The following is a 108,191-nucleotide window of genomic DNA, read 5'->3' as shown; positions in this document are numbered from 1 at the left end:
AACCGCTTAGCCACGGAGGAGCTCTCATAACGGAATAAACAAAATAAACAAAGAAAAGAAATAAACTGGCTCCCCAAAGACCCGCTTTTCCACAATATTAGCCACGGTTACCCCCTTTGCGGTCATATTAGTAAAGAAACGCAGTTTGTCCTTTACAAGATAATATTTCCTCTACATACATTTACAGTCTTTTTAAAATTAAATAATATACAATAAGCCAATACATTACTCACATATTTATCTTCGTATTCTCTTGTATTTCTTTCATTATAATATATTCATGGGCATATATAGATTGATCCTTTGGAACAAATGCTATAACTTCAATAAAAGTATCACAAATTGCCTACTTATAATACAGCATATATAAAGTATTTGTGTAAGTGTTATTCTCTTACATACAATTTTTACTTTATGGTTTTTCAATGAATAGATTAGGTTCTCTAAAATAACGATGTGTATGACATGTTCCCTTTTCTGTACTTATAAATTTATTTATACAAACTTAACATTTCGACTCATATTTCTTTGATTTACTAACTAGTTATATATTTTTCATTATTCATTTCGATAACCTGAGAATAGTTGTAAACTATAAATTTATAAAGTAAGTAGTCATAACTTCGAAATCAACATGTTTTCTTCTTCCATTTCTCATTCAGTCACTTTCTTTTAGAAAAAAATGTACTGTGTCTTTTGTACAATTGCAAACGTAATATAGAGTCACAATGATACAATTTAATGGCATATAAATATTATAATGTCTTAGGAATGTTCGTTAAAATGACATACATTAAAGCTTATACATACCAAGTTTTTGATAAAGTTATTACAATCCATTATGTATCAATAGTAGCATCTTAGGAAGAAGGGCAATGCATTATACGACATTACATTAGTTGAATCGCTTTTGGCGTTCTTTTAGGTACTCCCATGCGCAAAAAATATTGCGCGTATACTGTAACTCACGATTTTTCGCAATTATTCCATTTTCCTTATGTTTATGGGTAAAATTCAGTTATTAGTATGTGGAGATAATAGAAAGCAATCCATCTAAGGAGATATTTCCAAAAAATATAATAAAATAATAAAAATATAAGCAAAAAACAAAATTATGTTCGGTTTTGTGTATACTGGCAATAATGTTTTCGAGGGATTTTTTGCAGTAGCACAGCACGATTGCAGAGGGAATAACTTTAGTTGAATCAAGGAACTGGAAAGTGGACTAATATATTGCATTTATTGGCTTAAATCTAGGGTGTAAATTGTCTACCAAATATAAATTAGCTTCTGTAACCAAGATGTTATACGGAAGTATAGAAACAAAGAGAAAAACTGTTGTCTTAAGTTTGGAAGTGACATGCTCTATAGCCATGAGCATTTATTTGTTAAGAAAAAGACAGGCAACAAAAGGCAGTCTGAGTGGTCAAGTGGGTAGAGTGGCGGACTAGTAATTCTTACATTGTTTTGACACCAGATCGAATCCCTGCGATCCCATCCAATTTTTTCTTTAAAAAACATTGTAGAAAGTGTATAATTTTTATGTTAATAAGAACCGAAACAATATAATAATGAAATAAATTTTTGTTTTTTCTGATGACGCATTTATTTAGAATTAGTGTATGCTGTTGTATAGCTTCTTTTATCATCCTCTTTTCATGAAAAAAATTGTCTCCAATAAAGTATGAAAAATATATATAGACAGAAACAGACATCTTAGTATCAAACGTGATTAATCGTGATGAATTAAAGAAGTTTCCCGTTGTTAAAGAAGAAAACTATAGAAAATTATTGAATTTGGTCTTTAGGTTTTTAGCATGCTATATATATTCTTTATAAGACTATACTTTATAAGGGAAGATGTGCGATCATACCCACAAATTTAGCTAGTGAGTGAAAGATGTTTTCGGCACAAATATTTTACAGGTTTAGGTGCATGAAACACCAATACGCCATGGTCTCGACCTTCGTTTATTCCACATTATTATCCGACATATCATAGCAGGTAAAAAGCAGCATCAATTGGCAAGAAGAACTGCAAGTTGTGGTCTGTTTTCGATGCTCCGGACTCGATCGCCTAGCACGCCCGTCTATACCATGACTCATACGTCTATCATTCAGTGCAGGCACGTATCCAGCTTTTCTTTTCGGAGGGGGCCCAACACGAATTCTCGTAAGCATGTAATTCTAATGTTTCAAAAATATCAATAATAATAATAATAATAATAATAATAATAATAATAATAATAATAATAACAATGCAACAGTTCTGTATTTCTCTTAAACGTTTCTTACTTTTCATTTATGAACCGGTCAAACTGCATTGTAACACAAACGAAATCAAAAAATATTTTCTAGAGACATGTAAGGAAAACTGTCTGCTACGTATATCACATAAAAAAATAGCAAATGGCTATGAGTGTATCGTTCTAATACAATAATGTTATAAACAAAACGGAAACGAATTTATAATCCCATTTAAAAGTGTGCTTTCCACCTGGTTTCAATGGCATTACGGTATATTCTTACAAGTAACACTCCGATTTTGATAAAATTTGGCAGGTAGATACTACACATAAAATAAACGAATACATGTTTCTTTTTTTCTGCGGAAAAACGATTTTAGGGGGCAAAAGCCCCCACCCAAAATTTTGAAAATTGACGCCCGAAAGGCAAAAACAAATGGACCAAAGTGAACGAAATTGTGCACAGATATGGCAGACGTAAAATGAAGGAATACGTGTTTTGTATTTTCCTGGAAAAAACGGTTAGGTGGGGCACAGACTCCTCCAAACCTTTGATCACGAAATATCAAAAGTGCTAGTAACAATATGTCAGATGTGTGTAAAGGACGAAGAATTCCAACGACACTTTGTGTATATACGATACGCAAAAACTAAACGAATACCTGTTTTTTTTTTATTTTCTGGCGAAAAAATGGCTTTTGGGGGCAAAAGACCCCATCCAAAATTTTGAATGTTGATGCCCGAAAGGCAAGAAAAAGTGAATTTAAATGAAAGAAATTGTGCCCAAATATTGTAGACGTAAAATGAGGGAATACGGGTTTTGTATTTTCCTGGAAAAAAGAAAAGAAAAACGTTTGGGTGGGACACAGACCCCTCCAAAACTTTGATCGTGAAATATCAAAAGTGCCCAAATTTACATGAAGAATTGGAACGACACATTGTGTAGGGACAATACACAAAAAACAAACGAATACGGTTTTTTTTTCTGCGAAAAAATGGATTTAGAGGGAAGAATTCCCCACCCAAAATTTTGAAATTTAAGGCCAAAAAGGCAACAAGAAGTGCACCGAATTGGATGAAATCGTGCACACATATTCTAGACGTAAATTGAGGTAATTGTGTTTCGTATTTTCCTGAAAAAAAAAAAAACGGTTGAGTGGGGCACGGATCTTCTTAGTTGGTTATTACGAAATATCAAAAGTGCAAATAAGTATACGTCAGAAGTTCCTAAAAGTATGGAGAATTGCAACGAAACTTCGTATAGGGACAATTTGCAAAACAATAAATGAAATGTGTTTTAATTTGTACGGAAAAACAGTGTTGGAGCCTAGAGCCACTCCGAAAAAAAAAATATTACCGTAAAAGTGCAGGAAGGAGTGGACCGAAGCAAATGAAATTGTGTGTAGATATTGTATAGACTGCATGTAAAATAAGGACTTTCGTGTTTTTAAGATGTCCCTATCAATTTTGGCACATCGACAGCAAACAGGAAATTAATCGGCACGTGTTTTTGTTTATGCGGAAAATCATTGTAAGGGTTAAAGTTGCCTCGTGAAATACTATAAAATACGCTATACTGTTTGTGATTGTTGTTGATCTGCCAAATTTGAATAAATCTGATGGAGACACTTGTGAAACAGGAGAGGCTTTATTTATCATATCCAATATCTATAGACAATTTCATTGGCTTCGGTCCACTCCTTCCGACACTCAACACCACGGTCCACTCAACAGTATTTTTCTTTTCAGGAAAATACGAAACACGTATTCCCTCATCTTACCTCTACAACATTTGTGAACAATTTCATTCAGTTCGGTCGATTTCTTCTTCCCTTTCGGGCGTCAAATTTCAAAATTCTGGGTAGGACCTTTTGCCCCCTAAGACCGTTTTTTTTCACAGGAAATAAAAAAAGCCGTATTTGTTTATTTTTTGCTTATTGTCCTAACACAAAGTTTTGTTCCAATTCTTCATGTAAATTTGGGCACTTCTGACATACTGTTATTAGCACTTTTGTTATTTCATGATCAAAGGTTTGGAGGAGTCTGTGCCCCACCTAACCGTTTTTTCCAGGAAAATACGAAACCCGTATTCCCTCATTTTTCGTCTAAAATATCTATGCACAATTTCATTCACTTCGGTTCACTTTTTCTTACCTTTCAGGTGTCAACTTTCAAAATTTTGGGTGGGGGCTTTTTTTTTCCCCTAGAACCGTTTTTCCGCAGAAAATAAACAAAAACCGTATTCGTTTATTTTTTGCGTATTGTTCATACACAAAGTGTCGTTGCAATTCTTCATGTCCTTTACACACATCTTACATGTTACTAGCACTTTTGATATTTCATGATCAAAGGTTTGGAGGTGTCTGTGCCCCACCTAACCGTTTTTTCCAGGAAAATACAAAATACGTATTCCCTAATTTTACGTCTGCAATATCTGTGCACAATTTCGTTCACTTTGGTCCACTTGTTTTTGCCTTTCGGGCGTCAACTTTCAAAATTTTGGGTGAGGGCTTTTGCCCCCTAAAACCGTTTTTCCGCAAAAAATGAATTAGCACTTATTTGTTTACTTTATGTGTAGTATCTACCTGCCAAATTTTATCAAAATCGGAGTGTTACACTGGGGAAGTGTTACTTGTTAGAATTATAACAACAACGCATTGCCCACAGTTTGAACACTGACTCAAAGTAATCTGATATAAAAGAACCTCAAAAGGAAAAAAGTAGGTTTATTAAAAAGTGTTTGAGGTTTGGAAAGGGACAGCTTCCAGGACCTCACGCTGGATACGTCCCTGAGTCAATGCATTATATTTGTTTCTTGCAAAACATGATTATTAGATGAGTAATATGTAAAATTATATCATAGTTTGAGTTTTAATAGGTCTTTCCTTAACACACCCATATTATCCGGCATTCTGCCTGTCTGTTTTATGTCGGATAAACGAAACTCTACTGTATTTCCAAAGATAGCATATACACAGGGGCTAGCGGTCTGCACGGGCCGGAATTTTTAGAACGGACCCTGCCCGTCCCCTTTAATTTATAATCTATAGGCATTAGCGGATTAAGGGCGGAGCCAATGGAGCCCAGGCTTCGGGACCCCAAGCTCAGAGGGCTCTTTAAAATCCCTCTGTTTAACAGTAAAATATAGTAATCAACTTATATTATAGGCTCCAGACCGATGCTATTTTTTTTCCGCTCGTTACGCTCGCGGTATCGCTAGATTTAAGTCTTTCCATCAGCAGCATTTAACTGTTAATAATGAATGCAATTATTTAATTGTTAATAATGGATTTAACTAAACTAATTATTGTAAACTTGGAGCACATTCAAATATTACAGCATAGTTCTCGGTAGTTCCATAAACCTATGAGGCTGTGGAAGGCAGCAAAGAAAATTTATGCACTGGAACTATTCTTAACATAGGACCCCCTTAAAATAGTCGGCTCTAGGTCCCCAAAAGCCTTAATCCGCCCATGTCTATAAGCAATATTTCACGAAAAGCATGTATTTTTTAACAAATGTGTTTGTCATCAAGTTTTCATAAAGTAGTCCCTTTCTCCTTTAAGCAATTTCAGAGGCCACGGTGTTTCAGTGGTAGAGCGTTCTCCTCTTGTGCATGGAGTCCTTGGTTCGATCTATGCTCGCGCCAAGTGAACCTTGTGCTGGACACTGTGTGCGTGAGTTTTCTCGGGGTTCTCCCGTTTTATCCCACTTCCTTCATTCGACCATTTATTCATTTCTTATCATCACTGTCTCCTTTAGCCTAGCCGGCATAACGTGGGACGTAAAACTTAAAGGTTTCATTTCAAATCATTTCAATCAAAAAACAGTTGTAGGAAGTATGTAATTTCGAATAAAACAAACTACTATATACAATTCTGAGTTTATTATTCTTTTATGAAATTCTCGCGAACCTTATTTCTAAATCGAAGGGTAAGAAGACTAAATTCACTCTCTTATTGTTATAGATCCATTTCAATTGAAGCTGTTGGAATAGTTGGAAAAAATTAAAAAGCCATACCCTATATTCCAGTGTGGCACAATTGGTATAACGCGGCACACTGGTGTGTCTAGCAAAGTGAAAAGTGTGACGCAAACTGTTTCCTATTATTTGCAAGAATATTTGTCGAGTTTCTGTTATTTATTATTATTATTATTATTATTATTATTATTATTATTATTATTATTATTATTATTATTATTATTATTATTATTATTATTATTATTATTATTATTATCAACGATTCTTCCATGGACAGCTGTCTGTATACGGTTAAGCAACCACAAGTATCACATTGAGGGATAATGCAAAAGTCTATTTGCTTGTATATTCTATCGGGAATAACTGCATCCGTCTAGAAAGCTAGGACTAACAACAAAGGGATCCAATGTTCTGACCGCACACCGCCCCAAATCATGAGTGCTACAAGTTCTCTTCTACGCCTTAGCACAATAAGGGGGAAAGAGAAACAACTTAATTCCATTGCAGTTATATGCTTATTAAATGTTAACTTATGTTTATAAATTATGTAAATGATCGTATCGTTTTCTGTTTATTATTATTATTATTATTATTATTATTATTATTATTATTATTATTATTATTATTATTATTATTATTATTATTATTATTATTATACATTTCTTAATAGGTTGATTGCCACGTGTATGGAATTCCATACACACGGCTCTCCTGTGCAGCAGAACGTGATGATTTTCCATACGCAAACAATGTAGATATTCCAAGTTTGTTGTGTTCGTTTTATAGGTGTGTATGTAATTATATACATATGGCGTAGAAATCAAATTTTAATATCCATGCCACGTATATGCAAAACCATACACAAAGAAATTTATGAACAAAGACATTGAGTTTCAGTTTATCGTCTCGTTCAGCAACGAAGCTATATGAGACTTCGGCCTACTGATTAACGTGGACTCTAAACCACGTGAGCTCTCGCCGGGAATCGAAGCCGTGTCTTCCACGCCAAAGGCGCATGCGCTAACCGCATATCCACTAAGGAGCTCATGAACAGAGACATTTATGGGCTAAAACAAAGGCGAAAACAAAGATGTGTGATGTGATTTTGAGTTTATCGTCTCTTTCAGCAGCGAGGCTATATGAGACGTGGACCTACTGATTAAAGTGGAATCTGAACCACCTGAGCTCCCGCCGGCCGAAAACAAAGAATGTTCATTTCAATGCAAACCTATGTAGGCCTACGGACTTCAATATTCGCCCTCAAACGAAAGTGAAGACTATCCATGATTCGCAGTATTAAACTCTCTCTCACCTCTGTATTCTCCTAACATGTCTCCCAGCGATTACAACATTTTTTGGCGTCTCAATCACTTCTTATGTTAGTAGGATAGCTTTACCTAGAGGCCACTGATTAACCTGGCATTGTATTTTTCACTTTTTTACCTTTGGAATTGACAATCATCGTTTGGACATTTCAGTCGCACCTACCTAATATTAACAATGTTTCTACGATAATTTCATAACATTGTATTATTTCTTTGTTGATTAGCTTGGTTAGGCTTATTTAAACACTTTTTTTCTTTGCACCGACGTGTAACATCTCTTGGACGAAAATACACTAGCTCTCACTGGAAATCAAATCCAGAACCAATGCACTTGAACCATTTGACCACAAGGCACATTTAAAAAGAGGTTTCGATTTTGTTCGGAAAATTGTGATTAGGTGTAACATTAAAAATGCATTTAAGAAAGGGTACGGAGCAACGCACTGTACTTTCTCGCTTGAATTTCTTACACTGACTCGTGTTAGGCTGCAACTATTATTGAAACATTTATTTGGGAAATTGCGAATAAAATAATATTTTGGAAAACTTTGCTAGAAGAAACTTCAGGCCCAAAAGTAAAGTACCCATTGGTCATATTTTGGTTAGAAATAACTTGATCCATATATTAGAATTATTAAGGATATAATTGTATGCGAACTATAAGCAAAAGCGTCTGAGTAATTTCTGAGAAAATCATGAAAAAAGTCACCCCAAGAATAAATTATCCTTTGTGGATCTTTTCACGACAAACAAGCTATGCTATATTGTTAGTGTTTTCATAAAACATTTATTTATGAAATACGAACACAATCGCCTGAGTCGTTCTTGAGAAAATCGCAGGGTAAAACTTACTGTCAAAAGTATTATACCACTTCTTAATTTTTCCGGATGAGGGAATTATACCATATAGCTAGGTTATTTATGTAACATGTATTTATAAAATATGAACAACAAACATCTCCTGAGTTGTTTTTAGGAAGGTCATCGTTAAAAGCTTACCCCCAAAGGTAAACTCTTCTATCTGTAATTTTGACAGTATATCGAATAATTTTTAAGCAAATCGTCGGGAAAAATTTCACTGTCAAAGTAAACCCTCTCTTTTGGATTTTTCTTTTCGGAACAAGCGAGTTATGCATATTGTAAGAGTGTTACAGACAATATTTTTACTGAAATTAGAAGAAATTTGTCTCAGTTATTACTGAGAAAATTGTCAAAAAAAAAAATCAACCCTTGAGAAAACCACTTCTTCTGTATGTTAACGGAATAAACGATTTATGCTGTATCTTACAAGGGAACCTTCCGAAAATGATAGTTGCAATGAAAGATGTGACCTATACCAATTGAAAGAGCTGTAACAGAGATGAGGATTCCCAAAAAATTAGCTGCCCATGGCAATAGGTTCAAGAAATATAAGGAGTGGAAGTTCGGGAAACATCAAGGTTGGACAAGGGGAGAAAGGTGCAAATTCCGCAAAAAAGGAGGGCACGGCAAAATACAATGCTGACAAGTGATGTATAGAAAGAGACTTGCCACAATAAGGAACAAATGAAGGCCACCAGTGGGGTTAACAGTGTTGCCAACTGCAATGAAAAGTACATGTTTTGCAAAGAGCACTATATGAAGTGAGTGCAATATTCAGTGTCAACCTGTCATGTAGAACATAAGATATGACGTGTATAATCAGTGGTACAATCTAACAAAAGAAATAGAAAAAAACAGAAGTACGAAAATACGGAAAAGACGGAGTTGGCTATAATGCGCCACATTTGATCACGAGCTGTGCATATTAGAATGAACAAAACAAGAAAGCACCAACTATGCAGGAAACCGACGTACCTAGAATAGAAAAGAAAAACGAATTCCAAAGTTGGCAACACTGATCATGAAAATCCGGACAATTCTAATATAGTTAGGCCACTCGCTTCACAAAAAGAAAATTCCGACAACAGGCATTAGCCTTCGCATCATTTATGCATGCTCGTCAACATTGTACGTGCAATTGTTCGATGAGACAATGGTCCAAACAGAAGATACATTTGCAGTGAGCACAGCGGAATACTGCCAATCCGTCACACATGGTACAATGATCGCCTGTGAATGTCTCGAAATAGTACTCTAGAGGTGTCGGAATCTTTCTATCACATATCCACACCTGTAGAAAGCATACCTAATCAAAGGCTTGAATAAACACGCCGTAAACTGGTAATGGGTTAAAGCTTGAAGTTTCAGAAAATTCTCGCGGGACCAAATGTTAAAGTGAGTATCTGATAACACAAGCCCTGTAACGTAGCGCACAAAGTTCTTGTATGGTCTAAAAAATAAACATCAAATGATTGTATCAGACCCGTACAACCAGGAGGAATCAGCTCAACTTGGAAATTCACTCCGGATGGTACATGCTCGTAGAGCAAGTTGTTTTTTTTGTTCGCTGTCCAAGAATCAACAAGTAGCACAACATCAATTAGGTTTCTTTCTGCCAAACTTGGCCAAAATACGTTGGCATAAAACACACTTAAATCACTCTTCCGCATGTTTGCGGTTGTATTTGGGAAGGCCTTAATATTCGGAAGAATTGACAATAAGCCAAAATTGCCGCCAACAATATCTGCTCGGTGACAAGAACAACGTGCATTTTTGGCCACCATTTGGAAACCCGCGCTTCATATAGCAAATGTTTCTTATAGGCGGTGTTGCAACTATCTAAAGAAATATCATCCGCCCCCTGTTCCCATTTGAAATGTTGCGTTTGACCACTCGAGCCTTATGATGGGGGCCCTGGGGGACTTGCTTCTTACAAACTTTTCTTGGCCCTCGACATGAGTACATTCCTGTGCAATTGGATTTACAACATCTCTTTTCGCTTCGCAGCAATTTGAGATCACAATGTTCGATGCCATGTTAAGACACAACATATATTTGTGGCGGCCATTTTGAAAACCATGCTTGATATAGCAAATGTTTCCTATAGGTATTGTTGCACATTCCATGATCTATCGAAAGAGGTACCACTCGGTCCCTGTTGCCATTTGAAAGTTTGAAGTTGGCTCCTGGGTCCTATGATGGGGATCATGTGGGCATTTGCTTCTTACAGACTTTTATCACTCCTTGACATTGGTATATTCCTCTACAACTGGATCCGTCTCATTTTTGTTCGTTTCGCAAATATTTCAGGTCACAAAGTTTGGTGGGACATCCTGTATATTCCCACATACGATCCAACCATGACATAATGTTCACTACTTCTATTATCGGTTGTTGGCTCATCTCAACCATTTCATGTTCCCCGACTTGACATTGCCTCAATCACTCCAGCATTAATGCATTCCGAGTGATGCCTGTTGCCGGAATTTTCTTTTTGCGAAGCGAGTGGCCTAACTATATTAGAATTGTCCGCATTTTCATGACCAGTGTTGCCAACTTTGGAATTCTTTTTTCTTTTCGTCTCCAGATACGTCGGTTTCCTGCATAGTTGGTGCTTTCTTGTTTTATTCATTCTAATATGTACAGCTCGTGATCAAATGTGGCGCATTATGGCCAACTCTGTCATTTCCGTATTTTTCGTACTTCTGTTTTTTTTCTATTTTCTTTTGTTAGATTGTACCACTGATTATACACGTCATATCTTATGTTCTACATGACAGGTTGACACTGAATATTGCACTCACTTCATATAGTGCTCTTTGCAAAACATGTACTTTTCATTGCAGTTGGCAACACTGTTAACCCCACTGGTGGCCTTCATTTGTTCCTTATTGTGGCAAGTCTCTTTCTATACATCACTTGTCAGCATTGTATTTTGCCGTGCCCTCCTTTTTTGCGGAATTTGCACCTTTCTCCCCTTGTCCAACCTTGATGTTTCCCGAACTTCCACTCCTTATATTTCTTGAACCTATTGCCATGGGCAGCTAATTTTTTGGGAATCCTCATCTCTGTTACAGCTCTTTCAATTGGTATAGGTCACATCTTTCATTGCAACTATCATTTTCGGAAGGTTCCCTTGTTAGTTTATTAATGAAACATTTCTTTACGAGATATGAACAAAATTGCCTGAGGCATTAATGGGAAAACCATCGGGGGAAAGCTCACCCTAAGAGTAAACTACTCCTTCGAACGAGTTGTCATATTGTTAGGTTATTAATAATACGTTTATTTATGAAATGTGGTTGAGAAAATTGTGGAAAAAGAACGCATACCATACAGTAAATTACACCATATATATTTTCTCAGAAAAAATATTTATATACGGTGGATATTTGTTAATAAAATATATATTTATAAAAAGTAAATAAAATCGTCACAGCTTTTTTTTCTTGAGAAAATTGAATTATTTTAAATTTTAATCCTTCAGTAAATTACCCTTACTTTTAGGTGTCGAAGGATATAAAATTCGAAAGATAGTATGTTATTAAAACGTTATGTCTAGAATTCGGTCCAGATACGTTGAACAGTATGGCCTCTATTTGAGTGCATGTAAAAGCGTGACGAACCGAGAGACGAATAGATGGACAGACATCGAAAAATAATTTTTTCGATATGTAGGAGCATTGTAGCTTGAATTCATTGAAATCTGGTATTCGGTTTTTATAACTATCACCACACTTTCTTCTTTCGTCGCTCGACTGTGAAAACGAATAGGCCTATACCGACACGTAAGGTGATAATTTGTAATCCCAAAAATTTAATTTGTTATGTTTAATGTGTTGTCACGCTAGAAAAAAAAGCTTATGTATGTTACATCATTTCATTATCAGTTTTTCACGCTACTGTATAATTCGGTATGATTATAATTAATACCCATGGCATCTTTTGGAAGCATTCGTGTTCCTGACAAATAGAGCTGTTAATTTAGTTTTGTTTAAAGAAAGCATCCTTTATTTCCTTACACAGACTTATGATTGCATTTGTTGCACTTGTGGATATGAAACAAAAGGAGAGAGAGAGAGAGAGTCAATACTCTAAAAAGAAACACACACACTGAAACACTAGAACAGTAATTTAACATCAGCTTTTTTTTCTTTTCTTCATGACAACGAGCTATCGCTGTGACTGTGTTCGCCACGCTGTGTGTAAGGCAGCAGGTCGCGCATGTTCTGTTTTTTTTACTGTTCCTGACTCACAGACACTCGCAGTGAGTTGAAGTTACTTCTGCTGACGGAGAGGGAATGATTAAGCATATCATACCATAAACTGAAAACAATCGCTATTAGTAATAATACACTAATTCTAAATAAATACGTCATCAGAAAAAACAAAAAGTTATTTCATTATTATATTGTTTCGGTTCTTATTAACATAAAAATTATACACTTTCTACAATGTTTTTTAAAGAAAAAATTGGATGGGATCGCATGGGATTCGATCTGGTGTCAAAACAATATAAGAATTACTAGTCCGCCACTCTACCCACTTGACCACACAGACTACCTTTTGTTATCTGTCTTTTTCTTAACAAATAAATGCTCATGGCTATAGAGCATGTCACTTCCAAACTTAAGACAACAGTTTTTCTCTTTGTTTCTATACTTCCGTATAACATCTTGGTTACAGAAGCTAATTTATATTTGGTAGACAATTTACACCCTAGATTTAAGCCAATAAATGCAATATATTAGTCCACTTTCCAGTTCCTTGATTCAACTAAAGTTATTCCCTCTGCAATCGTGCTGTGCTACTGCAAAAATCCCTCGAAAACATTATTGCCAGTATACACAAAACCGAACATAATTTTGTTTTTTGCTTATATTTTTATTATTTTATTATATTTTTTGGAAATATCTCCTTAGATGGATTGCTTTCTATTATCTCCACATACTAATAACTGAATTTTACCCATAAACATAAGGAAAATGGAATAATTGCGAAAAATCGTGAGTTACAGTATACGCGCAATATTTTTTGCGCATGGGAGTACCTCATTGCAACCACAACCTTGAGCTACACCACGAGATGTAGAAAGAGTAGAAACAACATTCTAGATAAGTGTGTTAAGTCTGGTGAAGATACTATTATAGTATTGAAACTTTACAGTTTATACAGTGTTTTTACTAAAAGGTGCTGTACCTTGTCATGACAATTAAGTTAAATATAAAATTTGTTTACAAGGTCTACAGGTGGTTTATTTAACGTTAGAAATATTCCTTGAACATATCGTTGTGCATGCTAAGGAGATGCAAAGAATTTTCACCTATACAAAATTAAACATCACTTTCATTATTGCTTACAGTAACTGTTTACATATACTTAATTTTCAACTCTTTTCATCTCTGAAGCAAAAACAGATAATTTTTCCAGATATATTTATTTCCTTTCTACAGAAAGTAATTTATTACTTGAATTATTAAAGGTAAACTAAAATATTGCTCTGAATTTTACCACTATTTTACGTATTTATTTATAGACCATTCTCGTGGGTAATGATGTATATAGTTATTCGCTGTCGTAAGTAAGACACGTGCGGATAACCATAATTGATAGGACGATCACTACCAACTTCATTGGAGCATGTGTGGCCCACGTGAACGCACGAACAGTAACCAATCTACTATTGAATCGCACGTTTATGTTCTTTTCCTACGATTTTTCTCCATCTGTTCATCGCTTACAGGATCTTCGTCATTGACTAGGCACATGGAGGACGCTGATATTTCGATAATATTGTCGTTTTACCCTTTAACACAATGGCGACTATTGAGTGTGTATGAATTTCGCATATAGGATGAATACCAAAATTTTACTATAGGGCATTAAGCAACATATCTCACACATCTGTTGTTCCGCTATGGGTGCTTTCATCCTCAATTGTCATCTCTATAAATATTTGAACAACTTTTTGCGATTTCATCTTCGAGGAGGATAACACACTTTCATAACATGAATCAGGTGTATTCTAGTCACTTTATACACCTTCTACTCTCGTTTGATAACCTACCCTTGGTTCATCAAACATAGCCCTAGCATGCGATTCTGACAGACACATGATTATTACAGCATTTCCTACGATCACCGCCTAGCTACTTTAAGACTATATACCTGCTCAAATATCAGTTTGTATTTGTACTGGAAGGTGATATTAACATGAGTACTATGCGTTTTTTTTTACAGCCTTTATAACGTATGTCTGATGCGAGCAAGTGATGCAGTCATGAACACCAAGTTTCCCTTCTTCTTTTGAGCAAGCTTTCGTATAGATGAATGAATTCTTATTCTATGTATTTATCTTGAATGGGGGCAGACATCAAAGGGTATAAGAGTTAAAATGGTCTACAGCAAATGTTGTAATCTTCGGAGTGTATAAGAGTTAAAATGGTCCTAAACTAATATTGTAATCTTCTGAAAGTCCTTTTTGCACATTTATCTACAATATCTATAAACCCTCCCTTTGAGCCTTCGCGTTAATCTAGTCGCTAGTACGTGAGCATTTTGTATAAGGGGTCCCGGCCTTGATTCCTGGTAAGAGATACTTTGTGATTTGGACTGTCCGTTACATTTCTGTTTGTCACTAACGTGTATGCTTAAGTTGAATTGCAACCAAAAAAGATGACTACACAGTCGGGTGTCGTTGTTGCAACTAATTAAAGGAAATTAAGCTGCTATAGTGGCTGGTGGGTGGGTTTTTGGTGTATGGGTCCGAGGTTTCATCCGCAGTGGAGATTCTCTGTGATTTTAACTGTCCTCGATCTTTCTGTGTCCGTGTCTCTGTCATGTCTCATTCAGTACAATTAGAATCAAAAGATAATTACAGAGAATATTGTCTCAGTTGGGGCGAGTTAAGAGACTGACAGCTGCTCAGGAAATGCTCATTGCACATTTAAGTCGGCCATACATTGATGTATTTTTCGGTCGTAACCATAAAATTTCATACGCTAGTCTTGTTAGCAGCTGTCAATACGTTAGTGTATGGGACCTGGTGTAAGTTTACGTAACGAATTTTTATACGCTGGAAAAGTCTGTCTGCTTTTAACTTCGAGCGTAAATACGGCGCGTAAAAACGGCTCAGATGAAAGTTTTCAAGCAGCAGGTGGTCTCTTGCCCTTTCCAGGCCTTCTCCCCGTTCTGGTTTTATTGTTTTCATAAGAGAAAACCTGTTCTTGTGTTGTCCTCTCGGATCGTTGCTGAGGTTTGCTGGCAGACTCACCAGAAATCATCATTCCAATCTAGTTTCAGTCTTTCTATACAATACATGATTTCAGCTAAATTAATATTTTCTATTGCACAAAACGAGATATTATTTCCTAATTAAATTCATAATTAATTTTCAGTACATAGAGAAAAAGCTATTTAAATCCAATACTTCCTAATCAGAATTCGCAAATGATGAGAGTTCCTCCGTGGCTATATGGTCAGCGTACGCTTCTCTGGCGCGGGACATCCTGTTCGATTCTCGGCAGGAGCTCATGCAGTTTGGATCCCACTTCTCATATAGCCTCGCTGTTTAAGAGGTCGCTAAATTGAAACCCAATCCAAGATGATGTCTTTCGACTACGAATTTAACATTAAATTTAGTATTTGCATATTAGTCCCCCCCCCCACACACAGAGGTCGAGATGGTTATAAAGATGAAGTCACACCTTTAGAATTGTTCATGTTCTGATATTAAAAAGAGAAGTATAACATGACTTTTAATAGGGTGTGACCAATTCTCGGCAAACTGAAAATGTCACGCTATTTATAAAAGAGAGAGAAAGCAAGAGAAGGGAAAGAAGGAGGGTTAGGGCAACCAACAGCAATGTTACTTCCAGATATACTTTCGGGCACTTGGTTCTCTCAGTCGAATATGAATAAAAATGTCCCCAGTAGCAAAGATAAATTACATTTCACTCTTGTGAAGAACACTTCACCAAACAATGTCCAAGTGCAGCTTTCTGATAGTTTGTTTTGTCCCACGCTACCCATACAATACTTTTAGAAGAAATCATCACCAGTATAGAGGCTAGAGGTACTTACTAGGTATATTTAAGATAAAAAATAGTAATCCTGACCTTCAACAAGATACTGTCTCGATATCTGCCTGATAAAACTGAGCAAAAATTTGCGTTTGAGTATCGAAATTCGCTTAAAAGTTTTTTGCTATTTCGACCACCTGCTGCTTGTTATTTTAAGTACCTTCTCAATCTTACAAGAACTTGTAGCAAAATGGGTTCAGAAAGTCACTATTCTTTTTCTCGTGACTTTACTCGTGAAAAAGAAAATGTGATAAACCACAATACATAGCCTAATGCTTCTTTCTTTGTGTATTATTTCAAACCTCAGAATGTACACATATTTAAGTTTAATAGACATAATAATTCTATTTCTCTATTAATGCTCACATACTAAGTATAAATAGAAGAATCATTGTACCGCTTGTTTTAGTGTGCTTGCTTTCCAGTGATAAAAGTTCTAGTTCAATCCAGGATAACAGCTATGTTGAATATTTTTCAACATTTTATTATATCTCGTCATGATGGGGACTGTACCACCACTTACTTGAAAACTTATGTAGGTTTAAAACAGAACATACCTAACATCAAAATTTAAATGACACCCCTTTGCAGGAAATAGGAATACACTCATAATAGTTCATGTTAACTTGTAGTATTCCGTTAAAGCATTTCTCAACCTTTGTGGTATGGTTACTATCAATCTTTCCCAGATAAACGTTAACTTAAGGTATATTACCACAAAATATTAAATAACAATGAATACCTGACACTTAAATAATTTCTTTCCTGAACAACTCAATCGTTTTACTGAGCTCCTACGTCACTAAACGGTTAGCGTACGTGTCTTTGGCGTGGAAGATCCGGGTTCGCTTCCCGGTGGGAGTCATGTGGTTCGGATTCCACGTTAATCAGTAGGACTCATATCATATAGCCTCGCTGTTGAAAGGGACGTTAAACTCAAAATCAACTCAAGTTATATCGTTTTACTATGTTTGTAAGTAGCATGTCCATCACTGTCAGGAGAATTGATATAATAATTGACGCAACTTCCTACTTAATAGTGTGTTATTTTAGTGGTATTTTAACTACTAGAGCTTCGAAATTAATTGATATTTAATTGTTTTCAGTTTCGTATAACATACAAGTTTGTTTACATTTTTCTTTATTACTGTGCTTAGTGAGTAATTAGATTTGAATCAAATTAAGTACAGCAAACAGAGCTTTTGAAGAAAGGGGATATTACAACTGGATTTTCAATAATTACATAGGAATATACTTTTAATGAAAATATTCCTGTTGTCTCGTTAAGTTATTTGATATGTTTCATATCAAATCTAACTCAAAATTAAAATAAGGTTTATTTGCACTCACAGTAAAGGAAAAATATATTTGACGAACAGTATCACTGGCACGTACATATTTCATACCAAGGTTGTTCGGTCGCTAATAACGCCAGAAGCAAACATATTTTACAAGAGGGAATCATATCATCTTCCATGATCTCAATATAAATGAATCGGTCGCTCATAGGACAGATAACAGTTCCTGTCGCTAATAGGATTGTCGCTTCTGGGACTAATTCACAAGGAATTCAAAACTTGACTTCTTGCAAAGGACTTTGTTTCGAAAAAGAGCTGAGATAAGTATCACATCTAATTACGTAGATTATTTTCAAAAGATGTAATGATCATAATGCCGTTTACAGCAATTTGGGTGGCATGTTGTTTGCAACGGTGTTGTTTGCCACGACTCGATTTTCGAGTTGTTTGCCACGAAGTATTTGCATTCCGATCTTATCATATCTTATTATCGTGAAAATTTACACACATCTAGAGTAAGAGGAAGGGTTGCCAGACACCGTACAACAAGTGGTAAATGTTCTCGCCTTTGGGAGAGATAGGTCTCATTAGAGTCGCTGTTGAAAGAGACTCAAAACAAACATCAAACAAGAGACATTAAACTCAAAACAAATGAACACAGAACATCATTAATATCACAATAACTTAATAAATTGATATAATTGCATGTTCTCTTCTAACGGAGTTTTAATATTATCTCCTGTTGTATAATTTTCTGTTTTCAATTTCAATTACGCCCTACCACTGGCGCAAATTCCAGGGGGGATGAGGGGGACATGTCCCCTCCAATCTTGGAACTGAGGGGATTGTCCCCCCCAATAATCTGACAAAAAGTGCTTTTTGGGAAAGTGTGATGATTTGTGTCTGACTTCCACAAAGGAATGTAAGATGAAATTGATTTCTCTTGGGTTTTCCATTTTTTAAAAAAGAATCGTATTCTGTAGTATTTCAAACTGAACTTCGTGCTGTAGTGCGTTTAATAGTCTCATCAATATGTATTAATTCCACTTCCGGTACTTGGGCACAAATTGCAATAAATGCCAGAGGAGGATATGCCTCTCTCCTCATGCTGGAAAGTTGTCTCAGCTGTAGGCACGGGCACAAATTCCGGGGAAATGGGCAGACATGTCCCCCCAACATAGGAACTAGAGACTCTCCCAATAATCCGATTTGAAAAGTGTTTTTTTGCAGATAAGTGTGATGATTTGTGTCCGACTGCCACAAAGGAAAGTGAAATGAAGTTTGTTTCTCTTGGCTTTTCCATTTTTAATGAAAATGAAGGCGTGCAACTATGTGTGACGTAACCTGATATGAAATCTTATCTCCTCCTCTCCCCTAGGCCCTAGCACGGGAAGAGTATAGACTATCCAATGTCAGTAGAACTCATCTTTTCAGTAAATGCGTATTTAATCTATTTGTAGTATCAGCCTAGGCATCTGCTCATGCTTCGTAAGCTAACTACCTTTGTAGCCTATGGAACCCGGAGGTTCAATGCCGCGTTCACAAAAGCTCTCCACTGACTTCTATCCTTAACCAACTGGATCCAGTTTCTACTTTGTATTCCTATTTTTACGAGATCCATCTTAATATTGTCTTCCCATCTGCGCCTAGGTCTTCCTAATAGTCGTTTTCCGATTTGTCTTACCGCTAACACTTTGAAAGCGTTCCTACTTTCTTCCATCCTGGCTATATGTCCTGCCCACCTAAGCCTCTTAGACTTGATGACCCTAACTATGTTTGATAAGCAGTATAATTTACGTAGTTCCTCGTTATGAAGTTTCCGCCATTTCCCATTCCCATTCCTCTTGGGTCCGAATATTCGTCTGAGCATTTTGTTCTCAGATACTTTACGTCTATGTTCTTCCCTCAGAATAAGCGACCATTCCTCAACAGAATTCGCGACGACAAGAGATTTTGAACTGAATAATAACACGAATTTCCTGTTTTTAGTCGACATTTAATTTCTTCGTGAATAGGATTTTCGTCTGTTAATATTGATCCTAGATATTTTAAAGTATCCACTCTATCAAAAGTATTATTTAATATTTTAACGCATTCATAATTTCCCGTATTACGATCCCGACGCACTTTCATGTATTTAGTTTTCTCTGCATTTACTTCTAAACCCTTGTCCCTGCAAGCGTTTAATAAGATATCTGCATTTCTTTCTATTGTTCTCCTACCATCTATTAAATTTACATCATCAGCATATGCCATAACCTGCTGAATACCGTTCAACTCTAGGCCCTGGTTGCTATCTTTGATTTTCCTTATGGCGTATTCCAGCACAAAGTTAAATAATAATGGCGACAACGCATCTCCTTGTTTCAGGCCATTCTCGACGTGAAAGCTCGTGGCCAAAAATTTTCCTACCCGGACTTTATTTGGGATTTATTTAAACATGCTTTAATTGATCTAATTAGCTTTTCCGGCATTCCAAATTCTGTAAGAACGTTGTACAGCGGGGGACACTTCTAAATGGTACACCTTAGCCGTAAATCTCCATATGGCTGTACCATTTAGAAGTGTCTCCCGCTGTACAATGTTTCTCTCCTAACCGAGTCGTAAGCCTTTCTAAAATCAATAAATAGTTGATGTATCGGGGAATTGTATTCCCATTTTTTCGAGTATTTGGCGAATGGTAAATATTTGGTCGATAGTTGATCGATTTCTTCTAAATCCACACTGATAATCTCCAATAATTTCATGTGCGTATGGGGTCAATCTTGCTAATAGAAAGTTCGAAAGGATTTTATAGGATGTTGACAGAAGAGAGATGCCTCGATAATTATTACAGTCAGTTTTGTCGCCTTTCTTGTGGATTGAAACAATGATTGATTCTTTCCACTCTTGTGGCAATTCTTCCTTGTTGTAGATAAGGAGAATGAGTTTGTGTATCTTGTTCCACAACTTTTCGCCTCCAGCTAAAATTAACTCAGCCGGAATTTCGTTTACACCCGGAGATTTGTGTTTCTTTAATTTCTTTATAGCGATTTCTACTTCTATTCGGTTGGGTTCTGGATTATACGGTTCTGCTGTGAGTATCTCCCTTTCTCCACGCATATTTGTTTTTGACTGGGTGTTAAGCAAATCGTCAAAGAAATCTTTCCATCTATTTAAAATGCTATCTGTATCAGTGAAAACTGTTCCATCAGCTTTCTTTAATATATAAGCACGAGGTTGATAGCCTTCCTTAAATCCGTTTATCCCTTTATACATGTCTCGAATGTTTTTATTTTTACTATTATTTTCAAGTTCTTAAATTTTAGCTTTCAAAAAATCGCGTTTCTTTGTTTGGAAGTTTCCCGCCTGATATCGACGAAATTTTGTGTAGTTATTTCATTCGGATTTTTTAGCCAACATAATTTTGCCTGTTTTCTCTTCTCTGCTAGATCGAACCATGGTTTGTTCCTACGTATTTCCGTGTACCAATTTTACTTTCGAGAGAGGATGCTTCGTAAGCAAAGAAAAGAATTCAATTGCTGGAATATTTTTCTCCATAATCTTAAGGTTACATCTGTTAACTAAAGAGTATATGACATGCGTTAGATTTCTATAACGATTCATGTAGTGTTATTGAGATTATCATCATTTTGCTCAAACAGTATTGTTGCGTCATACATAATTGATATTCTTTCTTCATAGTTTTGGGGAAGTCATTTATATTATTATATTATTATAAAACAATTTTAACGTTGATCTTTGTGGATGCCTAATTAGAAATATACCAATTATAAATATGCGTGTATTCAGATTTCAGAATGTGTTCACGGCAGTGATTTGTAATGCTGATATGTACAACTTCGCACTTCACCTACATCGCCTAATATATAATATACTCCACAACAGTTGATCAGATTCATCTCCCTTCTCTAGAATAAGGCGTACTTAGTATTTTGCTTCGAGGGGCTATGCCCAACACAAGGAAGGAAGTGGGAGTGCAATTGCCCATCTGAGTTTGAGAATTAAATATATTTTAATTTATGCATAAATTGAAGTTATAGTGGCAAGAATTGCAGACCTAAAATCCTATATATGATATGATACAAAAACTTATGAGTGAATCTAACCCTTTATTCTATTCATACAAGAAAAAGGAAGCATCCTCTTGGCCTTCCTAACTTCCTTGATTAATTATTCCCCCGTTTTGATTTTCTTTAATTCAAATATTTCCTTCTTTTAAAAATAACTAAACGATATATTTTTTCCTTTATTATAATAACTAAAGTCCTGTCATGTTGATATCCGCGCACGTTGGTGTGGAACACCAGTTTCTCTTATCAACTCCTCTTAGTTTTGGTGCTACTGACGACGGCCCACTTGAATCACAACTGACAACGGTCGATAAAGTATGATAGGCGAAATGAAAGAAAGTAACGTCCAGAAAAAGAAACAGAAAAGTAGAAAGGACGAAAGAAAAAAACAAAAGGACGCAGTTCTTACGTGGAATGAAATTTGACAAATACAGTATTATTTGTGAACAAAGAGCATAAGAAAATGGAAAGTCAATTGCATTCTTAGAAATGGTAAGAAGGATTGTACGTGGAATGCGAAAAACTAATAAATTTATTTCGGGGAAGGGGGGGGACTTGAGCCCGATAGCCTCCTAAATACGCCACTGAAGACAATTCTGCTCCTCTGATCCTTCACAGCATTGTTTTTCAACTTAATAAATATTTTGAACATCGCTTATATATATATATATATATGAGAACGGTCTTACTCGTCCCCCCCCCCCAATGTTGAAGACAGATTTGGGCCGATGCGTCCTACCCTTATGCCGTGTAAGCTAAAGGATATGGTAATGATAAGAATGAATGAAAAATAGTGTAATGAAGAAAATGGGAGGAAGAAGAACCCCGAGAAACCTCAGACACACTGTGTTTGTCCACCACAAAATCCACTTCGCGCGAGGAAATTCTGAAGTTCAGGAAACACAAATATAACATCAATTTATAATTTTTATTGTGAAGATCCGAGAAAGTAGCTGCACAGAGACTGACTTATATACTTGTTTCTCTTTGACAAAATTACAACTGAAGTCATCAGAGTAGATTGTAATTAATTTCTTGATTGTGACACTGTCATCCAAAGTGTTTACTCTGAGAATTGCTTGAAAAGTCAAGTAAATATATCTCATTTCTGTACACCGAGAATCCACCTGAGATACGATCTTGTGTACGATTACATCAAAAAGCCAATATTTTAAATTGTTCTTCTCTGATTTCTTCTCGGAGTGGTTCAGTATCAAATGCGGGATTCAATTTCTTACATTGATATGATCTAGATTTTATCTTCAAACGTCCGGAAGAATTAATGGTTGTAACTTAGAGAAATGTAACCTACCCGTTTCTTCTGCCATAGGTTTTATAGTCTTAAATCGTACACAGGGCTCCCTTGTGGCTATGTAGATAGCGTACGCGCCTTTGGTATGGGAGACCCGGGTTCGATTACCGGCGGAAACTCATGTGTATCGGAAACTATGTTAAGTTGTAGGCCCAAGGCTCATAGTATTCTGCTGAATGGGATGCTTAACTCAAATCCACTCCAATTCGCATCTTGTTTCAGAAATGCTATGGAGGGATTGCCGACCCTTGTATTTTAATAATCTCTGTGGGACAGATTTGATTTTCAGTCTTGTCGTCCCGTTCAGCATCGAGGCTATATGAGACGTGGACCTACAATTTAACGTGGAATCCGAACCAAATAAGCTCCCGCCAAGAATAGAACCTGGGTCCCTACGCTAACCGCTCATCCACTAGGGAGCTCTTTGTGTGGACTTGAAAATACCCCAGTAACTATACATAAGTCACTAAATTTTTGTATTACCAATAGACTAAATTTTTCTACTTTCACCAAAGGTGTTTAAAAGATCGCTAAATCCAGATTTTTAAATCTAATTTTAATTTGATCTCTAGAAAGGATATGAAATATATATATATATATATATATATATATATATATATATATATATATATATATATATATATATATATATATATATATATATATATATATATATATATATATATATATATCGCGTATCGCGCCCCCTCTGGAAGGTTTGGGTCCCCATTTATCGGGATTCCTATACCCCCCTTATTGTTAGTCCTGATGATATGCCTAGATTTAACGTTGGCTACATAGTCGAACACAAACAAATTGTGTTATGGGGGGCGCGGTGGCTCAGTGGTAGAGCGTTCACCTCTGGTGCTTGGGGTCCCGGGTTCGATCCCAGCCCCCGCCAAGTGAACTTTGTGGTGGACAAACACCGTGCTCGTGGGTTTTCTCGGGGTTCTCCCGTTTCCTCCCACTTTCTTCATTCCACCATTTCACTCATCTCTCATTATCACCGTCTCCTTTAGCCTAACCGGCATAACCGTGGGACGTAAAACTTAAAGATTTCATTTCATTTCATTTACAAACAAATTGTGGGCAATATCAATTTTGAAAATGCACTTGGAGAGTTTCTAAGCAAACAAATTATTATATTGAGTGCTTGAACTCACCTTGAATAAATTTAACTGTGGCGTTAACAGCCGATAGCGTAGTAACCCAATAATATGCTTGGGACAATTCGTATTGTATGCATTCTGTTTATAATATAATAGATTTGATCATTATAATATGCTCATCTGGCAACCCTTAGCTTATAAGTCGATTTTGTATAAGTCTTCACGATTGTGGTATAAGATAAGCTAGAGAGAACAATACCGTGGCAAACAACACCAAAATGGAGTCATGGCAAACAACACGTAATAGCAATTTGATATTTTACATGGTTTAGGAGATGTGATAATGAATGTTAATGTTGTCAATACTGCTAAAAGTCGTGAAATTAGGAGAATATGTAGTAATCGCGACTCCCAAAAACTGTTGGTCAAGTGTCAAAAGTACGAAAACAAACAACGATCGTTTTAAAAATTTCTCGCAACTACGTCATTTTAAGAAGTATTGCCAACTGTAACAAGTATAGTGTAATGTCCAAGAGGTCGGGCACCCAAAAATATAACCTCAGTGCAGAAAGGGGACAATCACTCCAGCAAATAACAAAAACATTCATTTTTAACAGTTATAAATTCATCAAAATTAAAATATAAGAACAAACAAATTATCTCATTGCGTTAGAGCATGTACGATTTATTGAACTTTTACATCATGTCTCTCCGGTCTTCATAAAATAACCAACTTTTTTTTTTTTTTTTTTTTACATATATTGAGTAAACGTTAATGTTATTTTAAATGGTTACCTCGTTCAAATCCTCAAATATTTGATTTGATTGCTTTCTATTAATTACTTTTAGTTTCTTGCTTGATATTCATAAATACTTTCTTTCTGTATGCTTTTTACTAGACTATCCAGTTATTTGATGATAATACAAACATAGTTCGGTGTTTTCCGTTTGGCAGATTTGTCAATTGGCAGATTTGGTAATTGGCAGATTTGGTAATTGGCGGATTTGGTCATTGGCAGATTTGGTCATTGGCAGATTTGGTAATTGGCAGATTTGTCAATTGGCTGATTTGTCCATTTTTACGATTGGCGCATTTGGTCATTTTCGCGTTTGGCAGATTTGGTAATTGGCAGATTTGGCAATTGGCGGATTTGTCAATTGGCAGATTTGTCCATTCTCGTCATTGGCGCATTTAGTCATTTTCGCGTTTGGCAGATTTGGTAATTGGCAGATTTGGTCATTGGCAGATTTGGTAATTGGCAGATTTGGTCATTGGCAGATTTGGTAATTGGCAGATTTGTCCATTGGCTGATTTGTCCATTTTCACAATTGGCGCATTTGGTCATTTTCGCGTTTGGCGCATTTGGTAATTGGCAGATTTGGTAATTGGCGGATTTGTCATTTGGCGGATTTGTCCGGGTCCCAAATATCCTAGTTACGCCCGTTACGCCAATGTTCATCACACAAATTGGACTTCTATCTCTTTTTCTCTGTAGTACTTTTCAAATAACATACTAAACCTTAGATGTTGATGGCATATATGGTAGTAATCATAGTTTTCATAATTGTTTCTTTGAGTGCGGTTAATAACAAGTGAGTTTCGTTTCTCATTGTGAAACTACAATAGGCATCCAAACTACGTGAATTCAATATTAAAACCGGAAATAGTAGATGTATATCCGGTTGCAATGCGATAAGGTCAGATATAGAATCTAGTTCTTGGACGCTGAATCCAACAGTTTCTCGCTACCTATGACCGATTTCTTTTTTCATTATGGCAATCTTTATTGAAACTGGAAATCATAGTTTTTCACCTCCTCCGGTCAGAGGCGGTTTTAGGATTTTAATTTTGGGTAGGCCCGCTCCCTTGCTTATAGATACATATACGCATTTGGTTGATTAATGACAGTGATCCCCGGATACAGCTCACAGGCCATTTTATACTGGATATCTAACAACAAAAACAATGGAAAGGATTTGGGAAGGCATTGGCCAGGGCTGTTTAGCAGGTATCATCCCGGCATTTGCCTGGTAGGACTGAGGGAAACCCTCGAAAACTCCAGTCAGGATGATCGGCAGCGGGAATCGAATCTACTACCTCCCGAATGCGAAGACACTTGAGCTACTTCGCTCGGTATGATTGATGCCAGGGGCGAATCCAGGACCGACCTCTGGGGGGGGGGGGCGGTGGGTTGTCATACTGCTACTTTTAAGGGCTCCAAACTTTGGGATGGGTTTTATTTATATATATAAAATAAGAAAGTTTCCTCTTCTGGGGGGGGGCAATTGCCCCCCCCCCTGGAATCGCCCCTGGTTGATGCTATTTGTTAAGTAATTGTCTACCATTAATACAAATAGTGGGAAATATATTTACTCTTTAATATGTCTTTTAGCGTTTATATATTTTTCAAAATTTTTGGGTAGGCCCATGTCTACCCAGCCTACCCGCTAAAGCCGCCACTGCCTCCGGGTTGAATAGGGGGATAAAAGTGAAGTTAAAAATTTCACGGGATGTTGGATCTATTTAAAAAGCCATTGGTTACATTTAATGGCCTGATAGCTGCAATAGCTTGAAATTAGTTTCGATGGGATGAACAGTACGTTAAGTAGAAAATCGCTTCTCGCTATGACTTACCAAAACTTGATTCCTAACTTTTGACTTTCTCCATCAGTGGTTCCCAAACTTTTTTGACTAACGACACTTTATTGAATGTGATACACTTACTTGATTTTTACTACTAATAAAATAATATAAATTATAGTAATGTAAGACTACAAGTTTCTATAAAATAGTGTCTTTATGTAGTACTAGACGTTGTTGCTTTCGCTCGAGGCGTTAACAAGTGGAATCTGTCTAATTTATGTTAAATGCGTAATTAATAAATCCCTCATGATTTTTTAAGTTCTAAAATTTCCCGACACACTCTATGAGACTACGCGATGCATCAGTGTATACCTTGGCCAAAATTAATGGTGTTCCAGAAAGTAGCTCTTGAGATTTGTTATCTCCCGGAAAAACACACAGACATGGATGTTTCCCTTAAAACAAGCTACCTTGTTCCGGAACCGTACAGTACTACATGCATAATCATCATTTTACATATTTTAGGCGAATACAAGGGATTTTAAATTGAATAATAACACGAATTCCCTGCTTTCAGTCGACATTTAATTTTATTTATTTTTTCTGGATATTGTTTTGGTCTGCTCATATTGATCCTAGATATTTGAAAGTATCCACTTTGTCGAAAATATTATTTGATATTCTGACGTACCATATCCATAATATTCAATATTACGGTTACGGCGAACTTCCATGCATTTATTTCTAAACCCATGTCCCTATAGGCGTTTAAGGAAACATCTTGATTTCTTTCTATTGCAGTCATATCATCCCCTGTCACATTTATATCATTAGTATAAGCTATATAATCTGGTGAGTGCCTTTCAGCTCTAGGCCCTGGTTGCTGTTTTTATTTTTCTTATAGCGTATTCTAGAACTAAATTTAATTCAATGGAGATAATGAATCTACTTGTTTCAGGGCATTCTCGATGTGAAAGCTCGTGGGTAAATATTTCCTATACGAACTTTACTTATGGATTAATTTAAACACGTCTTAATTAATCTAAGTAGCTTTTTCGATAAGTATGTTGTACGCCCTCCTAACAGAGTCGCAGGTAAGGGCACCGATATCTCTAACTTTGAAGGGGTCCATTCAGATGTCTGTTTGGTTGCAAAACGTATATATGAGGATTTTAAGGCAAATTGAATTCAAATTATGCCAAATATTGTATATTCATAAATACAGTGCGGGGGCGGGAGCTTTGACAGATCCGGGCCCCCTGCCCCCCAGGATCGGCACCCTTGGTCATAGGCATGGGCAGACCTGTCTGCTGGGGAGTGGGCAGACCTTTTGGTCGGTTTCGCACTGTGGAAAAGGCCTACTTCCTAGACGAGTGTGGAGGTAATATGAATCTCATTTTTGACCATTTTCTTATTTTGTTTTATTTACTACAACTCGCCTTCTTTCATTTTAGGAATAAAAATGATCATGAAGCCAGGAATAAAAGTTGGGGGGACAACGCCCCCCCACAGTCTGTACATGGTCGTAGGTTTTTCTGTAATCAATAATTAATTTTATCGGAGTATTGTATTCTTAATTCTTTTCGAGTATTTGACGAATGGTAAGGTAAATATCTGGTCGATAGTTGATCGATTTCTCTAGTCATATGTATATGTTAAATACAAGGATCTTGTATTTTACAAGATCCTTGGTTAAATATAAATTATTAAGACATATATTATTAAAATATTATATATCATTAAAACAAGTAATGAAATGTACCGTAACTGTAGGGTCAACTGCAGGACAAAAGATAATTCTGACAATCACCCAATCATGTTTTCTACGTACGCAAGCCCATAAACTAGAAACTTCAATTATCATAAATATATATTGGTTGGAAACACTGTACGGAAATGTAGCAGAACTTTCGCGTACCTTACCGAAAGGTACGATGATATTTCCATAAATAAACTGAACATCCAACGATCCAACCTAGCATTTATCGAGCGACCTTGACCTAACTGGAGCGGGCTGGAAAAGACAATCACTTTTTACGTTGGGTGAAGATACTTATCTACAGGTTTTGTTTTTAAAAAAGGTAAATATTTTAACTGTCTGGAATGAGAGCACTACTTGCATATCGTATTGGAAATAGTATAAACATTACAATCAGGAAGAGTATATTATTTAGTAATGATTGAAAATAGTCATTTGAATACAAAAAATGGTTTAAGTTTAGAGATGCCCCTCCGTTTTTATAAAAATTAGGAAAATTTAGGGAGAACTTAGGTAAGAAATTATGATTTAGAGTTCTTATGTGAGGTTAAAGTGTGTAAGTTTGGCAGTAAAGTTACGTTGAATAGGAGAAAAGATGTGTAGAAGTGGGCATACTTTGCAATACGCGGAAGGCTTCGATGATTCATGGTAGCATGGTAGTCTTATAGGATGGCGAATCAGTGCGTTGAATATGATATTTCCGTATTGAGTTTTACGGAATTATAGAAGGATAATGAGAGGATCTATTAAATTTTTATGGGAACCACGGATTACTGAATTTAAGTGATAATTGAAGCTTTTAGGAGAACCAAGACTAGTCACTTCTAATTTTACCGGGTAACGTACGGTAACCTAAAACCTTGTAATGTTTTAACTGCTTTTTTGTGGATTTGAAGCTCGAGGGATACGGTACCTCTAAAGTTAAGCCGGATATTATACATGAAGCTGCATCAGTTCCCGAAGGAGCAGGACGCTCGTACTTTTAGGGATTATTCATTGAGTATGTACGAACTTACAAAGGGGGTAACAAAACGACTTTTATTTACTTACCGACTGAAAGAACGTACCTGTACTTTATATCTGCATGTGTAGTGCCCTTGTACTTTATCTATGACTGTGTGTGGGGGTGAGGGAGAATTTAACGCATATCGCATGTCTTGTGCACATGGATACTTCTTACTATTGCACTACGTAGAAAATTTATGGTATTTCATGTAGAAGTGGTAATAGAACACAGAAGAAACGCAGATCAGGGGGTTCTCATGTATACCTGATCAGTGCCTCAAAGGTTTAAACTTATCAATGACGATTAATTTACTAACTTCCTTTTTATAATTTGGACAGTTTTTATGTAAACTACTTTTTTATGATGTGTAGATTAACTAGAATGTGATCCGATGATGTAATTGATTTCATAGTTTGAGTAGTAATATAATTCACAATTGCCAGTTGGCAAATGTGTAGGTTAAGTTTTAAGAACGTCTTTCGAAATGTTGAAAAATTTTAACTTTCACTATTTTTTTCTTCTGGTCCTCTAAAATATTTGCGTTAGGAGACATGATAATACTTTCACTTAGCATAGACTAAGTTATAGTGCGCCAATAGAAATAATTCTTGAAAAATTAGAATTCTTTTATGATTCGCGTATGAATACAGGGTCCGGAAGTATGCCATAAATACTACAGTGTAGAAAACAAACCAACGTGTGTTAGCTGGCTACTAGAAAGCACGAATGCTATCTAAATCAGAACATGGCGAAGCTGGTAGGCTCAGGCGGGGATGCGTCCGCAGGGAGCAGTGGGTAGACTGGGTGAAAAACCTTAAAAACTTTAGGGGGAGGTATGGAAGATTGACCTATCAGCCTTTTCCTCCCACTACACAGGGTTTGCCCAAGTGGGCCCAGCCCGAAAAAAACCCTGTGGGTTTTTTCAGGTTGGACCCATATGAAAAAAACCCAGCACGGTTTTTAAGCTATTTGTTAGTATATTATTGGGGTTCACTCGAGCAGACGGTTCTACAGAAAACAAAATTTATAAGTAAAATACGATGTGAAACCCTTTTCGTAAAAGAAGAAAAGTGTGAATATAAATAATTTCTGTTATTGGATATCATATTGAAGTACATTTTGAATGGTAGTGAACGTATTCTAAATGTAACAATTTACTGAAGCGGAAGGCGGAGGAATACAAGAATGCGAAGAAGTTGGAAATAAATGACGGGAATGTTCTCTTAATGTTAGTAGTGGATATAATGCAAATATACAGTTTCATTACGAAAAATTGTGTTTTAAAGAGCGTCATATAAAATTTATGCACCGTCATGGTATGTTGAAACGTAATATGAATCGTGCAAAGTGTGGAAAAGAAGTAAAAATTCAGAACAGACGAATTTCTCCTCGTAGCGGGTAAGTGTGTTTGAATGTACAAATTATTTCGGATACTATCCACTTATTCTCGTTGATGTGTATGCTCCCATTTCTGACGTGCCTGCTCCCTACGGACGCACCACCTCGCTCCGCTGGGGCCCCCTGTTGCGCCCTGCTCTGAATCGGTTAGATGACATTCGCGCTTTTGTGGCCACCTAACACAAGTTGGTTTGTGGTTTATGCACTAGCTCTACATTTACAGCATGTTCTGCATAAAGAAACCGGAAAATGTAATAACTGAAAATTGGGTAGAACCGTCTGCTCGAGTAGTGCCTATTATTGGTACAACTAAGGTGATCACATTGAAAGTGATTTTTATCAGTTTTTAAACTTTCCTTGGGCGAAGTAGAGGCTTTCACGTTAAGGTATACATAGGGCTGTGCGATATCGACATTCGATATTTTTCTGATATCGATATCGAATAGATATATCGATATCGACAATATTGAATATCGATATCGACATCAAATATCGATATCGACAACATCCAATATTGATATCGACAACATCAAATATGGATATTCAACATATTGATTGGTCTTAAATATTCATGTTGATGGGGGCCGCGGTGGCTCGGTGGTAGAGCGTTTACCTCTGGTGCTTGGGGTTCCGGGTTCGATCCCAGCCCCCGCCAAGTGAACTTTGTGGTGGACAAACGCCGTGTGCGTGGGTTTTCTCGGGGTTCTCCCGTTTCCTCCCACTTTCTTCATTCCACCATTTCATTCATTTCTCATAAACACCGTCTCCTTTAGCCTAACCGGCATAATCGTGGGACGTAAAACTGAAAGATTTCATTTCATTTCATTCATGTTGATATAAACAATCTGGTCTCAAAACGTTTCAATGGGGGATATCTCAGAATACTTCCCTGGTTCGATCCCAGCTCGCGCCTTGTGGACTTTGTGGTGGACAAACACCGTGCTCGTGGGTTTTCGCGGGGTTCTCCCGTTTCCTCCCACTTTCTTCATTCCACCATTTCACTCATTTCTCATAATCACCGTCTCCTTTAGCCTAACCGGCATAACTGTGGGACGTGAAACTTAAAATTTCATTTTTTTTTCAGAATACTTGTTAGTCACAGAAAACAGACTTGTGTTCCTTCTAATCCAGCACTCCTTTCTCCGAAAAAGTTAATAAAAATATTCATTGAATTGTCTTTCTCAGTTATCATATTGGTCATCATTGCGGAAATAATGAGAGTGAAACACGGTGACATAGAATATGCGTGTTTTATTTGTGTGTAGGTGTTTATTTCATGTATATGCATTTGTGAATGTGCACGTTTGGCGGTATGCGTTTGAGAGAGAGAGAGTTCTTTCTATAGCATAACACGTGCGTGTGTTGTATTTTAAGCTCACGCACAAACAATGCTTGATCCAGATATGGACGATAGAGGGCGTGGTGGCTCAGTGGTAGAGCGTTCACCTTTGGTGCATGAGGTCCCGGGTTGAAACCTTGCTCTTGCGGTTTCCTCGGGGTTCTCCCGTTTCCTCCCACTTTCTTCATTTCACAAATTTCATTCATTTCTCATTATCACTGTCTCCTTTAGCCTAACCGGCATAATTGTTGGACGTAAATCTCAAAAATTCCATTTTATTTCAGATATGGACGAATAACGTACCCGATCAACAAAAGCAAAATCGGGAAATCCCCGTTTCTCTTTTGTGCTAATCATTTGATGCCTCACTGCAACAGGAAATCGATGCATATCTTTCAATGCCATCTACAGACAGTGGTGCTATTCAGCCGGTTCGCTAGAACCGATTGTTAATATATTTCGAGTTTGTTATAACCAGGCATAACAGTAAATTTTATTCAGTTATACCCAAGAACGAGCAAGTTGCAGTTTGTTTAGCTTTGTTCTTAGAAATTCTTACAGCTACAGGGTTAGATATATGATCTCTCAGAATAAGGTATAAGCGATTTTTTCTTAATTTTTGAAATGGACTGGTTAGATATCAAGAATGACTGGGATCACATGAGTGCAGTGGTGAGGGTTATTTACATTTGAAACGCATACATACCATTATCAATAATTGTTGATCCATTGCTGGGTTAAGGTGTTTCCAATACTTCTTGACAAACATATATTTTGGATAATTCGTTTCCAAGATATTCGCAGTGCTACCTAATTTCGTCACACCACCTTATATTGGGTTGCTGTGTAGGTCTCTACTTGTCACTTGTGGCATGCAGTGAAAAATTTGCCTTTGTCTATCTTGTATGATTTGCTTCCTAAGAGAGAGAGAGAGAGAGAGAGGCGTAAATAAGGGCCCCGCAGACCCCCGCATTGCGGGGGGCCCAGACCATCACGGGGCCCCCAAATTGTGATGTAGGACGTAGAAAAGTGGCTCCATTCCACGTTGTCTGCGGGGTGGTTCCCAAACCCTTAGTTACGCCACTGGAGAGAGGTATCTTTCTATGTATCCATCTACTATCTCTCTCTCATATATATATAACCAGTTACCAAAAATTAGAATAGCACCACTGCCTACAGATATGGAAGAAAACCTCCTTCACTGGAAGAAATCTCATGACAGTGAATTTCCAAAATTAGCTCTTCTGGCTCGTAAGTATTTGTGTACGTACCAGTGTTCTATCGGAAAGAGTATTTAGTTGTGGATGCAATATCGTAACTGATGCTCATACTTCAGTTACAGTTAGTGCAGAACATGCGATACAACTAATTTTTTTCCCATGAACAAAAGAGCTCGTTCCTAAATAGCAGTGTCATGAACTTCAATGCATCATACATTTCTAGTTGAATACTCAGTGTTAATAGGCATATTTCTAAACAAGACAGTTATTGTTCATTTTTCTTTGTATTGTCTGATGTGTGTGTTTGTGTTCTTCTAAGTTAATCCGTTGGCTTACAAATTTAACACTTGGACTCTATTTTAGTATCCAATTAAAAAAAAGCAAGCGATCTATCGAGATCTCTTTCATGTTATTATTAAATTGATAATCTTTTTGTATTAAAGAGCTTTAGGCAAAGACGTGACATCTCCCACATAAACTTAAGAGGTTTCTTCTTATTGGTTTTGTGCAAACTCATATCTAAAAGTGTTGATGTTTTCATTAAATTTAGGCTAAAGCTTACGTCTTATACTATTATTCAGTTCTGCTTATGAAATCAATTTAGAAAGGTTCTAAGTCATTCCTAATAACAGTGCACCTAATAATGCATATTCTAATACTTAAGCAAATCCAAAGAAATAGGGAAGTGTTAATACTACCTAAACAGAATATGTAGGTCTGTGTAGTGAAATGACAGAATGGAGGCTTTTGTTTGTTTTAGTAGGGTGAGTTATGTTGCTCAACTTACATCTAGTAACCACATACAAATAAATGGAAAATTACTACTTTGCACAAAAAAACTAGTAAATTCTTGTTTCCCTGTCTGTTTAGATTTAAACAAATATTAGCACTGGCATTTGATTCTACACTCGCAATGGCAATACAGCACAAACATTAATATGTAGTGAGCATATCAAGTTGACTCGGTTAAGGAATGCAGCCATGTTAATGATGAGAAATATTTTGGAGGCATAGCTTTCCAGCTCTGCACTGGTTTTGGCTTTATCTTCGAAAGGAACATCATTTGTGCCCAATACAATTTTTGCACAAAGTTTGGTTTGATTCGGTGAAGTGTAGCCGATAGTAAATAACAATATTTAGGTGGATTAAGTAGACGTAGAAACATCCCTACCCCACCGCCGCAGATTTGGACTATCTTCAAAAGGAACCAAATTTTTTTAACCCATACTAATCCTCTGTAAATTGGGCTTCATTCTGTTAAGAAATGAAGTCAAAAGAGGAAATTAAATATTAACATGGAATGTTGGGAAGCATAGTCCCCAAGCCTTACATTAATTTGACTCATGAAACGGGGCGCTTTTCTGCCTCATACGAGTATCGTGCAGTTTGGTTTCATTCGGTTAAGAAATGCAAACGCAGCTACTATCGCGAGCCAAAAAGGGACCCGCCGCAATTTTTTCGAAGAAGTGTGAAACACCAATATCGAATATCGATATCGACGATATCGGATATCGACATATCGCACAGCCCTAGATATACAACAACATTCAACGTAAGACCTTTATAAAGTTATGAATGCACGAAATGAATTTAAAAAACTAACCTGAGCTTGAGATAGTTATAGAACAAATTAATGTACGGATTATGCTTATAGCCTATTTGAAGTAAAATAAATAATTTTATTCTTTAGAAAATACTTTCCGTGAATAGTGTGCTCGTTCACTCGGCGACACCGAGGGACGTTATCACTCATACGTTTGACTGGTTTAAGGTCATAGGTGCCGGTACTAATAATACATATGTGAATAAATTAGTAAAACTATTAGTATTATTTCTTACCTTTGATGTAAAATACAAGTTTCTTCAACTAAAATTTGGTTTTCCAACAATAACAATTTAGTTCAGTCATTAGTTGCCACTCTTCAAATAAGCATTCTGTAGAACAAACACCAGCAATAACGTAAACATTCTTGTCAAATTTAAGAAGCTTAATGCTCGGGGTTCCGAAGACTATGTAACGCTTACTATTTCAAGTGCTGAGTTCAAATTTCCGTACTAGTGGAAGTTTTGACTACACATCGTGAAAGAAGTGATCGGTAAATTCCCGAATTAAGCAGAAAGATCGGAAATTAATACTTCAACAATAAAACTATTTATTTTACGCTGGAAGATGTTAATTTCATATAACACATTTTGAAACATTTATTTATTTCATACAACATGAATTGTATCTGTGTTTTAAATTAATAGACCCCTTTTGGTATTCATATTTGGCGAACGTCAGACAGGCGTCTGGATTACTTGATCTACGTTTGTTCGTTTGTATGCCGAGCTCCTTCATGGCTATGCGGTTAGTGTACGCGTCTTTGGCGTGGGACCCGAGTTTGCTTCCCGGAGGGAGCTCATGTGGTTCGGATTCCACGTTAATCAGTAGGTCCCGTCTTATATAGCCTCGCTGCTGAAAGGGACGTTAAACACAAAATCAACTCAACTCGTTTGTCTGCCCCTACCACACACACTACAGGGCACAACTTTCGACCTTTTATGTTAAAATATTCAGAGTACAAGCATGAGACACACTAAATTTCTTGTATAGATTTTGGCGGCATATCAACGTAAAATATCAAAATGGCGTCCATTTTCTCAAAACAACGAGTATCTACGCTACGAAGCACAATTTTCAGTCTTTTAAGATTAAGTTTTGACGGCGGAAGCACGAGATATGCTAAATTTGCTGTATATATTTTCCCGGCGATCGAATTTAAAATTTCAAAATGGCGGCCATTTTTTCAAAACAGCAGTGAGATGAAAACATTTGCAAGTTGTGACAATGACAAACTTGAAATGTCAATCACATTTTAACACTTTTATCCCAAAGACATTGAAATGTTTCGAAAATCCGATTAAACCCGAAAAAACCCATATGGGCCCAGGTGGGTTGGGCTTTTTCAAAAAAGCCAGGGTTTTTTTCCAACCTTGCTGCTACATGGTAGTGAAACAGATATTTTCTCCGAAATCAAGTGTTGCCAAGAAATTCAAGCTAGCTGACAATTCTCGGCTAGAGGGGTGAGTATTTTTCTCTGTCACTTGAGAAAAGTTTTGGCGAAAAATAAAAATAGCGTAGAAACTCCGAATGGTTTGTGTTGTTTTGTTATTTGAAACTTTGAGTGGGGAAAATCTTCCTTCTTCCTTTGGAGAGGAATGAACCATATGCAGGAATATTGGTTTATGTATTCGTTTTCCCCTTCCCTATTTTGGAGTGTGCATTCTTTTAAAGTTATAAACATGAATACATCTATTGAAAAAGAAGGATGGAATTTTAATCTGTACAAAATACTCTTGAATTCTAATCAAATAATAATACCTGAAATGTATGATGTAGAAGTATCTAACTTTCTCATTAACATAAAAGATAAGGCAACAAAAGATCAAAAATTTATAAATAGTTTAATTATATTTTGCATTTTATTACATTATATTTAATTACTTTATTACATAGTTACATTACATCGATTATTTTTATAAAATTCTACACCAGAATATAGGTCGTCCTAATTAATCTTCTTTAAATGATTTTCGTCGTGACACCAGAACATTGCTATAGTATTAAATTTTCTTCTTTCTCTCCCTTATTCGATAAAGATAAGAAAAATGCCTAGTGCTATGTTCAGGCCATGGTTGACGGAAAGCTAATCTGAAAATGAAAGAGTAAAAGAAGAGAATTCCATCCAGCTGCTCGTGTTAGTGTTGGCAAAAATAGGTAAGAGAAGAAGAAGAAGAGCGTTAAGTGCGTTCTGGAGAAGTTGTATTATAACGAATACGACGAAGGGTATGACAAGAAGAGAAAAATAATTATAATTGATATATGTTATTAAAGAGAATACATTTTATTTTAGTGCTAAAATATTAGCAGATCACCGCGTAGGGAATCTTCAGACTTTGTAGCAGTTCTGTTAGCGATAGTCAAGGGTGCATCCAAAAAGGGCTCCACCGGATTCAGACCAAGAACCTAAGAACTTCGTACTTCTTTTTAATAATGTACCGTACTTGTGTTTTGTCTATACCAGTGGCACGTTTACGAGAGGCCCACTCGATCCAGACCTCATCCAGTCTTTCGATTTCGAACTCTTCAACAAAAATGTCTGGATGCGCGCTTGACACAATACCTAATAACATTATTATTTTATAGTTTTTTGTAACACTATAAATCTAAAGTCGTCTTAAGTCTTGGGAATTATTTTTGGTATTTTTGAATGACTAAAAGAGAGTAACTTTTTTCTTTATTTTATGGTACCATTCTAATGGTAATAGTGATAAATGAAACAAATTAAACAACCAGAATAATCGTCCAAATATGGAACTTAGTCCGAAGAAACAAGCAATCGCTATATAATTGTAGTAATGTAGCGCCAGCGGAAATTCTTGTTTTCGCTGTCACCTCATTATGTATTTAATTTCAGAGAGCTATGTAGTCATACTATAGTTGTTCGACGTGACAATTATTAAAATTTCAATTTGGAGAAATTAATACCAACTGATTTTTCGTTGAAAGGATAAAAACATTCTAAGACCTCGGGATTGAAACAAGGAATGTCACAAAGCTTAAAAAAAAACTTATGATGATAGTAAGGTGACAGTAAGTAATATGCTAATAAGTGAATGCAGTTATAGCTCGCGACAAAACATAACCAATTTTTTCCTCGAAGGTCAAGATCTAAGGGTTTACTTGTCCCTACCATAAATCCTTCATTGTAACTAGATTCCGGCGTTGCCGCTCCAACTCAGGTAGAACTGTATAAAGCTCTCAGTATGGCTAACCCCATTACGGTTATCATAGTAGCCCGAGCCCGTGGAGACCTCTAAACACATTACCCCACAGAAATGAGTGCCATAAGTCCAGGCCTTGTAAAGGCTGTTGCGCCAGGAATTTAGTTATCATTATTATTATTGCTAATAATAATATGTAATATTAGTAATAGGCTTAATAAAGATTCTGTCTGTTTATCTGCTCTGCCTGTAAGTATATTATTTCTAACTTTAAGATATAGTTATACAGGTCAATATATAATTGATCACTTTCTTTCTAATGTGATTCGTCACGTATATAAAAACTGGACAAACTACAAATTAGAATACTATACACAGGAAATTAATAATGATAGCTTTATTACTCAGATATTAACCTGCATTCATTAATACATATGAGGATTTAGGTACTTAATAGAATGCTTTTTAATAATTTCTTTTTTTTAAAGAAAGTTCTAAATTGTCATTATAGATAGATGGCTTGTCGAATAATAATATTTATAAAAGACTAACATTAGTGCATTACGCTAACTCCTAATAGTAAATCACGTTGATGCTCATTGCAATAATATAATTTAGATTTGAGCATTTATATTTATGTATCCGTAAGTTCGTTGGTCGGGTACCTAAAAAAAAGAAAGAAAAAAGTGAATGCAAACAGTTAGAGCTCTTAAGTATTGACTTTAACCTATAATTAGTGCTTGAACTTTTCGGGTAAACTGTACCCGCCCGATACCCATTGCGTTTGGTTTACTCGATCCTTAGACCTGATAAACTCGTTTGACCCGTGTTTGGCCTGTTTGGACCGTTTGAACCGATAGACTCGTTATGAGTTCGTACATGATAATTAGAACAATTTGTGTTATGATAATAAAGTGAAACAACACGTCATTTACAATAATGACAGACTAAGCTTGTTTTCATAAAAACGGGATTATCAGGTCATCCCTATTAATACGGTTCAATCGGGCAAACCCGATTCATACGGGTAAAAATACAATATCGGTCTAACGTGCGGTCCAGTTTCTATTCTATTTTCCGAGCATTACCGTAAATGCACAGTAGCCCGAAATGGCTCGGACGTAAAAACTATCATATTATTATTATTATTATTATTATTATTATATTCATAGGAGAGAAAATTACTTGTTGAATGACCTGTACGTATTTTATCCCTATTTTAAATGGTTATTCTGGTTTTATGTATCTGCTTATTGGTTTGCAACAGTCAGATAAAAATAGTTGGAGACTTTATTGTTTACCCTGGCGACAGGGAGAGCAGCTAAGCTTTTGTAATACCGGCAACACCCAACTGGTTGACAAACCGCACATGGCCGCTAACAACCATATGACAGATTTACTGCTGATAAGAAAACTTGGTTTAGCTTTGAAAACCACTATAGTTATGTAGCCACTATGAAATTCCATTATGCGTGATAAATTTTGCCTTGATATTTAGGATGTTCTTCGATCTCTCCTTTGGAATGGATGTGTTATTAACGTATTTTAATGAGTAACAATATATTGATGGGCTTGTGAACAGTTAAAGAGAGTGTATGCTTTTAAAAAAAATAACAGTGAATTTAACTCTAATCCTTGACTGATCTCAATTCCAAGCAATATGGATAGTTCTTAAATTTCAAATGGAACATACAAGCACAGACTCATACATAAAACATGTTTCATGAAAATCAGAAAACTTTACAGAAATTGTTAATTAGTTAAGTTTGAGACTAGCGTCGCTTTCAGCTGAAAGGCTATATGAAATGTGAATGTACAGCTTAGTGTAGGATTCGAAGATGAGCTCGCGCCGTGTATCCCACGTAGGAGGCGTGTACGCTATTTATGTACCGACGAGAGAGCTCACACAAGCACACACATTTCTCATATTGAGAGATGCATTTATTTTCTTACTTTTCACCGAGTTTAATCACACCATCAACAGAGGATTGGTAGATCTTAAATATTTATACACCGATTTTAATAATACCGGTAATAATAATAATATGGTAAATTTTACGTCATGGAACAAAAAGACATACACGAGATGAGATGAAACAAAATTTTCGTGACGAGATACATTACGACCGATTCCATTTCAAATAGTCCAGGCAAACCATAATTGGTCCCCATCATAGTCTCAGATTTCATTTTTTTTTTCTTTTTAAATATAGGATCTACATGCGATATTATTAGACCCATATGTTTTCTTTTTGCTGAAAAATTTTTTTCTTCGATATACAGCCTTCCAAAATGGCTGCCCTCTCGGATTGCTCGAAAAACTGAAAAATATGTCAAATTAAAAGTTTTATTGTAGAGAAACGAGTGTACTTAGTAACAAAATCGCAATAGCAGAAAGAGTATAAAGTTGTATGTTTCGGTGGAGGGCCAAAATTCGTATATTGGTCCAATAGGAATTGCGCAATTCACTTGCAATTTTGCCAACTTTGGTGAAATTTTTGCTACCTTCAAACATTTTTTTTTTTCTGTCCCCACGAGCAATGTCAACCATCTGCTTCTAGCATCGAAATCTACTCCATAAAGTCTCTTGAAAATGTAAAGGACTTATGTTTCTGATTATTACATTCCACGTTATAGCATGATGAAAAGCTGAAAATTTCATTAAGACGCTGTGTTGCGGCTGCAGCCCCTAACATTCGCAGTTAATTATTGAAATTTCGATTTTTGTACTTGAAATGTAAATATTTCCTATAGGCATTTAGGTTCTATACACAAGGCGATTTTAAAGGGAGTATGAAAAATTTGAGAGTTGAATCCTGACATCAAATCCAGTAGAAAAGTTCCTATAAACATGAATCGAATTCCTCTTCATTTTTGAGTTAAAGGGTTTCCAACTCAGGACCCAAAATCTTCTCGCGACAATGGAAAATAAAATATAAATTTCGCGTTAAATGAGAACTATGTGTTCGATGTGTTCAGTTTTTAACGAAATATTCATTCCTTGTATCATAGAAAAAGCCATATTTGATTGACGTCCTATTTGTTGTACGCGTACATGAAGAAAATGACTATACAGGTTTCCTTTTACCTCACTTTTGGCATTACCTAAAGTAATCTATAATTGGAACACGTTGCAGTACCACAAATCGTTCACCTACTAATATTCATCAATCTTTCCTACAATATTTCGAGTGAAACACACAGTCACTTCCTAAGAATATGGGGAGGGCACTAAGCCAATCGGTTATTTTGTAGAGAAAAATACTTCAAGTGGTTTTTCTTTATAGCACCAAGCTAACAGAACATATAGGCCTAAGTGAGTTCCGAGTGGATAAAGGAACTACAGGTGTATATCAGATTTATCAAAGTACTTACAAATTACCAAATACTCGACACCGGATTTGAAAATTTTACATGGTACTACTTCAGATAACGAAAGAAATGTATTTGAAGCGTGTTTCATAAGGACAAAACATGAATGCTAAACACCGACAAACGGTTGGCTCGTTTAAACTAAGGTGGTTTAAACTATGGTTTAAACCAGCTGTTAAAAAAAAGGGTTTAAACCAAAAAACTAAAAATGTTCGTAAAAGTGTTTTTGTAAAATCGTGATGAACATATTTGTGGGTTATCACGTGTCACTTTCGCATATTATTGGTATTATATTCAGACCTAAATTCCCCATTAATTACTCAGAGATTACATTACAAAAGCAACTTTTTTTTTATATAAGTTAATGAATGTTTCTTTTGTGATTTTTTTTATAGTTTGTTATTATTGTTATGCAATTGCAATCAAAGAAAAATTCTAAATATTGTTTCGTTTTAAATAATATTTACTATTGATAACATACATCGAAATACCGTACTTTTTTGGGAGGGTCATACAAACCTCACGAGAGGCATTTACTGAAATCAGAAGTATCTTTGGTATCTGTTTATGTATAAATGGGTCAGAGCCAAAGTGGACTCAAATAATTCTTATCTTTATTCACTTTTCTTACTGATATAATCAACTCGTTGTATTTTTTTTTTTTTTTTTAACTTGGACTAATAAAAGTCGTAGTGAACTAACTTCGACCTAGTTTTTCTGTACTCTGCAGTATTTTGAAATCGTCCGTATGTAATTCTGTATAATGGTTTCACTTGTTTAACTTGATATTTTTGTCCTTCTCAAATGACTCTTTGCAGTTAGATACTTATATTAAAAGTATGTAAAGAACAGTACAACGTATTAGGAGTCCTTCGTGAATGAGTCGGCAGACGTATCGCATTTGTGGCCAATTAGTCCCGGTTTCGAGTTCAAATGGAGGACAATTTCTCTCGGATGTAAGCCGAGAAGCGGTTTGGATTCCGCTTTAAGCTTATGTGACCCCTTCCAGCATAACCTGGTTGTTGTATAATAACACCAAGGTGAAATAAACTTATTTCTGTCCATATGTGATATAAATACATAGGACAAATTATTATTTAAAAAAAAAAAAAAAAAAAAAAAAGGTTTAAACCCAAAAACTCGGATAAAAACCATGGTTTTTGCCAACCCTGCCGATAAAGGATATCTTCATAAGAATTGGGACAGTATTGTTACCAATCATAGCAGTAAAATAAAACCACAGAATTTAGAATGTTTTAAAAATATATGCATAATACTCTCCTAATTGCATGAATTTGTGTTGTACATATGGTTACAAAAATAGAAAAATAGTTTAACCTGTCTACTTGATCACAGTGATTTAAATAAATTGTCTGTTGAGTGATTAAGAAGAATATATCGGAAGGGAAACTATCTGAAGATTGAGTGGTCAAAAGGACTTAAGCAGTGTGTGCCCCTGAGAATGAATGATCAAGTGTTTCACTCGAAATATTGGAGGACACATTGATGAGGAACATTGTTACTAGTGACTTGAAGTAATATAATCTACCATACACTGAACTGGACTTCTAACTGTATCTTACCGAATGTAAACTTGTGAAAGAAATACTCCTAGTGCCTAAACCAGCGTTTCCCAACCGGTGTGCCGCGGCACACTGGTGTGCCGTGAATGGGCCGCTGGTGTGCCGCGAGAAATCGAAACAAAATTATTAATTTTATAGCAATCAAATTGCAAAACTTAGAGAAAAATGTATTTCACATTACTATGAACCTCTACTATGAATCTACAATTTTAAGTTTCATATACTGAGAAAAATCCGTTCTCCAGACAGCGATATATTGTACAAATATACGGAAACCTCTTGCTTACTACAGGAATCAGTACGAGGCATACGCTATCCTTATGCTATATATGCACTGCCTAGATGCATCCTAGATGCTATATATGCCTTAGATGTTACATCATGCCGTTGCAGACTATTTCGTAACTTGAAAATTTAAAATATCATTCAATCCTTTCAAAAAAATTACCTACATTTGTGTTTTAAAAATAAGAGATATTTGTTTGTTTGTTCGTTATTTAGTGACCTTTCTTCTTAGTAAAAAGGTTGGATACAGTTTTTAAAAAGAAAGCGTATTTCTAAAAACCTGAGTCCAATTTTTCATTGCATTTGTTTTCTATTTTTAAATTTGAATGAAAAATAAGCATAATTATTTACCACGGGGGAAAACCAGTGATCGAGCTTTCTTATCTGTGAGGAGATCAACAATAACAGAAAAAATACCACTGTGTTTTATATTTACAAATAATAATATCTATAAGTGTGCCGCGAGAATCCAAGTAACACCCGTAGTGTGCCGCAAGTTGAAAAAGGTTGGGAAACGCTGGCCTAAACCCTCTATCTTGCTAGCTTGCCTTATCTCACTTCGGGATACACAGTTTGCCCTGGTTCACGAATCATTCCTCGTCGTGTAAGCGCATCTAATAAAAATGAAAAAAAAAAAAAATGCTAATATAAGAGTTTTAACGCATTGCGCGACAAAGTTTGCGAAATACAGTCCTTGAGCAGACCTAACAGAAGTGCACGAATTATGGTGCACAATATTGAAGAAAGAAAGAAAAACAATCTGCTAGTTAGTTCAATCAATTGTATGGCAGATTTATAGAAAGGTTCTCGAAACTGTTAATGTTATATTCACCTGAAAATAAAGAAATGTCCAAAATAAAAATATAACTACTCCAGCCTACTTTTCTGTGCTATAACACAGAATTCTCCTCCTGCCAGCAGGAACAATAATTACAGTATTTAGGGAGAGAAATGACTGTCTTGAAAGAGTCTGTGGCTTGTGGATTGATTTCTAACCATAAAATTCCATAGTTATCAATTGATATCTAAGCATTTATAGTATTTAAAATATGAGAATATCAAATCTTCGATTTACCGTCCCACGATTAAGCTCTTTTGGGTAAAATGGATGGATAACTAATGAAAGAATTAGTAGAATGAAAATGTAGAATAAAAAGGAGAAACCACGGACGCTATGTTGTTCAACACAAACTCACGTGGCCTGTGATCGAACTAGGGACCTTCCCCATCAAAAGTGATCGCTCTATCACGGAGTCATCGTGTCGTATCTAGCCATTTATTTATTTTTTTAAATTGGAGTATTCCGCCGCGCGATTATGGCCTGCAAGTAAAGACGAATGATTAAGTAAATTCTAACATTGTTTAATTTAATTCAGCGAGAATGTGGGAGGAAACTGGAGAATCTCGAGAAAACTACGGACACGGTGTTATCCATTCGCTTGGCCCGGGATCGAAGTAGGAACGTGTCACACCAGAGGATGGGAAATATACCCCTTTGTGGAAATTGAAAACTAATCAAATTGCATAAAATACAAAACAAAGGGAGCGTTCGGTGGTGTTCTGGACAAGTCCTCCCAATCACTTTTTTTTTTTTTTTTTTAAATGTTGTTTTTCCTGTTTCGGAACATTGTTGCTGCGGATGTTTGAGATCGCGATTTCAGTTCTGAAATTCAACATGTCCGTAGTTCCGGAATTTTTCTATTCCTGAGTTACGAAATTCCGAGCTTCCGAAATTTCCGATGAAGTTCTGGGATTCCTGAGCGACCAAAGTATTAATTCGATTCCGGAATGAAGATTTCCATTCCGGAGTCTGGAAACCCTACTCAGAATTTTAATGCTTATGGACGAGTACTAAAATGTTTTACCTTATATTGATAAATTGAATAACAGTTGTGCTTCTTGTCTCTTTCTTTGTGCTTGTTTTGATTGAAGATAAGAATTACGACATTACAATAAGCACAGTCGCATCGAGCTTATTTCTATAAAACAATCTGACATGTTTTCATAGCAACTTTTTACTCAGATATTCGAGCATTAGATGCTAATCAATTCCATCTTCACTTTTTCAAAATAGATCAGAAGTGAAACAACATAATAATATCTTTATATCATTTTTAGAGAACACAAAGTACTACTAGTAGGGTTGTTTTGTTTAAAATAAATGATTAAAACTTGTTTTAAACAATTGATTTTATTTAAAACAAATTTTATACACATTTTAAACATTTTGTTTTAAATACTATATTTTTAAGACTTGTTTTAAACATATGTTTATTTTTATTTTATTTTGTTTTTGTACAAAAAATCTGCCAGAGAAAGAAAATAGTTAAAAAGTGCTTCCAGGCCCGTAGCCAGGGAGGGGCTAGAGGGGGCACAGCACTCCTAAATTATTTTTTTTTGCCCCTCTAAAAACACGCTGAAGAGAATTTTCAAACTGACACAAAACCAGTGAAATTCTTGCTATTATAATTACCAAATTAAATTCAACTTTGCGAATTCTACCCATTTATGTGTAAAATTGTTTCCTTGCTAGATGCACCAAACATCTTCAACTGCCTTTACCAATTTCAAAAATTTGAAACATGCCATCAGGCTTTGAAAAAACCCGAGTATTTAAAAAAAAAACAACCCACCTGGGCCCATATGGTTTTTTTCGGGTTTAATTGGGTTTTTTCGTACTATTTCAATGTCTTTAGGGTAAAATTGTTAAAATATAATTTACATTTCAGGATTGTCATTGTCACAAATTGGAACAACTTTCTATTCACTGCTGTTTTGAAAAATGGCCGCCATTTTGAAATTTTACATTGGATCGCCGCCAAAATAAATACAGCTAATTTAGAGTCTCTTGTGCTTCTACTCGAAACGTTTCAACTTAAAAGACCGAAAATTGCACTTTAGCGTGGATACCAGCTTTTTTTTTTTTTTAGGCACCATTTGGAATTTTACGTTGGTAGGCCGCCAAAATCCATACAGGATGTCTCGTGCTTGTAACCTGAAATTTTCAACTTAAAAGACCGAAAGTTGTATCCTGTAGAGTGTGTGGTACTGGCGGACAAACGAACAAATGTAGATCGATTCATCCCAGAAGCCTCAGTGACGTTTGGCAAATATGAATATAAAATATATTAATTTAAAACAGACATAATTCATATTTTATAAAATAAAGATTTCAAAATGTCTTATATGAAATAAATATTTTTCAACGTAAAATAAATGGTTTTATTGCTGAAGTTCACTTCCGATACTGTGTTCAGTTACGAGAATTTTCCAAGCACTTGTTGCAAGATGGTTTTTCTCCGAAAATTAATTTAAAACAATTAACAAAGATATAATTTATATTTTATAAAGTAAACTAGCCTTTGGCTAGCTAGGAGCTCCGCCTCTAGTTACCTGCATTTGCTCGGCCTACGGCCCTCGCATCCTTATGTAAGTGAATTTCGTGCATTTGCTCTTTATATTTCCTGAATTTGAGCTGCTGGGGGCTTTGCCCCCACACCCTTGCACCTCTTAAATCCACAATTCTACGGAATTCCAAGTTTCTTTTCGTATTTCAACTATTTAAAAGATAAGATTTTGTATCCCAAGGAAACGCCCATTTAAATAACATGAGAATTCCTTCATCCCTTAAAAATATTCATTTTTGGCAACTTTTCTGTCGGTTAGTCCTGGAATGCTACAACCATGCAAAATTTCATCATTCTAATCTTGCCAGAAGTGCCTAAACATTTTGGGGTGCAGAAAATGTCCCATATAAATATAACATGGGAAAGATTTTTCAGTTCTCCATAAAACCACACTAAAGTTTGATTTTTTAAATTTTTATTTATTTTTTTAATTTAACTTTATTTATTTATTTGCGATTTACTTAGATAACTAACGAAAACGTACAAGTATGCCGAATTTCAAGTTTGTATTCCAATTCCAAGTACCTAAAATATGATGTAACTCCAAAAAGGACTATTTAAATAGCATGGGGAATTTCTTCATCTCCCCTTTAGACCTCCTAAAAATTAAAAATATTCACTTTAGACAATTTTTCTGTCGGGTAGTCCCGCAAAACTACAATCATGCCAAATTTCAACTTTGTGTCAACCGGAAGTACCCGTTTAATTTATGTCAGTTCATATAGTTTTATATATAGTTAGGGTGTTTCAAAATGTCAAATTAAATTAAATGTCTTCCAGAGTAAAATAAATAGTTTTATTGTTGAAGTGCTCACTTCCAGTGCTTTGTGCGTTCAATTGCGGGAATTTCATGAGCACTTATTTCACGACGATTTTTTCCGAAAAATGCAGCTTCCTTTACTATAGAGGGGGGCCGCGGTGGCTCAGTGGTAGAGCGTTCACCTCTGGTGCTTGGGGTCCTGAGTTCGATCCCAGCCCCCGCCAAGTGAACTTTGTGGTGGACAAACACCGTGTGCGTGGGTTTCTCCCGTTTCCTCCCACTTTCTTCATTCTACCATTTCATTTATTACTCATCATCACCGTCTCCTTTAGCCTAACCGGCATAACCGTGGGACGTAAAACTCAAAGATTTCATTTCATTTTTTCCTTTACTATAGATAGAAACTCCACTAGTACGAAGTTTGAATTCAGCACTTGAAATAGTAGTCCAGTCCCTGTCCATAAGACCCGTAGGGATTTTGAGGTGGACTAAGTTTCTCTTCAGATCCAAGTAAAACACGTCTCAGTGATCGAAAATGCCATATTTACCTAAAACACGAATATCTCATCATTAAATGAAGCTAGAAACTTCATTCTTGTACCGAATTCAGGATAATGAACACTGTAATCAAGAAACATTCGTAACGTCGAAACATAGTGCCGCTATTTTTAAATATGGTGGCAGGTTTTTCGAAATTTCGATTTTTTTCGTACTCTATTATCATTTATTCGAAGATAACTATGAAACTCTAAGAGATTCCATAAACATACCTCAAATAAACGGGATAGAGCATAATGAGAGCTTTCCAACGGTACCAATATCTTTTCTCTATCTTTAAATTTGACGGAGTTATTGAAATTTTAGTAGCTCAAGGTGTTTGGCTTCAGATTAAGTTAAGAAAAGTTAAGCGCTAAAGCAAAAGCAAAACTATCCATGATTTTAATGCTGATGAATTACTCTAAGATCTTACAGTGAGATTTCTAGGTAAAAGTGCAAATGGTTAATAATAATAATAATAATAATAATAAATCGTGGTTGCTAAAATAATAATTCAACAATTTCAGTAGAAAAAAGCAATATAATTAAAAGTGATATAAAGTTAGTACACTAATACAAATAATAATAAAAGCACCATATTTATAATATAACAAAGCTTTATGAAATTACTTGGTTTTGGTTTTTTTTACAATCCTGCGATGAAATATTTTGATCGGTCTTGTTGAGGGCAACTAATTAAATGTTATTAATAGGTTCGTTGCATATTTTGTCTACATGGATTGAGTTACAGTTCGTAACGTTACCGATTATTACAAATCATTTTGCACTTACAGAAGGTCGTACAACTAACTTCTTTTTAGGCATTTGCATCGTCTTGTAGAACAGCTCTTGCAAGTACATGTTCGAATAACATCTTCTGGTAGCTCATTAATGCTAGTATCCGGTGTGAGCGATGAATCATCTGCATTGTATGTCCATCCAAAACCTGTTGGTTCTAATGGTTCTTCTGCGCCTAACACTAGAATACGAATATACCATGTAAAAGGATCTTTTCAGGTGACCCTGTAATGACGAACTAGTGCAAGATAATTCCTGTAAGCTATGAAGACTACTTTGATTCATAATTTCAAATCGGAGAGTGTCAAATGTCTTAGATCTTGAGCCTGATTTTACAACCCTGACCAAATATTCTTCAGCAAGTTCCAAGCACTCAGCACTTGGAGGAAGACTTCGTCCAAATTTGCACAGATAACTTTTCCGGTTCTGCCTTAAGAGCGGATATTTTGTTACCTATCTTACTGGTAACATCAGACCCTGTTAGAAAGTGTGTTGCCAAGAATGGCATCGGGCGTTGCTGCATCTATTTCGTTGACAAGTGTGTGAATTGGTATAATATCGGATCTCGATTTTCGCATCCATAATGCTGAAAGTCCATTTTCATGTAGGATCTTGTAAAAATGAATCAGTAAAACAAACACATCTGTGTCATTTGAGAGCACTACAACGCGTTGCATCCCATGCTTAACCGCATGGAAAACGTGAGGGATAATGCGTATGTCAGCCTTCTCAACAGCTACTTTGAGAGTTCTTGATATTTCCGTGAATCTCTTATCTTTGATTGATACAGCTGGAGTAGGACCACCGTCAAGCAAGACGCCACTGAGAATAGTTTCCCAATCTCGATTTATTGTAACTGTCTTCAAAAATTCAGCCAGAGCAGCCTGAATCAAAACTTTGTTCTCAGGTGATGCCCAAAATCTGTCCATCTGTACAGGAAGTGTTGTGGTAGTGCTTATTGATGTCAATGGTAGTGGCTGTACAGAAGATCTTCTTTTCCTCTCAGCACTTTTGATTGATGTTGGAAGATAGCTATCAAACACATAGTCGACACGGCTGAATTTGCAGGCTTTATTTACAATGGTGTCAAGTGATGTGAACAAGTCTTTAAATGTGACATTTCCTTTAACTTTCAGTCTTCGAAACTGGTTCATTACATCAACTACAACACAGGTTTCGAGAGGATCATTTTTCTGGAAATTTATGGCCGTGGTATCTAATCTTTTTATCAAAATATTCATAAGCTGAAACTTTGAGGGTTTCGTAGTGGCCCCGTTCTCATCTAGTAAGGGTGAAGGTGAAATATCATAACTAAGAATTTCTGCCATCGACAATCCTCTCTCCTTGGCAATTTCTACTTTTCTTTGAAACAGTAATTGATCCTTAATAACGCTTCTCACAGTTTTCATTTTCATCTGCATGCTAGGTTGTGTTATACTTCGAAATGTGGGAAGATTTTGTCTGTGAATGGGTGCCATCAGTGATTTCGAGCAAGATATAAACCTTTCCTGTCGGAATGTGGCAAAAGCTTCTTCGGCAGTCATCAAAAATTGTAAAAGTTTCTTGGCACTCGATTCCGGGACACACTCATTGGTTAGAAGGTTGTGAAACTTCACTTCGCCATTCACAATATATGGATTTTTTCTGCTCTCAATGTACTGGAACATATTTTGGATGCTTTCTTCCATTTTATTTCTGATGCATTTTTAACTCATAATCACACGGTATAACATTAAGTCCCCTTCACTTAATCTTTTATATCTTGATGTTGACGAATCTTCCATGACGTCTTCCTTTGGTTCTACTTGCAGATTGGCTTCGTTCTCTCGCTTCTTGTTCAGCAAACGATTTTTATGAGTATAGTTTTTGTAACACTCATTTGAACAATGATATTTGAACTCAAAATCTCGTCCAAGGACATTGGTTGGCTGGAAGGTCTCATCTTGCCATATTTCAGCTGCATCCAAGACTTTTTGTCTTCCTTCTATTGTAGTTGTGGTTTTCTCTTTATTCTTATGCTTTTGGTATATGATGCATTTGGAACCATCCACTTCTGTTCGGCTTCCGCTTCCACGGTCTAATTGTAGGCCAACAGGATGTTCATCATCATTCATTTCAATAAATGGGTCAGCTGAGCACTGAAAAAAAAAAAAAAAAAAAAGAAAGAAACAAAATGTCAATGCCTACATTTAACGTGTAGGTGGGTTAAACACTTGAACATTACACCAAAATCACGCGTTTAAAAATTACTTTGGTAGGTGAAAATTTAAGGAATATTTTAATTAAGATGCAGATTTAATTACAATAATGTCCCGTATTGAATAGTGATAACATTATTAAAGAAGTTTCTTAGTTAGTAATATAAACCAATTTTGCAACACTGCTTGTTGCAAACATTGAGACAAAGGCTTTGGAGTAAGAACAATAACAATCGTCCATGTAATCAAAACGAAACTTGATTACTTTCATTTGAAAAACTTATTTCTTTTACAACACGCAGAAAATATATATAAAAAAGCCATTCCACTGACCTAAATAAACTACCTGTTCCACTCGAAATTTATAGATTTAAAGTATTTATCCACTATTTACACACATTTAGCAGATAAACACTCTTTGCACTATCATCCTCGTGTAAACATTACTCACCAATGTTTGCAACCCTCAGGACAAAATGTTACTAACTTTTACACAGCATCATTTTGTGAGTTCATAATATTACCCCCCCCCCCACACACACAGATTCGAAACCACAGGAGGGTTGAAATGGATTTTTCCCCCACTTGAGGTCACGAAAAAGTGAAATTTACTTAAATTCCCTTTATTTCCATTTGAAAAGTGACTTTTCCCCTCATTTTTCCGCACATTTCGCACCCTGCACACACACACGCACACACCTCCTTAAAATGTTATATATAGACTTCGGATTTTAAGGCAAATGCCTATTTTGTTCCCTTTATAGGAAGTAAAAAATACTTCGGATCTTTACGAATCATGAGGAATTAAGCCTATTAAAACACTTTATAAGTGCCCTAAAAATGCCTAAAATGGAGTTTAGCGCCTATTTTGGCCGTTTTGGCCTAAAAATGCCTAAAACTGCAAAAAATACAAAATTCCTGTATTTTTTAAATAAACTTTTTTTTTAGTGTTGAGTGAAATTTAATTGACAAATCTGAAGGCAGAGTGAGTGTGTTTGTCGAGGCTAATTTTAGTCTAACTCGTATGAAGAAGTGAAACGCAGAGGGTGGTTGTATGTAAAAAATTGTTTCTAAAAGTTGAGCTATTTCTGCTCAAGGTCAAGCCCATTTGTGAAAGACAAAGACAAACCATCCCTTTGCATCCTGCAGACACTGTACTGAAAGATCTCTATCTCTTTCTGTCTGTCTCTCTTTCCCCAGGGGCAAAACCAAAGCTATTGCTAAGTGCATATCGCAGTAACCAATATTCCCCTCCCTGCCGTTCTGCATTCTTGGAACTATTCCACCTTTTCTCTTCTGTAGCGGCTCACTTCAGCTCTTCTGTGATCCGTTCAGCTCTCTGGAATTTGGACAATAGTTTACACACACACATTCACAAATCAACACACAGCTCTATTGAAGCAAGAATCTCTTCGGGTCTTCGCTTTCAATATTTGGGAAAAACCAAAGTCCACGAACAGAAACGATTCATGAAGTGACGCGGTTCAGTTGACTGGAGTATCCATCCATGTATCATTTTCGGGTCAGTGCAGTGATTTATCTTAAACACGTAGTTCAAGAACGATACATCGTCTCTACAACGCATGAACAATTGGACTCAACGGCTTACAGCCCAGTCACAGATCTTGAGGATTCTTAAAAAGAAGTTTTGTATCATACGCAACAATGCCAAAGGAGAAGTCTTCAAAAAGTACCTTGATTCGCCAGTGGTTGCAAGAATTTCCAGATCTAACATACGATGGAAGAATAATCTTTTGTCCATTGTGCAGCAAGCAGGTAAGAAAAGCTATTTTTATTTACAGAATTTATAAATTTAATTAAATCAATTGTACACCCCCCCCCTCCTTGTTTCTGTATAGCTAGCTAAAGTAAAACCTTTATCAATGGGAGGTTAACTATTTTAAGAGACAACGTTACTGAGCTGCTGAACTCGTGAAAATCTAATTTACATGGAATTTAGATCAGTTAAGAAAAAACATAAAAATAATCCTGTAACACAGGAAAATCTTTAAAATGTAAAGACTTCTAGCAGCCTGCTTAAATGAAATATATGAACGATGGTTTTGAAAGTGCTAATGGAAGAAAGTGTCTAGACTTACACATTCAACAGTTTTAGGGATTCTCGGGGATCTTGAGAAAAGCGGACATGGCATTCTCGGTTCTTTCCGAAGGACTCCCCCCCCCCCCGAAAAAAAGCGGTAAAGGTTAAAAACAATGTAAGTTAAAGTTGACATATTGTGTCAGTAACTCCAAAAGGGGTCCTCTTTTCGGAGAAAAATGTTTAATGCCAGCAATTACTCGACAGTTTCAGGAGCTTAAGAAAACATATTTTTGCTATCTCGTTTTTCAAAAGAAAAAAAAAAATACGAAAGAAGTTAAGAAAGGCGGGATTCAATTTTTTTTAAATGCCAACAGTTCCAAAAGTTTGAAAGAAGAAATGTGCAATGCCAATATTGATTATCTTTAAAAAGTTAAGGAAACTGGATATATCCTTTCATCCCGAAAATATCTAAAAACGAGGATTTCAGTTTGAAAGAAAAACTAGAAATGTCAATATCTTGAAAAGCATAAAAGATAGGAAAAATGTTTAAAGGCCATTTTTTTTTTTTTTTTTTTGTTATTTTTCTCGAAAAAGAAAGAAAAGATCTGTTAATAGTTAAATAACGGCGTTTGAGGTTCATAGATTGTCTCAGAACTTGTTTTACGAAGCAGAAACTTGTTTGTCTCTTTGTTTTTTTATTTATCAATTTTGCTCGAGGTGCTACTGTCTATTGTCTTAAGATGCTATTGATTTCCATCCATAGTTACAGACAAATAAATTCCACACAGGGGCAAGAAAAGAACAGTCTGACACTCGTCTAACAAGAATTACAATTGCGGATAATTTTATTTTAGGACAGATCTTAAGAAAGGAAGAATTTGTCTCTGATGTTCTCTCCCCAAAGCCAAAAAAAAAAAAAAAAAAAAGGAATTCTAATCGATTGCTCTCTCTCTCTCTCTCTCCTGATGAAGAATATCCATACACCTTTTGTCGCAGGGCCGCAAGAGACAACTAATTTCCAAAAAAAAAAAAAATTAAAAAACGCCAATTTTATTTATTGTATCATGCTGATGTTCACGCTCAACTAAGGCATTGCTAATACTTTATTTTCGTTCTAACTTTGGTTTCTGTCAGTTGATAGTTGCAAAAATTTTGAATTTTTGAAATTTTAAAACGGCCCTTATTTTAAATTTTTGACAGGTCACTGATTTTCACACTGAAACATTTTAATCATATTTTGGGGAAAATTTGGTTCAAATCAGTTAAAAATTTTGTAAATTACAGTTTTAAAGAAAATTTTAAAGGGACGATATTTTGAAATTTTTCATGCAATTATTTTGGCATCCAAATCTCAAACAAAATATTGCCAAATTATGTTTTAATTTTTGCCAAGTTGGAGTGTGTCAGCATTCGAAATTAAATAAAATATAGTGCTTAAAATTAAATTAGTTACAGTGCTTAAAATTAAATATTATTTCTCAGATATTGATATACAATTTTATTGCTTCTGTCTGTAAATTGGGGATTATTCTGAAGTAAAATGCTCATCGATTAGTCTTTTATTTGATCTGTTCTGATTCGAAATGGGACTGGGGTATATTGGTCTTTAACGAGGTAGACCAACAAGTTTGCCTTTTTGTCAACTTTAAATCAATAATGTAACGTTCACCGATTAAAAAAAAAAAAAAAAGCACATTACGACCAGAAAGGCAAGCAAACAGTGATGGTAGTTGTCGCAATTAGTGCTCTCAATCGGGTCAGTTCGGGTCGACTTTTGGTTGGACACCCTCGAGTAACGGGTCGGGTCAGGTCAGCCTAACTCGGGTCACGGGTCGGGTAGCGTTAGACCAACTCAGTTCACCGGTCGAGTCGGGTCACCCGAGATAGTTTGACCCGACCCGACTGGTGAACTGAGTTGGTCTAACGATACCAGACTCGTGACCCGAGTTAGGCTGACCTGACCCGACCCGTTACTGAGGGTGTCCAACAATAAGCTGACCCGAACTGACCCGTTTGAAAATACTAGTCGCAATGTACACGAAGAAAATTAGAGAATTTGAAACCGAAATTAAAGTTAAAACGCCACCATCTTCACTAGTTTTGTAAGAAGCATTTGAAAATATATTTCTAAGCGTTTTTTTTTTTTTTTTTTTTTTTTTTAAGGTTTCTCAGGAAAAGAAGTGCCACTTAAAGCAACACATTGATGGTGCTGGACATCTTGCCAAATCTAAAGCGAAGAAACAACAGAAACAGACACAGTTAACTCAGCCTTCTGGATCTGGATCTGAATCTGGAACTGCGAACACATTTAATGCGGATCTTGCTAGAGCCCTTGTCGCTGCCAACATCCCATGGAACACACTTCAAAATGAAACATTCCGACAGTTTTTACAGAAGTGGTGCCAGCAATCGATACCGTGTGAGTCAACACTCAGGAAAACGTGTTTGGATTCTGAATACAACAATACACTTGATACAATCAGAAAGGATATTGGCGATTCCAGCATTTGGGTAGGCGTCGATGAGACTACTGATGCATGCAATAGATACATAGTGAATGTTGTTGTAGGAAAACTTGATGAAGATGGACCTTCAACTCCTCACTTGTTAAGTAGCAAGGAAATTAAGAAAGTGAGTGCCCAGACAATTGCTTACACCGTGAACAAAAGTTTGCAACTTCTGTATCCTAGTGGTGTGGATGATTCTAAAATTCTTCTTCTTTGCACAGATGCAGCTTCTTACATGATTGCTGCGTTTAAGAACCTAAAACCTTTCTACCCCAACCTCATCCATGTTACCTGTGTAGCACATGCTTTTCATAGAATTTCTGAAACAATCAGGAACGAATTTCCTCAAGTCAATGCCCTCATTTCTAACATGAAAAAAACTTTTTGCAAAGCCCCATCGAGAATCGCTGTCTTTAAAGAAAAACTGCCTGGCATTTCTCTTCCTCCACAACCTGTCCTAACGCGCTGGGGAACATGGCTTGAAGCAGCTTTGTATTACGCAGAGAACTTGGACGCTATTGCTGGTGTTGTTGGCGAACTTCCTGGTGTGGAAAACATTGCAAGTGTTTCAGTTTTGAAGGAACTTTTCAAAGATCCCATTCTCAAAAGAGATCTTGTATATATCAAGTCAAATTTTTCATTCTTACCTACGACGATCACTAAGTTGGAAGCTACGGGAAAGCCACTTAGTGAACAGGTGTCAGTAGTTAACGAAGCCGAAAAGAAAATCCAAAGTGCTACGGGGAAAGTTGGGGAAAAAGTGCAGTGTAAGTGGGAAAGTGTAGTGAAGAAGAATGAGGGATTTCTTGTGTTGGCTCGTATAGGGAAAGTTTTGATGGGAGAGGATGAAACCATCCCCGACGAAGTGGAAATGAAAAATGTATCGAAATTTAAGTATGCTCCTGTAACATCTGTCTCAGTGGAAAGATCGTTTTCGGCAGCAAAGATGATCCTTACAGACAAAAGAGAGAGATTGACAGTCGAAAACTTTGAGAAACTGTTGGTAATTTACTGTTTCCAAAATTACGAATGAGCAAGTTGTGTACTGAATGAATCACCTGATTCACTGAAAACAAAAGATGTTAATAAAAAGGGGTATGTAATAATTTATACTATTATTTTTAGAGCCTATTTTTAATTTTTAGCGCCTATTTTCCTATTTTTAGTACCTATTTTAGGCGCCTAAAATTAAACTTTTTGGTGCCTAAAATTCCGAAGTCTAGTGATCATTAGAAGCAGTCCTAAATTCACACTTATATGAGGTTAATTATAGAACAAAAATAGGCATACTATTGGCTTTTTGGGAAAATTTGCTATTAAAATGAGGTGTCACATGCTATGGTTTTCATTTTTCAAACTTTACTTTAATTCCAAATGGCGGATTTCAAGAGAACTGCCGTCAAGGCCATACCTACCATACAACTTCCCCCTAGGCCTTATATGTATCTAAATGTGTGTTCTTTCATTAACGCTCCGTTTACAAAGGCTAGTAAGGGACTTCTGCAGTAATCTCTAATAACCACATCACAACTCTTAAAAATTATAAAAAATAGAAAATATGCACCATGGCAAAAATTTCTGTCATCACAAATAATACATATATGCCCTCTATCAGCTAGAAAAAATTCATTGAAATCGGAGCCGGACAATTAGATGATGTCCCTTGTAAGATTCGCTAGCCAGGTTTTGTGTCAAAACACAGCGCCAAGCTACAGTAAACGGACAATATATGTACGGATTTATTTCTTGTTCTTTGACATTATATAATGGAACCATTTTTATTAGTATTTCATAGTTTAATAGTATTGTGTATGATCATTTATTTGAGTACTTTCTTTTAAAATCTTGTTTAATGAAATATTTACTTGAAAATACTGCGTAGCATTTTATTATGTGTTAATTTTGTTTATTATTATCATATATTTCACAGATAGTTATTTAGTTCACTATTACTGTTAGTATATCTAGGGATTAATTTCTTGTTCTTTGACATTACGTAATGAAAGCAATAAATCTTCGTGGGTAATTATTTAGCGCAGGTACAGTCACGAAAAAAAAAAAACATTCATCAGTTGACAAAATTTATTTTCCTAATAACTCAAGAATAAATTATTCTATTACAGTACCGATTTTGGCAAGTTAACAACTGTAGAATACTTTCTTTTCCGTGTGTACAGGAAGATTATATGGTTCGGATTCCCGTCTCATATATCCTCGGAGATATTCTGATTCTTTTAGAATGGAATGCAATTTAATGTAATATTTACCTGAAAATAATGTTTAGCATTGTATTATATGCTATTCTGGTTTATTATTTAGTTTACTATTACTGTTATGTAGAAATTTATTTCTTGTTCTTTGACACTACGTAATGAAAGCATTACATGTTCGTGGCTAATCATTTGGTGCACGTACTTTCTGTGTAGGAATCTTGAGTTCGACTCTTGCCGGGTTTCACGTATGTCTCGTTTAACCTCAGGGATATTCTGATTCTTGTAGAATAGAATGAATTCATGTGTTATATCACAGAATACTACATTCCTAGATCAATCCGCTTTCTCAGATTTGTTCAAAAGAATGTAACAGTTGGCTATTTCATTAGGCAATGTATAGACAATCATACATAATATTAGCGTTAGTTTTTACTTGAAAATACTGCGTAGCATTGTATTATGTGTTAATTTTGTTTATTATTATCATACATTTCACAGCTAGTTATTTAGTTCACTGCTACTGTTAGTATATCTAGGGATTCATTTCTTGTTCTTTGACATTACGTAATGAAAGCAATACATCTTCGTGGGTAATCATTTAGTGCACGTACAGTCACGAAAAAAAAATATTCTTCAGTTGACAAAATATCTTTTCTTAATAACAAGAATAAATTGTTCTATTACAGTACCGATTTTGGCAAGTTATCAAATTATAACTATTCCAAAGATAACGAGAAGAAAAGATCCAGATTAATTAATTTGTTCACGAGTTAATGCGAAAAAGAAAATTTCTCAACTGTAGAATTCTTTCTTTTCCGTGTGTACAGGAAGATTATATGGTTCGGATTCCCGTCTCATATATCCTCGGAGATATTCAGATTCGTCTCCTATATCCTCGGAGATATTCAGATTCTTTTAGTATAGAATGCAATTTAATGTAATATTTACTTGAATATAGTGTTTAGCGTTGTATTATGTGTTATTCTGGTTTATTGTTTAGTTTACTATTACTGATATTATATGTAGGAATTTATTTCTTGTTCTTTGACACTACGTAATGAAACCAGTACATATTCGTGGCTAATCATTTAGTGCACGTACTTTTTTGTGTAGGAAGAATTTGACTCTTGTCGGATTCCACGTTAAGCTGTAGATTCATGTCTCGTATAACTTCGGTGATATTGTGGCTCTTGTAGAATAGAATGAATTTTAATGTAATATTTACGTGAATATAGTGATTAGCATTGTATTATATAGCTAGTTATTTAGTTTACTATTACTGTTAGTATATGTAGGATTTATTTCTTGTTCTTTGGCATTACGTAATGAAATCATTTTATAAGTATAGTATTTTCATAGTGGTTTTGATTATTATTTCGGTGCTTTTCTAAATCTTGTTTTCGTAACGTAGATAGTTATTTCACGTTAGGCTGTAGATTCACGTCTCATATAGATTTGCCCAATCCTTCTAGACTCGATTTTTCAAAGAAAACGATAATGAATCAGAAATATCTTGGTTTCTTGGATATACGTGCCTATGTTGTGGGAAATTTGAGTCTGATTCCACGTTAAGCTGTAGATCCGTGTCTCATGTAACCTCGGAAAAATGTTTTGATTTTAATGTAATATATACTTGAATATAAGGCTTAGCATTGTTGGTTTATTATTATCATATATGATCATAGGTAGTTAATTAGGTTACCATTACTATTAGTATTTTCATAGTTTAATAGTATTGGTTTTGATTATTATTTTAGTGATTTTTTTAAAATCTTGTTTTCGTAGCGTAGTTATATCTTTAATAGTATTGGTATTGGAATTATTTCATTTGTTTTCGCGGATATACGTGCTTATGTTGTGAGAGACTTGAGTTCAACTCCTGACGATAGTTCATGTATTTCAAATTTCACGTTAAGCTGTAGTTTCACTTACATCTCGTATAGACTAGTTTAATTCTTCTAGATTAGAGTTTTCAAAGAAAAATTGATAATGAATCAGAAATTTGTACACATATTCAAGATAGCGTTGGTTTTTGCGACAGTGTTTCTTTGAATGTAAGTTATCTTCTGTATATAGGGTAGGTCAGTGTTTCTTTCTTTAGATATATGTTATCTTTTGTTGTTCATCATTACGCCACTTGATGTGAGAACATTGTTCACACTTCTCACTTTTGTTGATGTTTGTTTTCACAAGTGATTTAATTATCTTCACACGTATGTAGTTCATTCTTTAAAAAGTAAACTTGCGATGTTTAAAGATGGTGATGAATGTGTACAATAGATTTCAAACTTTTAATGAAATCATTCAATTCTTTTAATGTTAGACTTTCGTTTTGAAAGTAATTACTCTTCAGCAGCGGGTGAGGAGCGCTGCTGCACTCTACAAAACTCCTCAAGAAGCCATTATTAGTACCCTGAGGAAATGCAAGGTGGTTTCTTTACTTTCAAAAACTCAAGAACCCTTTTGTGCTTTCCTCTGTTATCTTTTCATTATATTTGAAGATAATTATTTATTATTATGTTTCGAAATTTGCTTTTCTTTTCATTATTTCACTGTACTTCAAAGATAGCACTTAGTCATTTCCCTTACCTTTCCCTGTACATGCAACTATATAGTATTTTACTCAACATTTTCGGTATACATGCAAATATATATGAAGAAGACGATTAAGAAAAAATGAAAAACAGGATTATCTTGCATTTAAACCTGTCAGAAGATGAATTGCTCAAAGGACTGTGACGCATTTATCTTCTACTAATAGACAAATTTTATGTATTTCTTTTGAATAAAAGATAAATAACTGCTTTTTATTTAAGATATGTGATAAGATGAATAATTAGTTTTCTTTCAGGAAACAAATTCATATTCATCACATAAAGTAACGTTTCATTCCTATTTCGTTACAGTACCCATTAAAAGAGACGCTGAAACTACCTGAAGCAAAAGAAGAGGAAATTTAAGCAAGATTTTCTACGTTTAAACCTTTTCGAAGACGAAAAACTGATCAAAGAACGGCGACGCCTCTCCTTTACGAATAGGTGAGTTTTATATCTTTCAGATAAAAAAGATCCACAACTGCTTTTCGTCTTTTAGAATATGTGTGATAATAATTACTTATTTCTTTTAGGTAAAACGAATTTATGTCCATCATGTAAAGTAACGTTTGCTTTTTTCTTTTTAAGTTAGGTTAAGATGAACTAAGAAAAACTCAGATACGGTGTTTGCCCGCTATAATACATTGATCGTACGAATAAGTTACTGCGAAGCGTTAAAGATATTAATATTCAAGAGGAAGGCTGTATGAGACGTAAACCTATATTTACAAGATTCATACGAGGAAATAAAATTATACAAGTTACTACCGGTAATTGAACTCGGGTGTTACAAGGTATAAGTCAAATGCATACAGTTGCAATATTCAGCGAGTCGGTGTTTTGCTTTAAAGAAGAGAAAACTATTGGTTAGTATAGGAATACCATTAGTAAAAATGATAGCTTATAGTATTAACTGTATGAATTTCTTTAGAAAATAAGAAAGGAAGGAAAAGTTAACTTTGATTTTTCGTGCTAAGTAAACATAGTTTTAGCGTTTTGTTCAACACCGAAGCTATACGAGTCATAAATTAGTGTAGTATTTCAAGAACTAAACTGGAGTTTTCGAATGTATAGTTGAACTGCATGGAGTAGCGTTATTTACTGGTATCATATGGTATTTGCTTAAAAGAAAAGAAAACTTATGATAGGTATTGTTTTATTTTGGATTTTTATATCTTCTTAAAAATATGGAGATTGTTATTATAGTAAGAAAGTGTGCAGAAAATGAAAATGTTAAGAATACTTAGGACAAAATGATTGAACGAACACAAACTCAGATATTTTCGTACGTAACTAGATGCGTTTGATCAATATGGTTATTTTCATAAAAAGTAAATAATCGCATTCATAAAAATGCGTGTGTTGCTATACAGTAAGAAAAAGAGAGAAAAGAAATGTATAACTATAAGATAGGTGTACTTTTTGAAGTTTAATTTATATTTTCTGATTAAAATTCGTATTTATTTCCAGAAAAGATTATGCCAACCTCACGTAGTGCTGCAATGACCAGTGTAGAATATTGTGAAGATAAAATAAGAAGAGGAAATAAAAAAATGTACTATATTTATACTACGTGTCCAAACAATAAATTAATAAAAAAAAAAGACTGCACACGTGATGATTGTGTCAATGTGACGCTATTAGAACTTTATCAAGAGGAAAAAGAAAGTGTAGATAAAATGATTTTGGGGGTAAACTGGGACTTAGATGGTAAGTGTATGCGGAAAAAAGTGAAATGATAGAAGAGGAAAAAGAAAAGGAAGTGGAGGGTGAGGTGACTTTTGGGCTGCTAATAAAAAGCCGAGATGAAGTAAAAGAAAGGAAAATTGTAAATATTTGTGTATATTAGAAAAAGAAAAAAATAATTTAAATTAACTGTAGATAAAATTTGATGTTTTTATTTCAATAAAATGTGAAATTGGTTTATCTAGAAAAAGTGGTTTGATTAGTTGTTGCTCCTAGAGGAGGCAAGATGTATTGTTGGGGGGTTTAAATTATTGTGGATACAAGTCACTTGTTTTAATGTGTTGCTCTACCTGTAAACTGAAATTCTAATTTGTTGTTTTCAGCATTGAGGCTAAAGGAGAGAAACATTTAACTTTATTGTGGATACAAGTCAGTTGCTCTGTGAACTGAAATTCTAATTTGTTTTCAGCATTCAGCATTGAGACAAACATTTAACTTAAAGAAACAGTTTATCGTCCTACAGTTATTTGATACAGCCTAACTTATATGAGACCACTTTTACGATAAATGAGAAAAATAATAATGTGATGCTGTATTTTTTATTTTTATGTTTATTTTACTAAATACATGGAAGTTAGGCGGGATTGTAGTAGTGTATTTTATAGATGCGTTAAAATACCAATAATTCTTCTGACAAAACTATTACTTTCAAATATCGAGGATCACGAGGAAATTTGTATAAACTGAAAGCAGGGATTTCATATTATTAATCAATTAAAAATCTTTTGTCGTCACGATTTCTGTTAAGGAATTAGAAGCTTAAAATATATGCAAACTATAATCATACCTATTGTGCTGTATGTTTGATTACTAACTCTGAGGGAAAAACGCAGACGGAAAGTATTTGAAAACAAGATTCTTAGACGAATATTCGGACTACAAGTGAAAACGAATTGGTAATGGTAGAAACTTCATAACGGGAAAGTGCATAATTTATACCATTTATCAAATATTGTTAGGGTTATCAAGTCTATGATTTTTCATCTTACGTACATTCATGTGTAATTATATTTCTCTTTAAATGACCTGAATACTGTTTATGTATGTAGGTAAGGTCAGTATTTCTTCAAAGGTAGGTAAGGTCGTATGTTATCTTTGTTAGTCAGCATTATTTCTTACTACGAGAACGGCACGTTCACTTCTCGCTTTCATTGTCTGTCTTTTTTATTATTGTTCTTATGATGACAAAGTACTGAAAGTTATTTTGTTGAAGTGTCTAGTTATTTACAAGTAATACGTATACTATTATTAGCGAGCTAAAAGATTGTTTCATCGCGATGGGATGAGGGCACAATAAACTGTAGGTTCAACCTTGGGGATTCAGGGTTCGATTCCTGATGGGTCACTCGAAAGAAAAATGTTAATTTTTTTTCAGGATATCTGAACGGTACCTAACATTTATATTTTGGGGTGTGTTACGTTCGTTCCCTGTATCAAAGTGGTCAAAGTATTGATTTTTCATTCTCCTATGATCTCAGAAATTGTTTCGAATATTAACTCTTCAAATCTAGTTTGTACCACTTTCGTTTGATATCTACGTGCTTCAAACAATGTGATGTTACATAATTCGTGTCTGCTTTGATTATGACAAAGTTTCCATGTAATTAGCATTTATTATTCCTTGTTTTCATGAACTAGTTAATTTAGATCTTGATAGGTCATAAGTTCCTTTGCGAAGGGAAAACCGAAACTGATCGTTCACGAAATACTGTTCCTACATTAAACAAAATTTACAGGAAAGTCGGTTCAGTTATTTCAAGTCGAGTCTTAAAGAAAATTCGTTCGTTCCCACCGTTAATGAAGAATGTAATATAAAAATGAAGTATGGCTTCAACTAAGGACAAGTTTGTGATACCGTTCCTAAATTAGACAAAATTTACAGAAACTTCGGAATGTGTCGGGTTGGGGTTCAAACCTCCCCAAGCTGGGGACCTTATGTCCACAGCAAATGAAGAATAGGGTTGGACATGAACCGAGTTTTAGCCCGACTCAACTCAAATTCGACTCGAGTGAAATGTTATTTTCTCGAATCGAGTTCTGAGCCGATTCACTTTTTGAGGACGAATTTTAATCGTGCGACGATAAACTACGAATTAGTCTTCCGCAATAGAAGTAAACGCACATCGTCCCTATCGCCATATCACACATCACCTTTTATAATAATATGTGAGAGGAAACAAGGACTCGAGAAAATCTACGAACACAATGTTGTTCACCGTAAACGTATGTCGCACTGTGATCGAAATAAAAACCTCAGTAGAGATAAGCGCGCAGCGTCTCCTTAGTGAAAAAAGACGTCCGTACGATTTCTTTTCACATCAATCATTCTGAATGACTTCTTTATTCCTACCAGACAAATATTGGAATAATACCATCATTAGTACACTAATAAATTTTTATATCATATTTAAGGCACAACTATCACAAAATACATATTTATGTGTAAATAAAAGATTTCAATTTCACTATTATTATTATTATTATTATTATTATTATTATTATTATTATTATTATTATTATTAAATGCACTAAATTTAGTGCTACACTGCTCAGTATAAATGAAAAAATATTATTTTCTTCTTTATGAACAGAAGTCCACTTCATCGATACCCTTTAACGGATGAGTATCGCTTTCCGCCAACATGGCTGTGTTTGTACACTATCAAATAAATCAGCCATAGGTGAATCTATGAGTTTTTGTTTGCAAAATATTTTCATTTCCAACTTTAATCTTTCACAATCAATGTTCACATCGCAGTTCTTATCAAGAGACACTCTTGGAAAACTTATGTTCTTTCCATTAATAATACTCTGTCAACACATGTATGAATTCGTGCAAGTCCTCTGCATGCAAGACATTCCAATTGTACATGATTACGAATAGTATCTGTACACAAATCAAAATATTCACGTACACAACACTGCAAACTTTACTGTTTTTCACATCATGTTCAATACACGGCAATATTTCCAAGAAATAAAGCCAATCACTTGAAGTTAAGTACATAGTGTTTCGAGGAGCATGAAGTTTCGTTTCCTTCTCTAACTTCACTAATTTTTCACCCATTAGTTTTCGCAAAGAAATTAATCTTCATTTCTTTTATATGTTAAACATACATTACCACTTTGCAAATACGATACTAATTTACCATTATCAATAAAAATCCTGAAGGATATGCATAATAGCACATACGTGAATTATTTGTATAAATACACATTGTTTTGATAACTTTAGAATATGCGCATGTACTTTTTACAGTTATATACAAAGAAAAAGTATTATGTAATGAAACATTATAGGAATTTCACTTCAAATTGTATTCAAAGGCAATTTCATTATTGCAACTGTTACTGACATTTTTTTATGTATATCATCATTCGGAGCACTACGAAATACTTGCTTATCAGAGTACTTTTTGTGTATTCGTTTAATAAACGCATGTCCCTTCTTACGGTGAAGAAATGGACAATTAGGAAACCATTTCGCATGTTCTATCCATGGATCATCGTTATCAGTCCAATCTTTTAATCCACCAGCATAATAGAAGCATATAGTTTAGTCTCCTTTGTTCGTGTAAAAAAATCCAGTATCAATTGTTCAGGACGTTGTTTTGTTGAAACAGGCCAATGTTCGAATGTTCTTACACGTAATTCCTTTGGACAGTACTGATTATATTGAGGACCAAAACATTTATATGCACTAATATATGGTAATTCTGGTACTTGCTGGAATGGTATTCTTTCAGATACAGAATTCGGTCGCAGTTCCATTCTTAATCTCCCACAATTCGTATTTTTCTAATCGTCTGTTTAAATGAAATCTTGCTTACGTTTGTATGTTGAATTATGCCCGAAATCTATGAAAACAAATATTTCCAGTTAATAGGAGTTCGTCAATATTATACTGTAACACATGATTTACATAGTCATGTTACTTCAGTAGCTGATCAACAGAGACTAATACCACTATGCATACAGATATCTGTGCACACATGCCCGGGGGAGGAAGTGGAAGAGGAAAATCATGTTTCATCTTGTTTATACGTGTCCCATACATTTACGAAGAACTACAGTCCTGCGTTCGATTCCGGGAGGAACTTTCAGTAATGAAAGCATATTTAGGGTCCGGGTTGGATTCTCGGTGAGAAAGCATTGAATATTTTAACACATTAAGTTAATTCGATCCTTTCTGTCGTGAAACGAAAATCAATGCAAAGTGCTATATACGTGAAATTCTTTTTTCATGCAGACTAATTCAACTCTAGAACGTGAAGTACCAATTTCGATCCCAGCTCCCACCAAAATGGATTTTGTGCACAGAATCTTAAATCGTAAATTAACGAAGCTACGATCAAGGTCAGTTGTCTGCTTGACTTTCACTCCCCAAATAATAATAATAATAATAATAATAATAATGTGATGCTGAATTTTTTATTTTTGTTTATTATTTACGGTTTAATACCACTTTGTTCAGTATTAGGGAGTTGGATTATACATACACCCATTAAAACATCTTTACTTACATGGAGGTCCGGGTTCGATTCTCGATTAGAGAGAGCATTGAACACTTGAAAGCATTATATTGATTCGAAATGAGGAGCTTCAAACGATGAATATCTCAACCACATTTTCACCTATCTTACGCTATAGTACAAAGAACCCAAGGCCAATCAATATATAAATATACAATACCATATCACATAGCAACTGTTCCCCTTAGCAACTAAGACCAATTCGATCAAAGGACACTTACGCTCTTCGCAGGAGGGGTCCAAAATCATTACCCAATACACGTCGAGAAGGAGAAGAGGAAAACATGTTTCATCTTGTTTCTATAGCTGGTAGCTGTCCAAGAGCATGAACATAAGTATACCAGCTTAGCAACTAACCACCCAGCGCCCAGGGAAGGTTCCCATGGGAAATTTTCCAACGCGCATCCCAAGTAAATCTCTACTTGTACCAACACAGTGTAGTCTTAACCGGGATAAAGTAAATGAAAAAGTCGGTTGCTAGCAATGGTGCTATTCAGCCTGTTCGCTAGAACCGGTTTTTAAATATTTGGTGTTCGCAGAACCGTTTGTTATAACCAGACATAATAGTAAATTTTATCCAGTTATACCCAGGAACAGTGAATTTTAGTTTAACTATCTTTTTTTTTTTTTTTTTTTTTTTTAAATCACATCTAAAGTGTTAAACAAATGATTCCGTAGAACAAAGTGTAAGCGGTTTATTTCTTAATCTCAAATGCTCAGATGTCAAGAATGAAAACTGGGATCACATGAGTGTAGTGATGAGGGTGATTTACGTATATTTGAAACACATACATATTATCAACACTTGCTGATCCATTGCTATATTAAGATCTTTCAATACTTTTTGACAACCATCTATGTTGGGTAATTTGTTTCCTAGATATTTACAGTAGTATCTAATTTTGTCACCATCTTGTATTAGAATGTCACCATCTTGTATCTTGTGTAGGTCACTTCTTATTACTTGTGGTATCCAGTAAAAAATTGCTTTTGTCTACGTTGTACGGTTTGTTTCCTAAGAGTTATATTTATTTATCTACCTATCCATCTACTCTCTCTCTCGATATATATATATATATATATATATATATATATATATATATATATAACCGGTTGTTAAAAAATTAGAATAATATTACTGGTTGCTACTAAAGGGCAAGAAATCTTAACAAATAAGTTACTACACGATTTTGAAATATATGTTTAAAATCGTTTTAAACTATTTAAAACTTTTTTGTGTGTGTTTTAAAACATTTTAAACATCTTTTTCATGTTTTAAACACATGTTTTCTTTTTTTTTTTAAATTCTTTTTTTTTTTTTTTTAAATTTTTTTCAACCCTGCTACTTAGTAAACCAACCAATATTTCCGAGATGGTCTTCGTTCTTGCTTAACTGTAACCTAAGCCATAAAATCATAATTGGATTGAAGACCTATTCTGTCAGGATGAGGAGCACATCAACAACTCAAACTATTCCACTAAGTGATGTTCTCTATGTTTTAAACAATTATGTAGATAGTGTTGGAAAAATGTGGAAAAGTTGGGGCGTGATTGATGAGTACCCAAACATCAAACTTTCACAAAGATATAAAAAATGTGTTCACTTTAATGTCGACCAGCCAGAAAAATGTTTCCCGTTAAAGTCTCCTTTCATCGTTCTTGCATTGTCCAATGTCAGTTGCTTTCGTCCAGTAACAGAGGTAAAACTATTTTATGAGGAGGGAGCAGTGAGGATTCTATTAAAATTTTGAAATTGCTATTTATATAACGTGAATTGTTGGTCAGTTGATACACCCACGGAAATTGGCTTACCCCTATAATTAGCACCTTGATGGGATGTTAACATTGTACTGCAAAACTTGGCAATTATGTATGGCAATTAAGCAAGCCTTGGACCCTGACAATACGTGTAACGAAGAATATGCCGGTTTTATTTGGATTATTCTTGAATATGCGAGGGACGTTCCATATGGATTTACACTTTATTTTATTTATTTATTCATTTTTTACACTTATAAGAACCTTTATACCTCGGCAGATACATCCACTTTCTCAACATAGTCGTCATTAAGAACTACACACTTGCGCTACCGATATGGCAACTTCCCTATGCCCTCTGCGAACCATTTTTTCAGAGTCTGTCGCACCTGCGTCCGGACAATGTTTTGCAGTTCCTGGAAATCGACGAAATGATGTCCGCGCAGCGGTTTCTTCGATGCCCCGAATAGGTGATTAATCAGAAGGGGCCAAGTCAGGAGAATAAGATGGGTGTGGCAGCACCTGGAACCCAGCTCATTAATTGGCAGTCGTGGTTGCCCGACTAGTATAAGGACTAGCATTTCCGTGTTGCAGGAGCACACCTTTCGCCCATTTTCCTGGTTGTTTCCTCTGAAATGCACGGCGCAAACTCCTAAGCGTTGTCACGTATGACTCGCAGTTAATGGGGTCCCGGGTTCTGTCAGTCAATGGGGATGATTCCATCCTTGTTCTAGAAGACTGTGGCCATTTGTTTGCCTACGGAGGTCTATGTACAGAACTACTTTGGCGTGGGGCTCCTTTATGCTTTCACTGCATTGATTGGGCTTTGGTCTCTGGCTCATGATAGTTCAGCCAAGTCTCGTCGCCAGTAACGAGTTTGGACATGAAGCCTGCTTGCCTGCTTGATCCTGGCTGTAGCGTTGCAGATCATCACTGCTTACGTCCTTGCGCTTCTGCCTTTGTGCTGAATTCAGGGATTTTGGAACCCACCTGGCAGGCACCTTACCCATCTTTCGATGTTCATGCAGACTGACTCTGGCAAGTCCTGTGGCCGCCTCCGGTTCTGTGAATGTGATGCACCTGTTGTCCTGAATAAGCCGCTCCACTCTTAAAATGTTCACTGGTGTTGTTACTTTCCTTCCAGAACTGGTTCCCTTTTCCGTTGATGTGCGGCCACTTTTCTAGTTATCTACCCAGTTGTATACAGTTTTGCGTGACGGTGCGCACTCTCCACACACTGCTACCAATCGCCTGTAAATTTCCGCAGTCAGTACACCCTCTTTCCACAGAAATCACGTTGACCAGCACTGTCTTTGCTGATTACTTTCCATGTTGTCCGCTCACGTACTTGCAACTGTTGGTGAAATGTGCTGTAGTTTCCAGGAATTACACTTGTCTGTATTGTTTTTCCACCTGAAGACAGACCTAAGTACTACTTCCTTCCAACTGTAATGACGAGCTCAATGGTGGACCCTGAAAGAAGAAAGTGTAAATCAATATGGAACGCCCCTCATATTAAAGTATTACAAATACAATGTAAACTTCTCATAAGTTAGTAATTATAAATACGACACAATCCTAATATGCATAGGTATTAAGCATTTTACACGTAAACAGAATTTGAACTCACAATATATGTGAAGCGATTAGGTAGTTTGTGTTAGTGATTACTGATTAGTATGTATATTTTTACAAAGAAGCAAAATTTCAACACACCTTCAAACCTGTTAGCGTGTAATCTCGAGTTCTTCGACGATCATCAGTTCAAGTCTCATAGTCTGCAGTATTTTTTAAAATCTCGTTTCTGTTATTTCCTGAAACAATAATCATTGTTCCAAAATTAATCTTGATATTGTTCCACTTCATTCTAGTTTATTTATTTACAGATAATTGAGAATTAAGCGTTTAAAAATGTTACAAGTATCAAGAATTTTATAAAAGCAGGAAATCCAGTTTCTAGCCATTGTTATAACTCGAAAGAAGAACTTTTAAATATTTAAACCCTCAATAAATACATGACCAAACTTCAATGAAACATTACTAAAATAAAACATAAAATATTTGCCCCGAACAGTCTTTGCAAGTAATATATAAAAAATGAAAAGAAATAACGAACGTAAACTATTAGTTGTCTATTAAAAGTATAGTAGGGATTGTCTCAATCCAAATAGGAAATTCACAATTTGCTTTATGAAAATAATAAACATTGTACAAAAATAATCGCAGAAAATAATTTGATCACATGTACTTAACGAACGTAGTTTGGTTAGCGGTGGCACTTCGTCATTTGGACTCCCTAGATTAAAATTTCTATACCAAGCTTCCTGATTGCGGTGATTTTTCAGTCTCACCAGGCATTGCTTTAATACATAAGCCTTAGCAATTTTCCTTTAAAAGTTTGTTCCTTTTTTTCTTAAATGTTTAATAGTAAAGTGGCGTATTTGTTGCACCTGAAATCTTTCTAATAATAAACATATAAAATACACAATATCTGTAATACAATCACCGTGGTTTGATAGCTGATTGAGTACGAAACTGAAGTTAAAAAATACTATTACAAGCTATGGCAAATAAATGTGAATGTGTTTGTATCTTCAGATAAACTTAATTTCCAAGACCTTCCCGCTGGTTTAGTAGCTAGCGCATGTGCCTTTGTGGGCGTGCAGTAGTCCCGGAGGACACAAATTCACTTTCCTTAATCATTTGCTCATTTCTCATGATGCTCTATAAGATTGTGCTATGTGGCAATCAGAGTTGAGCGACAACTTGTGGGACCTTCCCGTATCAGTCATGAAGTTGTTGCAATCAGGCTATATGTAACCAATGTGTGTACAAATGGCTTGTCGCGATCGGCGCGAATTTGAATGTGGTGGTTCTCTTGCCTATTTTCAGAGTTTGCAATGTTTCTTATTTGTTGTAATTGTTTGTCTGCCATACTTCTACTACAAGCCGTTTCGCCCGTAAGGCGTTATCTGCGTGACCCCTCTGGCTAGTTCTAGGTTTTGTACCGTGCCTATATGTACGAACACTAAATATTCAACTACCTGACACTCGTCATAAAATCAGTGGTCTCAAGTATCTCTACAAACTCACACATGTCCAACTCAGGTCCGAAACGCTACTCTTACAATTATATTTCCAAATTCCAACACATTACACACATCTCTTTCATATAGTACAACGTAGACTGTCAATAGTTCAAGGCTGGCTGTTCTACAGGCTTGCTAAGTTATACAAGGAAATGTCACATACACCCGTAGATTTATTTAATTCTAAAGCTGCATATAACTCTGCAGTACATCATTTTAAAGGATAAGTTCTAGTCAGTTATTGTCAGTCTTTCTTGTTATTACTTAGATGTTATTATTATCATCTTAGCATCGCTTAGAATTGTTAATATTCCAGTGTAAACTGGCATTATAGATGAAGTTAAAAAGTATGTTATATGATGATAACTTTTCTAAATAGTATTAGATTTTAACACAATATGTAAATGTGTGTGTTTATTAATATTTTGACATAATTGCCACTCTTGTAGTTGAAGTCAATCCGCAGATATTTAAATAACAATTTTATCATAGCTTTTGTACTTCTATGTTAACTTTCTTCGATTACAATTTTTTTCGAATATGATTTTCTGAGAATTTCCAATCGTCACAATTGCTTGAAATGGACCAATAATAGGGGGACATGTTCTCCCCACATTTATTTAACATGTTTTCCTGAATATTTTTTAAACACACAGATTTTTTTTTTAGAACATTTTGTGTGTTTGTCTAGCTCGTATAGTTTGGGGTTGAAATTAGTGAGAGGGAAGATCGCGCGCTTCAACAATACTAGTTGTTAACAAGGTAAGACGCCTATGTGAAAAAGTGAGAAAATATCCTTTTATTTCTCAACTTTGTGAAAATATATTATTAATGTAAATGTAAACTGCAATAAGGAAACGATTTTTTTTTATGTTACGTAATCAAAAAGAAAACATGGTTGCGTATGTACATTGTTAAAGATCATAGCGATTTTGAAAAGCAGTGTTGTCGATCTCTTTCCTTACTAACAAATCAAAGATTCCTCTTTGGAAGTGTATGTTGTACATTTAGGTAACCTGTACTAAACCGAGCATTTTCTTGATCTTTATATATTTTTCGAACTATTGTTCACCCAATTGTAAACAAATTCTTATGAAACCCGTATCCAGTCAAGTTGATTGAGTGTATGTTTTTTGAATACAATATTTCTTGTTAAATTAAAATTTTGTTCTAGATTCTCCGTTAGTTTTACATACCTCCATTTAACGGATATTTAAATGCCTTGAAAATATCTAGTGCAGCCGATTAATTTTTAAAGTCCTTATTTTAAACTAAAAGTGTTGAATTCATTTTATTGTAATGCATATTTACAGTGTACAGGTATTTTACACTATCCGATTGGCTAGTGTGCTTAATTAGAAGTACTGCGCTGTATTTTCCTCTTTCTTTCGCAATGTAATTGTGAATATTAGCCATTATAGATATTTGAAAGTAAAATCATAAGGCGACTTTTCGGAACCACAGAATTAGGGAATCGGATGTGAATGGCGGTTTACCTAACATTGTTAGGGTCACTTACGTTTAGGCTCAGGTGGGCAGGTCATGTAGCCAGAATGGAAGAAAGTAGAAACACTTTCAAAATTTTAACTAGAAACCCAGTCGGGAAAAGACCATTAGGAAGACCTAGGTGCAGATGGAAGGGCAATATTAAGAGGGATTTAGCAAAAGTAGAAATACAAAGTAGGTCTAGAATTATCCAATTCAACTAAAGACAAAAGTGAGTGGAGAGCTTTTGTAAATACTGCATTGAAACTCCAGGTTCAATAGGCCATGGAGTTAGTTAAACATTACAGACATAGTGAGTCGTCAACTTACCGACTGGAACTTACTGACAGTCGTCAAAATCGACCGTTATTATGTCCTTTTATCCGTTAAAACGAGGGATGAGCGTAATGTGGAAAATTGAACGCGGATCCCAACGTTATAGCAATGCTTTAACATTTTAATTTTGTATCTGTAGTTGGAATTTCTGATTGACGAGAAGTTTGCAATGTGCCTTTGTAGGTAATGTCAGATTCAATTCCAGCAAAATGTTTTCTTTTTGTCTAGCAATAACAAGTTTCATTGTATATGTTCCCCTATGCTCATAGCAGGTAACAAGTATTTTATGCTTTTATTAGAACTATCTTGAAAGAAATAGTTTAACCTATATTTTTAAAATTAGTGATAGACTAACATCACAGAATTCCTTTTCAGATGTCTCTTCTTCCTTTGTTGCTTGATGATTTGTGGGATGTATACCACCAGCCAGTGAACATCTTCGATCAAGATTTTGGTCTTGGTCTTAGAAGAGAGGACTTGCTTTCGCAGCCGCTACTTCTTAGGTCGGGTTATTATAGGCCTTGGAGAAATGTTCGCAGAAGTGAAAGTGGAATGTCCAGTGTCCAAAGCTCCAAAGATAACTTTCAAGTAAGTCTTGATGTTCAACAGTTCAAACCAGACGAAATCACAGTCAAAACGGTTGACAACTTCGTTGTGGTGGAAGGGAAGCACGAAGAAAGGGAAGATGAGCATGGCTTCATATCCAGGCACTTCACACGAAGATATTTACTTCCTGATGATGTTGAACCTGAAACAGTTGTGTCCAAATTGTCATCGGATGGAGTTTTGACTCTCTCTGCCCCTAAGAAGGTAAGTAGTAGTTGGTACATGTAAAATGCTTCAGTCTAAACAGAAATCTTATATAATTAAAAATTTACGGTGCTAAATCAAGACTATATATTGTATAGTAAATAGAAATTCCCCCCCCCCCAAAAAAAAAAAAGCGGTAAGCATTCTGGTTGATTAGTTGATTTGAAGTTTAGCGTTCCGTACATATTGAGACTATGGAAGACGTGGATCTACTGCTTAACATGGATCGAAGCCACTTGTACTCCTACCGGGAAAGGTAAGCATTCTGAACGCAAACTAGCATCTGGGAAGAACAAACTGAAGGTGGAGATAATTGTCCCTAAGTAAAAATGAACGCGCAGATTGGGAAGTATGTTTTCTCATACTACATTGTTTGGTATTCCTATGTTAGAGCTGGTATTCAGTTATTTTAGTATAGTCTTCATCATCCGTGGAGTCAGTTTTTTTTCCTTTCTTTCTTTGGAAACTTTTCTTCTAATGCTAAAGAATCGTTTTCACAAAAACCACTATATCCTGATTAATAGACAAAAATTTTTAGTGCACAACTAGAGTCTTCTGGAGGGAGAAAAATGTACAGGTTCTTCCGTAAAAAAAATACCGCACTCTTTATTGCTGTTTTGAGGCAAAAATTTTTTAAGTCCAACTTCGGGCATTTTCGAAAAAAAAAAGTAAACCAGGTTCGAACAATGTACAGATGGTTTTTCTTCTTTTAAATGTAATAAGACTTGGTACCAAGTGTAGAAAAAAAAATGCTTGAAATACATGATGATACAATATTTCGAAACCTTGTATTAATGTTAGCACATACTTGTTTGTCATTTAGCTTTCCATACCTAAAAGAACATTTAGATATGTAAAGGAATCTTTCCATATGTAAAAGAAGAATGAAAGAAAGAAATCGAGCATAATTCTCGCCTGCGTAGTAAAATAAAAGACAAAGTAGAACAAAAACAGCGTTTACTGTGGATATAAATGTAATTGTCTTGAAAAGCAAGTTATATTTCATTAGAAGATGGTAGTTTAGGGTCGTCGTGTTAGTTCAGTGGTAAACCGTTGTAGTTCAGATCGTAAGATCATGGATTCGATTCCCATGTGAGTCAGTTTTTTTTCTTGTATGAAATTCTATTTTCCGCAATGCATGAAAATTACATTAAAATACATGAATTGTGTATAACGTCTGAGATAGGTGTTCATAGTACGTCGGTATTATATATGTGAATGTTAAATACAATTAAGAAAATCGTATAATAGCAATAAATAAGTTATGTAGTTTGTTTATTTACAGCTATTTCTCATACAGAGGTTACTTCTCAACATTCTTACTACAGCATGTCATTTATGTTTTTGAAATATTATCCGATGCATAAAGAGAAGTTATAAATAGAGAATATCCAAAGTCGGAACGCTCGCAAGAAATTTCTGAACCCCAACGGTCATGTGAACAGACTGGAATTGTCCTTATGAAGCATGCCACAACGGAAAGTCTTTACATACGTTTTCAGCTCAATACCTGATATGCTTTTGTAATATGGAAGTGGCGATGCCTTATGTGTGTGTCTCGCTCGCTTACTATCACTATATATATATATATATATATATATAATATGGATGTATGTGTGTGTTTCAACATAATTTTGGTATGTCTAGAGCAATTTTAACCCTATTTCTTACAGTCTGGAAAAGTGTACTCTCGGGATACATATAAAAAATACTAGAAAAGGATCGATATTAGTATCAAATCCATAGTTTCGTGGTCGCTTAGGTAAATGGTTCTACTTTCAATTCCGCTTAACTCAATTAAGCTTCCATTAGCTCCTAGGGTGGTTACGTGGAGACGTAAAATTATCGAAATCTTACCGATGTTAATGTCAAATCTTAAGTTTTCAGCGTCGCTAATAGTGTCATAATTCCCATTAGGCCGACTAGGCCCGTACCTACAGCGCAATTATGTTTGAAGAGCGCAAAATTTAATTTATTTTTTTTTCGTGTGAAAAACTTAAACAAAAAAAAAAAAACAAAAAAAAAACAATCAAGAGCGAATATACTATTTCATGTACAATCCTCTTTTACTATTCTAATCATAGCTATGTGTAATGATAGCATAAGAAATCTAAAAATAATTCGGAACATATTTCCTATTTGTTACTTTTTATTACGTGGTTGTAGCTGTAACATCTACTGAGTGGTATATAACTATAATAAATTTTTAATTCACTAATTAAGCATAATTGAATTAAGTTTTATTTTTAAGTTAGGGATGAAGGGGTGGAGAAATATGTAATTATTGGGGGCGCCGATAACAAAAGTGCTTACGGACGCCGAGTTTCTAAATGCGGCCCTGGTCGCTAAGTTAATTGGAAAGAGTTTTAATGCCGTTTGAGACCAAATTTAGCTCTAGCGGTGGCAATGCTCCTTTGCACTCCTAGGAGAAATGAAAGGGGCTGATATTAAAATGATAAAAGACCGACTTTAGTGTCGAATCCATAATTTTAGGGGACGCTAAGATAGAGTGACACTCCAGTTACCATGTAAGTTATGACCCCATTAGCACCCTGAAGAGGTGTATAAAATTGTGACATGTAAAAGTAATTGAAAATGACCAATGTTAGTGTCGAATCCATAGCATTCGAGGTCCCCAAGTTTATTGGGAGCAATTCTGATGACCTTTAAGTTCAACTTCCAGTAGGGGTAAGATCCCCTGCACATCTACTAAGGAGAGTCAAAGGGAGTAACATATACAATGATTCAAAACGACTGATATTAATGTAGAGTCCATAGTTTCTGGATCACCGAGATAAATAGCAACACTTCTGAACAAATATGTCAGCTGGATTTTGAATTTACAGGGGCAGCATCGAAGGCGTTGCTCGCACAGCTCTAAATATTTTAATGTTTCTGTTATTTATATGTATACACATTATATTATATATACATTTATATTATTATGTTATTATATATACATTTAAATAAATATATATTCCAGCGTAACTCCGAAATGTCTGGAGCAACCTTTACCAAACGTGGGAGACATTACTTTCAATCTAAGAAGAAAATATTGTAGTATGATCCCCCAAGTTATGGAAGTTGGGAGGTGTGACATGTAAAACGACTGACCTTAATGTGTTATCCACAATTTTCTCGGTCGTTGAGATGGATAGTGATACTCCTAAGGGCGTTTACATCCAAATTTATCCCCATCTTCACAGGATTAGGGCCTGGGAGAGCTGAAAAATAAAATCTTAAAAAATTCTGAAATATTTGTCGAATTCGTAGTTTTCGAGGTCGAGAAAGCGTTTCTAATAACTTTGGAAAGTAGTTTGTACCCACTTCAAGATGGGCTCTTTAATCATATCAATTTCTCACCGTGAGAAGAAATGACCATCTCAACTAGTATTAAGCTAACCTTGCAATCGAGAAAAAAAAATTGTGTAGATGTATGTTTCGTCTTTTAAATGAAATAAAACATGTTAAAATCAGATATGGAGTGGGTTAATGGGTCGGTTGGTCACTGGCTGAAATGTGTCAAGATTTGTGAGTGGGTCAGTGGATCGTGGTCAAAAGGACTTGACCCACTGCGAACCACCACTCACCGTGACTTCCACTGACCCACCGACTCATTCTGTTCAGTGCATTGTAGACAACATCCGAACACTGGTGACTTTGTCTACATTTTACTTTCAAGTTCTCCATTTTTCTTTTTTCATTTGTTTCTAATGAAAACAAGTTCAGGCACTTTTGGATTTTGATATTTGTAATTGTAATAGTAGCAATAGCAATAGGATTTTGAGATGCAGCCTGAGAGTTATTAGAGGAGCTAACTGCTGGAAAAAAATATTTTTGAGTCACCTGTAATATATGAATTATGTAAAAAAAAGAATTGAAAGTAACCATGCGTGATCATCACTGTCAAATTGCAAAGTCAAATTAAATGACGTTTGGTGTATAATTATGCCCCAATCCCAACTGGGAATTTATTATACGCGTATCACTTTCATTCTAATACATATCCTTAGGAAGGAGTGGGGGTCCAAAGTTTTGCGAAAATTTGAGTAGCTCACAAGCCGTTGAACTTAGAAAGCTGAAATACAGTATATTAACTCTATATTAAAAATAAACAGATCATGTGGCATTTAAAATTTTCTTTTATGAGTGGTTGGAGGGGCATTAGTTATTGCTATAGCTGGACGCCCTCCTCTTTCGTCAACTTTCACACTTATTCGACCTCGTTTGAACATTTAAATCCACTGGAAAGCACCTCGCTGTGGCAACACTTGTCTCCGTATTGTGCTGAAAGTCTTCTGTGAATTTCCGCTCTTGATACACCTTAAAAAAACGCTGTTCTTTGCACACAGTGTGTGGCGCGGCCATTTTTACTTCGCAACAGCGTAAAGCGGACTGATATGATAACCTGCAACCTGCCACAGTGACACCTAGCGTCTGGTGAGCACACAATGCCGTAGAGCGAACCTGAAAAGAAACAAAAATATTGCAGTTACTTACTGACGTACCCTCGTATATATGTTAAACAAAATCACATCTCCTCCTCCTCTTGTCTAACGTTTACTCTGGTGTGGGAGACCCATGTTCGATTTCCGGCGGGAGCTCATGTGGATTGAATTCCACGTTAAGCAGTAGGTCCAGGTCTTCTATAACTTCGGTGTTGAAAGGGACGTTAAATTCCCAATACTGCACTGTCTAATGTTTACTCTTGAACAGAAAGCAATATGAAGACTAATTCTATAGTATTCTATACAAACAGGGGCGTCATTTAGGGAGTTTGAGATGTGTGTGTATACATTTTGATCAGTAGTATAATAATATACTAATGAGAAACTTGAAACTGTATATCGGAGTCTCCCCAAGCAAAACGGGGAATCATTGTGTGTGTGTGTGTGTGTGTGTGTGTATAAATAATAAAAAAAAAAAGTCGTTAAATTATATTAATACTAACAGAAGTGTCCTTTCTGCGTACAAGAAGAATAAAATGGAATAAATATAAAACCGGAAATTTTGAATATTATAGAAATTGTCTTACTTTTCCCCTTGAAAAGCGGATTTTTTGAAAATGCTGAATCATGTATTAATGAACATGTGTACCTAAGGGCACACCTCCAACTTCAGCTATCCTAATATTGAACACTTTCTAAATAAAAAAAAAAAAGATAAATATTCTAGAAATTTTCCCCTTAGGAGCGGAGTTTTCAGAAACTGATACAGGTATTCCCTTATCTTTAATTAGGAGTTTATATGAATTTCACACCTCGAACTTGAGCATCTTTTGGATTGGGCATTTTCTGAATATACTATAGGAATGATTTCCATTCCACCCTGAGAGACTAAATTTTCAGAAATACTAAAACGTATATTTCCTTATTTTTAATTAAGAGTTAATTTACGAAATTTAACATCTCCATCTTAAAACCCTTACAGTGACACTTTCAAAATAAAGAAGAGAAATTCCAATATAGAACTCATGTTCTTTGGAGCAGATATATTTATTTATTTGAACAGTGAAACATCAGTATTTGAGTTTTTATTTTCAATACTAATTAGTGAGTTAGCTTGTAATAGGACTTCTCAAGAATTAATTGGTGTTACTTACAAAAGATACAGTTTAACAGAAAATAAGTAACAAAGGACTCTGACTGCTTCACTCAAAGATTGATTGCTTTAAGGGACCGGGAAGGGAAAAAAAAAAAACAGCAGTATGCGCAGCAAAATGTATTAACGTAGATCTATATCTGTTCTTCAACTTTGATGTAATTCATGTTCTATTATCTTCTAACATACAACTTTACAGTGTTATCAAAGTTGTAATATCGACAGTGCAAATAAATGTCATTTTATTTCTGTTTCTTGATATCATAAACTCTTTTGGAAACAGAAGTTGGCTTTCCTCTGCTTCGTATGCAACAGATGAATAGGATGAGTTACATGTTTCCAGGAAAGAGCAGAATATTTAAAAATATTGTTGCTTGTATCATGCTGATTTCGACAGGCTTTTGATAAAATACTCCTTGATTTTAGTTCTAAAGAATCTCACTGGACAAGACATGTGGCAACACTCGAATTAGCAGTGAAACAACAAAACACGCAAAACAGATGATTAGTTGTCATAGTTGGTCACTATATTACCATTACTTCCATCTCTTTTGAAATCGTTCTAGGTTTGAAATACAATTTGTGTATCAAATCTGTGATTTAAAATTACAGTATTTTTCTACATATTAACTATGTTTTGATCGTGTACCGTACAGTCAACCAACCGCGGTATGCATAGAGTAATATTGTTAAATTTCTAACCCTGTATGTCAAAAATGCAGGGAAAATGAGTCATCCTAAGGGAATTTGTAAGGATCTAAGATCGTTTTTTGGACTTCGTCTCTGGAAGGCAGTCTTATATTTTTGTGACCTGAAGTGTGCATAACATAAAGGTTCGAGCATGCATCCTTCCTTCCCGACTTTCCTGGGTTCTATGATTGCCAAGGGACGTCATCCTTCATATATGATGGGCTAAAATGGCCATAGATGCCGAAAAGCCCAAAAATATAATTCCTATGTGGATTAATATAATACATAGTAGCCACATACGAAAACGTTCCAATCTTTGTTTTTGAATTACCTTTATTTAATGCATTTTTTTTTAAGTTGAGCATCCCATAAGTATGCACCGATCTAAAGGAGACTGTGATAATGAGATAGACGATGAAGAAAGTAGGAGGAAACAGAAGAAGTCCGAGAAAACCCATGCACGTGATGTTTTTTTCCCCCATCAGATATAATAAACTCAATATATATTTCTGTCAATGTGAAGATATTTTGTAAAATTTGTGCTGCTTTTATGCTAGGATTGCTAGTATGCTAGCTCAACAAGTTCCTCAGACAACAGATTTCCGGGAGAAAAATGAAGGAGAAATCTAGCATCCCCTATCGGTATAATTCACAAAAGTATTGTGTCGTGTAAGAGAGAAATGCTTGATAACTTTAGTCCTAGAAATAAAGTAATGTTTAAATCAATTATTAAAAGATTATCTTCTCAAGTTCAAATATATTTTTAACTTTACATTTAATATTTGTTGGGTTGGTGCAAATGAAATATTCAAATTTGACGTCTGACGAAACTCACTTCAACAACACAAGAAAGGGATGGACTTAAGGGCATGCGTGTAACGTCAGAAGCTCTGTACACATCCAGCAAACAGGCTGGGGTACCCAGACAATCTGGAGGCACTGCGTTGTTGAACAAGATTGTATGAAAGTGCTTGAAGAACACAATTGCGAGTGAATTTTCGTTATTAATTCAAACTAGGACATTCTGCACAGTAAGTCGTACAAAATATTAACACAGGATCTGTAAAGATCTGGAAAGTTGGGAAAACAATTTGAATAGGCAAAGTCAGGATCTTTTGAGTCTATTTGACATTATCGTCTCAAAGATTTTTGAAAATAGTAACAAAATAGAAATATAGCCACAGTTCTTAATCGTAACAACTGCCTTTTTTTTAAAGCAAAGGAATCACTTTCACCACTTTCAATCGCTGTCGAAAAATCCCAATTCCAACGAAAACTTTAAACGAGTCAGGTGGGAGCAATTATCGAACCAGATTGCTTTAGAATAATGGATGGCATTTGGTCAACTGCAGCAGAGCTACATCTTCGTGACACTTCCCATCTTTCTACGGCGAATAATTTTATTAGAAACAAAGTAATAAGCTTACATGGAATTTGATTTAATCTCCTTCAAACCGTCTTTGGCTAGCAACAATGAGTCCGTGACTGAAAGCATTTCTGGAACGCATTTTTTGGATGGGCGTTCAGCTGCTCTGTTGTGACCCTCTCAATGTCAAGAATGATGTCAAAACGTTTTCCTTTCAGCACGGTTTTAATTTATTGGGAAGAGCCAGAAGTCACATGGTGCTAGATCTGGGAAGCACAGCGAGTGTGGACAGACAGGAATATTTTTTTCGGCTAAAAACTCACGGATCAAAAGCAGGATGTGGCACGGCGCGTTTTCGTGGTGAAGAAGGAAGTAATTTGCCCATTTAACCGGCGTTGAAAATGCTTTTCATGGACTCAACAAAATGTTTAGTTCTTCGGAAAGCTCTCGAATAGTCACTTCCTGTTTGAACAAATCATTTATACCACTTCTTGCATGTTTTTTTCCCCCTGTTTTTTGACGTCGAAGGACGTCTCAGTCGTTGCTCAGTTTCAAGCGACTCCTTGCTCGGTTGGCTTTCAACTTTCAACCTACTTTTGAATCGCTCGTACACTTGCGAAAACCCTTCAATGCCACCACGTCGTCGCCATACACTGATTTTTAACATTTCAAAAGTTTTTTTTTTTTTTTTTTTTTTTTTCACTTTCTTTGATTTGTCAACGAAACTTAATGTTTGCATTCGACAGACACTCTTTACACGTCCTCACTCCTCTGCCTCTGGAAACCCACTAACATGTCACAACTCGCTCAAAATAAACGCTAACTGTACCAAAGGTTTAGTCTACCGGGCTTACTAATTGAAATAGATACAACATCGATAGATGGCACTGTGCCACTTCACTCACCGTACTTTTTGATATATCTTACACCGAATCTCTTATTCTAAGAGACTGGTAAAGCGCCAAGAGGAAGTTATAAAATAATCATTAAAATTAGTTACAGTTTCTGCTGGATTCATAACTTGCTCATTGTTGAGAAGGATGTAACTCAAACTAACCACTCCAATTTTGTATCGACTGGTTGAGTATATTCCATATAATTTTATTTCTAGAAGTTCAAATGGTTTTTGAATTGTGGGTTAGTTTAGTGTTTTGATAACTTTTTATAAGTATGCTTAACCCTTTTAACACTAAGCACTGTGGCATAATTAATGTATGTTCGTTTTGAGGTGCGTATACAATTTATAATTAATTTCTATTAGTTTTATGCGGAAGTGTCATCCTTCATCTCAGCGACCCTAAACACTACGGATCAGACACTAATATCGGAAATTTTTGTTCATTTATTTTTGTTCAATATATATATCCTTCCTCCTCTTCCATGTCGCGCGGCACGGCATCGGAAGTGTCACCGGTCATCTCAGCGACCCCGGAAACTATGGATTCGACACTAATATTAGTCATTTTCGAACAATTTTAAATTTCTTTACCCCTCCTCAACTATAAGGACTAAACTTTGATTGAAACAGCATCAGAAGTGTCACAGTTTCTCTCATCGACCCCGAAAACTATGGATTCAACACTAATATCGATCATTTTTGATCATTTTTTAAATTTCTCTGCCCCTCCCTCTCCCCTTCTTGCATCGTCAAAGTGAATAGCCTAAAGTAATCCCTGGCCCATAACTCATGTATCTTGAAAATTTGGTTGAGATCGGTCAGGTGATACAAGAGGAAGTCATTTTAATTTTTTTTACATATATCTTCCCTCCCCTACGTTGGCTCGTCAAAGTGAAACGATAAAAAAACATCCAAGGTCTGACTCTCATATATGTTGAAAATTTGATCGAGATTGGTTGAGTGGATCAAAAGTTATTAGGTTTTATTAGTTTTTATTTATACGTCCCCCTCCCCTGTCCCTTCCCTTGGATCTACCATTAAAGTGAAATTATAAAATTGTTTCCAGATCCGAACCTCATGTATCTTAAAAAAAATGATTGAGATCGGTCGGACAGTTCAAGAGTTATTAACTTACGAAAATAGTCACTTTCAGTCTTATATAAATTGATTTTTATATACCTCCCCGTCCTTCTCCTCCCCTACGTTGCTCCGTCAAATTTAAATCATAAAAACGATCCTAGGCCTAAACTCATCCATGTTGAAAATTTGATCAAAATCGGTCGAGTGGTTCAGGAGTTAAGTTATATTTATTCTTTTATACCCTCTCCCCCTTATCTCCTTTAGTTCTACCGTCAAAGTGAATAGCTTAAAACCAGCCCAGCCTCGAACCTCATCCATGTTACAAATTTGATCGAGATCGGTCGGCGGTTCAGGAAATTTAGAATTGAATATTTCAAGTTTATGGTTAATACATTGTGTGGTTATTTACAGTAATATGTAAATTAAACGAAGTCAGTAAGTTTTGTCAATCTGACTTCCAGGGTGTCCACGTTCTGGAAAGTCAGAGAAAAATCGATTTAGGTCCATTGTTCAGTTATTGAATTTATGAAATAGTAAGTGTGATATCGGCTTAATACATGTTTGTAAATTTAAATTGTTTTGGATTAAAGAAAATTGTAAAAACAAACAGAAGTAGAGAGAGAACAAGGCCAGCTATGGGGAAGGTGGAGACGGGTTTCTTCCTCTTTTCTTATTTTTAAATTTTTCAGTGGTCAGGGAAATCTGGAACTTTGGTCATGGAAAGTCAAGGATATATATATATTTGGCAAAATTTTGTGGACACCCTGACTTCGTTTGATTTAAGACATCCAGTATATATCACCATTCAAAACAATATCTTTTGCTTAAATGCCCATGATTTCTAAAATTAAAAAAAATATCCGAATTTGATATATAAATACTGTATATACACGAATGTACAGTGAACTAGTCAGCCTCTCCCCCGCAAAAAAAAATCCCCCCGGTCTTAATTTTCTAATCATGGACTTGAATGACATCAGATTGATTGAACAGCGAGCAGCAACAAACTAACTTACCCAACATGTTCCTTGTATTGTCTGTCTCATAAGTAAATGCATCCGCGGGATAGTATCTTTTGCCCCTTGAAGCGATGGAAGATATGAGAAAATCAGTTCACTTAATGTAGTTGACCTTAAAAACTTTTAAAGCTGTGGATCCTGGTAAAACAACAAAACATTACGTTTGCAAATGCAATTTATGCAACAAATAACACGAATAGTGTAACAAACAGGGGAAGCAGAGAAACTGTTATACGGTAAGACGACAGAAACAAAAATCATAAGTTGAATGTGTAAAATGAGCAAGAAAACAAACACCTGAGAGTATGTGGTGTAGTGGGTAACGTTCGATCCTACCAATCAGCTGGTCCATGTTCGAATCTTCAAGTGCCTTTTTTCCTTTTCGTCGAAGGAACAGCCATTACTTGTAATATATATATATATATATATATATATATATATATATTCGTCGGAGGAACAGCCATTACTTGTAGTATTAGAGTTTTATATATGGTGTCATTCTGTTAGATTTTTTCTTATTCTTGTCTAAGGTAATATTATAAGGCTGCAAGTATGATTCAACCTAGGTAGATCAAAAGTAACGATGTTCTAGATTTCTTTCCATTAATAAAATTTTAAAATAAGCTTACATCCGAAACTAAATATACAAGTAATTGAAATGAAAGTAGCAGGTTGGTGCAATATAACCTGAGGGCAGAAGAGCAAAGCAATATAACCTGAGGCGCTTTCAAGTGGCTGTCTTAACTGTGAACTGAACACACCTTTTTTAAAACAGAATGTTATCAATGAAATATTGGTCTGTGTGAATACATAAAAAGAAGAGAAAAGAAACAATATTAGTATATTTTGTTTTTATTATTAGATATTTCAGTATGTTGGAAAAAAGAGATCATGTTCACTATTAAAATCGGGTAAGAACTGACTGTGGTAAGATACTTTTTTTCTAAAAACGGAGTTCGATTGTCGGCGGGGGCTCATGTATTTCGGATCCCACTTTAAGCTGTATGTCCATGTCTCATATAGCCTTGCTGCTGAATGGGACGCTAAAACCAGACCAACTACTACAACTAATAACCGACATTCTAGAAAGAACTCCGGAGACCATTTTCTTCATAATAAACTTTTTTTTTTTATTATCAAACGGAACAAACGAACATTATAATAACGATCATTCTATAATAACGAGCATTGTGTAAAATCTTTCGAAGTATTCAAACACTTAAAAAAATTATGTATTAACTTCCACCAAAAATAGGTTCTAGCAAGCAAAGTAGGCTATTTTTGGCATTATTCAATTTGATCGTTGCTACATTTGCTAATGAAATGTTGACGTTAAATGTTCTCCCTGAAATATATGTAAAGGAAAAAATATCTTTTGATCAAAAATCCGGCGTTAGATACATTAATTTATATAAAAACCGTAAACAGAAGCTGATTTAGTGACCTGCTCCCTGTATTTATCTCTAGTTTAGTCAGTTTGTAACGACAATATTATAACCATGGGACGTCGAACTTGTGTTGCGTTCTTCAAGGCTTAAAGTTTTTAACATATTTCAGATTCTATCGAGAGTCAAATTCATGGTGTATATTTCAAGGTGAAGTTTCCTTATCTATTCAAGAAACTTGTATTTCAGCATATAAGGGAAATATTTTTGCTAACTTCAAACACACTGCATTTCATTGCAGTTATTTTATTATAAACCATTGCTTAATTCTATTATAGAATTGTTCATAATATTTGTCATATTAGCTTCGACATTTTTAAGTATAAATGTATCATTTTTCATTTCTTTATGTAACGAAATGCAATGTCGGAGTGACATTTTGCTCTATGCTCTCTGTTTCGTTAAGAACTAAAGGTGAGTATTTTATATCTAAACAAAAAATAAAATTAGTTATATTTAGTTCCAGAAATAAATGATGGAAGCCAATGTGCTGACCACACACTAAACAACTGAAATCCATCTCCTTGACTATAGCTAATTATGGACTACAATTGAAGAGAATTCAATTTATTTTGAGGTGTAAACTCATAAAATTGTATTAATAGTCAAATCTAGAAGTTTTACACTTGTAAAGTCTACTTCATCTTGTTCGCTTGGCAATAAATAAATACATAAATACTTGCAGATTCGCACCTTAAACTATAACCACATGTTTCTTTTTACTGGAGTTCTACCTGATCAATGAAAAAATAAGATAAAAAAAGTAGGACGAAGATTCGAACGCGGGTTGCGGAAATGGAAATTCTGCACGGATCCAATGAGCTACGGAACAAGATACACGAGACCTCTACTCTATAAATATATGGCGATAACCGTAAGCTTCACGCTGTGAAAGAACGTTTTTCTTTCTTTCTTTTTGGTAAGTTTTACGATATTACTATAGTGTCTAGTATGAACTGCAAAGAGAGAGTTCATGCAGTTATCGATTTGGTTAGGGATTGAGCTTTTAAAACCTTTAAAACACTTAATTAAATTGCGAGGTAGTAGCAAGGAATGTGTACCGATTTCATTCTCATAGTAAGGGGCAAAAGACACTATCCCGCGGAAAACATGCATTTTTTTATGAGACAGACAATACACGTATGTTATTTATGTCAGCATAGTGCATACTGAATTTTCTCTTGTTTTGAACTTTGTCGGTTTCTTCCCGGAACATCTGGAGATATATGGCAATTCAAAATGGTGGACCCGATTTCAGAAATCTAAAAAAAAGATATGTTATTATGAGATGTATGCTAAGAAAGGTAAACTGTCAGTTTTCTTCAGACATATAAAAAGTATTTTATGTGAGCACCTCGCGTAACTCGGCACACATCAAGCCGAGAGTCCGTCTTCTGCCAAACCTTTTGTAGCATGTTGCAATCAATATTAGCAAATGGCTGCTATGATGTTCATACCACTTACGAATGGCCTTCCCCCGTAAATGGGCCTCTACGATATTTGGTACAGAAACGTTGTTGCACACAAGTCACAGACTTGTTTACATGATAGTCGCGCACATAGAAAGAACTCTGTTCTCCAGTCAACGCATTCTTTTAACTGCTCGCTGCTGACTTACCGATAGAAAGTGGAAACACTGTGTGGAAACTAAATTTAGAAACTCAACCTTTCGAAGCACATGCCTCACAATAACATTATTAGATTTCAGAGAATAAATTTCAGAAATCTAGTCCATCATTTTGATTTGCCCTATATAACTAACTAACTCTATGGCCTATGGAACCCGGAGGTTCAGTGCCGCGTTCACAAAAGCTCTCCACTGACTTCTATCCTTAGCTAATTGGATCCAGTTTCTACTTTGTATTCCTATCTCTGCGAGATCCATCTTAATATTATCCTCCCATCTGCGCCTAGGTCTTCCTAATGGTCGTTTTCCTATGGGTCTACCAGTCAAGACTTTGAAAGCGTTTCTACTTTCTTCCATTCTAGCTACATGACCTGCCCACCTAAGCCTCCTAGACTTGACGACCCTAACAATGTTGGGTAAACCGTATAAACTATGTAGTTCCTCGTTATGAAGCTTCCGCCATTCCCCATTCTCGTTCCTCTTGGGTCCGAATATTCTTCTCAGGATCCTGTTCTCAAATACTTTCAGTCTATGTTCTTCCCTCAGAGTAAGCGACCATGTTTCGCAACCATACAGAACAACAGGCATGATTATCGTTTTATATATTTTAAGCTTCAAATTCCTCGACAGAATTCGCGACGACAAGAGATTTTGAACCGAATAATAACACGAATTCCCTGCTTTTAGTCGACATTTAATTTCTTCGTGAATATGATTTTCGTCTGTTAATATTGATCCTAAATATTTGAAAGTATCCACTTTATCAAAAGTATTATTTAATATTTTAACGCCTCCACAATTGCCCTATATAATATTAATATATATAGGAGTTGGACAAAAAATCTAAAATGTTTGGAAAAGTGTGAAATCATACCTAGTATGGAGTGGGGCCTCCTTTTGCATCCAAAACAGCTTGAATCCGACGTTGAATGGACGTATACAGCTCCTGAATCGTGGTGTGTGGAATTTTGTACCATTGTTCCTCCAAAACATGCTCCAGTTCCTTAAGGAATGCTGGTGGAGGGTAATGAGACCGAACACGCCTTTCTAACTCAGACCACAATGGCTCAATGATGTTCAGATCTGGTGATTGTGGGACCCAGGGGAGGTGAGATAGCTCCTGGTCATGCTCCTCAAACCATGATTTCTCCGTTTTTGCAGCACGACAGGGTGCCAAATCATCTTGGTAGATGCCATCACCATCAGGGAACAATATTTGGGCCATGAGTAGAACCTGATCCCCCAAAATGACCTCATGCGCCGTAGCATTCATCATTCCATGCAGGGCTATGATGGGACCTGCGGAAAACCACGATATCACTGTCCATACTGTAACAGAACCACCCCCATTCTTACAGTTGGGAGCAGACAGTCTGTATCATAGGCCTGCGACGGTGTTCTCCATACGTAAACACGACCGGTTGTTGGAAACAAGGTGAAGGTCGATTCATCGGACCACATTACGTGTTTCGCCTGCTCATGAGTCCACACCTACTGGATATGCCTCTTCGCATTTACTGCTGTGACCAGGGGTTTGGCGATAGCGGTCCTGCCATGAATTTTCATTTTATGAAGTTCCCGTCGCAATGTTTTCGATGAAACCGTGTTCTGTAGGTCGGAATTGAGTTCAGATGTAATTTTCATTGCAGTGGTCTTCTTTTTAGCTGCTACAATCCGTTTTAATGCCCTCCGGTCCCTTTGTGACAGGATTGTCTTTCGACCACTGTTGTGCTTTGCAGACGTCGTTTGCCCATGAATTGTGTATGCTCTCGTGACATTGGACACAGTGCCTTTCGATAGCCCCACAGTGTTCGCCACTGATGCCACTGAAATTCCAACCAGACGGGCACAAACGATCACGCCTCTTTGGAAGTCTGTCAGGTCGCCCGTTTTACCGCACCACTTTCACACCACGACTCTCACAGGTGAACTGGTTACTGCTGACGGAAGAGGAAGGTCCACATGAGACATTAAAAACAAAGAAGAACGTACGGCAACCGCAACACGTGTTGTACAGTGGAGGGTCAAACTTACGTGTCCTGTATGAAGTATTTTTAGATTTTTTTGTCTACCATTTGTATATTATTAATAATATTATCATCATATAATATAATATTAATAACAATACTAATGCCAGATATTTGGTTCTGGAGCAGACAGTTGAGCGATGGTCTTTTAATATTAGACTATACTTGGCTGTACTTACATGGTACATCTGTAGTATGTAGATTAAGTATGAATGGATTTTATATAAAATACTGCATGTGTAAAAATTATTACGTGGTTTTACTTCTTAACTGATGTTATTTATAAATTTTGTTCCAGAAGTCAGCACCAGCTGGTATTGAAAGGATTGTACCAATCACCGTGACAAACGCTCCAGCAGTGAAAAAGGCTGAGAACAAAGCTGAGCAGTAACTTACGACAACTTGAAAAGGAGTCATTTAATATTTCGTTGTTACTGCTAAACATTCCAATATCAATTTGCTTTGTGCGTCATGTTTTATTTTTCTTGTTCCTGAAGTATCCTAGTTGTATGTATTGAAATCTATACATGCATACACATTTAATGTTAATGCATAAAATATGTTCAGAGTTGTTGTGTATGATTTTGAGTATAGAGTTTCGTTAGACTGAATGTTACTGTTCAATTGATCTCACTAAATAGGTTTTGAGCATACAAAACTCAAGTATTACTATAAGTATTAATATCTAGTTTGTAAAGCTAGTCAGGATTGAAATTAATTCATTACGCTTTCAGTGTAGATAATTATACGGTTGAAATAGTTTCTTGTAACAAGAACATTGTAAGTGTCGCTTTATCTCAAAATGCTTTTATATTGTTTTTCTATTTTGTGTATTTAAAGAAAACGATTAATAAAAATTGAAAAAAAATAGTGTCCTTAGATGCTCCTTTAAGTAGTTTAATCAAGACACAAAATCTTTTCCCTGCTCACCCAGAGTGATATACAGATATGCTCAGAGTATTAAGAAACACTCTCAAAATGTGAGAAGTGTAGGTAACAATATTTTCCCCCATCACCTCATTCTTGTTACAGATGAATAAAACTGAATTTTAAAGAATAAAAATTTACAACTGAACATAGTACTACGCTATCCATATCCTGTTAAGAATGTAGCTACACTTTTCATTCTTGACAGCAATGACCTATGTGACTTAATCATGAGTAGTGAGTGAAAATGTCAGATCTTGGAGAGGATCGGTTAGCAACTTCGTGGTTAGTGCCTGATATTTGTCGCAGGTCGATTATTGGTTCAGTCGCAATTTTTACTGTAAGTATTACTTTGAAAATATCGAAAAAATTCTTTCCAAATCAAATTACGAAATCTTGTATCGTGTAATATTATGAAGAAGCGAAGCGTCTCCTGGGCTACAAATTATTTTTAAATCAGATGCTGCCTTTTCGGGCAGCTTTTGATCATCTGGAAGTTGTGTGAACTATTTTAGTATTGCTCGACATTATTAACTTAATACAATTGTTTGCATCTTTTCATGGTTACCATTTAAAGTTGAATTTCCGTATAAGAGAACATGCACTCTTAATTTTAGTGGACATAACTATTGTTTCTCGTGGAGTGGATTCCTTAAGTTGCCGATTTGTTATTTGTTTATCTTACATTTCAGATTAGATATTATTAATGAACAGTGTGTGGGAGTTAGTCCGGAAATTGGAGGGGACGTGTCTGTGGCAACACACCAAATCCAATATGTTGACTGCGCTATGTGATTCTGTGTAATGGTAGGAAGTTTCGACTTTCCGGGCCGTTAGCTAGTAGTGAATCAATAGAAGTTTTATTTGTGTCCTTATCTGTGAAATCATATTGTCTCGACATCATAAGAAGGGTCAAAATCTTTCCCTGCTTAAAGTCAGCGGTCATAGTTGTTCTGGAGAAGGGATGTTATTCGCGGAAAATAATTTTAATAGTTTGGTTTAAATCAAATCTTTAATCAGAATATGTGATACAATGAGAGGCAAAAATAGATGTGAAAACAAAATGGGAAAATCTAACCGAAAACTCACTGTCCCGAAGAAGCAGCAATATTAAATGGCTCAATTGAACAGAAAGGACACTTCCAGAGACACAAACACAAGGGTGGATGATCATAACAGACTTTGTGCTGAAAATTAGATATCGTCGCTGCGCCTCGAAGAACCGCTATGTGTTAAAACCACAACTTTTCAGGAGAAGCAAAAAACATTACGAACTCTTAAAATTTTGCCACATATACACGGTAACGGTTGAAAAATATAATAAAATTGGTTCTGCGTATATTATGCACTGGACATTGTTGTAGCTTGCTTCAACAGTATTATATTACTATTTTTGTGTTTACGTAGCATCTTTTGCGCCTTTATAAGCACATAGAGGATTTGTATACTTTAATCTATACCTACCAGATGAGAACCTGAAGCCTTTAATTTCAATCTATTATTTTTTCATTGTTGTGGCGAAAGAATTGTATATTATGACATTATAAAGGACGCTGACTGACAGCTTTCTGGTTTATTTGCACAACATAACTCATTTTCGACAAAAATGTCACATAGCGGTTCTTCGAGGCGCAGCGACGATATTCTTTCTGCAAGTGTTATAAAGTCAAGCCGATCAAAAAAGAAGTTACTTCAACTACGGAGAGAAATGTCTTAAATGGGCACAAGAAGCAACAATGATTTAAAATGTTTGATAAAAATATAAAAACATGCTGAAGCATAGAGTTTGTTTATTCTTAATGTCCCCTCCCGTAGCTTTTTTTTTTAATTAATCGATTTGGCTACACAAAGAGTTCGTATTGCGTTATAGGAAGATTCATCCCGTATATATATAGTGGCTCCTATATTCCTCAAAACTTTTGCCTAATGCTTCATTACTACGATGAGTTTCGTTCAGATTCTCTAGTCTTTTTATTTCCGGGAGAGAGAGGTAAACTGGAGTTTACGATACAATGAGTAGAAAGCAACACCAGCAAAAGATTGTTAAAAAAAAATGTGAACGAAGCGTCAAGTTGTGAGGAAAATGAATCTCTCCCTCTCTCTCTCACACACACACACACACACACACACACACACACATATATATATATATACAGATGGTGATCAGAAAAATGGAAACACCTGAACGAAATTGCAACTTACCAGATTAATATGGTGTCGGGCCACCTTTCGCCTTAAGAACAACCTTGATGCGACGTGGGATGGAGGCATAGAGGTCGTGAATGGTAGCAAGTGGAATTTTACACCATTCCTCGTGCAGGGCATCGGCCAGTTCTGTGAGAGAGGATGGAGGTGGAAATCGTCGCTGGAGTCGTGTTTCCAAGACGGACCACAGATATTCAATTATGTTGAGATCTGGGGATTGGGCGGGCCAGGGGAGGTGTTGAACTTCATCCCGATGTTCCTCAAACTACGCTGCAACAACGCCAGCTATGTGAATGGGTGCATTATCATCCTGGAAGATGGCGTCATTGTCCGGGAACAACATCCGGACCATAGAATGCAAGTGGTCTCCTAAAATTGCGACATAATCGTTGACAGTGATTGGTCCGCTAAGTGTGACGACAGGACCCAATGAAACCATGATATTGCGGCCCACAGCATCACCGAGCCGCCGCCATGTTTCACAGTTGGGCGGAGACACTGCAGATCATAAGCTTCTTTGGGCATTCTCCACACATAAACACGGCCCGTGGTTGGGAATAGGGTGAAGGATGACTCATACGACCATATCACACGTTACCAGTCCTCAACGGTCCAAGTTGCATGATCGCGGCACCATTTGCGGCGTGCGAAAGCGTTATGGTCCCTAATGAGCGGTTTGGCCCGTGCAACACGACCCCGTATGTTCATGTCATGTAATTCGCGGCGGACTGTGATTGTCAAAATAGGGTGAGGGAGGTGCTGATTGAGTTCCTCCGTCACTTGCACCGCAGTGGCACGACGGTTCTGCGTAACAATGCACTTTAATACCCGGCGTGACCTGTCACTCATGATTTTCTTCCGCCCACTGTTCCGCTTCCCCGATGTGGTTTTCCCGTGTGTTGTGTAGGCCGTCATCACCTTCGACACTGTCCCACGCGACACACCTAACACAGTAGCCACTGCTGTCACACTCACTCCACATAACCGCTCACCAACAATTTGCCCTCTTTAAAATCTGAGAGGTCTCCCATGTTACACTACCTCCGTCTGCTACAGCCACTGGACACTGCTGTTCCACTGCGCCTGACGTAGTATGGAGACCGACCTAACACACCACCACCAGCGGTCCGGCGCTGCGGGCGCTACGACACCACTGCCAACCCATACATCTGATGTATTGCCAACTACAGATGTTTCCATTTTTCTGATCACCATCTGTATATATATATATATATATATATATATATATATATATATATATATATATATATATATATATATATATAATATAGGGTATACCATTTCTCTCGAAACGCCCTTGGAACTAGTAAACTAATTAATAAAAAAGACTGAAATTTTGTACGATGCAAATATCGACGATGAGGTGGGGCATCATTTGGCACACTCTGCAATACCAGCAGATTAAATGTTGCCAACCCAACATGAAATTGTAATTTTTCAAATTGTACTATGTCAAATTACTTCATTCTTCAAATTACATATTAAACTAAAACTTACTATAGTTCATTTATTATTCAGTATTCCAATATCACAATCGTCCAAATTTTGGATGCCTCTACAACAATAGTAATGCAAGTGAGACGGACGGTAGAATGCACATCCAAAGTACTAGGTGAATTTCGGATACTATGATCATGATGTAACGTATTTCGTGTAAATAGAAACAAAGATACGAAAAACTGAAAATTTGACTTTTTTCGAACAAATGTTAGATAAGTATCACGTCGTGTAATCACGTAAGCTGTTTCCAATTGACGTAAGGATCAGTGCCGTTTATAGCAATGTAAAACCTCGAATCGATCTGGAGATATTCACGTCTCATATAGCCTCGCTGCTGAACGGGACGTTAAACTCAAAATCAACTCGATCTGGAGATAAGGAGAAGATGAATAGAGATTGTAATAGTGCTTAAAATGACCTATTATTGCGAAATTTTAAGCTTGTGGCTGTTGCTTCTCAAAAATGACTGTTGCTTCTCAAAAATTACAGAAATAGCTACTGGTAGTTGTAATTAGAGCAAATTCTTGCAATTGCATGATTTTTAAGGAAGAAACTTTACCAATGTTCTCTAAAATTTGGTGATTTGTGGTATTTTAGCGTCCTTAGGTTCCAACACAATAAGAAATGTGGTATTGTATTTGCTTAATTTGTCAACTTCAAATATGTAATAATCTAATGTAATGTCATTTGGAAAAAGGAACGTTATGTAAAATTGTCAACTTCGTTAAGCTAGCGGTGTTGCAGAGTGTTTCAAACAATGTTCCCTCTCGAAGCTTGTATCATACTAATTTCATCACTTTTTTCCAATTAGTTCAAAAGTTACAAAAACGTGGAAGATAAATGATTCATCCTGTACATATAGATGGATCTAAGGAAAATGGAGCCTCTACAAATTTTCACTGGATAAAATGGAATATGCGGTGGCACTTATTTGGTTGTAGTTTAGAATTTAAAAAACGACATAACTACCTTGAACAAATTTGGGTTGTTTATACGTATGTTGTATACATATGTAAAGATATAGAGGAAACAACTGGTATTAAACACCAAACTCAATAAGTGTATGTATCGTGCTGATGCTATAACCATTTAAGTGGTAATAGTCTATGGGACAACTGGTTAGCTTTGTCTTTAGTTAGTTGATCTACACTGCTCAAAAAAATTAGGCGATCAGCTGAAATATCACACAAGACCTTAAGATAATGTATGGATAAGCTTGTGTTTAACTCATATATATCATACAAAAAGAAATGCTTTAAGATACACTAGAAAAATGGGGCACATACTGTCGTTCGGGCACGGAAAACCTTGTTCACATGGCTCATGAAACAAGACGGTTGTGTGTGCACCTCGAACTGCTCACAAACAGGCAAGGCAACAACACTGATTGTTCCTTGATATGTCGTATGATCACCTCGAACAGCCAACACAGCCTCGCACCTGCGTGGCATGGATTCAATCAGATTATCGTTGAGTTCTTCGGGGATGATGTGCCACTCATCCAGAAGAGCGACTTCCAGCTCTGGAATGGTTGTTGGAGGTACTGGCCTAGCGGTGATTCGTCTGCCAAGCATATCCCAGACATGCTCAATTAGATTGAGATCTGGAGAGCATGCTGGCCACTTCATCCACGCGATACCCTCAGGTTCCATTATCTCATCCATTAACCGAGCTCTGTGAGGACGAGCATTGTCATCCATGAAAAGGAACGAATCACCAATGGCACCAGCATAAGGAAGAACAAGAGGTTGTAGGATCTCATCCCTATACCTGAGAGCCGTCAAAGGGCCATTTCGGATGATGTGGAGCTCAGTACGCACACCAATGCTGATTCCTGCCCACACCATCAGCCCACCACCATGATACTGGGATCTTTCTCGCACAAACATGGGATTGTTTCGTGTTCCACCCTCTCCAGATGATAACACGTCGATTAGGCCCCACACTGAATCGAGACTCGTCAGAGAACAAAACATTGCCCCATTCATTGCGTCTCCACCCACGATGTTTCTCCTCCCATACTCTTCGATCAACATGGTGTCGTGCAGTTAATGGGACACACGCCATAGGCCTACGTGCGTAGAGGCCACCTTCTCGAAGGTGATTGCGGACCGTTTGAGTGGATATTGTGCATCCTGTTGCTGTTCGGAAGGCTCGCTGGAGCAGAGGTGCATTGTGACGCCGGTTTCGACGGGCTGTTAACAAGAGATAACGATCATCTCTGGTTGTGGTTGCTCGTGGACGGTCCTGTCCTGGTCGTCTTCGAACACTTCCAGTTGTTTGAAGTCGATTCCACAAACGGGAAATCACACTTTGTGCCACTCCTATGGCATTTTGCCACCTCCCGCTGTGACTGACCAGCTTTCAACCTGCCGACAGCTCGCCATGCCAGCGATTGTGACAAATCACGTTGTTGCGCCATTTCACTACGTGGATTTGTGTCGCACTAAACACTCACAATGAGAGAAGTATTCTGGAGCTGGAATGTGTTGGCGGCGCCACACTACAAAATGACCCCTGGTAGCGCTACGTCATGTGCACAGCTGTTTCAAACGGTTCGTTTGCACGTTGTGCCTTCATGCTAGTCGATTTTAATCCGAACTGGATCAGATACAGTGTTGTTACATTATTCGTAAGAAGTTGTACATGAGTTTTCATCTGATCCCCTAATTTTTTTGACCAGTGTAGATTCTAGAATTTAACGATCATTTTCAGCACCTTGACTGTATATGATACGGGCCTGTAACTTTTCATGGAATCCAAATCATATGAGTACCTATTGCTAACCATGAAACCACACGGGAGCTGTGGGTAGCGTAAGTAGTTAGTTCATTGGAATGGGGTGCGCGTGGTCTTGGAATCGATTCCCGGTAGGATAACAGTCTCTGATCAAACCCTAATAATGATCTGAATTTCACTTTTAACCCCTTGCACTGAAATGAAGAGTCTAGCTCGTTATGGCCTCCCGGTGCCAAATCGCACAATGACGAGCTACACTTGTATAAAATTTAAACTATTGTAGCATCACGTAGGGTTACTATATTGATGTTTTGAAAGTTATATAATGATAAGCCATCTACAATACACGTTTATAACTTCAATTAATCAGCATTCAGAGAAAAAATCGTAGTGGAAGGAGTTAAGTTATATTTGTAGATCTCGTCTTAGTGCTAAAAATATATGTTAGATTACGGTTAGTTACACCAGCATGGTGAGGTGGATATTTAGTTTCGATTTCCGGCCCACTTTTTCATTCGTATTTAATTGAAGCTGCATCTCTATAAAGGATTTGGTGTTTTAAAAAATACCTAATTTTCTTTATTTTTCGTGCATATTTTATTCAACCATCATAGATGTCCATTATAGACTGGGTTGTTCAAGCACAGTAGCTGTAAGATGTAGCATAGTCCATCTGACCTAATTGTTGATCACTAGCCTGCAGAGCAAAAAATATGTTCCTGGTTCAGTGTTCCGGCTTGGTGAGCTAGAGACTGGAGTTAGATTCCTTGTCCACTCGCACTTTTACTTTTTGGAGTTCACTCTGAATCTATTGGTTATTTGTTTTCATGAGTATCTTCCATCCTTCAGAAGAAACTTTTCATAATTAAGTTATTGTTAGTAGTTTTTCACGTTGACTTTCTGCATTTCTCAAAATAAATAAGTGCAAATAAAATGTTTTAATCGCCTTCAATTGATCCAACACAATCTAATCTACGAATGTTATCTTGAAACACCCTTGTAACTCCCTCTAGTGTTAACGGGTGTTTACTAAAATCCGGACAAATTTCAACATATACCAACAGTATGTAAAGTGGCACTATGACGCAAACTAATAGTGTGGTCTTGAAGTGTATGTTATCTCGTTTCTGATACCAATTTTAGTCTTTTCTTCTTATTGCAGACAAATGTGAAAAATTATGTCAAAAATATATACTTCGAGAAAGGGTGTACAAGTTTTATTCAGAGGACAAAGAAGCTGGAAAAAGTCATACAGTGAACCATTTTCACAAGAAAGGAGTATCCAAGAGTACTGTTTGACATTTTTTTAAAAGATGTTTTGAGAAAAATTTGTCCACGCAAGTCTGGATCTGGTAGAACACCAAAACTAATGAGTCCAAGATAGGTCGAGGTTTTACGACGAAAATTTGACCGTAAGGACGGAATTTTGCAACGTCAAGCTACAACATTGTTCCACTGTTCGCTTGCGACAATTAACAAGACATTAACAAACTGAACGTTGCATGTCACACACAAAAAAGACCATTCCTGACTGCAGTGAAAGACAAAAAAAGTGAAGTGAAAAAGCTGTGCGGTCAGCTTACGAAAATTTTCGAAACATTCGTGGATCTCAGATGATGAATCGTATTTTACCCTATCCACGACAATAGAAATTTTTATTCATTCAGTGTATCCTCGATGCTTGCTACAGTTAAATTTTCTTAACTCTTTATTCAAGGTCTCACAAAATAGTATTTTCTTTCTCCTAAAGGCTTCTTTCGCCATTCCTATTCCTGGCTTTATTTCACGTTCACATTTCATATCACCACTAATGATACTACCCATGTATCGGAAACTAGTCACCTGTTCTATTTTCTCCTCTTCTGCTTCTATATTTCTTGACACAGACCACTTCGTTCCAATCATCATGGTTTTTGTCTTGATAACATTAATTTTCATTCCATATTCTTCACAGCTCTTCCTCAAGTTTTCTAACATCTTATTGGTTTTCTGTTCAGATTCAGCAACAAGTGCCATATCACCTGCAAACCGTATACACCTAACCATTCTACCTCCTACTGAAATGTCATCTTCATTTTTTGGGCTCTTTTTCATTATCTCTTCTAGATATATATTAAATAATGTTGACGAGAGACAGCATCTCTGTCGAACTCCCCTTCCAATTGCACTCTCTTCTGTCATTTCCTCCCCTATTCTAACACTTACTTGTTAGTTCATATATACATTTCTTATGAGTCTTCGATCGTTCTATTCCAATCCAACCTTCTTTAGACCTTCCAACAACAATTCCCAATTCATGAGATCAAAACCCTTTTCTAGATCAATAAGTACCACATACCCTTTTTCTATAAACCTTTTACCGATCGCCCTTAACAACCTAATTGCACTCTTGTGCCGTTACCTCTCATGAACCCGAACTGTTCCTCCTCAGCTTTTTAATTTATTTTTCCATATTACGGTACCTGTTCAGAATTTGAAGCAAAATGTTTGCTGCATGAGATATGAGACTAATAGATCTATAATCCTCACATCTCTTTGGGTTCGATTTCTTAGCCATCGTTATCATGATCATCTTCAGAAAGTCTTTTGGTCACTCTCCTGTTTCATGTATTTCATTGCAGAGTCGGAAAATTCTTTCTTGCCCTTGATTCCCATATTCTTAATGAATTCGATTGATATATTATCTATGCCGGTTGTCTTTCCATTCCTAATCTCGGATATAGCTTTTTCAAACTCATCCCGAAGAATACTAAATCCTTTATCATCCTCGCCTACTTCATTTTCTACTTCAATATCTAGGCCACATGGTCTATCTCTACTTTGATATAAGTACTCAATATATTCTTTCCATCTTCCCAAGACTTCACTTCTCTCACGGACTACCTTCCCATTCTTATTGTTTTAATAAGTTTAAATGTGTTTAATAAGTTTTAATTCGGAAAAATTTCGTTCTACACTAGCCACGGATACTGGGAACGTGAGCAAAATACGAAGAGCTACACACATTAGGAAATCCACTTTCAAGACTATGGTGGTAAATGTAGCTTAGCACTTCTTCATGGGTTGATACTGAGTCATTAAGATGACGACAAATTTCTCTGAGCTCAAAACAGTCCTCAAGCGTCAATATCACATTCCTTCACACCTTCTTTATTTTCAACTCTTAAGGTCTTTTCCAAGTTTATACACAACAGTTTGATCTCTGCTGCGTTTTTGCTTTTGAGATCATGAATGTTGTACAAAAGTCCGAGGGTAACACATACATCGCTGAACTGGGAAAATCTTGTGTTTGCTGCATTCACATTCGTGACTAACCAACAAAATGAAGATGGATCTTAAAATTTTACGCGGGGTCAGTTAGATTTGCAGATTCATCTATTGATTCATAGTCAAGACATTGTCTTCTTATTTGATAATTTTGTTTTATTATTTCATTTATTTATTTCAACAGATACTCAGATACAGTATAACGAGTGCCATTTACACAGGAACAATAGGAAAACGTAAAAATAATTTTAGAAAAGACAAAGCAAAGATGAAAATTTTAAATTCATTTTTAATTATTTTGAATTTGTATACTTATTCTGTCAAAATTGAGTAGCTTAAAAAATGTCCATGTTAATTGGTATCTGATTATATAAATTTGGTGCTCTGTAAAAGAAGGACCTTTGAATAATCGACAGTCTAGGGCGGAAAAGAAGTGGGTATTTGGAATAACGGCTCTTCACACGGCTAGGAATGTGAAGGGATAATTCTTGAAGTACTGCTTCAGACCTTAAGTTTCCATTAACTACCTTATGTAGTAACTTTAGGTCAGTGACATTTCTGCGAGCACCGGGAGTCTGGATATTCAGATAATGCAAGAGATCTTCTTTAGTCATAGGGTTAAGATTAGGAACACGGAAATGTACTATGGACAGATAGATATTCCCCTGCTCCATATAAGTGAGCAGTAATCAATCTTGAGTGAACACACTTTTCTTTAACTTTCTCTTCCCAAATGTGTATGGAGCTGGCGCACTACGTTTTGGCTAATGTTGACAAACCGCAAGTAAAGAAAAAAGCCTACTATTCCGCCCCTAAATGTTTACGCCCTAGGCAGCCGCCTAGGTTGTCTATGTGGACGAGCCGGCTCTGGTATAGGGAAGTCTTGATATTTGATTGATTTAGACCTATTTTTAGTTCAAATCTTTTATGAATACTGTCATAAAGGACTGTGCTGTGATAAAACATAGCGGTACTATAAGGGTGTGAGTTGGGAATGCCCTGGCTCAGTCGGTAACATCCCTGATTTAAACGCAGGAAGAACAGTTTCATACCCGGGTCTAAACTAAAAATCTCGTGGGCGCGGTACACCCACAAAATTATTTGTGTGGCTTCCGAAGCCCAGGAGCGGCGCCAGCAGCGAGATGGGCATATGATTCATCCATTGTGACAACTCTTCCATTTGGTACCCGCCAGGTACTTTCCGTAGTTTCCTGCAGTTCGTCTTATGGTCATTACGTTCGATAATGTGACGCGGTAGCAGGTGTTCTACACAGGCCTTCCACACACACTTCAACCTGAGGCGCTTGCGAATTGTTTTGTTCACAGTTGACGGTGCGAGGTGGAATCTGTGACTCATATCGCGTTGCGTCGAGGACTTTCTTGGCACGCCAATCGACGAATTCCCCGTAACACTACGGTGTAACTTTACCTGCAGCCTTTCTCCTGCTGGTTTTCGTGGGTTAATGATTCGCAAGGGGAGCCTCTTGTGTGTAACGAGCTACAATACTTCTCGCAGTAGTCACCTGGAGTGTTAATCCATTCTTCCGACACTGTTTCACAATGCGTATGGACGAAAAGTAGCATGGAAAAGGGTCATTACGTTACCCTTCCAATACCGGTTGGTTTTCGATACCATTTGATAACAGTTACTACCAATACTCACGCATCAACAAGGTCAGACACAACACTGCTTCCCCCAGCAAAGCAATAGTTCCAGCATTATACACCAGGTGGCAGCACCAAATCACAATGGTCGAGTATACAGAAAACTACCTGTATGTATTTAACATTGATATATAATATACCGACTTTCTGTCAACACCTACCACGTTTCGTCACCCGTGAAGATATGAACGTCTTTACTTTTTTCCTACGAAAATTTTTAAGCATATAGCGGCACCACTACATGCAGCCATCTTTCCGCTCAGGCGTAAGCACATTTGGGACGCAGTGACAGCAACAGTTGGAAACACCGAGATAATTTTTATTAGGTACTGAGCTGCAGTTGATTCAATCTTCCAAGTTGACTAAATTCCCTACTATTGTCTATGGCGACCCTTTTTCAAAAGTTTTCTTACGGCTGCGATATTTTTATCCGTAATTGCGGTGCTAGGGCGCCCAGAGCGAAGCTCATCAATCAGGCTTTGTCAGTCTCTTTCAAATTCTGCAAAACCAAGTTTAAAAGGTTGTGCGTGCACGGGAGAGTCCTCGAGACACGTCTAAAGAATCAAGGCATTGCTCTTGTGTTGAATCGTACTTAAAATCATAAAACTTCATTGCAAGCAAATTACGTTGTTCGAGTTCCATTATTGCCTATTGACAGGTTTAAACTAACCCACATTTCAGCAGTAACTGTGACAGTTAATCGCACATAGGCCGAGGTCAAATGTCAAGGTCGTTAGCCTGCAGTTAAGGATCTAGGGCCACCCCTCTTGATTTCATCATTCACTTACGTTGGTAATGTCTGTAGAAAATCTAAAATAAAGTATTAAATATTTTCAGTTTCCTCCCATATTCTTCGACAAATATTTTGTCTTCTAATGCATTGCTTCTTAAACACCAGATCCTTCATATAGTATACAAAAATAAGTAAGATTTATTTCTAATATCAATTTATTTATTTTATAAGAGAACAATACGTTACTCTCACTAACAATTCAGTTGCCAGTAATTCCGTAATGTTTGTAACCTATAGAATTCTTAATGTTACAATACTATGGATTAATCAATTTATAAAATAATATGTACATTTGAAGGTTCAATTGCCTGTAACTCTGTGGTTTTCACAACTTACATCGAAGTATTTAGCCCTAATATATGAGGATAAAATATATTCTTATATTCATACACAATCGAATGCATATGCTACAGAGTCTCAGTGTTCATTTGCAGCATTAAATAATTGTTTATCTATCTCCAAAAACATTTCTACTACTTCTTTGATAACAATCACTCTGTAATGTACTCATATACCAGATTAATTTTTCTCCAGAGCATATATGTGTTCTTAATATTACAACCTTTAAAATGCATCTTTAAATAAAGTTTGTACATTTTCTCTCTTATTTCACGTTTAATTACGATCATCCACACCTTCTGTAATAATTCGTAATCATACTGCAGCAAACAATTGTGTTCTTTTTCATTTTCATTATGTTCAGAACATACTTCACATAATAATACTGAATTTGGTGTGTACTCATTAAATAATTGTATAACACATGTATTACTAATACTTTCACTAGTACACTCGCACTCATTAGCTTCCACTTCAAAACAGTTAATATTTGAAACAGTCATCATCACTTTCCGGAAGTATTTCATCATTATATCTATTATAGCGTCTGAAATAATACACTTCTATTTCTTGTGATGGATATATGATTCTCACTTTATCACGTAATTCATCTGGTAAATCGGGGCCAGACGGGTGAATTAACGCTAGGTTTTTCGTTTTCACGTTTAATTTCTTTTTCTCTGGGTAAAACAAGCAATCTCCCTGCTAGTCATTTTTTCTGCTCTTCAACAAAATCAAATACATTAATTTTTCAAGTGTGCTACATCTATTTATATACCTACGATAGAAGCTTCTGCGCATCTGTAAAACACATTTTTCTTTACATTTAATAAAGTGTTCTATGCATTCTCCGTCTTATATTATAAATCAAATAATATTTTCTTCCAATTTCCTGTTTAATAATATGTTTCAAGGCGATACAAAATAAATCTTTTCCAAGAAACAATTCGTTAATATAATATCTCCACGTATGTTCTATTATTTTCCAAATATACTCCATAAACTTATATTCCATTAAAATAAAATACATAAATGTATAATAGTAAAATATAAAAATATATATTTGTCTTATTATTGTTATTGGCAATATCTTCTACATATAATGTACAAACTCTAATTCAAGATAAAACATCTTTTGTTACAACATCTATAGCTTTGTGTTCAAGCGATTCCGTATCCAACATCAGACAATCATGCTTTAACTGTCCACCTTCCAAAAAACTGCAAGCGAAACAAATACAAATATCGTCTGGTTTCTAATATATTATACAGTCTTTTATACAATCCAATGATGTTCGTTCTATACTACACTCACATGGTTACGTCAAAAATTCTTCCAACTTCCAATTCTCCACCGGGAAATTACTCACTGTTGGTGAAGGTGTAGGGGTATATTCTCTTATTTCATGATCAACATCAAGTGACGGAATAACTTCTGTTTCCAGTTTCGGAGGTTGCGGGCTCACCACCGGTTAAAATGTTCCCGATAAAGACGTCAATACATACACGTTGGCCGGGGTAACTTCTGCTTCCAGTGGCGGAGGTTGCGAGTTCACCACTGGTTTGGATGAAAACTGTTCCCGGTAAAAATGTTATTACATCCAATTTAGACGGAGTAACTTCTGTTTTCAATGGGGTGATTGCGGAGTCACTTCCAGCAATGTTGAAAACTCTGTCCCCTGCAAAGATGACGACTCTGTAAAATCACTTTTATCTCTTGTACTAAGATCCAAAGGTTTCAGTGAATCCATGTTTTAATACCAATATATAACTCCTTTACCCTAAAAACACCGCTATATTTCAACAGCAAACAATTCACCAAAATAAGCTTTATTCTCCAATGTTTCTATTAAGTTTTTTATCTCCTTCACCACCTACAAAGAACAATAAAACAAATAGAGTTAGTTATTTGCTGTATTACGATTTCCAATTACAATATATAAGTATAAAGTTTCCCTTTCAACTTTTTATTTTAATCACTACTACATTTCGTCCTGGGTAATATGTTCAAACAATCTCAGGACTATTTTTATTGCAATACTTTCGGCAAGAAAAACCCTTAAGTTCGATCTGCGGTAACGTTAAACGTTCTGTCCCCATATAACCTCATTGTTACACTAGCGTTTATGAGACGGAACACACAAGTTTACAATAATAATAATAATAATAATAATAATAATACTTACCGAGTGCTAGTTTATCTCTGTTTACAGTTGAAATCTACGTCTTCTGTCGCTCTCTGCTTTTTCTCGCTTCTATCACTTTCTATTTGCTTCAGCACCTAGAACAGAAAAAACAAAACTGCAATTAGTTACCGTATTACAACTTTTCAAATTAAAAAAATATGATATTCAAAGTAACACCGACGTTCCCAACGATATTGGCTTTGCATGTGAGAGAGCCATGGTTCGACTCCCGGTGCAGATTCTGCTATCTATCCAATATGTTTGTTCTTACACAGTAAAATATACAACATTTATAAATGAAACGTCCACAGCGCAAGCAAAAAGTTTAGCGTACGGTTTTCCACGTAAGAAAATTTTGGTTCGAATTCCGGCAGTGTCATGGTTCCCCATCCAATATAACTTTCTTCTTAACATATATTTTATAAATACCAGTTATACGTCTTACAAATTCATAGCTACATATAAGTAACAAAGTCTGATAAACAAAAGGTTTATCGTACGGTTTTCCACGTGGGAGAGTCCTAGTTCGATTCCCGGCGCGGATTCTGTTGACTTCCTGTTCAATATAAGTTTGTTTTTAACATATAATTTATATATACCTGTTATGTCTTACACAATTCATAACTATATATAAGTAACAAGTTCGCACTGCAAGAAAAAAATTAGCGTACGGTTTTCCACGTGGGAGAATCTAGTTCGATTCCCGGTGTAATGAATAATCTAAATTCCCTTTACCCTGCATATTACATTATACTATATCTTAGTCAAGCTATAATTCCATTAAAGTACACCGAATCATATCGTATTCAATGCCGGAAAATCCGTAATCAGTTTCCGATAAAAGACAAACACTTCTTTTCCCTTATACTCCCGACAATTACAATATGTTTTACATGTATTTTATTTCCAATGTCACTTCCCATATAAAATAAACAAGTATAAAACAAAAAGGGAATATTACAAAGTTAGTACCTACCAATAATTTTCTCTTCCAGTGCCTTCTACGTGTCAATTTTCTTCTTCCAACAGCTATACTTGCGCTTCTTATCTCTTATACGTTGTACGAATCATGCAAATGAATCGGTATTTATATAAATCTAATAGCTTTAAGAGCCTTTGGAAACTTCGAGAATATTCTTTCCCCTATTCCAATGATAATAACCTTGAGAAAATCTGGAAACTTCCAGCATCTTCTTTCACCCATTCCAACGACCAAAATTCCTGAATATTCTCCAACGACCAACATCCGCTGCCGTGTTACATGTCATGCATATAAATGAAACAAACAATATATTACCTTGTTATACGTGTGTGATCTGTATATTTCAATTCTAAAGGTATTTTTATATTCTGCTTGACCAATTAACATTTCTTCAGGCGGAAAATATTTATTATAAGTGACATTTTCTTCCCATATACAACATCCGTACGCAGCTGCATATATTATCGTATTTCTTCTGTGTCATTTACAAGATCATTAATATGCGGAGGAAACTGTATCAATTATTCAAACTGTCATACTATAAAAAGTAGAGATAGCCAGAACCAGTTCGTGGTGGAACCGGTTTAAGGGTCTGAACGGATCCGGTTCCGGAACCGGTATTTCGGATCCAGGTCTGAAACCGGTTCTTCGGATCCAGGTCTGGAACCGGTTCTTCGATCCAGGCCTGGAACCGGGTTTTCGGATCCAGGTCTGGAACCGGGTTTTGAATCAAGCTCTGGAACCGGTTCCAGAACCGGTTCGGCTGGAACCGAAACTTTGAGACCATCCCTACGCTAAAACCGAGCTGTTGGCAGGCTGTGAACAGTGTGCTAGATGAAATGGAAGCGACAGGCAGGCGCGCAAGCGGCGGCCGCTACTCTCATTTGGCTAAATAAACTGGGTAACTGGCTAAATCATTGGCTAAACAGGCAAACTGCAAACTCATTTGGCTAAACACCCACTGGTGGACCAAATTTTTTTCTGGGGGCACAAGCGGGTCTTGGCGGGGACGGCACGAGCGCATGGTCCTCTTTGCACTGTTTTGATGGTGAACTTTGTGCCTCCTTTACGGGTCTTTGCGGGCTTTCGGATCCAAGTATGGAACCGGTTTTTAAGATCCGGTTCTGGAACCGGGTTTTCAGATCCAGATCTGGACCGGTTCCTAAGATCCGGTTCTGGAACAGGGTTTTCGGATCCAGGTATGGAACCGGTTCCTAAGATCCGGTTCTGGAACCGGGTTTTTGGATCCAGGTTTGAAACCGGTTCCAGAACCGGTTCTGAAAACCTGATCCCCGAGAACAGGTTCCGTCAGAACCGGAACGTTGTGGCCATCCCTAATAAAAAGACAGCCCGTGAAAACAATTATTATGTATCATTAAAAACTGTCAAATGTAAAGAATTTC

At 36.0% G+C, this 108,191-nt stretch overlaps 1 protein-coding gene across 3 annotated transcripts; it reads left to right on the top strand.

Moving 5' to 3' along the window:
- The first annotated feature begins 28,797 nt into the window (after window positions 1-28,797).
- Window positions 28,798-90,975, top strand: LOC145676476 (protein lethal(2)essential for life-like). Of its 3 annotated transcripts, XM_081747282.1 has the most exons (5): window positions 28,815-28,952; window positions 60,968-61,099; window positions 62,126-62,365; window positions 73,977-74,411; window positions 90,463-90,975. In XM_081747282.1, exons 3-5 carry the CDS (start codon window positions 62,363-62,365, stop codon window positions 90,553-90,555), a joined length of 531 nt encoding a protein of 176 aa, XP_081603408.1. In that variant the 5' UTR covers window positions 28,815-28,952; window positions 60,968-61,099; window positions 62,126-62,362; the 3' UTR covers window positions 90,556-90,975. The 3 variants fall into 3 exon arrangements, with proteins under 3 accessions (XP_081603413.1, XP_081603408.1, XP_081603418.1); XM_081747287.1 differs by lacking the exons at window positions 60,968-61,099; window positions 62,126-62,365 and having other exon boundaries at window positions 28,798-28,952; XM_081747292.1 differs by lacking the exons at window positions 28,815-28,952; window positions 60,968-61,099; window positions 62,126-62,365 and adding an exon at window positions 29,120-29,143.
- The last annotated feature ends 17,216 nt before the right edge of the window (window positions 90,976-108,191 follow it).

Source organism: Thermobia domestica, chromosome 2, assembly GCF_964235325.1.
Source record: "Thermobia domestica chromosome 2, izTheDome1.hap1.1, whole genome shotgun sequence".
Taxonomy (NCBI): Eukaryota; Metazoa; Arthropoda; class Insecta; order Zygentoma; family Lepismatidae; genus Thermobia; species Thermobia domestica.
The sequence above is the reverse complement of the archived record's forward strand: the minus strand, read 5'-3'. Positions and strand labels throughout refer to the sequence as shown.

Coding starts and splice junctions, on each gene's coding strand:
- LOC145676476 (XM_081747282.1), top strand. Junction 74,412..90,462: donor CTCTCTCTGCCCCTAAGAAG/GTAAGTAGTAGT, acceptor ATTTTGTTCCAG/AAGTCAGCACCAGCTGGTAT.